At 37.4% G+C, this 144,179-nt stretch overlaps 4 protein-coding genes across 5 annotated transcripts; 1 reads left to right on the top strand and 3 right to left on the bottom strand.

The window, feature by feature from the left end:
* Window positions 1–54,306: 54,306 nt before the first annotated feature.
* LOC134844775 (uncharacterized) lies at window positions 54,307–69,765 on the bottom strand. Its single transcript, XM_063861591.1, has 10 exons — window positions 69,399–69,765; window positions 67,009–67,172; window positions 66,541–66,637; window positions 66,356–66,463; window positions 63,683–63,769; window positions 62,790–63,483; window positions 61,770–61,911; window positions 60,753–61,026; window positions 55,460–55,741; window positions 54,307–54,845 (listed from the first exon to the last, which is right to left on the bottom strand). The coding sequence occupies exons 1-10, from the start codon at window positions 69,763–69,765 to the stop codon at window positions 54,403–54,405; spliced, it is 2,658 nt and encodes an 885-aa protein (XP_063717661.1). The 3' UTR covers window positions 54,307–54,402.
* Window positions 69,766–70,352: 587 nt separating this feature from the next.
* On the bottom strand, window positions 70,353–77,460 carry LOC134844322 (uncharacterized). The gene is made up of 4 exons (XM_063860957.1): window positions 77,200–77,460; window positions 75,285–76,202; window positions 74,511–74,689; window positions 70,353–70,992 (listed from the first exon to the last, which is right to left on the bottom strand). The coding sequence occupies exons 1-4, from the start codon at window positions 77,453–77,455 to the stop codon at window positions 70,759–70,761; spliced, it is 1,587 nt and encodes a 528-aa protein (XP_063717027.1). The 5' UTR covers window positions 77,456–77,460; the 3' UTR covers window positions 70,353–70,758.
* A 2,072-nt stretch (window positions 77,461–79,532) lies between these two features.
* On the bottom strand, window positions 79,533–119,354 carry LOC134843627 (serine/threonine-protein phosphatase 6 regulatory ankyrin repeat subunit A-like). Of its 2 annotated transcripts, XM_063859809.1 has the most exons (23): window positions 117,947–119,354; window positions 117,791–117,877; window positions 117,461–117,710; window positions 116,655–116,755; window positions 107,977–108,064; window positions 107,839–107,903; window positions 107,540–107,617; window positions 106,868–107,159; window positions 105,924–106,038; window positions 100,274–100,356; window positions 99,450–99,470; window positions 98,798–98,861; window positions 92,327–92,536; window positions 91,602–91,713; window positions 91,430–91,504; window positions 90,771–90,978; window positions 90,242–90,447; window positions 89,810–89,963; window positions 87,043–87,346; window positions 84,851–85,008; window positions 84,197–84,363; window positions 81,467–81,596; window positions 79,533–80,519 (listed from the first exon to the last, which is right to left on the bottom strand). In XM_063859809.1, the coding sequence occupies exons 1-23, from the start codon at window positions 118,001–118,003 to the stop codon at window positions 80,290–80,292; spliced, it is 3,255 nt and encodes a 1,084-aa protein (XP_063715879.1). In that variant the 5' UTR covers window positions 118,004–119,354; the 3' UTR covers window positions 79,533–80,289. The 2 variants fall into 2 exon arrangements, with proteins under 2 accessions (XP_063715879.1, XP_063715880.1); XM_063859810.1 differs by lacking the exon at window positions 99,450–99,470.
* A 5,040-nt stretch (window positions 119,355–124,394) lies between these two features.
* Window positions 124,395–125,771, top strand: LOC134844774 (uncharacterized). Its single transcript, XM_063861589.1, has one exon. The coding sequence runs from the start codon at window positions 124,395–124,397 to the stop codon at window positions 125,769–125,771; it is 1,377 nt and encodes a 458-aa protein (XP_063717659.1).
* The last annotated feature ends 18,408 nt before the right edge of the window (window positions 125,772–144,179 follow it).

Here is a 144,179-nt window from a genome sequence, read left to right as displayed (position 1 = left end):
TTGACTACCAGACATTCCTTGTTTTCAAAAATTTGAGAGATAGAGCTGCCTTTCTGAGGTTGATAATGCATTTTTTACTTGTTGATGTTACCTAGGAGTGCTTAATAATTGTTTTCAGTTTTTTTTCTGTGGAATCATGTCTTTTTATGTGTCTATCAGTGATGTGGTTTTTCTCGTTACAAGTTTTTCCATTTTTGATCACAGCGTCTGGCTAATATTATCATTTCGATGTGCTCATCTTTATTCATTTATTCAGTTCTACTGGGGTAGTGGTCATTGCACTAGCGAGTTTGAACTGGAGTGTTTTTGTCTCAATAAAGTTATCACAAATTGGTAGTTTTCACTGGCTTCTGGTCTTGGCTACTGAATGTTTCTTCAGTTTTGACATCTTTGAAATACACAGCGACATTTTTTGGGTTGTTAATGCCTTGTTGTTATGCTAACGGTTCATGGGAGTACTAAGTTTTTTTTTCGGTCCTTATGTTTCTGAAATATGTCATTTTTTGTGTTTATCCTTGATACGATCTTTTGTGGTACAATTTTTTTTTCGTATTTCCGGACATTATGTGGCTAGTTAAATCATCTTGATGTGTTCAATGTTGTTCGATTCATCAGGTCTCCTGGGTTAGCGATCGTTGCAGAAGCAAATTTGCGCTGTGGTGATTTTTTGTCCGAAAAAGTTGTCGTCACAGTACTGGCAGTTTTTTCTTTTTGGTCTTGACTAACAGACTTTCCTTGTTTTCATAAATTTAAAAGACAGAGCTGCCTTTTTGAGTTGATAATGCATTTTTTTAGGTTGATGTTACATGGGAGTGCTTAATATTTGATTTCAGTTTTTTTTTCTGTGGAATCATGTCTTTTTATGTGTCTATCAGTGATGCAGTTTTCCTCGTTACAAGTTTTTCCATTTTTGATCACAGCGTCTGGCTAATATTATCATTTCGATGTGCTCATCTTTATTCATTTATTCAGTTCTACTGGGGTAGTGGTCATTGCACTAGGGAGTTTGAACTGGAGGGTTTTTGTCTCAATAAAGTTATCACAAATTGGTAGTTTTCACTGGCTTCTGGTCTTGGCTACTGAATGTTTCTTCAGTTTTGACATCTTTGAAATACACAGCGACATTTTTTGGGTTGTTAATGCCTTGTTGGTATGCTAACGGTTCATGGGAGTACTAAGTTTTTAATTTCGGTCCTTATGTTTCTGAAATATGTCATTTTTTGTGTTTATCCTTGATACGATCTTTTGTGGTACAATTTTTTTTCGTATTTCAGGACATTATGTGGCTAGTTAAGTCATCTTGATGTGTTCATTGTTGTTCGATTCATCAGGTCTCCTGGATTAGCGATCGCTGTGGAAGCGAATTTGCGCTGTGGTGATTTTTTGTCCGAAAAAGATGTCGTCACAATAATGGCAGTTTTTTCTTTTTGGTCTTGACTAACAGACTTTTCTTGTTTTCATAAATTTGAAAGACAGAGCTGCCTTTTTGAGTTGATAATGCATTTTTCACATGTTGATGTTACATGGGAGTGCTTAATATTTGATTTCAGTTTTTTTTCTGTGGAATCATGTCTTTTTATGTGTCTATCAGTGATGCAGTTTTTCTCGTTACAAGTTTTTCCATTTTTGATCACAGCGTCTGGCTAATATTATCATTTCGATGTGCTCATCTTTATTCATTTATTCAGTTCTACTGGGGTAGTGGTCATTGCACTAGCGAGTTTGAACTGGAGTGTTTTTGTCTCAATAAAGTTATCACAAATTGGTAGTTTTCACTGGCTTCTGGTCTTGGCTACTGAATGTTTCTTCAGTTTTGACATCTTTGAAATACACAGCGACATTTTTTGGGTTGTTAATGCCTTGTTGGTATGCTAACGGTTCATGGGAGTACTAAGTTTTTAATTTCGGTCCTTATGTTTCTGAAATATGTCATTTTTTGTGTTTATCCTTGATGAGATCTTTTGTGGTACAATTTTTTTTCGTATTTCAGGACATTATGTGGCTAGTTAAGTCATGTTGATGTGTTCATTGTTGTTTGATTCATCAAGGCTCCTGGGTTAGCGATCGTTGCAGAAGCAAATTTGCGCTGTGGTGATTTTTTGTCCGAAAAAGTTGTCGTCACAGTACTGGCAGTTTTTTCTTTTTGGTCTTGACTAACAGACTTTCCTTGTTTTAATAAATTTGAAAGACAGAGCTGACTTTTTGAGTTGATAATGCATTTTTTACATGTTCATGTTACCTGGGAGTGCTTAATTTTTGATTTCAGTTTTTTTTCTGTGGAATCATGTCTTCTTATGTGTCTATCAGTGATGCAGTTTTTCTCGTTACAAGTTTTTCCGTTTTTGATCACTGTGTCTGGCTGATATTATCATTTCGATGTGCTCATTTTTATTCATTTATTCAAATCGACTGGGGTAGCGGTCGTTGCACTAGAGAATTTGCGCTGGTATGTTTTTGTTTCAACAAAGTTATCACAAATTGGTAGTTTCGACGAGCTTCTGGTCTTAGCTACTGAATATTTCTTCAGTTTTGACATCTTTGAAATATGCAGCGACGCTTTCTTGGGTTTTTAATGCGTTGTGGGTATGCTGACGACCCATGGGAGTTCTGGGTTTTGAGTTTGGTTTTCGTGTTTCTGAAATATGTCTTTTTTTGTGTTCATCCTTGCTGCAATTTTTTGTGGTACAAGTTTTTTAATTTTTCAGGACAGTGTGTGGCTAGTGTAGAAATCTTGATGTGTTCATTGTTGCTCCCTTTATCGATTCTACTGACTTAGCGATCGTTGCAGAAGCGGATTTGCGCTGTGGTGATGATTGTCCGAAAAAAGTTGTCGTCACAAATTGGTAGTTTTCACTGGCTTCTGGTCTTGGCTACTGAATGTTTCTTCAGTTTTGACATCTTTGAAAAACACAGCGACATTTTTTGGGATGTTAATGCCTTGTTGGTATGCTAACGGTTCATGGGAGTACTAAGTTTTTGATTTTGGTCGCTATGTTTCTGAAATATGTCTTTTTTTGTGTTTATCCTTGATGCGATCTTTTGTGGTACTTTTCTTTCGTATTTCAGGACATTATGTGGCTAGTTAAGTCATCTTGATGTGTTGATTGTTGTTTCATTCATCAGGTCTCCTGGGTTAGCGATCTTTGCAGAAGCGAATTTGCGCTGTGGTGATTTTTTGTCCGAAAAAGTTGTCGTCACAGTACTGGCAGTTTTTTCTTTTTGGTCTTGACTAACAGACTTTCCTTGTTTTCATAAATTTGAAAGACAGAGCTGCGTTTTTGGGTTTGATAATGCATTTTTACTTGTTGATGTTACCTGGGAGTGCTTAATAATTGATTTCAATTTTTTTCTGTCGAATCATGTCTTTTTATGTGTCTATCAGTGATGCGGTTTTTCTCGTTACAAGTTATTCCATTTTTGATCACTGTGTCTGGCTGATATTATCATTTCGATGTGCTCATTTTTATTCATTTATTCAAATCGACTGGGGTAGCGGTCGTTGCACTAGCGAATTTGCGCTGGTGTGTTTTTGTTTCAACAAAGTTATCACAAATTGATAGTTTCGACTAGCTTCTGGTCTTGGCTACTGAATGTTTCTTCAGTTTTGACATCTTTGAAATACACAGCGACGCTTTTTTGGATTTTTTGAATGCGTTGTGGGTATGCTGAAGACTCATGGGAATTCTGGGTTTAAATTTTGGTTTTCGTATTTCTGAAATATGTCTTTTTTTGTGTTCAACCTTGATGAGATTTTTTGTGGTACAAGTTTTTTCCTTTATCAGGACAGTGTGTGGCTAGTGAAGAAATCTTGATGTGTTCATTGTTGCTCCCTTTATCGATTCTACTGACTTAGCGATTGTTGCAGAAGCGGATTTGCGCTGTGGTGATTTTTGTCCGAAAAAAGTTGTCGTCACAAATTGGGTGTTTTCACTGGCTTCTGGTCTTGGCTACTGAATGTTTCTTCAGTTTTGACATCTTTGAAATACACAGCGACGCTTTTTTGAAAGCGTTGTGGGCATGCTGAAGACTCGTGGGATTTTTGGGTTTTAATTTTGGTTTTCGTATTTCTGAAATATGTCTTACTTTGTGTTCATCCTTGATGAGATTTTTTGTGGTACAAGTTTTTTTCATTTTTCAGGACAGTGTGTGGCTAGTGAAGAAATCTTGATGTGTTCATTGTTGCTCCCTTTATCGATTCTACTGACTTAGCGATTGTTGCAGAAGCGGATTTGCGCTGTGGTGATTTTGTCCGAAAAAATTGTCGTCACAAACTGGTAGTTTTCACTGGCTTCTGGTCTTGGCTACTGAATGTTTCTTCAGTTTTGACATCTTTGAAATATACAGCGACGCTTTTTTGGGGTTTTAATGCGTTGTGGGTATGCTGAAGAGTCGTGTGATTTCTGGGTTTTAATTTTGGTTTTCGTATTTCTGAAATATGTCTTTTTTTGTGTTCATCCTTGATGAGATTTTTTGTGGTACAAGTTTTTTTCATTTTTCCAGGACAGTGTGTGGCTAGTGAAGAAATCTTGATGTGTTCATTGTCGCTCCCTTTATCGATTCTACTGACTTAGCGATTGTTGCAGAAGCGGATTTGCGCTGTGGTGATTTTTGTCCGAAAAAAATTGTCGTCACAAACTGGTAGTTTTCACTGGCTTCTGGTCTTGGCTACTGAATGTTTCTTCAGTTTTGACATCTTTGAAATATACAGCGACGCTTTTTTGGGGTTTTAATGCGTTGTGGGTATGCTGAAGAGTCGTGTGATTTCTGGGTTTTAATTTTGGTTTTCGTATTTCTGAAATATGTCTTTTTTTGTGTTCATCCTTGATGAGATTTTTTGTGGTACAAGTTTTTTTCATTTTTCCAGGACAGTGTGTGGCTAGTGAAGAAATCTTGATGTGTTCATTGTCGCTCCCTTTATCGATTCTACTGACTTAGCGATTGTTGCAGAAGCGGATTTGCGCTGTGGTGATTTTTGTCCGAAAAAAGTTGTCGTCACAAATTGGTAGTTTTCACTGACTTCTGGTCTTGGCTACTGAATGTTTCTTCAGTTTTGACATCTTTGAAATACACAGGGACATTTTTTGGATTGTTAATGCCTTGTTCGTATGCTAACGGTTCATGGGAGTACTAAGTTTTTGATTTTGGTCGTTATGTTTCTGAAATATGTCATTTTTTTGTGTTTATCCTTGATGCGATCTTTTGTGGTACAATTTTTTTTTCGTATTTCAGGACATTATGTGGCTAGTTAAGTCATGTTGATGTGTTCATTGTTGTTTGATTCATCAGGTCTCCTGGGTTAGCGATGGTTGCAGAAGCGAATTTGCGCTGTGGTGATTTTTTTGGTCCCCGAAAAAGTTGTCGTCACAATACTGGCAGTTTTTTCTTTTTGGTCTTGACTACCAGAAATTCCTTGAGTTTTCATTAATTCGAAAGACAGCGCTGCCTTTTTGGGGTTGATAATGCATTGTTTTCTTGTGATTGGTAGTTGGGAGTGCTTAGTTTTTGATTTCAATTTTTTTTTCTGTGGAATCATGTCATTTTATGTGTCTATCAGTGATGCGGTTTTTCTCGTTACAAGTGGTTCCATTTTTGATCATAGTTGCAGAAGCGATTGTTGCAGAAGCGGATTTGCGCTGTGGTGATTTTTGTCCGAAAAAAGTTGTCGTCACAAATTGGGTGTTTTCACTGGCTTCTGGTCTTGGCTACTGAATGTTTCTTCAGTTTTGACATCTTTGAAATACACAGCGACGCTTTTTTGAATGCGTTGTGGGCATGCTGAAGACTCGTGGGATTTTTGGGTTTTAATTTTGGTTTTCGTATTTCTGAAATATGTCTTTTTTTGTGTTCATCCTTGATGAGATTTTTTGTGGTACAAGTTTTTTTCATTTTTCAGGACAGTGTGTGGCTAGTGAAGAAATCTTGATGTGTTCATTGTTGCTCCCTTTATCGATTCTACTGACTTAGCGATTGTTGCAGAAGCGGATTTGCGCTGTGGTGATTTTTGTCCGAAAAAATTGTCGTCACAAATTGGTAGTTTTCACTGGCTTCTGGTCTTGGCTACTGAATGTTTCTTCAGTTTTGACATCTTTGAAATACACAGGGACATTTTTTGGGTTGTTAATGCCTTGTGGGTAAGCTAACGTTTCAGGGGAATACTAAGTTTTTGATTTTGGTCGTTATGTTTCTGAAATATGTCAATTTTTTGTGTTTATCCTTGATGCGATCTTTTGTGGTACAATTTTTTTTCGTATTTCAGGACATTATGTGGCTAGTTAAGTCATGTTGATGTGTTCATTGTTGTTTGATTCATCAGGTCTCCTGGGTTAGCGATGGTTGCAGAAGCGAATTTGCGCTGTGGTGATTTTTTGTCCCCGAAAAAGTTGTCGTCACAATACTGGCAGTTTTTTCTTTTTGGTCTTGACTACCAGAAATTCCTTGAGTTTTCATTAATTCGAAAGACAGCGCTGCCTTTTTGGGGTTGATAATGCATTGTTTTCTTGTGATTGGTAGTTGGGAGTGCTTAGTTTTTGATTTCAATTTTTTTTTCTGTGGAATCATGTCATTTTATGTGTCTATCAGTGATGCGGTTTTTCTCGTTACAAGTGGTTCCATTTTTGATCATAGTTGCAGAAGCGATTGTTGCAGAAGCGGATTTGCGCTGTGGTGATTTTTGTCCGAAAAAAGTTGTCGTCACAAATTGGGTGTTTTCACTGGCTTCTGGTCTTGGCTACTGAATGTTTCTTCAGTTTTGACATCTTTGAAATACACAGCGACGCTTTTTTGAATGCGTTGTGGGCATGCTGAAGACTCGTGGGATTTTTGGGTTTTAATTTTGGTTTTCGTATTTCTGAAATATGTCTTTTTTTATGTTCATCCTTGATGAGATTTTTTGTGGTACAAGTTTTTTTCATTTTTCAGGACAGCTGTGGCTAGTGAAGAAATCTTGATGTGTTCATTGTTGCTCCCTTTATCGATTCTACTGACTTAGCGATTGTTGCAGAAGCGGATTTGCGCTGTGGTGATTTTTGTCCGAAAAAATTGTCGTCACAAATTGGTAGTTTTCACTGGCTTCTGGTCTTGGCTACTGAATGTTTCTTCAGTTTTGACATCTTTGAAATTTACAGCGACGCTTTTTTGGGTTTTTAATGCGTTGTGGGTATGCTGAAGACTCGTGTGATTTCTGCGTTTTAATTTTGGTTTTCGTATTTCTGAAATATGTCTTTTTTTGTGTTCATCCTTGATGAGATTTTTTGTGGTACAAGTTTTTTTCATTTTTCCAGGACAGTGTGTGGCTAGTGAAGAAATCTTGATGTGTTCATTGTCGCTCCCTTTATCGATTCTACTGACTTAGCGATTGTTGCAGAAGCGGATTTGCGCTGTGGTGATTTTTGTCCGAAAAAATTGTCGTCACAAATTGGTAGTTTTCACTGACTTCTGGTCTTGGCTACTGAATGTTTCTTCAGTTTTGACATCTTTGAAGTACACAGGGACCTTTTTTGGGTTGTTAATGCCTTGTGGGTAAGCTAACGTTTCAGGGGAATACTAAGTTTTTGATTTTGGTCGTTATGTTTCTGAAATATGTCATTTTTTGTGTTTATCCTTGATGAGATCTTTTGTGGTACAATTTTTTTTCGTATTTCAGGACAATATGTGGCTAGTTAAGTCATCTTGATGTGTTCATTGTTGTTCGATTCATCAGCTCTCCTGAATTAGCGATCGCTGCAGAAGCGAATTTGCGCTGTGGTGATTTTTTGTCCGAAAAAGTTGTCGTCACAATACTGGCAGTTTTTTCTTTTTGGTCTTGACTACCAGAAATTCCTTGAGTTTTCATTAATTCGAAAGACAGCGCTGCCTTTTTGGGGTTGATAATGCATTGTTTTCTTGTGATTGGTAGTTGGGAGTGCTTAGTTTTTGATTTCAATTTTTTTTTCTGTGGAATCATGTCATTTTATGTGTCTATCAGTGATGCGGTTTTTCTCGTTACAAGTGGTTCCATTTTTGATCATAGTGTCTGGCTGATATTATCTTTTTGATGTGCTCAGTTTTATTCGTTTATTCAATTCTACTGGGGTAGTGATCGTTGCACTAGCGAATTTGCGCTGGACTGTTTTTGTCTCAATAAAGTTATCACAAATTGGTAGTTTTCACTAGCTTCTGGTCTTGCCTGCTGAATGTTTCTTCAGTTTTGACATCTTTGAAATACACAGCGACGCCTTTTTGGGTTGTTAATGCGTTGTGGGTATGCTGAAGATTCATGAGAGCTCTGAATTTTGATTTTAGTTTTCGTGTTTCTGAAATATGTCTTTTTTTGTGTTCATCCTTGATGCGATTTTTTGTGGTACAAATTTTTTCATTTTTCAGGACAGTGTGTGGCTACTGAAGAAATCTTGATGTGTTCCTTGTTGCTCCATTCATCGATTCTACTGACTTAGCGATCGTTGCTGAAGCGGATTTATGCTGTGGTGATTTTTTGTCCGCAAAAAGTTGTCGTCACAAATTGGTAGTTTTCACTGGCTTCTGGTCTTAGCTACTGAATGTTTCTTCAGTTTTGACATCTTTAACATACACAGCGACATTTTTTGGGTTGTTAATGCCTTGTGGGTAAGCTAACGTTTCAGGGGAATACTAAGTTTTTGATTTTGGTCGTTATGTTTCTGAAATATGTCATTTTTTGTGTTTATCCTTGATGAGATCTTTTGTGGTACAATTTTTTTTCGTATTTCAGGACAATATGTGGCTAGTTAAGTCATCTTGATGTGTTCATTGTTGTTCGATTCATCAGCTCTCCTGAATTAGCGATCGCTGCGGAAGCGAATTTGCGCTGTGGTGATTTTTTGTCCGAAAAAGTTGTCGTCATAATACTGGCAGTTTTTTCTTTTTGGTCTTGACTACCAGAAATTCCTTGAGTTTTCATTAATTTGAAAGACAGCGCTGCCTCTTTGGGGTTGATAATGCATTGTTTACTTGTTATTGGTACCTGGAAGTGCTTAGTTTTTGATTTCAGTTCTTTTTCTGTGGAATCATGTCCTTTTATGTGTCTATCAGTGATGCGGTTTTTCTCGTTACAAGTGGTTCCATTTTTGATCACAGTGTCTGGCGGATACTATATTTTGATGTGCTCATTTTTATTCATTTATTCAATTCTACTGGGGTAGTGGTCGTTGCACTAGCGAATTTGCGCTGGACTGTTTTTGTCTCAATAAAGTTATCACAAATTGGTAGTTTCCACTAGCTTCTGGTCTTGGCTGCTGAATGTTTCTTCAGTTTTGACATCTTTGAAATAGACAGCGACGCTTTTTTGGGTTGTTAATGCCTTTTGGGTATGCTAACGGTTCATGGGAGTATAATGTTTTTGATTTTGGTCTTTATGTTTCTGAAATATGTCATTTTTTGTGTTTATCCTTGATGCAATCTTTTGTGGCACAATTTTTATTCATATTTCAGGACAATATGTGGCTAGTTAAGTCATCTTGATGTGTTCATTGTTGTTCGATTCATCAGCTCTCCTGAATTAGCGATCGCTGCGGAAGCGAATTTGCGCTGTGGTGATTTTTTGTCCGAAAAAGTTGTCGTCACAGTGCTGGCAGTTTTTCTTTCTGTTTGGTCTTGACTACCAGACACTCCTTGAATTTTCACAAATTTGAAAGCCAGAGCTGCCTTTTAGGTTGATAATGCATTTGTTACCTGTTGATGTTAACTGGGAGTTCTTAATAAATGATTTCAGTTTTTTTCTGTGGAATCATGTCTTTTTATGTGTCTATCAGTGATGCGGTTTTTCTCGTTACAAGCTTTTCCATTTTTGATCACAGTGTCTGGCTGATATAATCATTTCGATGTGCTCATTTTTTTTTCATTTGTTCAGTTCTACTCGGATAGATGTCATTGCACAAGTGAGTTTGCGCTGGAGTGTTTTTGTCTCAATAAAGTTATCACAAATTGGTAGTTTCCACTAGCTTCTGGTCTTGGCTGCTGAATGTTTCAACAGTTTTGACATCTTTGAAATACACAGCGACGCCTTTTTGGGTTGTTAATGCGTTGTGGGTATGCTGAAGATTCATGAGAGCTCTGAATTTTGATTTTGGTTCTCGTGTTTCTGAAATATGTCTTTTTTTGTGTTCATCCTCGTTGCGATTTTTTGTGGTACAAATTTTTTGATTTTTCAGGACAGTGTGTGGCTAGTGAAGAAATCTTGATGTGTTCTTTGTTGCTCCATTCATCGACTCTACTGACTTAGCGATCGTTGCTGAAGCGGATTTATGCTGTGGTGATTTTTTGTCCGCAAAAAGTTGTCGTCACAAATTGGTAGTTTTCACTGGCTTCTGGTCTTGGCTACTGAATGTTTCTTCAGTTTTGACATCTTTAACATACACAGCGACATTTTTTGGGTTGTTAATGCCTTGTGGGTAAGCTAACGTTTCAGGGGAATACTAAGTTTTTGATTTTGGTCGTTATGTTTCTGAAATATGTCATTTTTTGTGTTTATCCTTGATGAGATCTTTTGTGGTACAATTTTTTTTCGTATTTCAGGACATTATGTGGCTAGTTAAGTCATCTTGATGTGTTCATTGTTGTTCGATTCATCAGGTCTCGTGGATTAGCGATCGCTGTGGAGGCGAATTTGCGCTGTGGTGATTTTTTGTCCGAAAAAGTTGTCGTCACAATACTGGCAGTTTTTTCTTTTTGGTCTTGACTACCAGAAATTCCTTGAGTTTTCATTAATTTGAAAGACAGCGCTGACTCTTTGGGGTTCATAATGCATTGTTTACTTGTTATTGGTACCTGGAAGTGCTTAGTTTTTGTTTTCAGTTTTTTTTCTGTGGAATCATGTCATTTTATGTGTCTATCAGTGATGCGGTTTTTTTCGTTACAAATGGTTCCATTTTTGATCACAGTGTCTGGCGGCTATTATCTTTTTGATGTGCTGATTTTTATTCATTTATTCAATTCTACTGGGGTAGTGGTCGTTGCACTAGCGAATTTGCGCTGGACTATTTTTTGTCTCAATAAAGTTATCACAAATTGGTAGTTTCCACTAGCTTCTGGTCTTGGCTGCTGAATGTTTCTTCAGTTTTGACATCTTTGAAATACACAGCGACGCTTTTTTGGGTTGTTAATGCTTTGTAGGCATGCGGAAAGTTCATGGGAGTTCTGGGTTTGATTTTGGTTTTCGTGTTTCTGGAATAGGTCTTTTTTGTGTTCAACTTGATGAGATTTTTTGTGGTACAAGTTTTTTTCATTTTTCAGGACAGTGTGTGGCTAGTGAAGAAATCTTGATGTGTTCATTGTTGCTCCATTCATCGATTCTACTGACTTAGCGATCGTGCTCAAGCGGATTTGCGCTGTGGTGGTTTTTTGTCCGAAAAAAGTTGTCGTCACAAATTGGTAGTTTCCACTGGCTTCTGGCCTTGGCTACTGAATGTTTCTTCAGTTTTGACATCTTTGAAATACACAGCGACCATTTTATGGGTTGTTAATGTCTTTTGGGTATGCTAACGGTTAATGGGAGTACAATGTTTTTGATTTTGGTCTTTATGTTTCCGAAATATGTCAATTTTTGTGTTTATCCTTGATGCGATCTTTTGTGGCACAATTTTTATTCATATTTCAGGACATTGTGTGGCTAGTTAAGTCATCTTGATGTGTTCATTGTTGTTCCATTGATCAGGTCTACTGGGTTAGCGATCGTTGCAGAAGCGAACTTGCGCTGTGGTGTTTTTTGTCCGAAAAAGTTGACGTCACAGTGCTGGCAGTTTTTCTTTCTTTTTGGTCTTGACTACCAGACATTCCTTGAGTTTTCACAAATTTGAAAGACAGAGCTGCTTTTTAGGTTGATAATGCATTTTTTACTTGTTGATGTTACCTGGGAGTGCTTAATAATTGATTTCAGTTTTTTTCTGCGGAATCATGTCTTTTTATGTGTCTATCAGTGTTGCGGTTTTTCTCGTTACAAGTTTTTCCATTTTTGATCACAGTGTCTGGCTGATAATATCATTTCGATGTGCTCATTTTTATTCATTTGTTCAGCTCTACTGGGGTAGTGGTCGTTGCACAAGTAAGTTTGCGCTGGAGTGTTTTTGTCTCAATAAAGTTGTCACAAATTGGTAGTTTCCACGAGCTTCTGGTCTTGGCTACTGAATGTTTCTTAAGTTTTGACATCTTTGAAATACAAAGCGACGTATTTTTTGGGTTGTTAATGCGTTGTGGTTTTGCTGAAGGTTCATGGGAGTACTAAATTTTTGATTTTGGAATTTTTGTTTCTGAAACATGTCTTTTTTTTGTTCAGCCTTGATGCGATTTTTTGTGGTACAATTTTTTTCATTTTTCAGGAAATTGTGTGGCTAGTTAGGTCATCTTGATGTTCATTGTTGCTGCATTCATCAGCTCTACCGGGTTAGTTGTCGTTGCAGAAGCGGATTTGCGTTGTGGTGGTTTTTTTTGTCCGGAAAAAAGTTGTCGTCACAGTGCTGGCAGTTTTTCTTTCTTTTTGGTCTTTACTACCAGACATTCCTTGAGTTTTCACAAATTTGAAAGACAGAGCTGCTTTTTTGGGTTGATAATGCATTGTTCACTTGTTTATGGTAACTGGGAGTGCTTAATAATTGATTTCAGTTTTTTTCTGCGGAATCATGTCTTTTTATGTGTCTATCAGTGATGCGGTTTTTCTCGTTACAAGTTTTTCCATTTTTGACCACAGTGTCTGGCTGATATTATCATTTCGATGTGCTCATTTTTATTCATTTTTTCAGTTCTACTGGGGTAGTGGTCGTTGCACAAGTGAGTTTGCGCTGGAGTGTTTTTGTCTCAATAAAGTTGTCACAAATTGGTAGTTTCCAAGAGCTTCTGGTCTTGGCTACTGAATGTTTCTTAAGTTTTGACATCTTTGAAATACAAAGCGACGTATTTTTTGGGTTGTTAATGCGTTGTGGTTTTGCTGAAGGTTCATGAGAGTACTAAATTTTTGATTTTGGAATTTTTGTTTCTGAAACATGTCTTTTTTTTGTTCAGCCTTGATGCGATTTTTTGTGGTACAATTTTTTTCATTTTTCAGGAAATTGTGTGGCTAGTTAGGTCATCTTGATGTTCATTGTTGCTGCATTCATCAGCTCTACCGGGTTAGTTGTCGTTGCAGAAGCGGATTTGCGTTGTGGTGGTTTTTTTTGTCCGGAAAAAAGTTGTCGTCACAGTGCTGGCAGTTTTTCTTTCTTTTTGGTCTTTACTACCAGACATTCCTTGAGTTTTCACAAATTTGAAAGACAGAGCTGCTTTTTTGGGTTGATAATGCATTGTTCACTTGTTTATGGTAACTGGGAGTGCTTAATAATTGATTTCAGTTTTTTTCTGCGGAATCATGTCTTTTTATGTGTCTATCAGTGATGCGGTTTTTCTCGTTACAAGTTTTTCCATTTTTGATCACAGTGTCTGGCTGATATTATCATTTCGATGTGCTCATTTTTATTCATTTGTTCAGTTCTACTGGGTAGTGGTCGTTGCACAAGTGAGTTTGCGCTGGAGTGTTTTTGTCTCAATAAAGTTGTCACAAATTGGTAGTTTCCACGAGCTTCTGGTCTTGGCTACTGAATGTTTCTTAAGTTTTGACATCTTTGAAATACAAAGCGACGTATTTTTTGGGTTGTTATTGCGTTGTGGTTTTGCTGAACGTTCATGGGAGTACTAAATTTTTGATTTTGGAATTTTTGTTTCTGAAACATGTCTTTTTTTTGTTCAGCCTTGATGCGATTTTTTGTGGTACAATTTTTTTCATTTTTCAGGAAATTGTGTGGCTAGTTAGGCCATCTTGATGATCATTGTTGCTGGATTCATCAGCTCTACCGGGTTAGTTGTCGTTGCAGAAGCGGATTTGCGTTGTGGTGGTTTTTTTTGTCCGGACAAAAGTTGTCGTCACAGTGCTGGCAGTTTTTTTTTCTTTTTGGTCTTTACTACCAGACATTCCTTGAGTTTTCACAAATTTGAAAGACAGAGGTGCTTTTTTGGGTTGATAATGCATTGTTCACTTGTTTATGGTAACTGGGAGTGCTTAATAATTGATTTCAGTTTTTTCTGCGGAATCATGTCTTTTTATGTGTCTATCAGTGATGCGGTTTTTCTCGTTACAAGTTTTTCCATTTTTGATCACAGTGTCTGGCTGATATTATCATTTCGATGTGCTCATTTTTATTCATTTGTTCAGTTCTACTGGGGTAGTGGTCGTTGCACAAGTGAGTTTGCGCTGGAGTGTTTTTGTCTCAATAAAGTTGTCACAAATTGGTAGTTTCCACGAGCTTCTGGTCTTGGCTACTGAATGTTTCTTAAGTTTTGACATCTTTGAAATACAAAGCGACGTATTTTTTGGGTTGTTAATGCGTTATGGTTTTGCTGAAGGTTCATGGGAGTACTAAATTTTTGATTTTGGACTTTTTGTTTCTGAAACATGTCTTTTTTTTGTTCAGCCTTGATGCGATTTTTTGTGGTACAATTTTTTTCATTTTTCAGGAAATTGTGTGGCTAGTTAGGTCATCTTGATGTTCATTGTTGCTGCATTCATCAGCTCTACCGGGTTAGTTGTCGTTGCAGAAGCGGATTTGCGTTGTGGTGGTTTTTTTTGTCCGGAAAAAAGTTGTCGTCACAGTGCTGGCAGTTTTTCTTTCTTTTTGGTCTTTACTACCAGACATTCCTTGAGTTTTCACAAATTTGAAAGACAGAGCTGCTTTTTTGGGTTGATAATGCATTGTTCACTTGTTTATGGTAACTGGGAGTGCTTAATAATTGATTTCAGTTTTTTTCTGCGGAATCATGTCTTTTTATGTGTCTATCAGTGATGCGGTTTTTCTCGTTACAAGTTTTTCCATTTTTGATCACAGTGTCTGGCTGATATTATCATTTCGATGTGCTCATTTTTATTCATTTGTTCAGTTCTACTGGGGTAGTGGTCGTTGCACAAGTGAGTTTGCGCTGGAGTGTTTTTGTCTCAATAAAGTTGTCACAAATTGGTAGTTTCCACGAGCTTCTGGTCTTGGCTACTGAATGTTTCTTAAGTTTTGACATCTTTGAAATACAAAGCGACGTATTTTTTGGGTTTTTAATGCGTTATGGTTTTGCTGAAGGTTCATGGGAGTACTAAATTTTTGATTTTGGACTTTTTGTTTCTGAAACATGTCTTTTTTTTGTTCAGCCTTGATGCGATTTTTTGTGGTACAATTTTTTTTCATTTTTCAGGAAATTGTGTGGCTAGTTAGGTCATCTTGATGTGTTCATTATTGTTCCATTCTTCAGTTCTACTGGTTAGCGATCGTTGCAGAAGCGGATTTGCTCTGTGGTAATTTTTTTATCCGAAAAAAGTTGTCGTCACAAATTGGTAGTTTCCACGAGCTTCTGGTCTTGGCTACTGAATGTTTCTTAAGTTTTGACATCTTTGAAATACAAAGCGACGTATTTTTTGGGTTGTTAATGCGTTGTGGTTTTGCTGAAGGTTCATGGGAGTACTAAATTTTTGATTTTGGAATTTTTGTTTCTGAAACATGTCTTTTTTTGTTCAGCCTTGATGCGATTTTTTGTGGTACAATTTTTTTCATTTTTCAGGAAATTGTGTGGCTAGTTAGGTCATCTTGATGTTCATTGTTGCTGCATTCATCAGCTCTACCGGGTTAGTTGTCGTTGCAGAAGCGGATTTGCGTTGTGGTGGTTATTTTTGTCCGGAAAAAAGTTGTCGTCACAGTGCTGGCAGTTTTTCTTTCTTTTTGGTCTTTACTACCAGACATTCCTTGAGTTTTCACAAGTTTGAAAGACAGAGCTGCTTTTTTGGGTTGATAATGCATTGTTCACTTGTTTATGGTAACTGGGAGTACTTAATAATTGATTTCAGTTTTTTTCTGCGGAATCATGTCTTTTTATGTGTCTATCAGTGATGCGGTTTTTCTCGTTACAAGTTTTTCCATTTTTGATCACAGTGTCTGGCTGATATTATCATTTTGATGTGCTCATTTTTATTCATTTGTTCAGTTCTACTGGGGTAGTGGTCGTTGCACAAGTGAGTTTGCGCTGGAGTGTTTTTGTCTCAATAAAGTTGTAACAAATTGGTAGTTTCCACGAGCTTCTGGTCTTGGCTACTGAATGTTTCTTAAGTTTTGACATCTTTGAAACACAAAGCGACGTATTTTTTGGGTTGTTAATGCGTTGTGGTTTTGCTGAAGGTTCATGGGAGCACTAAATTTTTGATTTTGGAATTTTGGTTTCTGAAACATGTCTTTTTTTTGTTCAGCCTTGATGCGATTTTTTGTGGTACAATTTTTTTCATTTTTCAGGAAATTGTGTGGCTAGTTAGGTCATCTTGATGTTCATTGTTGCTGCATTCATCAGCTCTACCGGGTTAGTTGTCGTTGCAGAAGCGGATTTGCGTTGTGGTGGTTTTTTTGTCCGGAAAAAAGTTGTCGTCACAGTGCTGGCAGTTTTTCTTTCTTTTTGGTCTTTACTACCAGACTTTCCTTGAGTTTTCACAAATTTGAAAGACAGCTGCTTTTTTGGGATGATAATGCATTATTCACTTGTTTATGGTAACTGGGAGTGCTTAATAATTGATTTCAGTTTTTTTCTGCGGAATCATGTCTTTTTATGTGTCTATCAGTGATGCGGTTTTTCTCGTTACAAGTTTTTCCATTTTTGATCACAGTGTCTGGCTGATATTATCTTTTCGATGTGCTCATTTTTATTCATTTGTTCAGTTCTACTGGGGTAGTGGTCGTTGCACAAGTGAGTTTGCGCTGGAGTGTTTTTGTCTCAATAAAGTTGTCACAAATTGGTAGTTTCCACGAGCTTCTGGTCTTGGCTACTGAATGTTTCTTAAGTTTTGACATCTTTGAAATACAAAGCGACGTATTTTTTGGGTTGTTAATGCGTTGTGGTTTTGCTGAAGGTTCATGGGAGTACTAAATTTTTGATTTTGGAATTTTTGTTTCTGAAACATGTCTTTTTTTTGTTGAGCCTTGATGCGATTTTTTGTGGTACAATTTTTTTCATTTTTCAGGAAATTGTGTGGCTAGTTAGGCCATCTTGATGATCATTGTTGCTGGATTCATCAGTTCTACCGGGTTAGTTGTCGTTGCAGAAGCGGATTTGCGTTGTGGTGGTTTTTTTTGTCCGGACAAAAGTTGTCGTCACAGTGCTGGCAGTTTTTTTTTCTTTTTGGTCTTTACTACCAGACATTCCTTTAGTTTTCACAAATTTGAAAGACAGAGCTGCTTTTTTGGGTTGATAATGCATTGTTCACTTGTTTATGGTAACTGGGAGTGCTTAATAATTGATTTCAGTTTTTTTCTGCGGAATCATGTCTTTTTATGTGTCTATCAGTGATGCGGTTTTTCTCGTTACAAGTTTTTCCATTTTTGATCACAGTGTCTGGCTGATATTATCATTTCGATGTGCTCATTTTTATTCATTTGTTCAGTTCTACTGGGGTAGTGGTCGTTGCACAAGTGAGTTTGCGCTGGAGTGTTTTTGTCTCAATAAAGTTGTCACAAATTGGTAGTTTCCACGAGCTTCTGGTCTTGGCTACTGAATGTTTCTTAAGTTATGACATCTTTGAAATACAAAGCGACGTATTTTTTGGGTTGTTAATGCGTTATGGTTTTGCTGAAGGTTCATGGGAGTACTAAATTTTTGATTTTGGACTTTTTGTTTCTGAAACATGTCTTTTTTTTGTTCAGCCTTGATGCGATTTTTTGTGGTACAATTTTTTTCATTTTTCAGGAAATTGTGTGGCTAGTTAGGTCATCTTGATGTTCATTGTTGCTGCATTCATCAGCTCTACCGGGTTAGTTGTCGTTGCAGAAGCGGATTTGCGTTGTGGTGGTTTTTTTTGTCCGGAAAAAAGTTGTCGTCACAGTGCTGGCAGTTTTTCTTTCTTTTTGGTCTTTACTACCAGACATTCCTTGAGTTTTCACAAATTTGAAAGACAGAGCTGCTTTTTTGGGTTGATAATGCATGGTTCACTTGTTTATGGTAACTGGGAGTGCTTAATAATTGATTTCAGTTTTCTTCTGCGGAATCATGTCTTTTTATGTGTCTATCAGTGATGCGGTTTTTCTCGTTACAAGTTTTTCCATTTTTGATCACAGTGTCTGGCTGATATTATCATTTCGATGTGCTCATTTTTATTCATTTGTTCAGTTCTACTGGGGTAGTGGTCGTTGCACAAGTGAATTTGCGCTGGAGTGTTTTTGTTTCAATAAAGTTGTCGCAAATTGGTAGTTTCCACGAGCTTCTGGTCTTGGCTACTGAATGTTTCTTCAGTTCTGACATCTTTGAAATACAAAGCGACGTTTTTTTTGGGTTTTTAATGTTTTTTGGTTTTGTTGAAGGTTCATGGGAGTACTAAGTTTTTGATTTTGGAATTTTTGTTTCTGAAATATGTCTTTTTTTTGTTCATCCTTGAAGCGATTTTTTGTGGTACAGTTTTTTTCATTTTTCAGGAAATTGTGTGGTTAGTTAGGTCATCTTGATGTTCATTGTTGCTGCATTCATCAGCTCTACCGGGTTAGTTGTCGTTGCAGAAGCGGATTTGCGTTGTGGTGGTTTTTTTGTCCGGAAAAAAGTTGTCGTCACAGTGCTGGCAGTTTTTCTTTCTTTTTGGTCTTTACTACCAGACATTCCTTGAGTTTTCACAAATTTGAAAGACAGAGCTGCTTTTGGGTTGATAATGCATGGTTCACTTGTTTATGGTAACTGGGAGTGCTTAATAATTGATTTCAGTTTTTTTCTGCGGAATCATGTCTTTTTATGTGTCTATCAGTGATGCGGTTTTTCTCGTTACAAGTTTTTCCATTTTTGATCACAGTGTCTGGCTGATATTATCATTTCGATGTGCTCATTTTTATTCATTTGTTCAGTTCTACTGGGGAAGTGGTCGTTGCACAAGTGAATTTGCGCTGGAGTGTTTTTGTTTCAATAAAGTTGTCGCAAATTGGTAGTTTCCACGAGCTTCTGGTCTTGGCTACTGAATGTTTCTTCAGTTCTGACATCTTTGAAATACAAAGCGACGTTTTTTTGGGGTTTTTTTTATGTTTTTTGGTTTTGTTGAAGGTTCATGGGAGTACTAAGTTTTTGAGATTGGAATTTTTGTTTCTGAAATATGTCTTTTTTTTGTTCATCCTTGATGCGATTTTTGTGGTACAGTTTTTTTCATTTTTCAGGAAATTGTGTGGCTAGTAAGGTCATCTTGATGATCATTGTTGCTCCATTCATCAGCTCTACCGGGTTAGTTGTCGTTGCAGAAGCGAATTTGCGCTGTGGTGGTTTTTGGTCCGAAAAAAGCTGTCGTCACAGTGCTGGCAGTTTTTTTTCTTTTTGGTCTTGACTACCAGACATTCCTTGAGTTTTCACAAATTTGAAAGACAGAGCTGCCTTTTTGGGTTGATAATGCATTGTTCACTTGTTTTTAGTACCTGGGAGTGCTTAGTTTTGATTTCAGTTTTTTCTGTGGAATCGTGTCTTTTTATGTGCCTATCAGTGATGCGGTTTTTCTCGTTACAAGTTTTTCCATTTTTGATCAGTGTCTGGCTGATGTTATCATTTTGCTGTGTTCATTTTTATTCATTTATTCAGTTCTACTGGGGTAGTGGTCGTTGCTCAAGTGAGTTTGCGCTGGAGTGTTTTTGTCTCAATAAAGTTGTCACAAATTGGTAGTTTCCAGGAGCTTCTGGTCTTGGCTACTGAATGTTTCTTCAGTTTTGACATATTTGAAATACACAGCGACGCTTTTTTGGGTTGTTAATGCGTTGTGGGTATGCTAAAAGTTCAATGGAGTACCAGGTTGTTTTTGATTTTGGTCTTCTGAAAAATGTCATTCTTTGTATTTATCCTTGATGCGATCTTTTTGTGGTACAATTTGTTTCATTTTTCAGGAAATTGTGTGGCTAGTTAGGTCATCTTGATGTTCATTGTTGTTCCATTCATCAGCTCTACCGGGTTAGTTGTCGTTGCAGAAGCGAATTTGCGCTGTGGTGATTTTTCTGTTCGAGTTTTCATACGTTTGAAAGACAGCGCTGCCTATTTGGGGTTGATAATGCATTGTTATACTTGTTATTAGTACCTGGAAGTGCTTAGTTTTGGATTTCAGTATTTTCAAATAACAACAGCTTAGTTGTACAATCTGACCTATGCAGAAATGTTAACTTTAAAGGCCACCATCGGAATCTTATATGAGATGACTGGGTCGGAAGTCAGCCAATCGATGGCGCCGAGAAGCACATTACTGCCCTATTTTACATTGTAAATCAGTGCAGTATTCTGCTTCTGAGCGCCGTCGCTTGGCTGACTTCTGACCCAGTAATCTCATATATGATTCCGATGGTGGCCTTAAAATAGATATTTTTGCATTCGAGTAGTTCTGAATTTGGATCAGAAATCATATCAATGAACATTAATTACGTACGTGTTGAATATTTTCTGTTTTCTCGCACGTGTTAAATTTTGTTTTTTATAGGAAATGAATTTATGCTGATGACAGAACTTGCGGATCACAACTGGAGTATGTATGCTTGGAGAATGTTTCCATCAGGAAAACAGGTTTTTTGGCGTTTGAGACAACTCCTCCTTTATGGTTTTGGTTCATCTAGGAGTAGGCTTAGGAAGTTTTTGCTCTCTCAAGAGTTGAGGAGATTTGCCTACAGATAATGAAGAGTTTGAGGTTCCAACCTCTAAAACCCTCTGGTTTTTCTGTTGGTTCTCTTCTCTGTTCAGAGATTGCACGTCTTATGGGTAAGTTTAAACGCTAATTGAGCCTCATTTGAGTTTCCAAAAAAGCTTATCTTACAGTTTCCATATATGAAAAAATGCTTCTCGTACAATTTCCATATTTGAAAAAATGCTTGTCTTACAGTTTCCATTTATGATAAAATGCTTATATTACAAATTCTATCTATGAGAAAATGTTTATCCTACAATTTCCATATATGAAAAAGTGTTTATCCTACAATTTCCATATATGAAAAAATGTTTTTTCTACAATTTCTATATATGAAAAAACGCTTATCCTAGAGTTTTTTTTTTACAATTTTCTGAGTCTATTAAACCGTAAAAAATTGTAGGACAAGCATTTTTTCATATATGGAAATTGTAGGATAAGCATTTTTGGTCAACCCACGCTAAGGTGCAGTTGAAATACTATCTACAACTTAAAAAAGTGCTTAACCGTTCTCAAATCAAGCAATATTTTTTTCAATGTCTTGACCAAAAACAATGTGAGCGACTTTTTTCAAAAGCTCGAGCAAAATAACCACTGGAAAATATGTAAGATTTGAGCGGTTTGAGCGGTTTTTTTAGACAATTACACTCAAAATCTTGCTTCAGAATGAGCGGTTTGAGCGGTTTTTGAACGGTTTATCTAAAAAAACCGCTCGAAAACCGCGCAAGATTTGAGCAATTTTTTTAGACAATTACGCTCAAAATCTTGCTTCAAAATGAGCGGTTTGAACGGTTTTTGAATGGTTTATCTAAAAAAACCGCTCAAAAACCGCTCAAACCGCTCATTTTGAAGCAAGATTTTGAGCGTAATTGTCTAAAAAAACCGCTCAAACCGCTCAAATCTTGCTTCAAATTAGGTGAAAAATCTCGACGCGGGTTTTAATTGGTTTTCTTTATAAGACCGCTCAAAAACCGCTCAAATCTTGCTTGAAAAACCGTTCAAAAATCACCGCAAACAATGTTTGGGAGAACTACCACATAGACGAATTTTCCGTAATGGCAATATCGGAATCATTCGAAATCAAAAACACAAAAACAATATCCAAAGACAATTTAAATGGCCACATTGTTAAATTGAAGACGAATACAACAGAATTATTCGCGATTGCTGATTCGGGCAGCCCGATGTCTTTTCTAAACGAAAAAACTGCTCAACGAATACAACAAAATGATCAAACGGCAGTGTTCAAAAACATCCCCCCGGAGGTAACAGCCAGAAATTTAGCGGGTTACAACGGTGAATCAAATCATCCTAAAGGAAGGCTAATAGTTACGATTGAGTCGGAAGGACGGAAAGTAAAAACAGCTCCGTTCATTTTAGTGGACAACCACAAAGCAAATATAATAGGACGGAATCTATAACCACGCATCGGCATTAATCTAATTCAGGACAAGCAAACCCAAAAGGTACTCACGGTACAACGAATCGACAAATCAAACCATGAAATTAAACAATGGGTCAAGGATAATTTTCAACAATTATGCGTAAGAATAGAAAAGTCAAAACACCACGTAATGAAAACACAATTCAATAGAGACTTTGAATCGGTACAACAAAAGTGCAGACGTATACCAATACATCTACCAATTTATGATAAAATGCTTATATTACAATTTCTATCTATGAAAAAATGTTTATCCTACAATTTCCATATATGAAAAAGTGTTTATCCTACAATTTCCATATATGAAAAAATGTTTTTTCTACAATTTCTATATATGAAAAAACGCTTATCCTAGAGTTTTTTTTTTACAATTTTCTGAGTCTATTAAACCGTAAAAAATTGTAGGACAAGCATTTTTTCATATATGGAAATTGTAGGATAAGCATTTTTGGTCAACCCACGCTAAGGTGCAGTTGAAATACTATCTACAACTTAAAAAAGTGCTTAACCGTTCTCAAATCAAGCAATATTTTTTTCAATGTCTTGACCAAAAACAATGTGAGCGACTTTTTTCAAATGCTCGAGCAAAATAACCACTGGAAAATATGTAAGATTTGATTGGTTTGAGTGGTTTTTTTAGACAATTACGCTCAAAATCTTGCTTCAAAATGAGCGGTTTTTGAACGATTTATCTAAAAAAAACCGCGCAAGATTTGAGCGGTTTGAGCGGTTTTTTTTAGACAATTACACTCAAAATCTTGCCTCAGAATGAGCGGTTTGAGCGGTTTTTGAACGGTTTATCTAAAAAAAACCGCTCAAAAACCGTGCAAGATTTGAACGATTTTGAGCGGTTTATCTAAAAAACCGTTCAAATCTTGCAAGGTTTTTGAGCGGTTTTTTTAGACAAACCGTTCAAAAATTGCTCGAACCGCGCTCATTTAGAAGCAAGATTTTGAGCGTAATTGTCTCAGAAAACCGCTCAAACCGCTCAAATCTTGCTTCAAATTAGGTGAAAAATCTCGACGCGGGTTTTAATTGGTTTTCTTTATAAGACCGCTCAAAAACCGCTCAAATCTTGCTTGAAAAACCGTTCAAAAATCACCGCAAACAATGTTTGGGAGAACTACCACATAGACGAGTTTTCCGTAATGGCAATATCGGAATCATTCGAAATCAAAAACACAAAAACAATATCCAAAGACAATTTAAATGGCCACATTGTTAAATTGAAGACGAATACAACAGAATTATTCGCGATTGCTGATTCGGGCAGCCCGATGTCTTTTCTAAACAAAAAAACTGCTCAACGAATACAACAAAATGATCAAACGGCAGTGTTCAAAAACATCCCCCCGGAGGATACAGCCAGAAATTTAGCGGGTTACAACGGTGAATCAAATCATCCTAAAGGAAGGCTAATAGTTACGATTGAGTCGGAAGGATGGAAAGTAAAAACAGCTCCGTTCAATTTAGTGGACAACCACAAAGCAAATATAATAGGACGGAATCTATTATCACGCATCGGCATTAATCTAATTCAGGACAAGCAAACCCAAAAGGTACTCACGGTACAACGAAGCGACAAATCAAACCATGAAATTAAACAATGGGTCAAGGATAATTTTCAACAATTATGCGTAAGAATAGGAAAGTCAAAACACCACGTAATGAAAACACAATTCAATAGAGACTTTGAATCGGTACAACAAAAGTGCAGACGTATACCAATACATCTACAAGAAAGGATCGAAGTGGAACTAAACAAGTTGATTGATCAAAAACACATTATCAAGCTCGATAAGTGCTCAGACAAACAATTTATCAGCCCAATAGTTATCACAGTTAAAAAGTACCAAACGGTCAAACTGGCCCTAGATTCCAAAAAAAATTAACAAATACAAACTCAAAAACAAATATCAAATGCCAATCATAATTCTCCTTTTGGACAATATCGCACAATTGGTGAAATCAGACAAGTCAAACCAAACACTATTCACTACACTCGATTTACAATAAGCATATTCACAAATCCCGCTGGATAAAACAACAAGAGAACAATGCAACTTTAGTCTCATTGGCGGAAATGCTACAGGAACATACCAATTACAAACAAAATTTTACGGCCTTACGGATATGCCGGCAGCATTTCAATAAGCAGTGAATTTAACACTCACAAATTGCAATAATACTTACGCATATCTAGACGATATTCTAATTGTAACAAAAGGAACGATCGAGAAACATCGCCAAAAACTCCAAACGGTGCTAACAAAACTTGACGAGGAGAATCTTGCAATTTCGTTGGACAAGTGTAAGTTCGCATGCAAGCAAGTTGAGTGGTTAGGTTTCACTATCAACAGTGAGAGAACCAAACCACTTATAAAGAAAACTGAAGCAATTGAAAAATTGTCGCGTCTCAAAACATTCAAGCAACTTAAAAGGTAGTTTCCAGGAGCTTCTGGTCTTGGCTACTGAATGTTTCTTCCGTTTTGACATATTTGAAAAACACAGCGACGCTTTTTTGGGTTGTTAATGCGTTGTGGGTATGCTAAAGGTTCAATGGAGTACCAGGTTGTTTTTGATTTTGGTCTTCTGAAAAATGTCATTCTTTGTGTTTATCTTTGATGCGATCTTTTTGTGGTACAATTTGTTTCATTTTTCAGGAAATTGTGTGGCTAGTTAGGTCATCTTGATGTTCATTGTTGTTCCATTCATCAGCTCTACCGGGTTAGTTGTCGTTGCAGAAGCGAATTTGCACTGTGGTGATTTTTTTGTTCGAGTTTTCATACGTTTGAAAGACAGCGCTGCCTATTTGGGGTTGATAATGCATTGTTTTACTTGTTATTAGTACCTGGAAGTGCTTAGTTTTTGATTTCAGTATTTTCAAATAACAACAGCTTAGTTGTACAATCTGACCTATGCAGAAATGTTAACTTTAAAGGCCACCATCGGAATCTTATATGAGATAACTGGGTCGGAAGTCAGCCAATCGATGGCACCGAGAAGCACATTACTGCCCTATTTTACATTGTAAATCAGTGCAGTATTCTGCTTCTGAGCGCCGTCGCTTGGCTGACTTCTGACCCAGTAATCTCATATATGATTCCGATGGTGGCCTTAAAAATACATATTTTTGCATTCGAGTAGTTCTGAATTTGGATCAGAAATCATATCAATGAACATTAATTACGTACGTGTTGAATATTCTCTGTTTTCTCGCACGTGTTAAATTTTGTTTTTTTATAGGAAATGAATTTATGCTGATGACAGAACTTGCGGATCACAACTGGAATATGTATGCTTGGAGAATGTTTCCATCAGGAAAACAGGTTTTTTGGCGTTTGAGACAACTCCTCCTTTATGGTTTTGGTTCATCTAGGAGTAGGCTTAGGAAGTTTTTGCTCTCTCAAGAGTTGAGGAGATTTGCCTACAGATAATGAAGAGTTTGAGGTTCCAACCTCTAAAACCCTCTGGTTTTTCTGTTGGTTCTCTTCTCTGTTCAGAGATTGCACGTCTTATGGGTAAGTTTAAACGCTAATTGAGCCTCATTTGAGTTTCCAAAAAAGCTTATCTTACAGTTTCCATATATGAAAAAATGCTTCTCGTACAATTTCCATATTTGAAAAAATGCTTGTCTTACAGTTTCCATTTATGATAAAATGCTTATATTACAAATTCTATCTATGAGAAAATGTTTATCCTACAATTTCCATATATGAAAAAGTGTTTATCCTACAATTTCCATATATGAAAAAATGTTTTTTCTACAATTTCTATATATGAAAAAACGCTTATCCTAGAGTTTTTTTTTACAATTTTCTGAGTCTATTAAACCGTAAAAAATTGTAGGACAAGCATTTTTTCATATATGGAAATTGTAGGATAAGCATTTTTGGTCAACCCACGCTAAGGTGCAGTTGAAATACTATCTACAACTTAAAAAAGTGCTTAACCGTTCTCAAATCAAGCAATATTTTTTTCAATGTCTTGACCAAAAACAATGTGAGCGACTTTTTTCAAATGCTCGAGCAAAATAACCACTGGAAAATATGTAAGATTTGAGTGGTTTGAGTGGTTTTTTTAGACAATTACGCTCAAAATCTTGCTTCAGAATGAGCGGTTTGAGCGGTTTTTGAACGGTTTATCTAAAAAAACCGCTCGAAAACCGCGCAAGATTTGAGCGATTTTTTTAGACAATTACGCTCAAAATCTTGCTTCAAATTAGGTGAAAAATCTCGACTCGGGTTTTAATCGGTTTTCTTTATAAGACCGCTCAAAAACCGCTCAAATCTTGCTTGAAAAACCGTTCAAAAATCACCGCAAACAATGTTTGGGAGAACTACCACATAGACGAATTTTCCGTAATGGCAATATCGGAATCATTCGAAATCAAAAACACAAAAACAATATCCAAAGACAATTTAAATGGCCACATTGTTAAATTCAAGACGAATACAACAGAATTATTCGCGATTGCTGATTCGGGCAGCCCGATGTCTTTTCTAAACGAAAAAACTGCTCAACGAATACAACAAAATGATCAAACGGCAGTGTTCAAAAACATCCCCCCGGAGGATACAGCCAGAAATTTAGCGGGTTACAACGGTGAATCAAATCATCCTAAAGGAAGGCTAATAGTTACGATTGAGTCGGAAGGATGGAAAGTACAAACAGCTCCGTTCATTTTAGTGGACAACCACAAAGCAAATATAATAGGACGGAATCTATTACCACGCATCGGCGTTAATCTAATTCAGGACAAGCAAACCCAAAAGGTACTCACGGTACAACGAAGCGACAAATCAAACCATGAAATTAAACAATGGGTCAAGGATAATTTTCAACAATTATGCGTAAGAATAGGAAAGTCAAAACACCACGTAATGAAAACACAATTCAATAGAGACTTTGAATCGGTACAACAAAAGTGCAGACGTATACCAATACATCTACAAGAAAGGATCGAAGTGGAACTAAACAAGTTGATTGATCAAAAACACATTATCAAGTTCGATAAGTGCTCAGACAAAGAATTTATCAGCCAAATAGTTATCACAGTTAAAAAGGACCAAACGGTCAAACTGGCCCTAGATTCCAAAAAAATTAACAAATACAAACTCAAAAACAAATATCAAATGCCAATCATAATTCTCCTTCTGGACAATATCGCACAATTGGTGAAATCAGACAAGTCAAACCAAACACTATTCACTACACTCGATTTACAATAAGCATATTCACAAATCCCGCTGGATAAAACAACAAGAGAACAATGCAATTTTAGTCTCATTGGCGGAAATGCTACAGGAACATACCAATTTCAAACAAAATTTTACGGCCTTACGGATATTCCGGCAGCATTTCAATAAGCAGTGAATTTAACACTCACAAATAGCAATAATACTTACGCATATCTAGAAGATATTCTAATTGTAACAAAAGGAACGATCGAGACACATCGCCAAAAACTCCAAACGGTGCTAACAAAAATTGACGAGGAGAATCTTGCAATTTTGTTGGACAAGTGTAAGTTCGCATGCAAGCAAGTTGAGTGGTTAGGTTTCACTATCAACAGTGAGGGAACCAAACCACTTATAAAGAAAACTGAAGCAATTGAAAAATTGTCGCGTCTCAAAACATTCAAGCAACTTAAAAGGTAGTTTGCAGGAGCAAAACACATTTTGACATATTTGAAAAACGCAGCGACGCTTTTTTGGGTTGTTAATGCGTTGTGGGTATGCTAAAGGTTCAATGGAGTACCAGGTTGTTTTTGATTTTGGTCTTCTGAAAAATGTCATTCTTTGTGTTTATCTTTGATGCGATCTTTTTGTGGTACAATTTGTTTCATTTTTCAGGAAATTGTGTGGCTAGTTAGGTCATCTTGATGTTCATTGTTGTTCCATTCATTAGCTCTACCGGGTTAGTTGTCGTTGCAGAAGCGAATTTGCGCTGTGGTGATTTTTTTGTCCGAGTTTTCATACGTTTGAAAGACAGCGCTGCCTTTTTGGGGTTGATAATGCATTGTCTACTTGTTATTAGTACCTGGGAGTGCTTAATTTTTGATTTCAGTATTTTCAAATAATAACAGCTCAGTTGTACAATCTGACCTATGCAGAAATGTTAACTTTAAAGGCCACCATCGGAATCTTATATGAGATGACTGGGTCGGAAGTCAGCCAATCGATGGCGCCGAGAAGCACATTACTGCCCTATTTTTATTGTAAATCATTGCAGTATTCTGCTTCTGAGCGCCGTCGCTTGGCTGACTTCTGACCCGGTAATCTCATATATGATTCCGATGGTGGCCTCAAAAATTGATATTTTTGCATTCGAGTAGTTCTGAATTTGGATCAAAAAATCATATCAATGAACATTAGTTACGTACGTGTTAAATTTTGTTTTTTATAGGAAATGAATTTATGCTATGACAGAACTTGCGGATCACAACTGGAGTATTTATGCTTGGAGAATGTTTCCATCAGGAAAACAGGTTTTTTGGCGTTTGAGACAACTCCTCCTTTATGGTTTTGGTTCATCTAGGAGTAGGCATAGGAAGTTTTTGCTCTCTCAAGAGTTGAGGAGATTTGCCTACAGATAATGAAAAATTTGAGGTTCCAACCTCTAAAACCCTCTGATTTTTCTGTTGGTTCTCTTCTCTGTTCAGAGATTGCACGTCTTATGGGTAAGTTTAAACGCTAATTGAGCCTCATTTGAGTTTCCAAAAAAGCTTATCTTACAATTTCTATCTATGAAAAAATGTTTATCCTACAATTTCCATATATGAAAAAGTGTTTATCCTACAATTTCCATATATGAAAAAATGTTTTTTCTACAATTTCTATATATGAAAAAACGCTTATCCTAGTTTTTTTTTTTTTTACAATTTTCTGAGTCTATGCAACTGTAAAAAATTGTAGCACAAGCATTTTTTCATATATGGAAATTGTAGGACAAGCATTTTTGGTCAACCCACGCTAAGATGCAGTTGAAATACTATCTACAACTTAAAAAAGTGCTTAACCGTTCTCAAATCAAGCAATATTTTTTTCGATGTCTTGACCAAAAACAATGTGAGCGACTTTTTTCAAATGCTCGAGCAAAATAACCACTGGAAAATATGTAAGATTTGTGTGGTTTGAGCGGTTGTTTTAGACAATTACGCTCAAAATCTTGCTTCAAAATGAGCCGTTTTTGAACGAATTATCTAAAAAAAAACGCGCAAGATTTGAGCGGTTTGAGCGGTTTTTTTTTAGACAATTACGCTCAAAATCTTGCTTCAGAATGAGCGGTTTGAGCGGTTTTTGAACGGTTTATCTAAAAAAACCGCTCGAAAACCGCGCAAGATTTGAGCGGTTTTTTTTAGACAATTACGCTCAAAATCTTGCTTCAAAATGAGCGGTTTGATTGGTTTTTGAATGGTTTATCTAAAAAGACCGCTCAAAACTGTTCAAATTTTGCGCGGTTTTTGAGCGGTTTTTTTAGATAAACCGCTCAAAACCGTTCAAATCTTGCGCGGTTTTTGAGCGGTTTTTTTAGATAAAACCGTTCAAAAACCGCTCAAACCGCTCATTTTGAAGCAAGATTTTGAGCGTAATTGTCTAAAAAAACCGCTCAAACCGCTCAAATCTTGCTTCAAATTAGGTGAAAAATCTCGACTCGGGTTTTAATCGGTTTTCTTTATAAGACCGCTCAAAAACCGCTCAAATCTTGCTTGAAAAACCGTTCAAAAATCACCGCAAGTAATGAGTGGTTTTTGAGCGGTTTTTTAAGCAAGATTTGAGTGGTTTGAGCGGTTTTTCCAAAAAAAGCGCCTAATCCGCCGCCAAACCGCTCAAACCGCTCAAATCTTGCTGAAAAACCGCTCAAACCGCTCATATCTTGAGCGGTTTTTGAGCGGGATCTCGACCCGGGTTGATAACGGCGTCTAAAAATAACTATGATTCAGAACGCGATTAAACGTTAGCATTAACCAGTTGTTTTAACTTCTTCTCTCTCAGGCTTGACATTATCTATCCATACGGATTCAAGGATTAGCCGTTCATACCTTGAGGACATTGCGGTATGACATGGCGCAGTCATCAGGATTTTCCAAGAATCCACTCAACATAAACCCATTTTGGGAACGAGCATCGGCCGAACCTCCATTAGAGTGGACAAAATGGTCGACAATACTGGAAATGGCAGTATTCGCGAAAGACGGCATCGAAATTCGAAATCTCTTACGAACAAGACCACAATCAGTAGAGACATCTGAACCAGTATACGAGGTCGAGATAACCGGTGAAACGGAAGCCCAAAGAAAAAATCGCGAGGTGCGCAATCAAGAAAAAAGAGTGGGCTGGGAAAACCATGTGATAAAAGCGCGGGAAAAAGGAGTTCTGTGTAATTCATTCAGATAGGATGAAGCGGACGCAAAAGTGCGCAGCCATCTTTTCTTGCGTCTCGGCGCTGAAGGACAACGCCAAATACAACAAAAACGACCTAATATGCAGCTACACACGGTATCTATACAACAATTCATGACATTTTTTGTAGGATATATTCGTCACAACACGCATAATAGCTTTTGAGAGGTATAACTTTATTTGTCGAAAACAAAAGAAAGCAGAAAGTGTAGAACAATTTCATGCTGACCTAGTGGAACTAGCTTCACGGGCCGATTGCGGCGACCGAGAAAGTGAGTGGGTAAGGGACATGTTTACCGCTCACATCAACAACGAAAACAATGCAGAGGAATTGTTAGCACAAACACGTACCCCACAGAAGGCATACGAATACGCAATCCGACGTGAAAAAGGAATAGAACAGAGTCATACAATGAAAATAAATCCGATCGGAGGTCAAACAGTGACCCCAAAACAAGAATCAATACATTATGTTGATACACGTGGCAGACAAAACCAACAGTACAACCAGAACAATCAGCGAGGTCGGGGCAGTTATCGCGGCCGACCGTATCCACGTGGATCACAAAACACAAGGGGTCAGCAATATCAACAACAACGAAACACAAATTCCAAACAGTGTTTCAAGTGTGGAAATCAATATGGTCCGAATCATCTACAATCTTGTCCGGCAAAAGACAAAATTTGCTCAAAAAGCGCAAAACGCGGACACTTTGCAAAATTTTGCCGTTCTACAAACGTAAATTATCTGAGAAATACAAATGAGGAACAGCAAGAGGAAACAGAAATAGAGATCACGGAGACGGATACCGATTCGGTCGCATATGCTGAGTTCACCACAAGCAATGGTTGGGAGAACTACCACATAGACGAATTTTCCGTAACGGCAATATCGGAATCATTCGAAATCAAAAACACAAAAACAATTTCCAAAGTCAATTTAAATGGCCACATTGTTAAATTGAAGACGAATACAACAGAATTATTCGCGATTGCTGATTCGGGCAGCCCGATGTCTTTTCTAAACGAAAAAACTGCTCAACGAATACAACAAAATGATCAAACGGCGGTGTTCAAAAACACCCCCCAGGAGGATACAGCCAGAAATTTAGCAGGTTACAACGGTGAATCAAATCATCCTAAAGGAAGGCTAATAGTTACGATTGAGTCGGAATGATGGAAAATACAAACAGCTCCGTTCATTTTAGTGGACAACCACAAAGCAAATATAATAGGACGGAATCTATTACCACGCATCGGCATTAATCTAATTCAGGACAAACAAACCCAAAAGGTACTCACGGTACAACGAAGCGACAAATCAAACCATGAAAATAAACAATGGGTCAAGGATAATTTTCAACAATTATGCGTAAGAATAGGAAAGTCAAAACACCACGTAATGAAAACACAATTCAATAGAGACTTTGAATCGGTACAACAAAAGTGCAGACGTATACCAATACATCTACAAGAAAGGATCGAAGTGGAACTAAACAAGTTGATTGATCAAAAACACATTATCAAGCTCGATAAGTGCTCAGACAAACAATTTATCAGCCCAATAGTTATCACAGTTAAAAAGGACCAAACGGTCAAACTGGCCCTAGATTCCAAAAAAATTAACAAATACAAACTCAAAAACAAATATCAAATGCCAATCATAATTCTCCTTCTGGACAATATCGCACAATTGGTGAAATCAGACAAGTCAAACCAAACACTATTCACTACACTCGATTTACAATAAGCATATTCACAAATCCCGCTGGATAAAACAACAAGAGAACAATGCAACTTTAGTCTCATTGGCGGAAATGCTACAGGAACATACCAATTTCAAACAAAATTTTACGGCCTTACGGATATGCCGGCAGCATTTCAATAAGCAGTGAATTTAACACTCACAAATTGCAATAATACTTACGCATATCTAGACGATATTCTAATTGTAACAAAAGGAACGATCGAGACACATCGCCAAAAACTCCAAACGGTGCTAACAAAACTTGACGAGGAGAATCTTGCAATTTCGTTGGACAAGTGTAAGTTCGCATGCAAGCAAGTTGAGTGGTTAGGTTTCACTATCAACAGTGAGGGAACCAAACCACTTATACAGAAAACTGAAGCAATTGAAAAATTGTCGCGTCTCAAAACATTCAAACAACTTAAAAGTTTCATGGGTTCAATACACTATCTTACAAAATACATACCAAATTTAGCACAAACAGGGGCAGCTCTGCGGCCGCTCTTAAAAAACACTGAAAAGAACAGACCCATCAATTGGTTACCTGAACATAACGTAGCTTTCAAAAACATCATACAGCTGATAGCAAAAATAACACAAAATAAAGACTTCGGCCAACAGTTAGACACTCGCATCGTCTGTGATGCATCTAACATAGGTTTAGGAGCGACATTGGAGCAACACTCAGCAGAAGGTTGGGTGGCTATAGCATACGCGTCACGATTTTTAAACTCCCTTGAGGAAAAACACTCAGTCAACGAACAAGAATTATAAGGGGTCGTTTGGGCAATTGAACACTTCAAATACTATCTGAACGGCAAACATTTTACCATCATCACCGGCCATCAAGCTTTAATCAGCGCTTTAAACGCCAGCGAATGATCAACGACCAGTCAAAGCCGACTAACCCGCTGGATTGATAGATTAATACCATTTCATTTTGATATTAAACATCTCGCAGGGAGTAAAATGGGCTTAATAGACTATATGTCACGAAATCCGGTTGGATTAGCAATACCCCCCCCCCCAACAAGTACGATGAGGAATTTCTAGTTGCGGCGATTAATACATTCATAAACAACCTAGAATTGATTGACAATGTCATTCTAAATCAGTCGGCCAATCGAAACAAAGCACCATATGATCTGATCAAAAGCGCGCGGAAAATAAAGGGTTTTTAAATGCTAGAACAAACGCTCAATTAACAACTAAACATTCCAAACTTTCCGTCAGCGGTCAATTGCTACCCAAAAACAGAATTCAGTCTAATTCAAATTCTGTTCAAAATCAGTCAACTCTCTCGCATTCAAAAAATCTCAACTGCAGCAAGACATTGATCAACGCGATCAACTCTAAAACAATGAGCAGAAAAGATACGAAAAATTTCTCAGGCGGATTCATTCCGGCAGAGTTGGAAACCATGAAACCATGCGGTCGTACAGTTTCGGTTGACTGGAGAAACACATCCGATCGGGAAGAAAGCCTTTCCGACCCGAGGTGGCGCAAGCGACCACCAACCAAGGACAAACAGATGAAGAAAATTAAATCATCGCCTCAATCTATCTCAACCGCGCAATTAACCGACGCAAGAGAATTGATCCCAAGACCGAAACATTCAACTTTTCCAAAAATCCTTTTTGGAGACAGCTCGACACCAAAACCAACCGTGGTGGAAAGAGACAGTTCAGAAACGGCTAAACCACAAACTGACACAGCTCGATCAAACACAGCCACACAAACAGCGACAAAAAGGGGAAGGCCGAACAACTAGGTCGACTACAGCTACACAGACAAACAACAATACAAGAGACGAGTCGAAAAGGAGATATGGGTCAGCCGCGTGGACCCCGGCGTTGGTTTGCAAGAGGAAACAACATCCAATGTGGAGCCCACGATGATGACAACTTCGTCACAGCTAGAGGCCAGCCACAGCGAAATAATGGATACCGTAGTGGCTACAGTGGAGAAAGCCACCGAAACCGAAGAGGACACGCCGCTCTTTCGTCGGAAACTCCAGAAAGTAAGGGGATTTCCATTCATCGCCGCAGCGACCAAAAAGGACAAAAACCTGCGTCCACTGATAAAATTTGTGAGAAAGCGGGACTGGGACGCCATCAAAGCCTCGTACGGACAAAATTGGTTCAACATTCGGAACCGACTACATGTCCGAGAGGATTGCCTACTCATCGACGAAAGAATCGTCATTCCCTCACAACTACGACAGACAGTACTTGACAGTCTTCATCTAACGCACCCGGGATCGGCAGCCATGTTGGATTTGAGTCACCATGTCTGGTTCCCGCACATCCACCGTTCAATTGTGCAAATGGCATAAAACTGCAAACCTTGCACAGAGCAAGGTAAAAATTTAAAACCCATCTTAGGAAAGAAACTTTCATTCCAAGTGGAACCGGTAGTCAAACCTAATGAGGAAGTTCAATTAGACTTTGCGGGGCCCCTACCGGACGAATTAAATAAGGATGCATACATTTTAGTTGCGATAGATAAGCGGTCAAAGCTCCCGACAGCGAAAGTTGTATCAAATACAACAGCAGATATTGCAATCAAGTTCATGCAAAGATATATCTCTAACAACGGGGTACCGACAAGATTAAGGTGTGATCAAACTCAAACATTCAGGACGAAAAAATTCCAAATTTTCTGCAGGTCAAACAATATTAAAACTACTCTTCGCACCCGTTGATGATCACAGAGCCACAGGGGTTGTTGAAAGAATGATCCAAACGATTAACCGTAGATTAGCGGTAATGAAAATAAACCAATCAAATACACCTTATAAGCTAGCTTCGGATGTCGCCGAAATAATAAAAATACTAATAATCACACCACACAGTGTCACAAATTTTTCCCCTTTTGAGGCGGATATGGGTAGAAAACCAAAAACCCCATTATCGAACATAGCCACGAATAGCTCACCCAACAATCTAAACTGCGAGAGCGCAAAACAAGCATATTTAGATCAAACGAACCTTACGAAGCCACCTCTGCCAGCAGAAGTTATGCATGACCTCGAGCGATGGTCAGAAGATGAGGTTAAAATCCGAAAGAAGGGATCACCACCTAAAGTCTCACATAAACCAGTACCAAGGACGCTCACAAACATTCACCAACACAGCCAGAAACAAGTGCATGCTCAAAACCTATAGAACTAGCTAAGAACAAACTTAACATAAGATATAAGAGAGTGCAACAAACAGTCGACAAAAATATCGAAAAACGCATAGAACAAGTGGCACGAAAAACCATTCGGTTAGCAACAAAAGTAAAAAGCCCAAAAACCTTTGAACAAAAATATAAAACCATAGATGGAAAAATTGTAACCCACACACCACACACTGCTTGGGTACAAACTTTTGGCAACCAACCGAGGTTACTAAGAAATAGCGGAACCGAATTTGTTCCTAACCCGTTGACATACAGACCTTGCAGACCTTCTCGTTTGAGCGACTATGTTGCTTACAAATCCGCACGGAGAACATGACCATGCTTACGTTTTTTAGACATAAAGGAGCCGAAAGCCCCAAAACATCCCATATTCAAGGAAGAAACCACAACGGGGCTACCAACCAAACTAACAAAGCAAGAGAAGTCTGCACAGAGCCAGGGCACAAGCAAAGTTAGTCCCACGAAAAGAAAAGCGTTAGGAAAACGAACTGGAGGAAAACCAGTAAGAAAACTGCAAACGCCACGAGGGATGAGCCTCCAAACGGAGATTGAACAGATAAACGCAGAAAAGGAAGATGATTCGTCGTCAACCTCGGAGGAGACCACCTCACCTTCACCAAAGCGACAAAATCAGAAAAATACACCACCTGCTATCGCAACAAGAAAGAAAGTCGACTAGAAACCGACAGGCGACATTAGCGACAGCACATGGTAACCCCATTCTAATCAGCACAATACAGATCACGAGTTCAACCGGGACGAAACAATTTGAAATTGATTCGCCACCTGAAAAATCAAAACAAGATTCGCCAAGCTTAAAATCTTTGCTTCAGGAAATGGGATTTTCGAAAAAAACTCCTGAATATAAAGCTTGTCTGCAATTTATACAGGCTATTAGTCCGAAACACAGAACAAGCACCACCAACAATGTGATAGACCTAACTTCACCAGCGGAAGCAGAAGATGAAACGATGGAAAATGACGACATATTTTGAGTAAAGACGTAAGACATAGAAACAAAGCAAGGACAAGTAGACGAACAACCGAATAATGAAGAACAACACGGAACAATAGATGACAACATTGAGAACAACGCCGAAAAAACAAGAGGGGAGAAATGAATAACCAAGCCAAACAGTCCTACGGGGACTTAAAAACTCAATTAAACTTTATCATTTTTCCCGAGGAGGGGGAATGTCATCCGGCATGGATAGATAAAACTCCATATAAAATTTCTTATGTATTTATATATCAATTATGTTTTGATATTATATAACAATAATGTGTACTGGTCGATTGACCTTGATAACAAGGACGAGAACTCCATCAAAACCTATAGAACTAGCTAAGAACAAACTTAACATAAGATATAAGAGAGTGCAACAAACAGTCGACAAAAATATCGAAAAACGCATAGAACAAGTGGCACGAAAAACCATTCGGTTAGCAACAAAAGTAAAAAGCCCAAAAACCTTTGAACAAAAATATAAAACCATAGATGGAAAAATTCTAACCCACACACCACACACTGCTTGGGTACAAACTTTTGGCAAACAACCGAGGTTACTAAGAAATAGCGGAACCGAATTTGTTCCTAACCCGTTGACATACAGACCTTGCAGACCTTCTCGTTTGAGCGACTATGTTGCTTACAAATCCGCACGGAGAACATGACCATGCTTACGTTTTTTAGACATAAAGGAGCCGAAAGCCCCAAAACATCCCATGTTCAAGGAAGAAACCACAACGGGGCTACCAACCAAACTAACAAAGCAAGAGAAGTCTGCACAGAGCCAGGGCACAAGCAAAGTCAGTCCCACGAAAAGAAAAGCGTTAGGAAAACGAACTGGAGGAAAACCAGTAAGAAAACTGCAAACGCCACGAGGGATGAGCCTCCAAACGGAGATTGAACAGATAAACGCAGAAAAGGAAGATGATTCGTCGTCAACCTCGGAGGAGACCACCTCACCTTCACCAAAGCGACAAAATCAGAAAAATACACCACCTGCTATCGCAACAAGAAAGAAAGTCGACTAGAAACCGACAGGCGACATTAGCGACAGCACATGGTAACCCCATTCTAATCAGCACAATACAGATCACGAGTTCAACCGGGACGAAACAATTTGAAATTGATTCGCCACCTGAAAAATCAAAACAAGATTCGCCAAGCTTAAAATCTTTGCTTCAGGAAATGGGATTTTCGAAAAAAACTCCTGAATATAAAGCTTGTCTGCAATTTATACAGGCTATTAGTCCGAAACACAGAACAAGCACCACCAACAATGTGATAGACCTAACTTCACCAGCGGAAGCAGAAGATGAAACGATGGAAAATGACGACATATTTTGAGTAAAGACGTAAGACATAGAAACAAAGCAAGGACAAGTAGACGAACAACCGAATAATGAAGAACAACACGGAACAATAGATGACAACATTGAGAACAACGCCGAAAAAACGAGGGGAGAAATGAATAACCAAGCCAAACAGTCCTACGGGGACTTAAAAACTCAATTAAACTTTATCATTTTTCCCGAGGAGGGGGAATGTCATCCGGCATGGATAGATAAAACTCCATGTAAAATTTCTTATGTATTTATATATCAATTATGTTTTGATATTATATAACAATAATGTGTACTGGTCGATTGACCTTGATAACAAGGACGAGAACGGCGTCTAAAGATAACTATGATGATTCAGAACGTGAATAAACGTTAGCATTAACCAGTTGTTTTAACTTCTTCTCTCTCAAGCTCGACATTATCTATCCATACGGATTCAAGGATTAACCGTTCATACCTTGAGGACATTGCGGTATGACAGGGGGTTTCAGACGCCCTTTTCCCCTCCTGGAAGATTCGACCCCCCCCCCCGCCGACCCCAAAGGGTCTCCCTTTGTACTATTTTGAGATAACCATTTTTGGCTCACTGACCTTAAAATTTCACTAAATGCGCCTTCAGCGCCAATCTATACTAAATTTGAGGGGGAGAGCACGCCGAAAAAACGCAATTTTTTGGTCCAAATTTTCCAAAAAGTGCCTAAAAACGCCTTTTTTTGGCCTTTTTTCGAAAATTTTTCCTGCGGCGCAGAAAGTTTCCTCAAATTAGGGTCTTTATAGTGGTTTGGAAGAGCTCAAAAAAATCTATTTGATCATCGGCCTTAAAAAAAGGCCGGCAAAATTTTCAAAAACTTTTTGAAAGATTTAAAAAAAACTAGACCAATTTTTGCCCTTGAAGGCTAATTCGTCACGACATCGCAAATTTAGCATTCCTCCGACCGATCAAAATCCAACAATAATTATAAACAGTTGAAAAGAGAAATTTATCTCAGACCAAACATTAATGAAATAGACGGCTTATTCTGAAAATTGCTAATCAATGCTTAAAAACGCATCTCTATAAACAACCGCAGGAACAATTTATTTCATGGTCCGAGAGAAAATTCAGACAAAATAAAAGCAGTTGCCTTTTTTACTCAACTAAAGCAGCTGCATAGCACTTTTTTCTCATCCAAAACTGAAGTTTTAAACGATTCAGCCAAATTGGGCAAACAGATTTCTGCAAAAGACAGAGTTAGCGAGATGAAAATATTTGAAACTGATAATTCTAATCAGGAGAACAGTTACCACACGCGTAATTCTCGTGAAATTGAACAGCATAATCAAATGAATCAAATGAATCAAATAAAGTCAAAACTAAACTAAGAGGTCATCTAAAACTCTCATAAACATAATTTTCAAAAAATAGTTGCCAAGGCAAGGATGGCAGGTTAGATTCAACTAACCAAATTGAACGAAACTTTCACTTGATCAGTCAAAAACTTGTGCTTTTGGAACGAACGATGTAAATACTACCAAGCCGAAACTGTATTAGTATTCGAAATAAAAACGGATATCACATCCGACCATCTAATTTTAGGGGATAAAAGTTCGGGCGACTTCTTAGTCTTATTTTAGCAACACCTTACCTCTCTTAATTCTCTAATTCTAAATATAAACACTTGTTTATTTTCAAAACAAATTTTTCAAATCACAAAGCAATTTTGTCAACTGAAAAGTTTACAAATAGGAATTGGGGTTCTGAGTTATGTACGAGGTACTGTACTCATAGAGTAATTTCAGATAAGGTACACCGTCTGTTCGTCACGCTATCTTATTTTCGGCCGGATAGATTCGTGCAACTTCTTTGTCTATTACCAATCTTAATCTTACTCTTATATCTCCCAGTCTCAATATATCTAGTGTATACTGGTATTTACGAGTTAGTTCTTGGAGTTTATCCAGAAGGAGAACAACTGTAGTCTAAGATTTATTCAAATTGTTCTGGTGCTGAAACTACAAGTAGTTTCAGCACTTAAAAATAAATGTCAATGTTAGTGATGGAATATGATTGGTTAGTTAGTAAAACTTTATAGAGATTGTTTTATCACTAGTGAAGGACGTGTGAGGTAGTTTCCTTTTCGAAATTTGAGCAGTGATTTCTTAAAGAGAGAGGAGATGTAGTACTTTGGGTAGAGAGAAGAAGATTGTTTGTTTGTGTTCAAATTTGGGTCTCGTTTGATGGTGGATCGTCTTGGGTGATTGTATCAAGACTTCAGATCGATGCACCGATGTGTTGATTTCGTTAAGCCTAGAGCGAGGCTACGTGCAAGATGAACTTTGACTTTACCGTGTGAAGTGCCAAGTGTTTAGGATTGGTATAAGAGATCAACATCGAGATGGCCATTGGTCTGTTTTAATCGTTTTCCTTTGCTGAGATGTTGAGTCCATAGTTTAAATCCTTTGAGAGTAGTGACTACGGCAACAAACCTAATAGGTTTGCCATTCCAGAATTGGAAGGTAATGGAGTTTTCATCTCCTCTTGCTGCTCGTTCCATTGGCTCTAAGAAATCTTTTACATCATTTTGCATTTACAGATCTACATCTTGTTAGTGAAGTCAGTTTTTAGTTTTTTGGTTATTTTGATTGTTTATTAGTTATGAATGTTTATTAGTTATTTTTGCAAAAATGTTTTTATTTTTCTTCGGTTTTTTAAAGAGTCGCCCACTTAAGATTCTGAAGTTCTTGTATTGTTGTTGTTTCTGATTCTGAAACTGCGTTACTTGTTTTTGAAAATCTTCTTTTAACAATTTGTTTTTGTTTTGCTATTATTGTCTTTTTCCGTGTTTGTCTTTTTGATCTGATGTATCCTATTGTTTGTCTGTGCGGTGTGATAACAAGATCGTATCTTTCGCTTCTAATTAAACAATTGTGTAATATGATTGTTTGTTTACTGCCTAAACTATCTCTTGACATAAGGTTTAGGATGATGGATGCAAAACTTGGAGGTTAATTTTTATTCCTTAGACTGTTAGTTCTTACAGTTTTTGTGTTGTAATCTTAAGTTGGGGCATAGACTATCATTGTTGACGGGTTGGAGAGAGAGTATATCAATTCGTTTAGGTTGATTTTTCTACTTTCTCGTGACTAGGTTTCAATATATGATGAACTTACTTAATCTTACCTAGGGATTTGATTTTTGATCAAGGGTTGGAGAATAGTAAATCAATTCACAAGGTTCAGGTATAACTAGAGTACAAGTAGATCGATAGGTACTATTTTAGAACTTTCTAATATTTTCAAGGTTTTAGCCTGGGTCATCAAAGAGGAAGGGCTCAAGTGAGGGATGAGTAACCGGAGTTCTTCACTGTTTATCCTAATTAAAATGGTTAATTTTTCAGAAATTTCTATTAGTCCTGGCTCTTTTATGAGAGCTGGGGAGTAAATCGACCTTTGAAGTCGTTAGACTCTTGAAATTATGAGGTGGGAAGAACAAAGTTGTTCGGAGTGATCCGAGGGAGTGATCCAAGGGAATTTAAGTGAAGTAGAACTTAATTTAAGTTAATCTAAAAATCCAATGAAAACCTTGATGATTTGTTTTTGAAATGAAACGTGATTTATTGAAAAGCAAGGATAGGCCTTGATAAATTTTAGTTTAAAAACTTAAGTTAAACTGAAGTTTTCAAAGTTAGAGTTTAAATGATATTACTTTTTTGAATGAATTTGATTATGTTTTATGCGATGAAGCTGGGAAGAAAAAAAAGTATTTCTTGAGAAGCAAGAAGTATTTTAATAATTTGTAAAACTTACGTTAAAATTTTCTCCTAACAAATTTTTGTAATTTTTTATTCAATAAAATGTTTACTTTACAGCAGATTATTTTAGTTTTCAAATTATTTTACTGCAGATTTGGGAAGGAATGACTTGTGCATCTTTTGATCAGTCGTCATTATCTAAAAAGATGAGCCAGAAAGCACCAAGTAGGTTTTTGAAGAAGTATTCTTCAAATAATTTTCATGTTAATAAATGAAAATGTAAATTTACTGCATGAAGTATTCTGAAAACAAATACTTATTGCGGTTTTTGTCGTACTATCATGTAGTAGATCGGTCCGTCGTTCAGTCGTTGTTCGCGCCGTGATCTCGGTCTTTGTGCAATACTGGTATTTCTTGTATTGTTTGAAAATTTTGCGTAGATTCATTGAGACGTAGAGACATTTCTATTAAATTGTGTATGCCATCTAACATTTTGCAATTGTCTAATTCTAATCCTAATTATCTAATTCTGGGTTAGTTAAGATCTTGTTCGAGACTTTTGGTCGCACCAAATGAGTTATGTGCGAGGTACTGTACTCATAGAGTAATTTCAGATAAAGTAAATAGTCTGTTCGTCACGCTATCTTATTTTCGGCAGGATAGATTCGTGCAACTTCTTTGTCTAATACCAGTCTTAATCCTACTCTTATATCTCTTAGTCTCAATAGATGTAGTGTATACTGGTATTTACAAATTGGTTCTTGGAGTTTATCCATAAGGAGAACAACTGTAGTCTAAGATTTATTCAAACTGTTCTGGTTTTTAAACTACAAGTAGTTTCAGGACTTACAAAAAAGTGTCAATGTTAGCGATGGAATATGATTGGTTAGTTAGTTATATTTTATAGAGTTTATTTTATCAATATTATAATTGGTTTATAAATACTAGTTTAGAACTGGTTCCAGTTCAGTTTTTGATACTGATTGATTAGATATAACTTTGGGTTTGCTCGAATAGGAAAAAGTTACTATTTTTGTTTTAATAAATGCTGACTGAACTAAGAGATATTATTTTATTTAGTTTTTGACTAATGCTTTGAAGAGGGATATTTGAGAGACAGTAAGAGAAGGGTGAGGATTTAAATTTACTGCAGACTTTCAACTTGATCAGTACATGGTGAAATAGAGCATGGGTAAGTCCCGTTTAAGTCCCGTGCTGCTAAATCAGTCGGAGACACAAAGAAGTGCAAAAAACTGAGTGCATTTTTGTAACAATTTGTTTTGGAATCCCAATCAACAATAGAAAGAATGATAATAAGATACCGCAATCGACTACTTAAAATTCTTTCGCTACATGCCCAAAATCGTGCGAAACAAAATAGTTATTTGATTTATAATTGTTTCCTTTTCGCGAAGTGTTCAGAAAAAAATCTGAGCTTGATAACCTATTATTCATGATTTTTATATTAAGTGGGTTAACTCGACCCGATAATTCTACTACCACTATATTGCGAGGCAGTAAAGAAATATAATTCCATATCTATGCTATGGCGTTAGCGAAACATAACTAATTGTTTTTTTTCGAATGCAAATGACAATATTGATTCGATCTTGGCGATCCAAGGTTAGTTTTAGTAGTTCAAATGGTCCTATTTATATTCAGTCTAAATTTTGATAGATTAAATCAATCGTATTGTCATAAGCTGAACTCTCTGGCCTGTTTGGGTTAGAAAAATAAACTTCGACTGGTAACTAATGTTGAAACCAATTTCAGTTAGATTAATCATGCAAGTGCAACTATGAAATATAGGCTCATTACAAATGAATAATTTCTGTTTTCTTCTTTTAATTATTTTTTTACGAGTTGTTTGTCCTAATGATGTTGTGATCAATTCAACAGACACAAGTATTCCTTTATGGTCTTCAGTTACTTTCACTATGCCCGTTGAACTCCCGTTTATTAACCCCTTCTCGAACTTTTGTAAGCTACATGACTTTTATTACTGCTTAAATTCATTCGAGGTCCATTTTGCAAATCAACACCTACCTGCTTTTGAAGTTGTTCACTACTACAATAATTACTACATAAGGGGAGTCGCGGGACCGATTCAGCAACTGAAGAGATCTGCCGTAAAGCAATGCCAAGATGAGTTTGAAGCAGAATACAAACAGCACAATTATTTCGTGTTTGGAGAAAGTTGCTGCCATGGCCAATACATCTCCTATTTCAGATCAGTGGCGGATTTTTTAAGAGGGGAAGCGTGTTTTTTTTCGGTCAAAACTGAACTGTTATTTTGCTGAAAAAGCATTTTGATCCATTCATTTTTTAAAACTCACCTCTCCCCTACTGAAGTCTTAAATCCGCCCCTCTTCCAGATATGGATTCAAGGAAGCGCTATTGACTCCTTCCGAATATTTCAGAAGACTAACAGATTATTCAGAAGAGAACAAGCAGTTAAACTTTATTTTATCATACTACGATATCGAATGTGAGGCTTACGTAATCACCAGAATTGGGTTTGGAATAGGTCCATTGTTGCGGATGAGATTAAAGTATGCTAAATGGATAACAAGACAACCCTGAATGTTCCGACTGCCTTTTAAGGTCTATGGAGCAGAAATAACATGAAAAAAAAACTAAATGTATAAAAAAATAAACTGAACTTTTTTTCAAATTTGAAATTTACTTTGTGAAAATCATCCCCCACACGCCAAATAAATTACAAAGTGATAAATTTCGCTCGTAGTAACATATCAATTATGGTAAGCAATCTTCCTTTAACCGCGTTAACTATATATCGCGCGCTAACTATCCCAAATTGGCCAAAATGGCAATCTTTAAACCGCCATAACTTTACGAAAACTGATCACAGGTGAAATATCTTTTCAAATTTAAGCTCAAGACAACAAAACCTTTTAAATGATATTTAAAAACTCCGTCAAAAATGGCTAGTTAAAAAATCGAAATTTGTCTGAAGAAAAAAAAACCTACCCCGAGCATAAATATTCTGTTACTTTCGTTACGAAAGTCGGAACAACAAGAAAGTAAAGCAAGAAAATTGAGTCTATGCAATTGATGTAGACGCATTGGCAAAAATTAGATTGCAAATTTTCTTATTCATTGCATGTAACCCAATTAGACACTAAAATGGATAATCTAGGGATTTTATACAGTTCAGAAAAATCGATTATATAGTCGAGAAAATGATTTTTTTGCGGCATTAAATCTGTTTAGAATCTGTATAAAATCGATTATAATGCAATCAATGCATCGTAACAGAAAAGGTTGTAAACAACTTGAATGATCAAATATGGGATCCATTTATCATACCTGTATCTAGCGAAAGAGGTCATTTGCAAGAAGAGTTAGAAGAAAAACCATACTTACTACCAATTGGAAACAGTTGGAGTCCAAAGATACCACACGAGAATCCAGAAAGTTTCCTGACATTTTATTGGTTCAAATTAAATGTTATGTGCCCCGATCAGCCCTGGATTTGTCGAAGATAGCTACATATGTTATAGGTCACATCAGGGCATGGGATTAGTTGATTGACAGGGGAACAATAAATATTTTGCAAACAACAACAACTTAATTGACAGAGCTTTCTAGTTATTGAGAACCTGGCTCAGTTAATTAGTGAAAAAAAAAACGGTTGTAATTACATGAATTCAAAAGTATAAATCAAGATTAGGAAACTGGAGAAGCAGAATACATGATAGCGTCCTCGGCGTCGTTGACAGTTTCTAATCCCGAAACCATTTAGAAAGGATCAACCGTACATTTCTGCCGTACATTTTTTGTGTTCCATTCAAATTTAGGTACCACAAATAATCATCGGTTTGGATTGAGTAATATATCATATCAGTGCTTTTTCAATCGTAATTTGAATAGCATGAAAAAAATTTCAAAAAGTTGTCTCAACGCTGAGGAAAACTTTTTTCTTCTTTTTTCAAAGGTCATATGATGTTTAAAGTTAAATATAGTCAATTATGCTTATTTCGCTAATTTTCTTTGAAGTTTGCCTAAATAAGCGTTCGTACAGTTCAAGCATCCCTCGACGCCTAAGAAAAGGCACTAAATTTGCCATGATTGTTCTTTTCAATTACCTATTTTAATTAACCGGTCTTATATGACCTTGACTTAACGCAAGTGACCTTCTTCGGAGTGAGCGAGCGTCAGTGTTATTTGTGTCTTAGTTAGAAATAACACATTTCAATTAAACTCTAATTTTACCTTTTATTTGTTTTAAGTTAGAACAGATAGCGTTTTAGCATTTTTTATTAGGGCGCAGTCATCTATAAACGAATCTGGCATGAGGGGGAATACCCCCATTCTGGCAATCGCATACTATCGATCCCCCAACCCAATGGGAAGATTTGAGGGATATGTTCCAATTGGCATTAATAGCCCAAGAGAACATCGATATTGACAACCTATTAAACCTACTCGAATACCTAAAACCGGAAACTTTAAAACTGGAGGAAGAGCCCCAGAACGAATCAACGACGCCAAAAACGTAACGTTTGGCACGGAACGCAGAAGAAAGGAACAAATTCAACGATTCCGAGACCGCCCGAATCAAGTTTGAAACAAAGACAATTAATGGAATGCGAATGAAAGAAGCGGACAAGATGATTTGCTCTATGCTACTCCTATCACTTGGTAGTGAGTGTAGTAGAATTTTCTCACAAAAGTTCTCGAAAGTCAAAATCCTACGGATAAATTTCGCCGAAGTTTGGGATTTCCTAAACCAAGCTTTTATTAGAAAACCCAATGTAACATTTGAACGCTATAAGCTACTTAATTGACCCCAGAGAGTTCAAGAAAGCTTGGAACAGTTCTGGGGTGCTCTAGCAGAAATGACGAAGAAATGCGACATATCCAGCGGAGAAGAGGAATGGATTCATGACATTTTTTATCAACAACATGAAAAACTACGAAATCAGGAGGAAATTTTTGATTGAACCCCCCACAAGAAGCCTTAAATGTCGCCTTGGTTGATGAAAAAGGAATCTCAAACCATTTGAAAATGAAAAGTAATTTTTAATCATCTTCTTACCCTGTAAACAAACGAAAACCAACTTTGGGACATCATGTATGAAATGCGGAGGAAATTTTATAAAGTGACATCTTGCTAGCTGTCCGGCGAAGAGCGCGATTTGTACATCTTGTATTTTTGAAGGACATATGACGAAAAATTGTAAATCTAGAAAAAAAACAGACATTGTACAAAAATCATGAAATTGTAGATACCGAGTTTGTTAATCTGTCGGATCAAAAGCTGTAAATAACCATGTACATAGAGAATAAGGCGGTGTAATTATTACATGGTCGGAAATAGGACGAAGCGATAACGACGACTATTCGGTATAAAACGTGACTAAGATATTTGACAACGATGGAAAAGAATTGAAGAAACTACTCAACATTGGATTTGGAGAGGAAAATTCGTACATTTTAACATACAACTGAACTCAGCAAGCCCAGTAAGTTTTTTCAAAAGAAACAATACAAGAACCAAAACTACGCGATCCATATTTGAAAATTCACGCAGTCGACCAAGCAACGATAGATATTTATTGCGGTTTCACGGACGACCCGATAAAGATTGTGGGACAAGTCATCATACCAATAAAATCCAACGGATGGACGTACCACAATACAGCTTTCTTCATAACCGATGAGCATGAAGGAAACATCCTAGGAAATGACAAGCTACCATACGTCGGGAAAGAAGTCCTTTTCTCCTTACAAGAATAACACATTTCAATTAAACTCTAATTTTACCTTTTATTTGTTTCAAGTTAGAACAGATAGCGTTTTAGCATTTTTTATTAGGGCGCAGTCATCTATAAACGAATCTGGCATGAGGGGGAATACCCCCATTCTGGCAATCGCATACTATCGATCCCCCAACCCAATGGGAAGATTTGAGGGATATGTTCCAATTGGCATTAATAGCCCAAGAGAACATCGATATTGACAACCTATTAAACCTACTCGAATACCTAAAACCGGAAACTTTAAAACTGAAGGAAGAGCCCCAGAACGAATCAACGACGCCAAAAACGTAACGTTTGGCACGGAACGCAGAAGAAAGGAACAAATTCAACGATTCCGAGACCGCCCGAATCAAGTTTGAAACAAAGACAATTAATGGAATGCGAATGAAAGAAGCGGACAAGATGATTTGCTCTATGCTACTCCTATCACTTGGTAGTGAGTGTAGTAGAATTTTCTCACAAAAGTTCTCGAAAGTCAAAATCCTACGGATAAATTTCGCCGAAGTTTGGGATTTCCTAAACCAAGCTTTTATTAGAAAACCCAATGTAACATTTGAACGCTATAAGCTACTTAATTGACCCCAGAGAGTTCAAGAAAGCTTGGAACAGTTCTGGGGTGCTCTAGCAGAAATGACGAAGAAATGCGACATATCCAGCGGAGAAGAGGAATGGATTCATGACATTTTTTATCAACAACATGAAAAACTACGAAATCAGGAGGAAATTTTTGATTGAACCCCCCACAAGAAGCCTTAAATGTCGCCTTGGTTGATGAAAAAGGAATCTCAAACCATTTGAAAATGAAAAGTAATTTTTAATCATCTTCTTACCCTGTAAACAAACGAAAACCAACTTTGGGACATCATGTATGAAATGCGGAGGAAATTTTATAAAGTGACATCTTGCTAGCTGTCCGGCGAAGAGCGCGATTTGTACATCTTGTATTTTTGAAGGACATATGACGAAAAATTGTAAATCTAGAAAAAAAAACAAACATTGTACAAAAATCACGAAATTGTAGATACCGAGTTTGTTAATCTGTCGGATCAAAAGCTGTAAATAACCATGTACATAGAGAATAAGGCGGTGTAATTATTACATAGTCGGAAATAGGACGAAGCGATAACGACGACTATTCGGTATAAAACGTGACTAAGATATTTGACAACGATGGAAAAGAATTGAAGAAACTACTCAACATTGGATTTGGAGAGGAAAATTCGTACATTTTAACATACAACTGAACTCAGCAAGCCCAGTAAGTTTTTTAAAAAGAAACAATACAAGAACCAAAACTACGCGATCCATATTTGAAAATTCACGCAGTCGACCAAGCAACGATAGATATTTATTGCGGTTTCACGGACGACCCGATAAAGATTCTGGGACAAGTCATCATACCAATAAAATCCAACGGATGGACGTACCACAATACAGCTTTCTTCATAACCGATGAGCATGAAGGAAACATGCTAGGAAATGACAAGCTACCATACGTCGGGAAAGAAGTCCTTTTCTCCTTACAAGAACAACCTTACAAGAAACAGACACCATTCTCAAGAAATTCGACAAAAAATTTATCAGAGTCTGTCAAAAGAATAACCAACTCAAGATTACCCACTTTCACGACCCACTGAAACCAATACAATTAAAGGAGCGTAGGGTTCCGTTACAATTACTTCCGACAGTAAGCAAAGAACTTGACACACTAATTTCCGAGTAGCACATTAAAAAAAAAGAGTCACGCAATAAATATTGATTTATCATCCCAATAGTAATTACCTGCAGGAAAGATAAATCAATTAAGCTCGCGTTAGACTCAAAACGTTTGATCAAACAATATTAAAAAAAAATACCAGATACCAAACATACACGAACTAGTTGATAACGTTGCATCTCAACTCTCATAAAAAACCGACGGATAAGTTTGCTTTACAAATTTACACCTTTAGAATGCTTAGAGTCAACTTAATTTAGACAACTTCACGGGCAAACAGGGTAATTTCAGCCTCGTTGGAGGAAATGCCACTTGTCCATATCAGTTTTTAACGGGATTTTACGGAATTGGCGATATGCCAAATGAATTTCAAAGAGTAATGGACTCAACCATGGGACGTATCCCTTTTACTAACTTCTACCTTGACGACATATTAGTCTCTTCCAAAGGAAGCTTTAACGAACATAAAGAAATCGCTGACAAGATTTAAACTACCCTCAACAATAATAAATTTGCAGTAAAATGGCCGAAATGCAAATTTTTTAAAAAGGAAATCTAATGGCTAGTTTTCAAAATATCAAAAACAGGAGCAATCCCTATGAAAGAAAAAACCTTAACAATAAAATCTATCCCAAGCTCTCGGGTTACGCTCATTTTTCGGATTAGCCAATCAATTTATGAAATTCGTACCAAACCTGGCATCCTTGGGAAGCCCTTTGAGACCACTTATAAAGAAGAAATTGATCTTTACTTGGTCAGAGGAACATACCATAGCTTTCGAGAAAGTCAAATCAAAAATTGTTAATTTACTTCAGTGCAAGAGATTGAATGCTGCAGCCGGTAACGGACAATTCCAATGTATAGAGCAGCTTTACAACCAATAACAATGCACGCTTAACAACGTGCTGTTTGTTTGCACGATTATGCAACCCGAAGCCTGTCTTTTGAATCTGAATGCTAAGGCGAACTGCTAAACCAAATTTCCTTTCTAAGCTAAAAAAAATTACTGTAATAAATTCTCACTTTGATGCGTCACATCACACTTATCAGGTTGAGTTTTAGTTGCAAATGTTTAGCTCCAGCGTTTTGGAAAACTGGCTGAATTGTCTGCGTGACTGAATTGTCTGGTTTTTTTTGGCTGAATTGTTTTTACCCAAATTGCCTGAGAGCCGAGCCATGTACCCCTTGCGATACAAAATTATAAACCAAAAAACTGAAAAAAGTATATATTTGATCTCAGGCGAATGAGGAGTTTGCCCGACCCCTTTTAAAAACTTTACAAAAAAATTAAGTCAACCTATCTTTTTTTTAGTTCTATTATAATAGAAGTATCCATTCTATGTAGATTTCTTTCATAAACGAGGAAAAATAAAACATCAAATAATGCATTAATACTGCACAAAACGAAATTTAAGAAATTATTCGAATCATTTTTATTACAAGACACCCAGGAAAAAAGCCGACAAAAATTGTTATGAAATCCAGGGGCGTATCTAGATCTAGGATTTTCTCCAGGGGCGAGGGGGAGGGGAGGGAGGATGTAAAATTTTGGAAAATTTTGTCGAACTTTTTCCGCGCTCTCCCAAAGCACTAAAAAAGACCTGTTTTGGTCAAATTTCCTGGGCCGCGTTTTTTATTTGACCAAAATTTATTGCGTTTTTTCAGCGCGCGCTCCACTCTTAAAATGAGTATATATTGTCGCCGAAGGACGAAAATGGATATCTCAAAATAGAACACCTTTAGGGTCCGTTGTAAACTAGCGAGAACACGACAAAAGCAGCTCTATAAGTTGCAATGAGAAAAATTATAAATTTGTCTCGAATTAACCAAAATTCGGCTCCGTCTCGGGTTCGAACATGCGAGCTAAAGATTATGCGTCCACACACTAACCACGCACGCTTAGAGGTAAATCGTCGTTTTGCAAAAACCAGCGAGAACACAACAAAAAGCAGCTCTAAAAACACTGGCGACAACACGACAAAAAATATCTTCTTTTGCAAACACTGGCTAGAACACGGCAACAAGCAGCTCTGAAAAGTGCAATAAAAAAGTATAAATAGGCCTCGAAGTAGCAAAATATTTGGCTGTGTCTAAAATTTGAACCTGCTACCTAGAAATTTAGAGTCTCACGCAATAACCACTCAGCCACTGAGCTTATTAGGTTCCAAGCAATAGCCACTAAAAAGCACAGAACAGATGCTTCGCAATTTCCAATGCTTAAGAAAAACTTTACTTGAAAGTTAGCTTAGAAAAAAATAAGGTTCGTAATAATAAACCTCGCTGATGGCTAGTGAAATCACCCTTTTCGGCACCATTTTTGTTATTGGAGAAGTTAATTTGCATCCATTTTGGAGCAAATGAACTTGAAAAAACCAACAATCAAGTCGCGAAAACTAAAAAATGAGCGCAATAAAATTGACGCGAACTTCAAAAAATCAAAATTAGACTTTGTTCTCAAAAAAAATTCCATGAGTTTCAACTTTTAGTTGATTACAATTACTTTTAAATCTTCTTTCTCTTTTCTCAGTGAGCTTAGAAAAAAAAGAAGGTTCGTAATTATAAACCTCGCTGATGGCTAGTGAAATCACCCTTTTCGGCACCATTTTTGTTATTGGAGAAGTTAATTTCCATCCATTGTGGAGCAAATGAACTTAAAAAAACCAACAATCAAGTCGCGAAAACTAAAAAATGAGCAAAATAAAATTGACGTGAACTTCAAAAAATCAAAATTAGACTTTGTTCTCAAAAAACATTCCATAAGTTTCAACTTTTAGTTGTTTACAATTTCTTATAAATCTTCTTTCTCTCTTCTCAGTGAATTAGATAATCTCTCGGATTATTTAACACAATCAATTTTCTGATGGCCAAACTCTTAAAATCTAGCTATCAGTTTTCTTTTAAAAGAAAGAATTTACATCTATCCATCGGGCGTCAGCAATTGTATTGGCGAAACAAATTAACCAAGTCTTATATTGAAATCCATCAAACTCCACTGGATAAAACAATCAACTTTACTCTCAACTTTTTGATCAATCTCATCACCCATAATGTGCAATTTCACTAATTCGTTATGTTTAATGCCTGAATTTTGTATCCGTAGTTTATAAACTATCTTGTGCCAAACCTTATAAAAATAAGCAGGCGAAAGAATGAAAAACGTTAAAAAATCTAGGCCTACCAAAAATTAAATTTTCATGTCTCAATAGATGCTTATTCTAGACTTGCATGCTGGAAAAATGAGTATTATAATAGCAACGGAAAAAAATTTAAGAAGAGTAAACAAAGCCGACAATCTTTGAGCAGACACAAGATGAGTAGAACAAAAAGGTTTCATGAAAAATCTTGACAGTTTTAAGTCCCACCTGAGACTACAATGAACAACACTTGCACTTTCAAATACAAGGTGAAGTTGCCTGCTACACAAGAAAAGAAAAATTAAGGATGTGGCCACTAACCCGACACCCTTTGAGCAGACACCTGTTGAGCCAAAAAAAAATTGACATAAGAAAATTAAAAAGCTTAACGTCCACCTCCCTGAACCTACAGAGAACACTTGCAATGAAAGTTGCTTACAGGACAAACAAGATGTGAGCTGTGTCAACTAAAAAGACAAAATTTAACAGAATAATGGAAGTCAAACAATTCAATTTTTTACAGAACTTTTTTTTGCAATTGCATATATACCGGAAAAAAAACAAGGCCCGGCACTTGCCCTCGCTAACGTAATAATATCTAATTTTGTCGAACACAACATGTGCTAACAAAACACCGCAATATAACTTCATTATGCCATAAAAAGTAAGCCGAAACCATTTAATAAAAAATCTATACACAAAAAAAAATTATTAAAAACCAGACTTGGTAAAATGATAAATTACAAACTTTGAACAAAAGCAAATAAATTCAAAATGAAAGAAAAAATCCATGCTAAACAAAAAAACTGGAATAAAAACAGTACCCAATAAAAACAATTTTCATTAAAAAAACAGGAAATGAACCGAGGGAACCTCAGCCGAAAGCCACGAATCCGAAAAAAAATCACATTGTTTTTCAAATTTTTCAAGAAAAAAATATTTGAAAAAAACTGACACCGGAAACGGACTACACCTGATTACTACCTAAAATAAGATAGTTTTATTTCAACTTTCAAGGAAAAAAGCTTTTCTGAAATTTACCATTCCTCCTACACATTTGATCATTCTGTGCCTAAAGTTAATCACGGGAAAAAAGTTTAGTACCCGATTGGAATATCACTGCTTGTCGCAAGGGTAATAACCCAACGTTTTCAGTAGAACTTTTGATGTGATGAATTGATGTATGAAAATTAAAATTGCCTCAAAGCTATGAGTTTTGAAAATCTTCTATCATTGACCCTTGCATGATAAAAAAAAAATATCCCCATTTCACACGAAAAATTGACCGCGATATTTATTTATTTATTTATTTATTTAAATATTCATCATGAGTAATCAAATTATCATAACACAATAAGCAAAAATTCAAAAATAACTCATGATAGGACAACCAGAAAGCCAACGAGAGGCTTGTTGAAGGTTGCCCCGTAAAGGAATCACATCATATGACATCAGATCAAAAGGTTCAATAATTAATTTAGGTCAAAGAGGCAAATTTAAAGCGAAAAAAAAAAACGAGACTTAAATAGTGCAATCACTCTTTTTTTTTAAATCAAGAGCTTTATTCTTTAACATGAGAACCAGAGATATGATGCAAGCTTATACTTACAAGGGTATACAACTGACAGCGGGCGGATGCGAAATAATGACTGTTAATTTAATTAGCGAGCAAGTGGGCCCAGTTCTTAAGAGCTGGTAATCCAGTTGTTCGCTTTTTTCTAACTCCCCTTCCTAGACTCCCCTTCCTAGATAAAAAGCAAAAATGAAAAATTGAAATGAAAATGTATGGACGTTTTTACCACTTTGATAATTGGAAAATGTACTTTGAACTTTCTTTAACCAAATGAAATTAATGCAAAAAATCTAAAACCGAAATGCGATCAACAACTTTTTTTCTCTAATTTGCATTAAAATTTTTTGACTTTCAATACATGTACGATTACAATGAAATTCGGCATACTGGCTTAGTAGCTCATCCAAACATATTTGATCCTCATGTCTGACCTTGAAATTGATGCTTAGCTACGGTGGGGGAGGGGGGTTGACTGATCTGTAAAAAAGTCTCTAATACAAGAATTTATCAGTTACTATCATTTACTTACACTTTTAATCTAGCAAATGAGTCAAAAGAGACAATAAAAATGATTTTTTCACAACAATTTGAAATAACAAATAACTCAAAAAACGCAATCAACACTAAAATCAACTCCATTTTCAACAAGTCAATTTTCAATTCATCTCACAAATGAGTTTGTTCAAATTGTAGAACCCATCTCTGATCTCATTATCATCATACTGTTTGTAAAGGTAATCCATAAACATATCGCGCATAGTCGGCAACATTGCCGTCTTGTACGCAGAGTTAATCATAGTCTGATAAAAACTGTTCCATAACTCTCGGTTGAAACTTCTTTTGGGCGTCTCGTACAACTTGTACAGTCCAGTAAATCTATCTTTTGTCAAGTTAGTCATGTATTTTCCAAACATAAGTACATGTACTGTTGCGGCTATGCAAAAAATGTCTAGTTCGTACGACCATGGTTTCTTCTCTATCATCTGCACGCATTTAAAGTTGGAAGCGGCTTCTTCAGAAGTGAATTTGTGGTTTTTGGGAAACATGCTCATGTCAATTCCCTTGCCAAAGTCAATTAATATCATGAAGCATAACTCTTCTAAACAAAGTATGTAATTTGACACCACATACATGCTTGCCGTCATTTTATACTCGGAGGCGAAACTGTGCTGTGCATACATTAGAAAAAAAATACAGCGAAAAATGGGAAAAGTTTCTTTAAAAAAAAACCTATTTAAAAAAAGGTCAGACAAACCCCAACCTCCTGATCAGTGTCTTCCCCTTTTGAGAATGAGATTCAAATAATCAAATAGTTTATTTTGATCTTAATCATGAGCTCAAAACAGTACGCTTACACCTACCTACACATACGCGGAATCAAAACTCCTACTGCATATATTATTGAGCTTGAGCTCCGCTTTGCGACATTTAGATTTCATAAAAAGCGTTTTAATAATTTAACGTTGCTTGCCGCTCGAGTAATGAGCGATTGAACGCCAATTACTGCCTCACATTAGCATCAGATTACTTACGAACTATTTCAAATCAAACCCACTTTTGATTATAACAGAGTTTGATTTGAGACAGTGTGAAAATCTGTCGACAAAACGGACCTCCAGTATTGTAATTATTTCAAATAAAATTTTTGATAAACTATGAAAACTAAGGATCGTAATCGATTTTTATATCTGCAGCAGTGCATTTGTAACTCACTGGTAAAGAACTCTTTTCTATTTTGCGGCAGACTGTTTGGCACCCTCATCATGATGTTATCTGGCTTCAAGTCTCCGTGGATGATATCGACCTTGTGCATGTTCTCCATTATCAATATCAGTTCAACTAGTAGAATGATCAATTCGACCTCTGTAAGGACCAATTTTTTCTTGCTTAGATTGTTCTGGAAAGACAGCATTGTGGGTTCATTGTATAGCTTGGACACGAGGATCCCTCCATCTTTGAAACTATAGAACGACCTAGGCTCTTGTATGTTAATTTCTAAAATGAACATAGCAAACAGACAGTTAGAGAAGTGTCAATGAACGCAAAGAACAAAAAAAAATTCTTCTTTTTTGGAACACTTGAATTTCAAAGAAAAAGTGTGCCCTTTTAGCTCTTCGAATCTCAAGAACGGTTTATGATCAGAGATTCTACCCACTCAACAACCAAAGGGTCTTCCCTTTGGTTTTTTTTGCGACGTTTGTTTTCGGCCGCCCGACTTAAAAATGTTTCTAAAGGCGCTTCCGGCCCCAATATATACTCACTTTGAAGAGGAGCGCTAGCCAAAAAATGTTTGGTCAACATTTTCTAAAAAGTGATTATAATTCCTTTATTGTCCAGTTTTATCAAAAATTCGCCCGCGGCACAGAAAATTTGATAAGAAAGGGTCTTAATAGGTTTCTGCGAGTGCTCGGAAAACCAAATTGTTCGACCTAAAAAAATGTCGACAAAATTTCAAAACTTTTTTGAAAATCCCCTTCGAGAAAAAACGAGATCTGCCCTGTTATGATTGATGTTTTTTGAGATAAAAACAACTCAATTGAAAAAACTGGATTACTAGGTAAAACGTTTTTCCGCTGGGAAAACTGGACACTAAAATCACTTTTAAAACAACAAGTCAAACCACGAAAAATCAAACTTGAGCGTGATCAAATTTTCCGAAAATTTCCTGAAAAAACCAAGAAAAATCACCACGATCTACATAAGTGTCTTCACAAAGTTCTTTGACACTTAGAAACCCAGTTCCTACGTTTGTTTGGTTTTTCCTAAGATATTATTGCCACATACCTATCCAAAATATTCAAATTTACCACGCAGAGCCGAAACGGAACTTTGCACCGCTTTCGATATATCTTAATCACAGCGTAGCAAGATATGCGATCGAAAAACTAGAAAAAAAAACAACTACCAAGTAGAAAGTACCGTTTGAAAAACAAAAAGTTGAGAAAATAGATCTACCAAAAATTTCATTCTTATAACAATTTATTAGACAAGCGCTCGAAAATTGCCAATGCAGAACTCGCAAAAAATCAAGAAATAGCCACAAACCAAAAACTGCTATTGCCATTCAAATGAGGCGATAAAACCAATATACGATTAGGCGAAACCTTTCAGAATTACTTTATCAGAGTTAGTTTACAACATTCATAAACACTAATTTTTACGGGATAGGCAATCTAGAATGAAGACATGCTCATTAAAAAACGGTCGGCCATATCTGCCAACAGATAAATCAACTGTTGGCCGAAGTGATTCAGTGATTTTGTTCAACATGTAAATCGCCCACAAAAAAGCTATATTTTGATCTGATAACTCTCGCTAATCTCAAGTGTAACAGTATAATTACACTGTTATTCGATTAGAATTACACAGATATTCGATAAAACTTATTTGAAGTTGATTAAACACTTAAGCCGATTAGGGAAAACAAAATCGCATCATTGCTTGAAAGTATCTCATGCAACCTAATAAGTATTTAAAAAAATCAGCTACAAAATAATTCTGAAATCGAACTTCAAACGAGACAATATGATGGAACTAAGCAGAAGTAAGATTAGCTGAAACCGTTTAAGCAAATAGATAATGAGCGTAATTTAAAAAAAATAAGTTGATTAAGCATTATGAAATCAAATTTCGACACAGAGTCGAAAGTGGACTTTACAACACCAGCAAGAAAACTGTATAAAATTAGCGTGAAAAAGGGTCTAAAAAACAAATAAGGCAAGAAAAAGTAAAAACAAGACCTGAAAAATAACATTTTGCTACGTTCTGGAACCAAACACGCAACCTTGAGACTACGAGTTTCACGTTTCTCGCAGACATTATGCAAACACTACCAACCAATAAAGCAGATAGAACAGATGCTATTTAACTTTCAAAGCTATACAGCAAAAGTGACATCAACGGCACACTTTTATCTGCGGGTTTGGTTAGCATGCTCCTTAGTTTGCTTGTGTTAGGGAATCTAAAATATTGACAAGCTCAAAGTATTTCTTGCTGCTAGAATTACACAATTAATCACTAGAGGTAATTTGGAGTTTCTATAAAGCAAAATATGTTTGTATCGATGCTTCTGCAATCATAACGCTACACTCAAGATATAATTAAAGCATTGTATCACAAAATATTGAAAAAAAGTCTTTTTTGTCGAATAAAAAAGTCTTGTCGAATAAAGCTGAAAAATAACTTTAAAAAAATCCAAAAAAAAACACTATCTGTTAAAAGTTCATACCTTTGTCTCGACCGATGATCATAAATCGCCTTCGCAAGAATTGAAAATCAAGGATCAAGCGGCAACTAAGGCAAGAAAGGGGTCGATCCTCGTTCAGTCGAAAACGAAACTACACGTAATAAATATTCTAGCTATACAACTTTCATGATCCATCCCACCTGAACCAGGCAAAAGCATTCAAAACAATTCGCCCTTGGAGCTGTGTAGCACAAGTTACCTCAGCAGATATATTATACGCCCGACCAGTCTAACTGAAAAAACAAAATTAAAAATCAGTTGGTAAATTTACTAAGTACAGTGTTATGGTTGATGTTTTTTGAGATAAAAACAACTCAATTGAAAAAACTGGATTACTAGGTAAAACGTTTTTCCGCTGGGAAAACTGGACACTAAAATCACTTTTAAAACAACAAGTCAAACCACGAAAAATCAAACTTGAGCGTGATCAAATTTTCCGAAAATTTCCTGAAAAAACCAAGAAAAATGACCACGATCTACATAAGTGTCTTCACAAAGTTCTTTGACACTTAGAAACCCAGTTCCTACGTTTGTTTGGTTTTTCCTAAGATATTATTGCCACATACCTATCCAAAATATTCAAATTTACCACGCAGAGCCGAAACGGAACTTTGCACCGCTTTCGATATATCTTAATCACAGCGTAGCAAGATATGCGATCGAAAAACTAGAAAAAAAAAACAACTACCAAGTAGAAAGTACCGTTTGAAAAACAAAAAGTTGAGAAAATAGATCTACCAAAAATTTCATTCTTATAACAATTTATTAGACAAGCGCTCGAAAATTGCCAATGCAGAACTCGCAAAAAATCAAGAAATAGCCACAAACCAAAAACTGCTATTGCCCTTCAAATGAGGCGATAAAACCAATATACGATTAGGCGAAACCTTTCAGAATTACTTTATCAGAGTTAGTTTACAACATTCATAAACACTAATTTTTACGGGATAGGCAATCTAGAATGAAGACATGCTCATTAAAAAACGGTCGGCCATATCTGCCAACAGATAAATCAACTGTTGGCCGAAGTGATTCAGTGATTTTGTTCAACATGTAAATCGCCCACAAAAAAGCTATATTTTGATCTGATAACTCTCGCTAATCTCAAGTGTAACAGTATAATTACACTGTTATTCGATTAGAATTACACAGATATTCGATAAAACTTATTTGAAGTTGATTAAACACTTAAGCCGATTAGGGAAAACAAAATCGCATCATTGCTTGAAAGTATCTCATGCAACCTAATAAGTATTTAAAAAAATCAGCTACAAAATAATTCTGAAATCGAACTTCAAACGAGACAATATGATGGAACTAAGCAGAAGTAAGATTAGCTGAAACCGTTTAAGCAAATAGATAATGAGCGTAATTTAAAAAAAATAAGTTGATTAAGCATTATGAAATCAAATTTCGACACAGAGTCGAAAGTGGACTTTACAACACCAGCAAGAAAACTGTATAAAATTAGCGTGAAAAAGGGTCTAAAAAACAAATAAGGCAAGAAAAAGTAAAAACAAGACCTGAAAAATAACATTTTGCTACGTTCTGGAACCAAACACGCAACCTTGAGACTACGAGTTTCACGTTTCTCGCAGACATTATGCAAACACTACCAACCAATAAAGCAGATAGAACAGATGCTATTTAACTTTCAAAGCTATACAGCAAAAGTGACATCAACGGCACACTTTTATCTGCGGGTTTGGTTAGCATGCTCCTTAGTTTGCTTGTGTTAGGGAATCTAAAATATTGACAAGCTCAAAGTATTTCTTGCTGCTAGAATTACACAATTAATCACTAGAGGTAATTTGGAGTTTCTATAAAGCAAAATATGTTTGTATCGATGCTTCTGCAATCATAACGCTACACTCAAGATATAATTAAAGCATTGTATCACAAAATATTGAAAAAAAGTCTTTTTTGTCGAATAAAAAAGTCTTGTCGAATAAAGCTGAAAAATAACTTTAAAAAAATCCAAAAAAAACACTATCTGTTAAAAGTTCATACCTTTGTCTCGACCGATGATCATAAATCGCCTTCGCAAGAATTGAAAATCAAGGATCAAGCGGCAACTAAGGCAAGAAAGGGGTCGATCCTCGTTCAGTCGAAAACGAAACTACACGTAATAAATATTCTAGCTATACAACTTTCATGATCCATCCCACCTGAACCAGGCAAAAGCATTCAAAACAATTCGCCCTTGGAGCTGTGTAGCACAAGTTACCTCAGCAGATATATTATACGCCCGACCAGTTTAACTGAAAAAACAAAATTAAAAATCAGTTGGTAAATTTACTAAGTACAGAACACCTCAACTTTGAAAAAGAACCACTTGAAAAGCTACAAAAACCTCAACTTTGAAAACAAAAAACTCAACTTTGAAAAAGAACCACTTGAAAAGCTTGCCAGATAAACAAATTGCATTTGAAGAAAAAACGGAAAATCAGCCGACAAAAATTAAGACGAAAACCAGAAATCCGAAAAAATTGACATTTTTTCAATAACTTTATTTGAAAAAACTAATTACTACCCCATATGAACTAAAAAGTGTACGAAAAACTGCTAACGGGAAAAAAAGCCTAATTCCCGATAAGAGGTCGCTTGCTCTCCTAAGTGAAAAAAATAATAATTTCAAAGCTTGTGCAGCGGTAAAAAAATGTGAGAAATTTCAGTGCAAAGAAAGAACTCCAAGTACATTTATCAATTGAAACTTTCACATGAAATGATCGCTTTTCCGCTAGGAAAAATGCAACTCACTCAAATCGAAAACCAGGTTCAAATCATTCAGTCTATCCCTCAGCAGTTGCATAATGCAGATCTCCCAGGGAAAAGGGGGAGACTGCATCTTGGCCGCATAGGCGCCCTTAGCGTCCTCCAGTTTGAACACCTTCCCAAACTTGCCACTGTCTATGAAATGTCCAGCCATGAAGGAGCAGTTGAGGCCGCAGTTGGTCTCCTTGCCTGGAACCCATTGTGGCATGTATTTGTTGAACACTCGCACCTTTCGGATTCCCTCGCCCGAAGCAGGAAACTGTAAGAAAGAAAAATCAACATTAACAAGCATACATACCGGAAAAGAAGTTGACTTGCTTTCTGTGGACGTAAATTAACTGCACAAAACAACGACACTTATAACTAAAAATAGATAACAGGCAATGGGGAAAAATGACTCAATGAAATTTAGGAAACCGAAAAAGTATTGGATAATTTATAACTTTCCAATTTCGAAGAAAAAGTGCATCATGTTATAACTCGTGGAATAAAAAATATTAATCTAATTAAAGAAAACTGGGCCAACGGGAATTCCCATTCTTTTAGCAGAAGAATTTAAACTGAACTTATTCAAAATTCAAAAAGTAAAACAGCGAAACATCTTATTTGATCGCGATCAATTTTAAAAAAATTACCTGTAAAAGCAAAAACATAAAAAATATGACAACTATTTTTGCTCACAAAGCTTATCACACTATTTGTTTTTATTTTTCACCGAACTTCCATAAAACTCAAAAAATTGGAGAAAATGTCAAAAACAGTTCAATCTATGCACTTTTTTCAATATCCATTTTCATTCTCACATTCCTCATTCATATTCAACCGAGACGACAATGTTGTCAATCTTATGAGATATGACACATGATAGGAATTGAGAACCATACCAGTCCAAAAGTGCATTATCATACAAAATAAACCAGCCATTTATAACAGAAAAATTCGCCTCTAAATTTAACCCTTCATAAACGCATAAGGGTCGTAAAATGTTCAAAGATGACTTACATTGAGCTTACGGAAGTAGAATTCGAGGGCTTCAGTCGAGAAGGGATCTTGTAGACTTCCCAGCAAACACTCAATAGTAGGCGAAGACGAAGTAGAAGAACGGCAGTTCTGCTGCTGCTGCTGCATATTACCATTCGTGCTCCTAAAAATGGGGCAACTGATACAAATAGCATAGTCAAAAATCATTGCCGAATTCACCCGAAACGTTAAGTATAACAAAAAAATATAACCCAACATAAATTTATGAGTGGGAATGAAATTTGGACTCATTTTAGTGCGCCAATTGCAAATCTTCGTGCAGTATTGTGTTGAGTCTGTAGATTATTGCAACTGGTATCACAAAGTGATGGAGACCAAATTTGTTGTGTAAAAGAGAAGAGATTATCAAAATATATTATCTTAGGATTGTGGGTAAAACGTTTTAATTCGTGATGATATTTGGTTTTGTTTTACTACATCGTCTTTGTGACGAGGATAGGTAGGATTTATCAGCTGAAAGTTTAATATTTCGGCTTTTCATTCGATGGTTAAAACCATTTAGGTTGCAGAGATGGTCGAACTGGATGACAAAAAGTAACTCATAACTACCTTAATTCACTGCAAATATAACGATCTATCATTTGAAAATTTCGAGGAAATTGTATTTTCACACAGAAGCTTCGCAACCACTAGCGAGAACACGACGAAAAGCAGCTCTATAAAGTGCAATAAGTTGAAATCAGCCTCGAAATAGTAAAAATTCGGCTATGTCCTGGATTCCATCTGCGACCAAGATATTATGAGCCTCATGCACTAGCCACGGACGCTTTATAAATCAAACACTAGCCACAAATAAAGCAGAGAACAGATACTATGAAAATTCGAATGCTACAAATCGTGATCATAGCAAAAGTGCCACCAAATAAGTCAACACTTTTACCTGCGAGGTTAGGTTAGAAAAAAAGAAGGTTCTTACTAACACATGTCGCTCGTTAGTGTAAATAGTGTGATGTGGGAAAACTTGAACAAAAGTTCTCTCACCTCATGACATGGCCATGTTCGTTCTCCTCTTCCGCAACAGTGGACAACGAGCATCTATTCTGGTCACTGCCTCCTGCGCTGAGAGAGTAGCCGCGAGGTATCACACTCACATTCAAGGTAGGCATATCATTGTTACATTGATCCAGCCCTTTCTCGAAGGGCGTGGAGGTAAACTTGGGGGGTTGCAACTTAGGAGCTAGCATCGGCGAGGTATCTGGCGTTGAGGTGTCATCGTTATTGCACTCCGTCTTAGTCATAATCTCAACCTTCTTCGGACCAAAAGCTCGTTGCTTTCTGGATGCATCATTGAAACTTGTGAGAGCTGTCTTGTTTTTCGGTGCCATTTTAGAGCCTGGATTCTCCGGATCTTCCCAGACACTTTCATGTTGATTGACTTGTTTAACAGTCTGATGAAAAGTGTTCTCAGTTTGATCCATCGGTATTTGCATAAACTCAGCTCCGCTTACCGCCGCAGACCCTCCCGCGATTTGGTTCAGCTTAGTTCGCTCCAAAACGGCGGATCTACATTTGTCACCTGTTCCGGTGTTTAGCAGTTCCAGTGTTGTAACTCCCGTCGTTTTCAAACAAGCAGTCGTCTCAATTTGTCGTTGGAAATCCTCTCCACGTCGTTTTTTAACAGGTAGACAGTCACATTCATGGCTTTCGGAGAGTTTTGACTGGATCGTATCTAACTCTAAGAAAAAATAGTAGCTGAAAAAAATATTAAAATTTACCAACATAAATAATGGGAATCACGACATTGAACATAGAAAGATCTATATTCAAACCTGAATTTAAAAGATATTTTAAATTCGCCTGTAATTGCGTTTATGGGTGCATCAAGTTGACGAATTATGTTCTCATTCGGTAGCATAACGTTAATAATGCCTTACTGGTTAGTAATTGCCCATATTTCGTATCCAATAAATCAAGCTGCTCTTTCTGAAATTCTCTCAAGCTTCTCATCTGCGTCTCCTTCTCTGAAACAAAAAATGACTTTCTGAAGCGCCAAAACAACTAAAGAAATTGTCTATACAACAAGACAAACACTTGTCTCCTGTCTACGAAATATAAAGTTTGCACGGAGAAAAATAAAAAATTTGGGTCCCTCATTTTCTAAGCTGATTCATTATTGAGAGTGAATTTGCCAATTTTATGTCAGCACGCTAAAAAATTCAAAATTGAGGAACCGCTCTAACAAATGACTCGCTAATGTCATAAATCTATAATGAATAGGATTCAAGCTTCTTCAATCTATGTCAAAATTAAACAGCGCTATTCAAGGTTTGTCATTACACTTGGCAAAAATCTGTAGGTATTTTAAGTTCATCAGCAGCGGTATCTTTTATGAAAACAAAACGCAAAAAAATGAAACAACCACTTCAAATTCAAACAGCCAGACCAACATTTCTCCCAATTTTGAACAAAAAAAAATCATTTTCCCTTTCATGGAAAAATTGTATCTTCTTTAGAGGTAAAAGATATTTTTGCATTAATTTCCACATGAAGAGATAAAATTTGAGCTACGTTTGTGAATATGAATTTTCGAAGAGATTTCGAACAGCGATTCCTAGAGAGTGCAGAATGATCAAAACCAAAAAATCGTCTATCAAAAAAACTAGCAAAATTTCAAACTTTACTGGGTAAACGAACACTTGGTAACCAGCAAGGACAGATGTTTGCTGTGCAAGTAGCACAGAAAGTTCTTAACACAATAAAATTTCAGATTGCCTCGATTTGTGCTCGCTGTGTGACGAGAGGATATGATTGAAAGCCTAAAACTTCGCCAAATAGAAGTAAATTAGGTACGTTTGATAACAGATTTCATCGCATAATAGTTTGAAAAATATTTACGAAAACTATGTCAAATTTGTTGCAGAAAACTTTTTTCTCGAAGTTTTATTCCCAAGAAGGCTCTATTTTCTAAAACTAATTTTTACTGGATTGAAGCTCTGTTTTCACTGATCAAATTGAACTATAAGCCTACTAAAACAACCCTGCTCGCTCACTTAATTCGCTCGAAAAAGAACTAAAATTCCCAATAGTTTTTCTCGACACCCAGACAACTTTAAAAAAATTTTATGTTGTTCCAATCACGACTTACAGGGCTTCAATATGGTATATCCGTCAACCCCTTCCAATAACTATTGTTGAATGTGGAAAAATTTTTAAATAATATTAAAAAATTCTGAAACTCCTCCCGTTTCAGAGGTCGGAACAACAAAAATATGAAACAGAAGATAATTCAAAAAAGTTAGCGAACAATGTTGAACGTATAATTTGAAGAAAGAGAAACAATTGCTTTATTCTTACTTAAGCGATCAGATGATTCATAGTTCCAGAATATTTAAGACATGAGGCGCCACTTCTTGTAACAAAAAATCAAATGATAATTAAAACAAGGATAGCCGGTTGCTTTGCAAGTAAAGTAGCACAGAATGTTCCGACCTGGAAAAAAAACTTTTTTAATCTTCAAATTAGCGTCGTTTCTTCTGCGCGATGTGATTATAGAACTATACGGAGGCTTAGAATGAGGCAATACTTCAATTGTCTTCTTTTGAGAATATAAATGAAAAAATGAAGAAAAAAAATTACCCATTTTTTTGCAGTAAAAATTTGTAAATTTGTATGAAAATTTTTATGACCCAAAAAAGCGCTCAATGACGAATGAAAGGGCTTTAATATGATATAACACTCGACCCATTCCAATGATTATGTGTGTACCTGATTTTGCGTGGAAAACGAAAAGAAAGAAACTTCCTGGAAGACAGACCCGAATACAACGTTCCTCCGCATTTTTCATACGGTCTGAACAATAAGATTTGAGTAGTGAACATTGCCACTGCGGAAAGACTATGCGTAAAATTGTGTAAAGAAAATCGTCTTGTCTTTCCGCAGTGGCAATGTTCACTACTCAAATCTTATTGTTCAAAACACTTAAAACTTAGGCTTTATTTTCTCAGAAAAGAGCAATGAAATGGGCAATGAACTCAAAGAAGCAAAAAACGTACCATTTAAATTTAAACGACGAAAACTGGTAAAAGGTAAGTCAATAAGTAAATTTTTAATTCCGCTGGGAAATCTTAACATTAAAATCCACGTTCGAAAACAGAAGTCAATCGTGTTTTTCGTGACCTTTGCTTTTCGATAATGGAGTTTGACTTCCTTTTAACAATGGAAATGCACTGAGCTTAAAAAGACAAATTTTAGACTTTTCCTAAAAAAACAAACAAAAAAACAACAAGACCGATAAAACAGTCTTTACTGCGCTCACTGCATTTAAAAACCACAATACCTACAAAAATACAAAAAGGAAAACTCATTCACTTCAGAAGAGCAATGGTTTACACAATTTTGTGACTGCATTTGTTTTCATTGTCGGTGGAAAATCACGATATTTAGACAGAAGATAACCTTTAATCGAGGATCAGAGGAACCTGAAAACCGGCTGCTGATTTAGACGGCATTCACGCAAAAATATTATTTTCTTTTGAACTGGATTTGCAATTACGATAGTATGACTCAGACTACATGCATTTCAGATTTAAAGAACGAAGTCTCTTTACCGAGCAGTAATTCACTTTGATTCTTTTCGATCTTTGTGTATCTTTCGTCTTGAGTTTGCTGCATTTCGTCTTGAGTTTGCTGCATTTCTTTCAGGCGTTTCTCATTTTCTAAAATATTCAAAAAGAACTTGAGTTTTCAAGATGGGTCGGGAAATTAGGTATATAAGACTGTGTTGTTAACATACCTGTTACTTTTACTAGCATAGCTTCGATGAGAGCCATCATTTTGTGACTGCTATCATCGCGTTTAACTTCTGATCGTTTCTCATTGGGTGCTATGTTCTGAAAAACAAGCCATGAGCAAATGAATGAACACATGAAATGCCTATTTAACAAGCGAATAAATTACCCCTTTCCCTTGCATTGACGTTTTTTAGTATGAACATTTTTTTAGTCTGAGCATCATATAATTTCCGTTTCAAACTCTGAAAAGTACATTTAAAATTCGAGAAGAATAAGACGAATCTGGGTGAATAAATCAGCTGGCTAATTTAGTCTATACATTCCATTTGAAAACTATGCTAAATGACTCCAACTTCTACGAAAACCACGCCATTTGTGACTATCAGCTACGAAAAATCATTATGACAAAAACAAAACTTGGGTAGAGATTGAACCTCGTTAAGATGGAGTTGTTTCAACTGCTGGCGTACCTCTGACTGATCCATGGCATCATCACCATTCTGCTCTGAAGATAGAGTCTGCTTCTGCAGCTCGGGTGGCAGAGGAATCTCTGGGAATGGAGTCTCGTCTTTGATACTTCTTTCTACTTCCAGGAACAGGGTTTTGAAACTTTGAAAGTTATTGTTTGTAGCAGCTGAAACAGTTATCCTCGTTCAAAAAAAAATTGGCTTATGTTCATATTCACACTAACTATGCTACAACTTTAAATTCATTTCGCTAAAATAACCTAATTTTCAAAGTTTAACCACTACTTTAGAAGTAATAGAAAAACTATATATTTTTATTCACATATTTTATAATCACTTCTGTGGAACATTCGGTAACCGACTATCCTTGTTTTATTTCTCAAGTTGAGCCTTCTTCATTTTAATTCAATGTGTAAGAAAATAAACACAGAGGCGATACAGTGCAAGCACCGCGTTGCAAGCTGGCGAATAGAAAATGAGACGAAAATAATTAAATCAATAATAAAATTTCGGAAAAAATGGAAAAATTCAGAAAACAGCCAAGAAACACAATAAACAGCACTAAATAAGTTTTTAATGTTTTAACGAGCAGCCACTGAGCATTCATTTTAACGAACAGTCACCAAGATTGCATTCATTGAGCCAAAAACAGCCGCTCATTGAGCCGAAAACAAAAAAAATGCCAGAAGAAATTATTGGCGAAGTTCTGAGCAATAAAGTTTTAAAAAGATTGAATTTTTGAGACAAAAGACAAACTTTTTTTTCATCAATCAATTTTAGCCTTTGAGTCGACAAACATCATAGTAACTAAACCAATAAAACAAAAAAATAAACACAGAGGTGATACATAACTTTCAGCTGCTAAAATATTTAGGACGAATGAGGCTTTTAAGAATGGACAGATGAGTACATCAAAAAATACTGCAGCTACGACGAAAACTGCTGACCGCATAAGAAAATTCCATAATGTGGCAACTAAGCCGACAAAACATAAGCAGACAAAAAAATTCCGACAATTTCAAGTTTTTTTAAAATAATTTCGAACATACTGAATAATAATAAAAAAAAAAACAGAATAGCCGGTTGCGTTGCAAGTAGCACAGAATGTTCCGACCAGTATTGAAAAATAGAACATTTTTTTTTCAAATTATTATCGATTTTTCTTTGTGATGTGAGAATCTGAACGAAAAACTAGACCTAAGGCATAATCGACAGTAATAGCAAATTGGAAAACAATTTTTGTAGAAAAATGACAAGAAAAACAAAAACAAACAAATGCTATTTTTGAAAAATCAAAAATTGCAAACCGGTTTTTCGAAAATTTTTCAATGTCTTTTAAATAACGACTTTAAAATAAGGGCTTTAAAATGATATATCACTCAACTCTCTCCGACTATTATTTGTAATAGCTGATTTTGCGTGGAAAACAAAGAAAAAAATTTAACACAGGCGAAGTTGCACTTCGCATACACGAGCAAAATATGACCGATAACGCTACTGTGAAAAACTCAATGAGTACAACTTTGATTCTACAAAATTTCTTAAGTGACGCACGCCAATTATGAGTCTAAACAATTGCTAAGAGACTCAAGCTAATTATGACGCATTAGCAGTACCAGTCAATTTGAAAAAAAAGAAGCTTACCAACTAACAAGCCTCAACTTATAGAGCGGACGCATTTGAACTACTATACGTAAAAATTCATTAAAAACATCCGACCCTGCCCAGGTTCGAACCCTCTTATTTTGTTGCTGGTCTCATTCCCTACCTCTACGCTACAGATCCATGATACCTTGAAGCTAAAGTTCAATTTAAAATACAATATTCTGTGTTAATATCCTTAGCATTGGCTGTACTTAATAGCTGGTTATTGATAAAATGAACACTTTCAAAGTGAACACATTTTGTCGCAACAATATTTGCGACTTAGGGTTCATACTATCACACAAGCTTTGCTTGTGTAAACACACCCGAATACAAAGTTATTCCCAATTTTCGAATGGTCGGAATAACAAGGCCCGACAGGCACTCGAATCCCCGACCTTAGGATTCAGAGACAACCGCGTTACCTTTATGCCAAATGTTAAGTAGTCTCCAACTTGCTAAGGTTCACTAATAAAGTAATTTCAATTTCAGTGTAAGAAAAGTTGTTTACGGGAAAAAATCTAGTTCCTGATTACAAGAAACTTGCTTTCGCAAGCGTAAAAATAGTTCGATAAGAAACTTTGATGATTACGTAGCTCGTCTCAAGTTCGTTTAAAATTTTATTATAAATTTTAAATCAAGAAAAACAAAAAATTCTAGTGAGCTTTACTTAACTAGTTTTTTAAAAGTACGAGAAGAAGAAATCCTTAAAGAATACCGTTAAAATGTTGCACAAATTAATTACCGACCTTTGGCGCTGATTTTTGCAGCATCATTCTTCTTAGTGTTTGCAACTACTTTTGACCACCAGAGCCAAAAATACGGATTCCTATTCCGCATATCGGACGTCATTGCAGAGTATACATCTCGGAACATACTGTCAAGTTTGCTGCTACAATCTGGAGGGCAATTTACACTTGCTTTAACACAACAAAGCACTACTTCGTCTGCAGTCGATGGATGTTTTTTGACCGTGTTCACTAAATGATCCTTGACAAGGTCAAGCAGTCGAGGACACAACAAGAGATTCCCATCTTCCGAGAGTTCCAGCCATTTTGCTGGCTTCTCACGCAATGGTAACTGCTTGAAAATTTCATTGTATTTCTCATAGTCCATCTGAAAATTATAAAAATAATATTAACCTCATTAAAAATTTCCAACTTGCTTCGTGAAAACTTTAAAGAAGCCTAAAACATACAGAGGGCAATAAACCTTAAGCTTAGATGTATTTTGTGAAATAGTCATACTGATGCTTGCCAGGCAGTCATAGAATTAAAAGTCGAAATTTAGGGGAGCGGTGGTAAAGAGGTTACGTCTCGGCCTCTCAATCGAAAGGTCGAATGTTCGAGGCCCACCATGATCCGTGCTCGTGCTTGAGGGCGAAGAATTATTACTCAGCCCCGAAAAACAGCGGTTATCCGCCAAGAGCTGGACAGCACGTATGTTGGTCTTTTCCCTTGTGGATAATCGTCTTAAAAAAGAAATCAAACACACGCGACAATTTGCATGCCAAAGCTTACTTGAGCTTGGATAATAAACGTACGGGTTATATCATACCACAGAAACTTATTCAGCATCTTGCTTCAGGAAAAAGCTCGCCCGGTCTCTCTCAGAACGGACTTTTCACTTTTACTCATCCACCAGAAATTTACAGCCTATTTCAATAAGTCTCAACTCTTGAGTAACTTAAAACTTTTGCGATATCAAAACTTTTAATTAAACGCTCAAACAAATCAATATTCAATAATCAATATTGCCAGGTTTCTATGTTGCAAGGTATCATCATTAAAAAACCACACTACATCACACAAACATCATTTTAGCATTAAATACACTACAATTCAGTTTTGTTTGTTCAAAAAATAAACAGATCAAAAAGCAAAAATAAAAAACTCCATTGTATTGCCACACAATAATAATAACAACTTATGCTCAGCTAAAAATGTCTCCAGATTACTTTATATGAGAGTAATGCTTTATCTCGTCTAGCTTTACAAAGGTACTCATGAAGAATGACTTGTTCATTGTTTCAACACAATTGCATAGTCAGTTTCTTTAGTCGTAAAACAAAAAATCGGTACTTTTAATCGCAAGTGATTTAGCATTTTCCTATCGGTGCTGCATCATCAGCAGCGATGACGTCAGAGCAGAGGACTCCGGTTGTCTAGCCATATTGTTGCCCAGCACTTTTCGTGCATTCGATTTCTTCTCTGTGGAGTTGTCTCTGGCGAACACCTCCCACAGTCGGATGGTCTCGTCCTCCGCGGCACTGGCCGCAATCTCCCCATCAGGCGACATGCACATCTGCAGGATACGACCAGTGTGTCCATGTAGTTCCTTCACCTATCGAAGTTTAGTCGAAAAATTATTCAAGACAACTCACTTACGAGGAAAAGCATAAGCACTCAAGCGATGCACTTAATTGCAGTGAAATGCCGTTGTTCCCCTTTAAAACAACTATATATAAGTTTTTTGGTTACTCTCCTGGGCGCAGAATGTTGCCTCGCCCTCGCAAGAAAGGAGCACAGATCAGGGTGGGCCTCGAATAACCGACCGTCCGACTGCGAGGTGGGACACTTATCATTTCTCTATCGCTTTCCTGATGAGACATGTTGAAAGTTAAAGTTTATTATGAACACACCACTCCCCCCATGTAGCAACTTTGTTTTGACAACAAAAAGTGGCAAGGAACTTGTCTTTGGGTGTTAGTCAACCAGAAGTGCCTGGTGAGTAACTTTATCCGCCACAAATAATCATCAAAATGGTTCTAGCAACTATCATTTTTAAGCCTTTTCAGTCGTGATTCGAATGACCTTCAAAAATTCTCATTCTAAGTCGAGAAAATCGGTTTGCAATTTTAGTTTTAAATAATTTTGGTCGCAAAAAAAAAATGAGCGAGAACGCTTATAATTCAATTTAATCCGCGAAATTTAGTTTTCCTCGAGAAAACTTAGTGTTTAAACTTTCTTTAAGCGTCTTCATTGCTATGAAATTTTTCAAGAAAAACAAAATTTCGGCAGAATATTTGAAAATTTAGATAGTTTTTTGACTTCTCGATTCATTTTTTGAGGGACACTAGTGTCGAATATACTATATTTACTATTACTAACGATTATTTCTGATGATGTTCAGGCTTTCGTTAAGATCCTCTCATCGCACAACGACCAAAACATAGCCAACAGACAGTTGAAAAAGTAAATAGAAAAAAACACAGACTTGCTATTTTTTTGAAAAACCTTTCGAAGAAAAAAAAGATGATCTTACAGCTCTTTGAGTTTCTAAAACAGTTTATGATTGACACATGAAATTATGCCAATTTGAGAAAACCGGATCAATATTTAAGTTTTTAATTTCACTGGGAAATCTGAAAATTAATTTCTAATTCCGAAACTAGAAGTTGATCAGGATTTAGTGGCCTTTATACTTTTCTTACTCAATAGTGGTTTTTCCATCCTTTTAACAAAGGAAATGAGCCGAATTTTAAAAGAAATCAGAATTCAAGCCTCGAAAGTTGGAGCTTGATTTCATCATGTTCAGAAATAAAAGAAATCAGAAGTCAAGCCGCGAAAGTTGGAGCTTGATTTCATCATGTTCAGAAATAAAGAAGGCGCAAACGCTTGTGATATCATTCCAAGCTAAAAGACAGAGGCCAAGCTGCGCTTCGCAAACACTTGCGAGAGCACGACCAAAAAAACAGCTCTATCAAATGAAATAAGAAAAAGTAGAAATAAGCTTCGAATTATATAAACTCGGCTACGTGTATGATTCGCATCTGCGACATTCTGCAATCAAGAAATTTTGAGTCTCACGCACTATTCACTCAGCCACGCAAGCTAAACAACTGACAAACACTAGTCACGAATAAAGCAGCTACATATGCTAACAAATTGCCAATGCCAATCAGCAAAAGTGGCACCAAATACAAATAGAAACAATTTAGAATGTAATAAGTTGGAAATCACAAAGTCACATTATCTATAAATTATGCATTTCAAAAAATTGTGAGATAAATTGAGTTAAAAAATTTCTAAAATCGACTTTTCATTATTGTTATATTGTTTGAAACATCACTTTTTTCCTTTCATTTGATGAATTAAATATGCATCAACTGAGTCAACTTATTAGTATTCGAATGTCAAAGCACATGCTATGAAAAAGCTGTAAAGGTGCCCTTAAAGTCGCACCAACATTTGCGACTTAGGTTGGAAAAGAAAGAAGGTTTGCACTAATACTCGCTTCGCAAGTGCAAAAAAAAAGTTTTTCCAAGCTTCTTGTGGTCCAACTTTTGGTCATACTTGCACAGCAACTGGCTATCTTTATTCTATTTTAAATTCGTCCATATGAAACAAGTTAATCATTCCTATTGGAAGTCAAGTTTAGTTCTTACAATCATAGTTAAGATAATGTCAGTTAATCTGACTCAGTAGATTGAAAATGACCGAACTATAATCAATACAGAACTATACTTACAATCATTTTTCGTAAAATATGCAGACTTCAGGCATTTCTCTTTTTGGTGACGTTTTCTGAATGGCTCAAACGCATCACAGGTTTCCTCCCGTTTACAACGCGCTATGCGGGGCAATTATCACGCAGTTTTATCTAAAATCTTTAATTGTTCCCACTGGAAGTGGAATGGAACTAGGCCTTCGGGTATGTTTCAGTTTGCTTTCCACGGAAATGAAGGTCCAACAAACAACCCTCAGAATGTGTCGAATGATATATCACATTAAAGGCCGGTCGTAATTTTCGGAGCTTCATACATCGCTTGCTCGTCAGTAATAATTTAAAAAAATTTTTTTCTTATTCAATTATTGACGAAAACCGTAGTCGATTAATTATTGAAATAATAAGACTTCGTATTTTATTCTGCTTTTCACGCCACACACAGCAAATAAAAAAAAAAACGTTTTAAGTTTTTTAACGTCGCCAAAACGTTTTTTTTGCTACTTGGAAAGCATCTGACTCTTGTTATTGCACTTTGCTGATGCCCGCTTGTGGTGCGCTGCAGGCTGTCTTTTGCGACAATCACAATTTCGGCCGGAGCAGATAGTTCATTAATCATCAATATCAACCGAAGAGCCTCCCATCTGAGCCAAAAACACAAGTAGGATTATCAATTTAATCAATGGTCCAAGACTTGCTCTACTAACTTTTGTTTGCTCAGAAAAAACTGCTCTTGCTATAGGACTCAAGAAGCAATAAACCACTCAAGTTCCACGAACTTTTTTCTGTGCAGAAACAACTATTCTCCCTTAAGCAAGTTTCTTTCTCCCAGAGAACCAACTATTCTTTTTTAGCAGCAACAACTTGTTCATTCTAAGGTTTACTCAGCTCTATCCTCTAGCCTACTCTAATTCCTGTTTCATCACTATTTAGTTATAATTAATTGGTGATGGTGATAATTAGTTATAATTGCAACTTTACACACCCTACAACTCCTGACCATTCTTGGCTTTTTCTTCTGCACCTTCTTGATATTGAGCTTATCATTCTTATCATTACAGTTGAGTTCAAATTAAACGCCACGAGTTTACTTCAACAACAATGGACCTACGATCTTACTAAATAGGTCAACACATGATTACATATTTTGGCTACGAAAATTTCCAGCCATAAGCCTGGGGTGTTATGAGTTTCAACGATAATTTTTTATGCCTTTGAGATTGATAAACCATAGCTCCCATTTGCTTTCTCATGTCCGGGTGTTGCTGAAGAAAGCTGTGAAATACTGGCAGTTAGGAAAATCCAATTAGATCTTCACCCCTAGCGCGTCAGTTTTTTCTATATTTTCTTCTTAAGTAAGTTCGGCAGAGGTTGAGGGTTAAGCACACTGTAAAAATCATAAATAACAGGCAGACCTTGCTAAGGAATGGGTACTTCCAGATGCAAAGAGCATTAGAGGGCAGTCCATGTGCAGATATGACTTCGTCATAGTGGGTACTGAAGGCCAGCTGGGTCACCTGGGCTCCGGTGTCTACTGTCTTTACACATCTCCCAGATGTCACATTCCACGATTTGATGCATCTGTCAGCCGATCCTAAAAATCAAGCTTTTTATCTGGCAGAGAAACACTATCACAAGGTGATTGCAGCTTTTGATACGAACCTTGCTATAAATAATGAAATTAAATTTTTATTAAGGCACGCAAAAATGGGTTACAGCTTCACATCATCCCATAAAGGCCAGCAGGTCCCCCTTTTTGTACTTTTTAAGAAATCCATTTTTGGCCGACCGATCCCAAAATTTTTCTAGAGGCGTCTTTGGCGCCAATATATACTACGGGGGAGCGCGCGCCAAAAAAAAAACAATTTTTTTAACCGGTTTTTTAATTTTTGTCAAAATTTTCCAATTTTTTTTTACCTGTTTTTTTAAAAAATTTGCCTGCTGAGCAGAAAACTTGGCCAAAACAGCGTCTTTTTAGCGCTTTAGGAGAGCTTGAAAAATCCATTTGTTCGACCAAGAAAACATTTTTTTGAAAATCCGCTTCATTAAGCATGCGTTTTTTATTCTGCATGATCCTAAATTTCCATTAAAAAAAAACAGCTCAGAAGTACAACTGTTTTCACTATCTAAGAGCAAGCTCAGCAAGTATTACTAAAATAACCACGAATAATCTGCGTTCTCTTGCTTACCTCCGCCGGTAACTATGAAATTAGAAGAATTGTGCATCCAGGCCATCGCTTTCACAGCTGCAATATGTCCATTCAAAGTATTGATCAAGAACCTCTCGTCACCACTTGAACTTCCAGCAGCAGCTCCCTCCTCTAGGGACCAAATCTTCACAGAAGCGTCTGCGCTACCACTTGCTAGAAGCTTCTTCTCTGTATTCCACTTCAGCGCACATACCTCTTGTGTGTGACCAGCTAGCATATGAACGGGGGACCTACTCGGCGATACTGTATCGTGGGTTAAAATATTGCCACTTCTTGATCCTGAGCAAAGCATGGGTCCATTCCAGTCTAGACATGCCACACGTTGCGAATGTCCACGGAGGGAGCGTATTTTTTGCTTCGTTTCCGAGTCGAAAATCAAGACAGACCCGTCTGAAACTCCGACTGCAATGTACTTGCTTTGATCGTGAATACGTACAGCCGTAACCGTTAGATTATCGTCAAGTTCAACTAAATCAACAATGTCTCCACTTGAAGCGTTCCACATATATACACCGTTGCCGAGAGCAACCGTTAAATAGTTAGTTCCTGACCAATCCATTAAATTGAGGTAAAAATCGTTGCTCAAATCAGGAGCGTCCAAAGTTTTCACCGGAGCCGCTGGAATATGTCTCTTCGACTTAGTTAGCGTTAATTTCTGCGACGAGCAGACGAACCCAGTTTTAGGCGCTGTTCCTTTAACTCCATTTTGATTGGCTAAATTTAATATTTTCACCTTTTCGTCTAGGCCGTCGGTAAGAATGTTGAATCTTTCTTGGTTGTCTAGACCATCTGTTTCACCAATATTACTTTGTTCAGATTCAGATGTGGTGTTATCAAGCCCAACTTCTTCTCTCGCTTTTTGTTCCTGCACGAGTTTGAAATGGACAGCCTCATTGCCTACAGAAACGAAAAAAAAGCTTGAAACCAAAGACATAATAATACAAGGATAGCCGCGTAGTGTGTAAACAGCACACAATGTTCCGACCATAGTCTTAAATAACACAAAAGTTGTTGTTAAATTTAGTGTAGTTTTTCTGCGTAGTGTGATAAAATGATACGAACGAAAAACTAGAACTCAGTAAATACTCGTTATTCATAATAAAACAGGGAATTTGGACAACAGTTTTTTGTAGAAAAATGACTAGAAAAACAAAAAAAAAAATCATAAAAATTTGTTTTTGCTGAATTTTTTTAATTTTCGCAATTTTTGATTCCCAAAACGGCGCTAAAAATCTCCAAAAAAAACTTTGCTCGAGTAAACCTAAAATTTCTCGAATACAATTAAACCCAAAATTTAAAAATTTCAAACCCGTTTTTCTCAACACTGGGAAAATTGTGGAACCTGGAAACAAAGTTTATTAATTGTGAAACTTGATTTTGCGTGTGAAAATTGAGTTCCTTCCCATTTTCAATGGTCGGTTTAACAAAACCAATCTATAATGGTATCTTCGTCCAAACATATTAGACACAAACATAGCAAAGATAGGCGGTTGCTGAAAGGTTTTGAAATTTTGAAGTTTTTTGTACTGTTTTACCTGATTAATCCAAAGTAACATGGCTAGAACATGTCTACAAGGAACTATAGCAAAAATAGTATAATCATTAAAACCCTTTGGTCTTAATTCCTTTTCAAAAGAAATCCAACGAATTCTTAGTAGAGAAAACTTAGTCGTAAACATTGTTTTCAGATTTAAATTTAACTTGAGTATCGATTTAGAGGACAGCCTATTTCTAATCCTGAAAAATTTTTTATTGTGCCACTTGCTTAGCGAACCGACCGACTACATTTATTTTCCATTGAAATTCAGGCATTCTTTTTTTCGCCTTATTATCATTTAGCTTTCTCAAATTCTTCAATGTAGATAGAAAAAATAATCAAAATCTTAATTCTTACCCAAAATGGCCAAATCGGGAATGAATCGATCCCCAGTTCCTTTACTAGGTGTCTTTGAACCACCCATGTCTTTTCCACTCCTCTCCCTCAGTTTGCACTTGGAGGGCGTTTTGGCCTTGGACAGTTTCCTCGACCTGTAAGTGGGCCTCGATTCTCCACAATTGATGCTCTGTTGTGTTATATCATTCAAGGTCACAGACTTGTCATCTAGAAACGAACAGCTGACAGAACTGCTATCAGAACACGAGTTATTCATACTTGTCTGAAATGTAATCGGATTTGATTTAAGTTATGACTATTCATTCCGAAAAAGAAGCACTAAAAACGAGCTATCTTCTTTATTTTTCCAATTAATCGTGCCAAATATAGAGATCTCAAAAACTTTTCATCTGAAACAAGTTTCCAATGATTGAAAAAATAGTTTATGGCAATTTGTATTCCGTCAAACAGTTTCAATTGCGGTTAAAACTTGTTGTTTTTGCACGCTGAATGTAAGTTTTGAAAAAATACGGACACTTCATGGACTGTCAGTAAGGCATTGTAGAAAACGAACCAAAAGTTTTTGGTAGAAAAACTGGACAAATTTTCTCGAGAATATTTTACAAAGATGTGTAGGGAAAAAAGATGTTTGTTAAAGAAGTTGTTTACAGGGAAAAAACTCATCGGCCGAATTGAACAATTGCTTTTACTGAAAGGAAATGTAAAAAAGGTGACTCGTATTATAAACACAGCCAACTGACAGTTGGAAAAAAGTATTCAACGCAAGGAAACCGAAAAAAAACCGACTTGTAACTGATAAGGAAACTTTCGAATTTTAAAGAAAAATTGTGAGCCCTGAAGCTCTTTTTTTTCAAGAACAATTTATGATTGCCGCTCTATTGATAAAATGAACCCGGTTTGAATAAACTGGATTGATAAGTAAATTTTGAATTCCGCAGGGAAATCTGAACATAAAAACATACTTTCGAAACTAGAAGTCGATCAAGTTTTTCTTGAGCTTTACACGTTTGCTCATATTATTTCAACTGTGCCGGGGACGTAAAGAAATTTAAATTCATTTAAAAACTGAACCTAAATTTACCATTTCTAATTTTGACCATTCTGTGAACAAAGTTACCAACAGGGGAAAATCTAGTACGCAATTGCAATACCCTTGCTTATCGCAAGGGTACAAATGGTACGCAACGTTAAGATAGCTGAGTCACACCAAAAAAAAACATATAATAAAAAAGACGCCCGTATAGGAAATAAAGAAACACGAAAATTCATTTCCAAGTGAGAGAACCACACTCCTGAATAATTTGCGGCACTCGCCACATTCCTTCGCAAAACAGTCAAAAGACAAAACAGTCAAAAGACAAAACAGTCAAAAGACAAAACAGTCAAAAGAAAAAACAGTCAAAAGAAAATTGCAAAAAAAATTTCGATTTTTTTTTCACCTTTCTAAACAAACGATATCCGATCAGTTTGCATCGATTTATTCAAATAAAATTTCTCAAGCCTGAAACAACAACAAAAAAACCCACTGATTCCACGCGCTTTTAGATTGAAAAGTAACCAGAAGCCATGCATTCGAAAAAAACGAAAATTTAATGCAATTTTTTAAAATTTCTTTAATAGAAAAATTGTCGGTAAAAAACCAGAAAACAAAGATTTATAATTACCCTCTTGAAAATGAAGAACGAGAAAGGAATCTACCAAGAAAGGAATCTACCAGAAATTAAACACCCGGCAAGTAAGCCGACAAAAAGTGGGACGAAATCAAAAAAGCAGACAAAAAATTTATTTAATTTTGAAAATTGTTTCATCAGTAGACGCAGTATCGCTCCAGTAGCTCTAGACCAGCTGTAAACATGCAACTTGTGCTGACGTTCAACTATGCGACATCTTAAAATTGGAATCCTGTGAACAAAGTTATTTACGGAAAAAATTCCAAAACCCGATCGCAATACCCTTGCTTATTGCAAGGATAAAAAGAAAACAAAAACCAAACAACAAAAAATCAAAATTGAGCGTAAACGGATTCTAATATTTTATCCTGCAAAAAAAAACAAAAAAATCACGAAAACCTATAGAAGAGTCTACACTACATTCATTACTCTTAATAAAAACGCTGCTTCTGTAATACACTCTCAGTATACAGTTGTTTCGCTGGAATACGGATCTATTTTGGTCGCGCAATACAAAACTTCACGCAATACAGTACGCGGCCAGGCTGCGGTAAAGCAAAGAACTGCGGAATCGGCCGCTAATGGATTCCGCAACAAAACTTGTCGTAGAATCCGCGACAAGGATGTTAATTTTTAGTTTTTTCTCTGGCGCAGAGAAAAAAGTTGGATAGTGAAAACTTGAATTGATCGACGTAACATAGCTAGCTTGGAAAAGATGATTTACAAATACTATTAGCAGACAGAACTATGGTACACATTTAGCGCCAGATCGATATGATTCATTAATTTGGTTAAGGTGGGAAAAGATATAAGTTGGAGCAACACCCTATTTCTAGGTCTAACACACACCATCATACTGATTTTAGTTTCAAACTCAGTGACAAAATTTTAGTTTCAATTTCAAACTCAAAGTTTAAATCCAAATTAGAAATAATACTCAATTTTTGGAAATTAGTTAGCATGTGGTCGTTTATGTGCTAGTTTTAATCATGTATGAATACATCCTATTAACCTTAAGCTCCACACATGTTCCGGCATTGCTTTGTTGCTTCTTAGAAAGCACTCGTTGCTTCTTGGAAAGCACTGCTTCTTAGAAAGCACAGCAAATCAGACTGCGCTTTAGAATTGACAATTTCTGATCACTGTTTTGCAATATAATCGAGCACATTAGTTGCTGAAGCAATCTGACATGCTTGAGCCAGAATCAACACCTCAACATTGCATCATTTGTACATTTTACATCCAATTTCAATTATAGTGTATTTTTAAACTATGAGAACTCAAGAATCAAACTATATAATATCTCATCTATAAACTACCTTCGATTTCATCATAGTTCTAAGGCATAAGGAACTCTTTATTTCAAATACTCCAATTGTAAGCTTATAATTGGCAAACATATCCCTGTAGAAGTAAAGCTTTAGAATGTTTCGGAGTCAATACTGTTTTCGGTGTCCGAATATTCGACCCTGACCACGCCTCTGGATATCGACTCTTCCTCTTCTATATCTGATCCAGGGTCCTCCGAGGGATGACCTAGTTCGCTTTCCGTTCCTGCTGCACTCACTCCTGGAAGGAGTGCTTCTAAAATTAGCTGGAGACAACTGGCTGCCTCCTGAGTCTGGCAACAAGCTAAGGCTGGCGTGTAACCTGAAACGTTGAATATCATCGCAAATAGACATTAGTACTTAGTAATAACTCTGTTTACTTTGACTAATTTATGGCAAAAATAATCAATATCTTATTTTCGGATTCACAGAAGCCTTCAATGTAGATAACAGAAAATACTCTTAAGTCTATTATAACAAAATAGGTCAATTGAAACTCATGTTGTTTCAGCAGCATGCAGATCTGCACCTCCGAAACTGTGATACAATTCAGAAAAATAAAGCCTTAATTTGAAAATAGAAGTCATTCACGTCTTCCGTGACCTTAAATTTTTACTGTTCCATAGTGAAATTTACATTCCTTTTAACAAAGGAAATAAACACAACTTAAAAGAAATCAAAGGGTCAAACCAGGACAAAATCAGCGGGAACAAATTTCAGACTTACTTGAAAAAAAATCCAATATAAATGAAAATCACTTCATTCTTTTACACAAAAACTTACATCATTTTAGAAATTTATTTTAGTCACGTTTTTCTGCACCATTTCCACTTTCTTATTTGAAAGGCAAAATTGGTCTTTTATCATCGAATTAATTTGAATTCAACTCAGCCAAAAGTCAGCAATTTTAGCGTGATCCAAGTTTACTCTTTCCTGAAAAAAACTACAAGACCTAAATATTCTTCGCTTTGTTCATTGACACTTGATCTTAACCATCAGCATTTTCGCTTATTTGTTTTCAAACAAAAAATGTCAATAGAAGGTTGAAGCGAAGACGGAGTTGCACTTTGCAGCAAACAAACGCAAAAAAAAACGAAAGAAAAAATACCCAAAAAATACTCAAATCAACTGATAATACCGGAATCAAGTTCGGACTTCTCAAGCCATAGTTTTCTATTGTAAACAAAGTAATTTTGCAAAAGTAAACACGACATAAAATATAATGCTGCAAAGTGCCACCAAATAAATGAGCACTTAGAAAGTGATTACCGCTCTTGTCGTGGACTAGGAGGGAAGCACCCATTTTTACGAGTCTCTGCACTATAGTCACAAGGGATCTCCTGGCAGCCAAATGCAACGCAGTCTCACCCGCACTATTTTGACTGAACAGGCGAGCTACCTGGAAAAACACAAAACCACAGTTGAAATACTACTTAATACATTTTGAACATAACTACAAAACAGATGTAAATCATATGTGATAGGTTATCTACTGACCCCTCTACTTCTGCAAACAAAAAAATGTTTTATTAATTGAGTGTTCTGAAGATCAGACATCTGATAACCCTTCGCTTTCCTCACGTTCACGAAAAATGACGGCTTCAAAGAAAAAAATTCGTTATGTGTTTTTTTTTTCATTTGCACCAGCTCAACCCACTGTAGGGCCTATCTGGAGGAGGCTGATGACATTAAGAACCCTGCAACCGGAAACGAAGTGGGAATCACACCCATGACCCTCATGTTAAGAGCCGCGCGCTGCACCTCTGGGCTACAGCCTCTCTAATCCACTGCCGCTCAATAGTATCTGATTATCGTAATGAGCAAAAAAAACAAGCAAACATGATGTTTTAAATAGCTTCAAATAAGGTATCAACTATCAAGCAATGTCAGCCTTCTTATTCGGGAACAAACTGCACCATGAAAACGTCAAATTTCGGCTACAATCGTTAATTTTCGAGGCTAAGAATCAGCTCAAACTATTTGCTTCGGGCAAAAAAAATCGTGGTTTTCCAAAAAAAAAATCTCAACTCAGAACATACCCAACAGTTAAATTGGAAAAGAGTCAATGAACGCAAACAGAAAAAAAAATCATGATTTCCAAGAAAAAAAAGATGACCTTATAAGTCTTTGAGCTTTTAAAACAATATCTGTTTGATTTTTTTTTGATAAAATTAACCCAATTTGAAAAAAACTGGATCGTTCGGTAGTTTTTTTCACTGGGAAATCTAAAAATTAAATTCCACCCTGAAATTAGAAGTCGGTCACGTTTTTCGTGACCTTTACACTTTTGCTGTTCGATAGTGGAGTTTGCCTTCCTTTTAACAATGGAAATGTACTGAACTTAAAAAGAAATCAAAACTGAAACCGCAAAAAAAATAAATTTGAGCCTGAACAAATTTTAAGACTTTACCTGAAAAAGGAACGAAAAAGAAAATCATCGCGATTTATATAAGAATCTGAATTACTTTCACCCACTTTGAATAACACGTGCAAAAACAGGATTTTTAGGTAGTTTTGCCGGAGTTCCGAAATCGCAATCGTTATTTAAACAGTAGTTTAAAAATCGCGTTCATTATTGGGTAACTATATGAAATAAAAGTTAAATAAGAACCATTTCGATTAAATAAGTGAAATTTCGATGAGAATAAGTGAAATTTCGATGAAATCGCTGTCGTTAGAAATATGGGTACTTTCGAAATTCTAGCTGTGCCAAAATTTGATCTTCGTACGCTTAAGATAACGTTAAGCCACCGTTTATTAAACATCTGATCCAAATATTACCCAAGAATGCTTTAGTTTTATAGGGGGACCGATAGTTTAGCAGACCTATCTTTTAGCATAAAAACTGGAAAATGAGTCTTTTAGCAGATCAACGTAATAAAATGATGGATGATTGATTGACTGACTCAAAAAGACGCTGAGTCTGGGGCCCAAGCTTCCCCAATTAAGACAATCATCTCACGATTTGTCAACAAAACTATCAACTTCAAAAACACAAAGTCCAAACAAGACTGCTCGTATATCAGGGCAAAGCCCTGAATGTTCCGACTGTCCCTTAATTCATGTAGAATAGTTTTTGGGAACATCAAATATTGGAAACCTAATACATTTTGGACAATATCAAAGTGTAAAATTTTGAGTGGTACGAAATTAATACGACCACCAATTAGCTAGCCTCAATTCAATTTGGAATGATTTTGTTGTGCGGGATAATTCGTCACGCATAAATAATTCGCGTTACGCTCTCAGCATTATGAATAAACTCTTCAAAGCGCGCATAATTTAGTGCAGAACATGGCAACTTTGGCAATTTTTAAACCCCAAGAACTTTACAAAATATATTCCGAAGTGAAATATCTTTTTACATTTTAACTCAATAAGTCAATATCTTCAATGGCGTACAAAAAATTATTGTTGAAAATTATTATTTCGATCGGTGAAAATTGACAGAATAAAAAAACCACACCGAGCATAAGTTTTCCGTTTTCTTCGAAAGTCGGAACAATTAGCGGCAAAACAAAGATTTACTCGCACAGTAACAATGGTGTTGAATTGAAGCGTGCATCAAGCGGTCGCTAATCGCCATTGCCGCGTTTGAAGTTAGCTATCTGACTTTATAATTGCTCTGAGTCTGCTAAAAGATTGGTCAGCTAAAAAATCGGTCTGCTAAAATCTCTAGCACCCGTTTATGCACAGGGACGAATTGGAGCTTTGCACCAAAAGCGGCACCACACAAACATAACATGCCATCAAACAAAAGTAGCACTTATGTTTGCGACTTAGCTTGGAAAAAAATAGCATTGTAGTATCGCACTACGCTCCGCTTGTTAACAATTGAGTACTTACGTAAACGTCAGTCGAAGTCTTAGTTTCGATCATTTTTCTTTACTCAACTTTTGAACAAGTGTTAATGATTGTAATGAAACTACTGCGTAATATGACTGTTCTACACATCAAGCGGTTTTTATACCCCTGATAAAATTACTGAAAATTACTGACCTTGTATTCGTGTACATCAACCGTAGAGTAGTCAATGTTGACCTCGTCCGATGGAAGAAGGAGGTCGGCACAGTTGGCAAATGCACTGGCACATGCCAAATGGAGAGCAGTGTCCCCCTCTTCATTACACAAGTCCATATCAACACTCTCGCTCTCAATTAGCAATTCTGAAAACGGGGAGAAAAAATGGCAAATCTTAATTTATCCTGAAATTTTTACTCTTTTTTCTTTCTCCGCTTTCTAAATTAAGGACCGAAAATGCGAGGGTCTCTTTAACTATACCGCCCTTTTGCAAAAGGGTGGATATTCGTTACTAGGTTTAAAACTATCTAATGCTTAACCGCTGATTTGTTTCTTTATAGGGGGTATTCATAACAAGGTACCCGAAGGGGGGATATAGTTAAAGAGATCATGTTGCTGACAGTAAGAGTGGTCAATTATGTTAGTAATCTATCCACACTTGACTTGGTGATAAGTTATAGATGGATTTGTTAGAACTCAAAGCCAAAAAATCTATTTTCACAGCTCACAATGATGAAGACAACTTGGAAACTGTTTTATGAGCAATTCTACATATTTGGATCTCAAATACACACTAAAATAAATGAATATCGAGCTCTAGCAAAAACATTATACAAGTTATAAAGTTCTTACGGATAGAGTTGACTTTTCCGGAGAGAGCTGCCAACATGAGGGGAGTATTGCCCCCAGCGTCTCTCGCATTAAGCATCCGGTCGTGCAATTGTTCGAAACAAAGGAAGTTCATTAGCACCTCATAGCTGTCTGAGTACACCGCTGCATGGATCGGCAACCTAAGCAAAAAAAAAACTAAATTACTTTGGAACGCTTCATCTAAAATCTAAATGTAATTTTAACCTTTTCCAATGAATTTTCATTGAAAAAAAAGAAAAGGAAAAACTAGCTGATGATCTTTTAAATTCATTATCCAAGGGAATTTTCATTCAACTGTATTTCTTTAATATACTACCCAATCGCAGCTTTCAAAAACATCTTAAATCGAAATTCATCTGAATATAATATGATAAACATAGCCGACAGAGAATTGGAAAAGAATCATAGCCAACAGACAGTTCAAAAAGCTTCATGGACGCAAGGAAACAAAAAATCTCAACTTTCGAGTTTCAAGGAAAGAAAAAACTTCAACTGTTGAACTTTGAAAAAAAAAATTGGCCTTAAAGATCTTTGAATTTGTAGAACAATTTATAATTGACACTTTTTTGATAAAAATTAGCCCAATTTCAGAGAACTGGATCAATAAGTTAATTTTTTATTCCGCTGAGAAACCTTAAAATTCAAATCGCGAAAAACTAAACCGAAAAAACCAAATTCCGCTGGGAATTCTGAAACATAGCCAATCGGAGATTGGAAAAGAGTAATGCACGCACAAGTAAATATAAAAAAAACACTGACTTTGTTGAAAAAATCTCAACCTTCGAATTTCAAAGAATAAATAGAAGCCCATTCAGCTCTATGAATTTCTAGAACAATTTATGATTAGCACTATTTTGATAACATGAACCCAACTTGAGAAAACTGGACCAAAAATTAAAGTTTTATTCCGCTGAAAATCTAAAAACAAAATTCCACTTTCGAAACTAGATATCGTTGACGTTTTTTCGCGCTATTTCCGCGTTCGTATTTGGAGAGTGCTATTTACGTCACTTTCAGCAGATAAATTTCAATAAAACTCAAAAAATGCATTAAACCTAAGTGCATCAACATTTTAAAACTTTTTCCTGAAAAAAAAACGAAACAAAAAACTCAGCAAGATCTATAGAAGAGTCTTCACTACGTTCATTACCTTTAAAAAATCAAATCTACTTTCGAAACTAGAAGTCAGTTAGGTTTTTCATGACCTTAACACTTTTGCTCTTCGATAGTCGAGTTTGCCTTTCCTTTACACAGAGAAGCTGCGCTTCGCAAACACTTGCTAGAACACGGCCGATAAGTAGCTCCATCAATTGAAATAAGAAAAAGTAGAAATAAGCCTCGCGTTAGTAAAAACTCGGCTACGTCGTCTTGTATTCGAACCTGCGACCTAATTAGAGATTACGAGTCTCAAGCACTAAGCACTCAGCCACGGACTCTCAGTAAATCACAAACACTAGCCACAATTAAAGCAGAGAACAGATGCTATGAAAACTCCAATGCTACAGATCGTGATGATAGCAAAAGTGTCACATATTAGTCGACACTTTTAGTTGCGAGTTAGGTTAGAAAAAGAAGAAGATAATTACTAATGCACTACGCTGCTCGCTAATGTAAACACATAGTCAACTGACAGTTGAAAAAAAGTAATGAACTCAAGGAAGCAGAAAAAAACTGACATGTTTTTGAAAAAACTTCATGCTTCGAATTTAAAGAAAAAACATATGCCATTAGAATTTCGAGAACAATTTTTGATTGGTGTTTTTTTGAAAAAAAAATATTCCTATTTGAGACAACTGAAACAAGATAGTTTTTTCCGCAAGATTAAATTAAAATTAAATTCCACTTTTCAAAGTAGAAGTCGTTCACCTTTAAAAAAAAAATTAAATTCCACTTTCAAAAGTAGAAGTCGTTCACGTTTTTTCGCGCCATTTCCGCGTTCGTTATTGAATAGTGCTATTTACCTATCTTTCAGCAGATTGATTTCAATTGAACTCAAAAAGTGCATATATACCCAAGTGCATTCATAAATGCATTAATCTGCAGTTAGAGCAATTTAAGACTTTTCTATGAACAAAACAAAAAAAAAATTCAAGACTTATATAAGATTCTTCTTTACATACAGTGTCCTTAAACACTATTTACAATCTACTTGATGCAATTTAACCAGTTATCACCTTCCTTTAGCGTCCTTCAGCAACAAAATGTCTGTTCCGAACTTCTCGATCAGCATCTGTGAGCAAGACACATTTTCCTGACATGCCGCACAGTGCAAGGGAGTGGTTGTCCCCTGTGTGAAATACTGCGTGATCAAGTTAGCTCTTTTCAGTCCCATCTCGACTGAATAGGGCGACTCCTTGGAAGTGAGAGAGGTCCCCGGTGAAGCTTCTGTATGCATTAAGACGTCGAGGCAGCTTTCGAACCCGTTAAAAGCGGCCCAGTGCATGGGTGAGAACCCATCATTGTCCAGCATCAAATCTTCTATAAAATATTAACTCAATATAATTCATAACAAAATAAAAACAAGGATTAGCTGGTTACTGTGCAAGTAGCACATAATGTTCCGGCCATAGTTTAAACACACAAAAAAAATTTCAAATAAGGTTCGTTTTTTCTGGGTGGTGTGATAAAAAGATCTGAACAAAAAACAAGAACGTAGGCATATTCGACAGTGATAGTAAAATAGACAAATAGGACAACAGTTTTGAAAGAAAAAAAAAGACTACAAAAAACAACAAAATACTATAAAAAACAATAGTACTTTTTGGAAATGTTTTTATGTCGTCCAAACCATGACTGAAAGGGCTTCAATTGCATATATCACTAGACCCAGTACGATGATTTTTTGTGGTACCTGATTTTGCGTACAAAAAAATGAAAGTTAAAAAAAACACTTTAATGCAATTTCCTCCCCATTTTCAATAGTCGGAACAAAAAAAAATAAATAAAACACACCCATATACAAAATTCCTCTCAATTTTCAATGGTGGGAACAAAAAAGATAGCTAGTTACAATGCAAGAATAAGAGAATGTTCCGACCATCATGATTTACCACCGAAAACGAAATAAAAAAAATTATTTCAATTTTATCTATGTATTTCTTTTAGCAAGGAGCGATCAAACTAGGTAATGAATTGCACAAAAAGAGGTAATTACAGTCAAGATAAAACATAGTCAACTAACAGTTGGAAAAGCGTAATGAACGAAAGGAAACTGAAAAAACTGACTTGTTTTTTCAAGAACCTTGAACATTTACATTTCGGAGAAAACAATTAGATGGCCTTAACGCTCTTTAAATTTGTAGAAAAATTTATGATGGACACCTTTTTGTTGAAACTAACCTAATTTGAGAAAACTTATTTCAAAAATTTATTTCAATTTTATCTATGTATTTCTTTTTTTTTTAGCAAGGAGCGATCAAACTAGGTAATGAATTGCACAAAAAGAGGTAATTACAGTCAAGCTAAAACATAGCCAACTAACAGTTGGAAAAGCGTAATGAACGAAAGGAAACTGAAAAAACTGACTTGTTTTTTCAAGAGCCTTGAACATTTACATTTCGAAGAAAACAATTGGATGGCCTTAACGCTCTTTAAATTTGTAGAAAAATTTATGATGGACACCTTTTTGTTGAAACTAACCTAATTTGAGAAATTTTATTTCAAAAATTTATTTCAATTTTATCTATGTATTTCTTTTTCTTTTAGCAAGGAGCGATCAAACTAGCTAATGAATTGCACAAAAAGGGGTAATTACAGTCAAGATAAAAATAGCCAACTAACAGTTGGAAAAGCGTAATGAACGAAAGGAAACTGAAAAAACTGACTTGTTTTTTCAAGAGCCTTGAACATTTACATTTCGAAGAAAACAATTGGATGACCTTAACGCTCTTTAAATTTGTAAAAAAATTTATGATGGACACCTTTTTGTTGAAACTAACCTAATTTGAGAAAACTGGATCAAACTTTTATTTCGTGACCTTTACACTTTTGCTGTTCGATAGTGTTGTTTGCCTTCCTTTTAACAGAGGCGAAGTTGCACTTTGCACAAACAAGCAAAAATATCACCGATAACGCTATTGGGAAAAACTGAATGAGTAAAAATTTGAAGCAAAAATATCACCGATAACGCTATTTGGAAAAACTGAACGAGTAAAAATTTGAGTCTACAAAATTTCATTAGTGACGCACGCTAATTATGACGCATTAGCCGTACCAGTCAATTTGAAAAAAAATGAAACTTACCAACTAACATGCCTCAACTTATAGAGCGGACGCATTTTAACTACTATACGAAAAAGTTCATTAAAAACATCCGAGCCTGCCCAGGTTCGAACCCTCTTTTTTGTTGCTGGTCTCATTCCTTACCTCTACGCTACAGATCCATGATACCTTGAAGCTAAAGTTCAATTTGTGATACAATAGTCTGTGTTAATATCCTTAGCATTGGCTGTACTTAATAGTTGGTTATTGATAAAATGAACACTTTCAAAGTGAACACATTTTGTCGCAACAAAATTTGCGTCGCAACAAGAAAAAAAAGTTCTTACTATAACACAAGCGTTGCTTGTGTAAACAATGGAAATGCACTGAACTTGAAAAGAAATCACAAGTCAAACGGCAAAAAAATCAAAACAGCGTGAACAAATTTTAAGACTTTTCCCTGAAAAAAAACCGGCAAGACCTATAGAAGAGTACTCACTACGTTCATTACTCTTAAAAAGTTACAGAAGAAGTAAATTGAGTGACCCATAAAGAGTTAGTGACATCAAACTGCAAGGAATTTTGTCTCAAAATCGGAAAAACTCAGACCAACTAAGACAAATTTTTTCAAATTTCACCTTAGAATACATCAACCGTGTTCTAATCATTTCTTTCATCTTCTTTTAAATTCAATAATATTTTCTAATAGCGAAATCTTATTATACATCATCCTAACCTTACCTTGAGGCGAATGCGACAAGAGAGTCTGTACTAGAGTGGCGTGTCCTGAAGCGGCAGCCATGTGTATTGGGAGTCTGCCCCTGTATCCTCGTAATTTAGCATTAGCTCCTGCCTTCAAGAGAGGCTCCACCATTTCTTCATAGCCAAGAGCAGCCTTAAACGCATAGCCCCCTTAATGACCTATTTCACGAGTTGCTACCAGCAACCAATAGCAGTGTTTAAATCTATCGTTCATAATTTGGCAAAACTTTATTGTTTATCAATTTGATTGTTTCGACACGTGTGAACACAAGTGAGTCTTTGTTTCTCATATCATTTCATATCAAAATCGAAACGAACTTTAAGTCTGCTTATTTTTATTCGAAGCAACAGCCATTAGCACAAACGAGAAATTATATCTCTTAACCGCTCGCACCCTCTGTATTCACTTACAGCTCTATGCAGAGCACTGTTTCCCCTGTGGTCGACTACGTTGACATTGGCCGCACTGTTCAGGAGGATGTTGAGGCACTCCAGGTGTCCCTGGGCAGTGACGTACATGAGTGGAGTCCTGCCCAGTTTGTCCACACAGTCCACGTCTGCGGGACTCTCTGCATTCTTGATCAGCAGACGCAGGCAACTCGCATGGCCATTGGAGGCTGTAACACACGCACGCAATTTTGACGTAAGGCTCAATAACAAAAACTTAATGACAATTCATGGCACAATAAAAAAGCCTCGCATTATAGCACACTGCTTCACTAGTGTAGTAAGTTCCATCACTACCAGTAATACATATTCCTGCAATTTTTAAAACCCTTTGATTCGGTCATTTGTACGTTCAATTTTCTGAGGCAACATTTGTCTTTTACTGCATCAAATTTTTATCTTTAAACTTGATGTTTGCGAATAAATATTTGTGTTCAGTTGTGTTTGGAGGCTTCAAATGATTAACTTCGATGACCTTTCAACTCTTACAAACCTGCTGCATGATATGGAGTTTTGCAAGACACTGAGTCGTAAGTTAGCACTGTGGCATTTCCCTGGATGAGAAGCGTCTCCACGCAGTTGAGGTTGCCCCTCAGAGCAGCCAGAGTGAGGGGAGTCCTTCCCATTGGGTCCCTCACGTTCACATTCTTGTCATAGTACTCCAACAGCATCGAGAGCACTTCATCGTGGCCGTGATATGCCTACGAAGTCCAAGAAAGAAAATTAAATTACCGAAATACCGACAATATACTTTTAAATTAAACAAAAAGGAGACTCGGACAAAACTATCAATACGATGAAGGCTCCGCCAAATGCTTGTTCCTTAAAATAAAACAACAAATCCCATTTTGAGAAAACAACAAGGACACTAACTGACGTGTAAATAACTATTGAGCAACTTTCAATATCAATTTCTGTATGTCGATTGAATTTTCAATGTGCGATGTTTTCAAGGATGCTTATTTCTTTACATTTCTTTGCATGCACATGTGTCTAGCATTTTTTTATTTGATGATTTCTCGCACAATTTTGCCGCTAATCTCCTTATCCAGTACTTAGTTTAGTCAGTCGAACATGACTTTCCATGTTCAAGTGTTACTACTTGCAAGTTGCAAAAAAGGGCCGATATCATTTTCTTAGCAGTCTGCTTACAGCTAAGTGCAGTGGTGATATGTAGTTGTCCTGATCCAGTTTGTACATAAGGCGCTCAGGAGTTTTCTGAAGAAGCTGCAAAACAAAGCATTAAGTTAGGCTCTTCGTACAAAAAGTTTCAAGCTCAAAGGTCGTTCTTTAAGTACTCTTCACAAAAAAAATCTAGACTAACTAGTTTGAGTGTAGGAATCTGTCCTCTCATGGTTGCATAATGAATTGGCGTGAATCCTTGATCATCGAAAGCAGATACAGTAGCTCCATTCTGCAGAAGACATTCGACTGTACTGGAACAAAATTTCACATCAAAACTTTCACATAGATCATGAAAATACAAGAAAAATTTAGCTTTTAAAGCATAAGACGGCTTTATTCTATGAAGATAAAAATCTGTGCTATCATAATTCTTGAGTTCGAAACAAGTAAGACTGAAATGTTTTCAAAGCATTAATGGAAAGGTTTCAGCCACCAGAGGGCCATGTCTCACTTAGCGGTGGTGGGAGGACAGGCCGGGGGGGGGGGGGGGTATTATTAGTTATTAGATTTCAGTTTCAATATAGAAACAATACTAACCAAAAAATTTATTCCTCCATCATTCATTACAAACAACATCATCAGGTTACGCCAACTTCCACAGCACAAAACTTTGGAGTGGATAAATAAGGCGAGTGAGTTCCTGCTTATGTCCTAATACTCAGAACATCCATTCATATCATGCAAAATGAAAACTCCCTGCTGCCTGCTTGTATAATAATGCCCGGCGAGGGGCTGCTATCCTCGGATTATACCTTTTAAAAACAAATTCACGATTTGATGAATTTATTTTTAAAGCTTGCTTTGGTGCTTAAGCATCAAGTTTATTTTGATCTCCAGTTTATTTTTTTTACTATGAAGTCTTACCTCCCATTATCATCTGCCAGACTAGCATAATGCAGTGCCGTTCCTTGCTTCTTATCTACTGTGTTCACTGATGCCCCTGCTTGCAACAGAGTGATAACAGCTCGCAATGAAGGCAAATGGGAGGCATAGTGAAGAGCTGTGCGTCCAGCGGTGTCAAATGCATTCAGCTCGCTGCCAGCTTTGATCAACAATTCCACACACACTTCATTGCTAAAAGATGAAATATTTTTGTGAATCTTTATTGAGACTCAGAACCTTTTTCTGCTACAAAGAATCTTTTATCTTGAAAAGGAATATGTTTAGGTGAATAAACCTCAAACACTCCTGAAAGCTTGAATTCGTTAAATTGCTTTTTTATTTTCATTTGAATTGATTAAGTAACTGACATTTTTAAGTAACTGCTAACTGCCATAAGAAACTGAATAAATGGTAGAGTTCGTTTTTCTTGTGTTTTTGAACATTTAAATGGATTAACGGGGGCAGTACAACAGTGCCGAAGTACAACAGTGCCGAAAATGAAAACTTTGTTCAGCAGTGCTGAAAATTTGAAATTTTTTTGACATATTAAGTGCGGGGGGCTAGGTCTTTTACCAGACCGACCTTTTACCAGAAGGACCTTTTACCAGACCAAAAGTTCAACCAATCAGAACGTTTTATTTTATTCAAATAAATAAGAACACAAAACACAATAAATACATTATAATGGATATATTACAACATAGGCGCTACGCGCAATACACCGAAGGCATAGAAACTGAAGCAAAAACCAAACAACTTGACAACAAAAGCTGAAGAACAGAATTGAGATAGCAACTGTTGTCATCATTTGCAATGCCCGTGGGTCGAAATGGCTCCATTACATGACTGAAAATAGAAGTAACATAAAATTTAACATTTTGCTTTACGTTATTGAGTCCACGCTCCAACAAATTCTTTTTTGAGAAATACAAAAGCAAATTTGAAAATAAATTACCGGACAGATATAACTATAGATAAATCTTTAAAATAAATAATTTAAAATCATTTTTGATGTAGCTGCAACCCAAAAGCAAGTGGACAAATCTCGTTGGCAGCGTTCCCTGCAAATCGTTGTACGCTAATTGGTGATATACAGATCTTTCTGAAAATATCCTAAACAGAACAATAAATTGAAAATCATTTTTTGCTTTTAACTACATAGCTAAGAAGTAAAACATCAAATTTCACAATCAAACAACAAAGACGCTAACTAAATAAATAAATAAATGAACGAACAAACCAACAAATGAACGAACAAACCAAAAATAAATAAACATAAATAAATAAATGAATAATAAATACATACATGAATAATAAATAAAAGCAAAACTAAATGAAAGAAAATAATTAAATAAATATAGCAATAAATATCAACGAATAAACAAAACACACCTGATAAATAAATAAACAATAAAAAAATAAATCAATACATAAATAAATAAATACATACATAAATAAATAAATAAATAAACGCAAAACTGAAATGTACAAATAATTAAATTAACATGAAAAAATATATATCTCATGAACAAATAACCAAACAAACAGACCCATAATATAAATAAATGAAAGTAAATGAATTAAATAAATATAGAAATAAATATCAACAAATAAACAAAACACACCTGATAAATAAATAAGCAACAAAAAAAAAAAATCAATACATAAATAAATAAATAAATACATAAATGAATACATATATAAATAAATATATAAATAAATAAAAGCAAAAGTGAAATGTACAAATAATTAAATAGACATGAAAAAATATATATGAACAAATAACCAAACAAACAGACCCATAATATGAATAAATGAAAATAAATAAATGAAATAAATACACATACATAAATAATAAAGTCTTCGGTGTAAACAAAACAAAGGGTTTAAAGTCCTGAATAAACGAAAGTTTCAAAGAGTTCGACGACAAATAAGCGTTATTCCATCCCAATATTCGTACTCGGATATATTTTCCCCGAGATACAAAAATTTCCATCTCAAAATTTTCCGATCCAGTTCTCGGAATTTTCTTTTTTTCAAGTGGGGGGCAATCTCCTCGGTTGGCACGTCTTAATTGAAAATGCGAACTCATCTCTTCGCAATATAATTTTCTTAAAACTTTCCAAAAATTGAGTCGACAAGTCCCTACAGATTTGTGCAAGCCTGCGTTCCAGCTCTCGCACACATTTGTTGTTCTAATCTCAAGGCTTCGGTCGAAAAAGTTCCAAATCTCCATCGAAATTGGGCTAAAAACCCAAAAATTCCAAATGTAATCAAAAATGTTGCCCAAATTTTCAATTACATTTTGGGCAAAATTTTTGCCCAAATTTTTCTAAGAACGCACTGAGAAAAATGAAACCAGCAACCGCAAAGTTTCGAAACATAAGAAAACTTTTTGAATCACCGGTATAACTCCCGTCTCATAATCAATAACTATATTGTCTGGCATAAATCGAATTCCAAAATATTATTGGATTTTTTATCGCAATAATCCAAAAAATTTCTGATAAAATTTCTTCAGTTTTTTCACCCAAGAAAGCCCACACAACAGAAATTTTCCACTCTTGAGATGAACCAAATATAACAAACTTGATAAAAGGGCTCTCTGAAAAGTTCCATCTGACAAAATGTTCTTCGATGAAGCCAAAAATTTAAGCCCAATGTCGGTAGAAAAAATCAAAATTTTGTTTTTTTTTTGGTGCAGGAGAAACCGTTTCTATCTCATTGTCAGGGTCCAGGGGGGCTCTATTTTTACATCGGTAAAATTTTTTTGGCACAATCGGCATAATTTTGGACTTTTTTTACTCATAAATCGGCGGAACTGTTCAAATCGGGGGTGGGGGGCAAAAAGTTTTCCTTATTCTCGTCATTCGAAATTTCTTGCAACTCGTCTTGATAGAGATTTTTTAAGCTGGCTTGGATCATTTTCAAGTTTTTCTTTAATTTTTTTCCCGAAAATTTCGGTCCGCTATCTCTTCAAAATGTTGTAAGTGGTTGTGACTGGACGGCGGGTTTATAATAACATTTCGTTCTAATTCTAAGGAAAGTCTCGACCCACAACTTTCATTAAAACATCGATAAAATTGAGTCGACTTTTTTTCCTATTTTTTATAAATAAGAAGTCTTGGCAGATTAAATTTTCGCCTCCATTTTGACCCCCTTACTTTGGTAAAATTCATTTCAAAATTATTTCAGATCGAAAAGAACAAAGTAGTTAAAACAAACAGTTTTGAAAAGAAAGTGTGAGATCAGTGGGGGATAATTGTAATAAAACGCAGACTTAGCGGCGCCATTACACCTGTCAATCAAATTTGTTTACTGGTCTGGTCTATGTTTTAACTTTTCTGGTAAGCGGTCGGTCTGGTAAAAGGTCGGTCCCCTAAGTGCGGCAATCAAAAACTAAACGGCGAACGTTTAAAATCTCAAGTGCCAGTTTAAGATTTTGAGCGCGAAAATTTGCAATTAGACGTTTTGGCGTCAAAATAATTGTTTAATGTGCAGTTGCAGACATTTTGGCACCAAAATTGGAGCAATTTTCTTTGTTAATTAGCGTCAGTAATTTCCTGCTCATTAGAAAATGTAAGAAAATGCGTTTAAATTGTTCTGAAATTGTCCCGCCTTTTTCGGCACTGTTGTACTTCGACACTGTTGAACGCCCCCATTAACTGTTAAGTGTGCAAGTGTGATAGATGGAACCCTCCAGAAACCAATGAGAGAGGTGTCTCAAATCACTCTAATTTTAAGCAAATACAGTAAATAACTTAATCAATATGCGCCGGTCAGTCGTTTCAAAACTGTTCTCAAGCGTAATTAACCTGCCTCATTTGCGCTAACTTACTTCAAAACTAAGTTGAAAGTACCAAAGCAAGAAACTGAAGTTTTGAGACACTTTATTTACATAAGGTATACGGTTAGTGGAGTGCAGTCTGTATTTAGACAACCGCGTATTCATACTCAGGGAGCGGATAATAGTTTTAGCAACTAAAAACAACTATTTCCAACTTTTCTGTTGTTTTTCCCTATAACTATCTATTTTCCAATAAACTTCACAATAGCAACTTTTTCGGAAGTTTTCTTTGTTTGAAGCTCATATTAACGGATTCAACGAACACAGATGCGCTGCAGCTGGCGAATATTAATTATCCAATGGCAGCTCAGCCATCCGTGCTTCGTTTTGTTTGTTGAAGTACTTTGTTCACACAACTTTTACTGTGCACTGTAACTTGTTTTCTCACGTTCACAATCACGTTGCTCTGTCTCGATTCTTGTTTCTTTTCAGACTTTTCTGGAATGCCGAAAGGAAAGCTTTCAGAGACAGTTCGGGCAAAGCACTTTGCCACTGAGTTTCCGGAGTTAAAAGCGGACGGAAAACTATTGTTCTGTCAATTGTGCGAAGTGAGGGTATCATTCGATTTACGTTCTCACGTATTACAACACTTGTCCAGCGGTAAACATCTACAGAAAAAAGCCCAGCCGAAGACTCAAAAACAGACACTGTTAACAGCTATTCCCGGAAAGGACGAGTACACGTCCGATCTGTGCTCAGCTTTCGTAAGTGCCAATATTCCTTTCAAAAAACTGAGTAACCCAGCTTGGAGAGACTTCTTGTTCAAGTATACGAAAAAGTCAACCCCCGATGAGTCGACTTTGCGGAAGAACTATCTTGGTGATATTTATAAGGCCAAGTTTGATTCTTTGAAAGAAAAACTTATGGACAAGAACCTGTGAGCAAGCATTGATGAAACAACTGACGCGCAGAATCGATGTGTAGCCAATGTTGTTGTGGGTACCTTAGACGGGAAAAACTCAGAACATTATCTTTTGAACGTTGTTTTTCTCGACTCGACCAACCATTCGACTAGATCGCAGGCTCTCATTGATTCTTTTTTGTTGGTGCTTCCCCAGTTACCTTACGACCGGTTTTTGTTATTTATTACTGACGGTGCGTCTTATATGAAAAAAGCATACAATGCAGTTTTGAAAGGAATGTTTCCCAGGCTTCTACATGCTACTTGTTTAGCACATGCTCTACATAACGTGGCCGACCAAGTACGCCGAAAATTCAAGCTTGCCGATCAATTTGTTGCTCTTTCGAAGAAAGTTTTCCGGAAGTCGCCAAAGCATATCCGAATTTTCCAAAGTTTTGCCCCAACTTTGTCTTTACCACCTAGGCCCACTATCACTAGATGGGGGACATGGCTGGAGGCAGTTGCTTACTATGCAAAAAATATGGAAGTTCTGGTAGAGATTTTTGAGCTGCTGCCAAATGACTCGGCAGCCGTGGTCTCAGTGAAAGATATTCTACAGAACCAGCGACCGGAACTTGAGGCACAACTTGCTTGTATATCAGTCAACTATGAATTCCTCGTTGGAGCTTTAGAGAAAATGTAGGGAAGACTTGCGCTTAGCGAAGGAGTTCAATTGTTCCGAAATATACAGAGTCAGTTGACACACGGTCTGGGAAAGGAGAAACTTCAATCAAGTATTGAAAAGAATACAGGATTCAACGAGTTGATACTTTTGAGCGACTCTTGAAAATGGAACTGTTATTCCTGATGGAAGTATAATCAAGTCATGGACTGTCGATCAGAGGGTGGGTAGCACTCATGCACCAATTGTGGCGGTTGAGGTCGAGCGCAACTTCAGCGCATACACACATGTTCACACAGATATCAGACAAGCAATGACGGAGAAAACTGTACGCCAACTTATGTTCTGCTACTGTAACAAAACGTTGTAAATTTAACGTTTTTCTGCAAGTTTTTACCAACTTTTTGAGCAACTTTTCCAGTCAATTTTGAGCAACTTCTTAGTAACTTTTTTGCCTTTTTGAAAGCAACTATTATCCGCTCCTTGTTCATACTCGTCAGTAAGCAATATTAACCAATCAGAATCGAGATAGGAAAGCAAATTTACGAAATAAATAATTATTAATTATTCATTTCTTCCTTGTCTCGATTCTGATTGGTTCATACAGTATTTGTCTACTTACTGACGAGTCTGAATACGCGGTTGTCTAAATACCAGTACGTAACCACTTTTAGTTTCTTAGGACCCCTCTATCACACTAGTACAAAAATGAAAATTACAAACCCGCTGCATTTTAATAGGAGACTAATCGTTTAGCAGCCCAATCTTGTAGCATTAAAAGTAAAAATTGAGTCTTTCAGCAGACCAGCGTAATAAAGTGATGCATGATTGATTGACAGACTCAAAAAGACGCTGTCTGGGGTCACGCTTCCCCAATTAAGACAATTATTTCACGATTTGTCAACAAAACTATCACCTTAAAAAACACAACAGTCTAAATTAGCGGCAATACAAAGAATGCCGCGTTTGAAGTTAGCCTTCTGACTTTATAATTGTTCTGAGTCTGCTAAAAACCGGTCTGCTAAAATCCCTAGCAACATTTTAATATTTCCAGAAAATGACATGAGATCTCATTCATCTTACCCACTTAAAGCTGCTAAATGAAGACAAGTTCTACCCTCGCCATCCTCTGTGTCAACTTCGAAGTCTAAACAAAGAAGATCAGCTAATATTTAAAAACCACAAAGTTGCACAAACTGAAAGCATAATATTTAACAGAATGCGAGAAAAATTCTTGATTTTATTCAAAGAAGATTCAAACACATCAATATTGTTTTCTACATCAAACCCAAATTATCTAACACAGCGCATTTATCATAAAGATATTTCTATCATGTTGCTTTAGTTGCTAAAATTGAAAATGATAGAGAACCTAGACACAGCAACTGAAAATCAAACAGCCAAGCCGAGTTGAAAACACGAGTGGATTCATGATTGACATACAATTCTTCTTACAAGAGCCAAAACAACACATTTTCATTCCGATTCCAGGCATTTTGGACAGCCTTCAATTGGTACAATTCAGCCAAAATTATTTCGAAAAAGTTATTTGAAATTTATTAGAAAATTTTCTAAATAAATTGATGCTTTGGCTGAAATGCTTCGATTACATATCGAATTCAATGTTGCGGCGACTTCACTGCAACCAGATCAGAAACCAGAAGAGAGAATAATGTGCATGAATTAATAGCCTATTAGTAGCATATTATGAAAGAACAGAAGGTTCGTTACTCACCCATTCTAGTGTCGATAAGGGCTAAAAGAGTAAAACAAACAAATGTAATAGCAGCTTATTGCTCCTCACGGAAGTTGTTAAAATAAATACAGAAAGAAACAGGAATTGCTAGTTGTGCAAGTAGAACAAAAAATGTCGACCTAGTTAGCTTCGAATTTAAAAAAAAATTGTATCGCTTTTTATGAATAAGGCCAGGGACTAACAATTAGCTAGGAACTTTAATAATAGCTTAAACTGAAAACACGGGGGTTATCTTTGCAAAATGAATTTTAAGAATTAAAGACTTTTAAAGAATTTTCGAACTTTTGGTGCCGCTAATTTCAGCAAAGCGCTAACTTTAACCTAACAAACTTCACTTTTTTTTTAAAAAAAAACTTCATCATCAGCATCGTGTTTATTTAGACACTCTTTTCGTAACAACCGTTATTCGCTCCTGGCCTTGTCTCAGCGTGCCGCAAAAAATAGTAAAATTTACTTGGTGTCGTTTTAACACTTCTGTTCATAAACATTTTGTTAACTTTTCACAAAATTTTAATCGTTAGATTGCAGGCGCAGATCTCGATTCAACTTCTCTCACCAAATACACAAATGCACTGAACTTTATTTTCTAAACTTCAGTCAAATCGCCACAAAACCCTTAGCGAATCTACACTTGACTATCGGAAATGCAATACTATTTTTGCTTTCTAATTATTGAAAAAATTTGTTTTCTGTAATTTCTGATATTTTGAGATAAAAATTCTTCATATTTTATCCGCTAAAACTAAATGACTTCTACAGTGGTCTGCTCTGCTATTTTAATCTATGGATCAGTGTTCGGTTACCTTTTGATAGAAGGAGCTTGCAGCAGTCTACTCTTCCTTTGCTAGCTGCCATGTGCATTGCAGACATTCCATTTTGACCCGCGCTGAAACAAGTCATCCAACCTTTATTGACAAAAAAGAAGAAACCGTTTGTGAGAAAATACGGCAATGTAATTCAAACTTTTTATGTAATCAGATAACTATAACAGAGAAAAATTAAGATACCTTGAGGATAGACGGCAAAAAAAAACAACTAAGGACAAAAATATTTCGACAAAAATAACCAACAGATAATTTAAAAAAATGTACATAGAGACGAAGCTTGGCTTCGCAAACACTAGCAAGAACACGACAAAAGGACACGATAACTTAAAAAATGTACAGAGAGACGAAGCTTGGCTTCGCAAACACTAGCAAGAACACGACAAAAGGCACCTCTATAAAGTGCAATAAGAAATATGCCTCGAATTAGTAAAAATTCGGCTACATCTCGGATTCGAACCTGCGCCCTAGAGATTCAGAGTCTTACACACTAAGCACTCAGCCACGAACATTTAATAATAAACAAACTCTAGCCAAACAAAAGCAGAACAGACGCTGGGCAATTTCCAATGCTACAATAGAATTTCCAAACAAGTGAACACTCTTAATGAACTCTTTTATATTTGTGAGTTAGGTTAGAAAAAAAGATGGTTCGTAATAATACTCTACGCTGATCGCTAGAGTAAATACTTTATAGCTCTTCGAGGTTGCACACGTTTTATGATTGACACTTTGTGATAAAACTAACCCAATTCGAATGAATACAATTTTTTATTTAGCTGGAAAATTTTCTAATTAAGATCAAATTTCAAAACGAAGAGTCAATCTTAACTTTTCGAGAATATTCGTTGACGGAGAGCGTAACTTGGTTCCTTTTAAAAAAAGAATCTGGATTGAGCAACAGGAACGAAGTGAGTGTTTTTACTTCGTTCGTTGATACCTATCAATCTCCAATTATAGTAAAAATTGCTTAAAGCATGTGTAAATTCGCGGCTTTAGAGCCTGAGCGACAAAAAAAAACAAGCGAAAAAACAGCTATAAAAGTGATAAAAGAAGAGATAAAAAACAGCCTCGAATTAGTATAACTTTTGCTATGCCTCGGATTCAATCCTGCGACGGAGATTTTGAGTCTCACGTTCTCGTATCTGCACAACTGAAAATTTGATAAAATTAGACATCAATAATGATAATAAAAAAAACTGCCAATACAAAAAAAAACTAGCGCAAGTGCCGCGTTGAACTTCCGACAATTAGCCTAGGAATCTCACGTCTTTCCCTCTCAGCCACAGACACTTGACATACGGCAAACAAAAGCCACAAGTAAGTCCACTGCCACAGATCGTGATTATAGCAGAAGAACCACTAAATGCGCAATTTTATGCGCGAGTTAGATTCTTAACACAGAGCGAAGCTGCGATTTGCAAACACTAGCGAGAACACAACAACAACGCAGATCTACAAAATGCAAAAAGAAAACGTAGAAATAAGCCTCGAATAAGTGAAAATTCGGATACGCCTCAGATTCGATCTATAACCTAAAGATTATGAGTCTCACGCATTGACCACTCAGCTACGGACGCTTAAAAGATCACAAACAATAGCCGCACAAAGCTTAGAATAGATGTTACGAAATTTTCATTCCTACAGTTCGTGATTACAGCAAAAAGTCACCAAATTGGTTAACACTTGAATGGACATTTTTATTTGCATGTTAAGTTAGAAAAAAAAGGTTCGTACAAATAAACTATGCTTCGCAAACTGTCAAGGGTAAGCAAGGGAAATGAAAAAATATTCAAAGTCAAATCGCGAAAAACCAAACAGTGAAGATAAACCGCTTGCATTACTCTTTAAAATCAACCAACATTTGCACTGAATTAAAAATGAACCTCAAAAAACTCAAACTTTAGCGTGATCAATTTTTTTTTTCGTGAGAAAACTACACGGCCTAAATATGTGTTTCCACTTTGTCCAACGACACTTATCTTAATGATCAGTATTGTCGCTTACTTTCTGATTTCGGAAAGAATTGTCAAAAGAGTGATGAAACACAAAGACGAAGTTGCACTTAAATCGACTTCGAAAAAAAAGCTGGTACTACCGAAATCAAACCCTGACTTCTGGAGCCATATTCGACCCGGACCTTAAGCACTTCGAATGTCAAGAATAAGTACTTGTTGACAGCTTTTGGGTTGAAATAAAATAGTTTGAGAAAACTCGAAAAATATACATTTCTTTTATTCCGCTGGTAAATTTAGAAACTAAAATCCACGTACAAAACTAAAAGTCCTTCTTGTTTTTCTTGACCTGTACACAATTGCTGCTCGATGGTTGAATTTTCCCTTGTTAAATGAAATCTAAAGTAAAACTTAAGCGAAAAGTCAAACTTAAGCGTTTCCTTAGCAAAATAAATAAAGTAACTCAACTAGACGATATAAAAATAAAAAGAATTAAACCTTTCATCACATTTGCTGAACGAAGTTCTATCAGCTTGGTTTTTCTCTGTTGTGTATCTAACCAATTTTATTGTAGTTTTCAACAAAAAAATGGATAAAACCTAAATAACTGTACTCGCTCCTAAAAGTATTCATCGTTCGAAAAAGACTAGCGCGTCAATCGTACCTCCGGTCCTACAAAACCAAGTCTTCAGAAAACAGACGAAACAAATGTCTAGAAAAATAAAAGGATTTCAGCAGTCATACTTGGAATCCAGATTTGCAACCCCCGACTTTACCCTGACAGCAACACACTATAAGGTTGAGAAATTGAAGCTCGGTTATATTTCTTTACACCTAAGTTTTTTTGAAAAAACAAATGAAAAAATCATAAAAAAACGCCATTTCTCGAAAACCAAATGAATTTGAGCAGTCAAACTTGGACGCCAGATTTTCAAACCCCGAATTTACCTTGATAGCACCCCACTATAAAGTGGGGAAATTCAGGTTCGGTTAGTTTTTTAATATCTTGGAAAAAAAACTAAAAAATCACAAAAAACGCAATTTCTCGAAAACAAAAAGAATTTGAGCAGTCACAATTGAACGCAAGATTTGCAGCGCCTGAATATAAACTGAAAGCATCCCACTATAGGGTTGAGAAAATGAAGTTCTAGTTTTTTGTATCTAAGTTTTTTTATATCTAAATTTTTTTAAAAAAAATTATAAAAAACGCCACATCTTGAAAACCAAAATGATTTGAGCAGTCATACTTGGACTCCAGATTTTCAACCTCTGATTGTACCCTGAAAGCACTCCACTATATTGTTGAGAAACTGAAGTTCGTTTAATTTTTTTTTTATCTAAGCTTTTTGAACAAGAAAATAAAAAAAATCAATGAAAACGCTATTTCTCGAAAATCAAAAGAATTTTAGCAGTCATACCGGGACTCCAAAATTGCAACCCCTGATTGTATCCTGACAGCACCCCACTATAAGGTTGAGAATTTGAAGTTCGGTTGATTTTTTTTTATATCTAAGATTTTAAAAAAAAATCACAAAAATACCATTTCTCGAGAACCAAAAGGATTTGAGCAGCTATCCTTGGACTCCAGATTTGCAACCCCTGAATGTAACTTGACAGCATCCCACGATAGAGTTGAGAAATTGAAGTTCGGTTATCTTTTTTTTATCATCTGTTTTTGATCAAAAAAATGAAAAAATCATAGAAAACGCTATTTCTCGAACACCAAAAGGATTTGAGCAGTCATACCGGGATTCCAGATTTGCCAGCTCTGATTTTACCCTGAAAGCACCCCATTATAGGGTTGAGAAATTAATGTTCGCATAATTTTTTTTATATCTAAATTTTTTTGAAAAAAAAACATGAAAAAATCATTAAAAATGCCATATCTCGAAAACCAAAAGGATTTGAGCAGTCATAGTTGGACTCCAGATTTGCAACTTCTGAATGTACCTTGACACCACCCCACTATAGGGTTGAGAAATTGAAGTTCGGTTAATTTTTTAATATCTAAGTTTTCTGAAAAAGAACTAAAAAAAACATAAAAACGCCATATCTCGAAAAATAAAAGGATTTGAGCAGTCATACTTGGACGCCAGATTTGCAACCCCTGAATATACCCTGATAGCACCCCACTATAGGGTTCAAAATTCAAGTTCGGTTGGGTTTTTTCTTTCTAGGTTTTTTGGAAAAAAAATTAAAAATCATAAAAGCGCCATATCTCGAACGATATAAGGATTTGAGCAGTCATACTTGAACGACAGATTTGCAACCCATAAATGTACTGAACAGCACCCCAAAATATAGGAATGTTTAGAACGTTTGTATACACAAAACTTTCAAATCTTGCAATTTTTCGGCCTTTTAACAGACTTAAACATGAGCCAAATGAAATTTCTAAAGCATTTTAACCTACGGTATAGCTTAAACGTGCAAAAATATTTTCGTTAAATATGCAAAAAATAATACGTTGAAAAAACTTAAACATGCAAAAGTAGGGACTTCTTAAACATGTCAACATATGGACTTCTTAAACATGTGTCACGTGAAACGCCAATTAAATAATAGATAGATAGATAGATTCCTTCAATTTTCCAATTAACCATGGATAAAAACAGTGATGTGAAAAAACTTTCATCTGAAAAAAGTTTCAAATGATTTAAAAAGTAAATAATGTCAATTTTTATTCCGTCCACAAATAAGTCGACCACACTGCTACAGATCGTGATTGTAGCAAAAACCACCAATCAGCACTTTTTTTGCGAGTTCAATTTTAAAGACAGAGGCGAAGCTGCGATTTATTTGCAAACACTAGGGAGAACACGACAAAAAAGCAGCTCTATAAAGTGCAAAAAGAAAAAGTAGAAACAAGCCTCGAATTAGTGAAAATTCGGCTGCGCCTCAGATTCGATCTGCGACAGCGATTATGAGTCTCACGCACAGACAACTCAGCTACGGACGCCTAATAAATCACAAATAATAGCCAAGATGAACGCAGAAAACAGATGCTATTAAATTTGCACTGCTACAGATCGTGATTATAGCTAAAGTGCCACGTCAATTTTTTTTCTGCTTCCTTGAGTTCATTACTTTTTTCAACTGTCAGTTGGCTATTTGATTACATTAGCGAGCAGCGTATTGCATTGGTAATTATCTTCTTTTTTCCAACCTAATTCGCAACTTAAAATGTTGACTTATTTGGTGGCAGTTTAGCTATAGTCATGATCTGTAGCAAGGCAAATTTTTGAGTATCTGTTCTCTGCGTTCATTTTGGCTATTATTTTTGATTTATTAGCCGTACGTAGCTGAGTGGTCTGTGCGTGAGACTCATTATCTCTTTTATTGAATCTCTTTTTAATAGCTTTTAATGAACACTTTATCTGCGATCTAGGTTGGAAAAGAGAAGGTTCGTAATGATACACTATGCTCGCAAGCTCGCAGTGTAAATAAACAAACAATAGACCAAAACTTTCAGTTTTGAAAAATACAGGTTCTTATCGGACTTCTAAGTCAGATGTACAAGATCAGACTAATCGAATTGATACTAGATCAAGCTAACAAATGATTCAGTGATCTTGTTGAACGAGTTGTTTAAATGAAAAAAGATTCAGTTTGATAAACTTGCTAATCGCAAGCGTAATTAAAAGTTGAACAAACTTCGTCAACAATTTTCTTACCTTCTATATTGAGCACCGTGGTCAATCAATAGACTGACTATTTCTGGGTGTCCAGCATAGGCAGCTAAGTGCACAGCCTTGTTGCCATCTTGGTCTTCATATTCCAAAATCGCACCTAAAAACGTTTAATAGATACTCCATTCAATATAAGGAGCAAGTTTTAGCAGGAACTCTGAAGCCAACTGAAACCTAAGCTTCAAACTTCAGATATTTTTTGTTCACTGGATCGAGTTTGTGACTAAGAGATCAAACAGAGGAGAATTGGGATGTAATTCTTTGGTAGTCAAATATATGCAAAATTTCAAATAGTAGCAAGCATAATCCGTTGTGGCAATTTGGCCGACAAAACTTGAGCGAACAAACGAAAAACCAACAATTCATTTTTCTCGGAATTTTTTTTGTCAATTTCCTTGATACTGAAAAAAAAGGTCCGGCTAGGACTCGAAACCCAGATCATAAGATACAAAGGCAGCTGTTTTACCTCCAGCCCGAGGGGGAAGCACAATGTACGATTTTAAGAGAAAATAAGTGAAAAGTCAGCAAGTGATTCAATGGATTTTGTGGAACTAGTTGCCTAGAAAAAATTCTACATTCTAGTTTGATAACGCTTGCTTATCGCAAGCGTAATCAGCCAGCTTTGAGTTTAGCCTTGATTCGTTCAAAATTAACCGTTTTGTAAATTAAAACATTGATTTGTGTAATTAACAACATACAAATGCAATCCCGCATAAAAAATATAAAACATATTTTATTTGCGCGTTTGTAAGAAATGCATATTTTATACATAATTATTTTTAGTGTAAGAAATGCATATTTTATACATAATTATTTTTAGATTTAAAACAAGCTTGGGGAGGTCATTCTACGGTAGGTCACTTAGGGGCTGGAGGTATTGTACGGTTGATATTGGCTTCAAGGACAACATCACTTCAAACCTCACTTACCATTTCTAATAAGAACCTCGCAATGGTCTAGTCTGCCCGCCAAAGATGCTATATGCAGAGCAGTCTGGCCATTTCTAGCTGGTTTGTTCACATCACAACCTTCTAATATAAGCCGTGTGATGATGTCTCCTGAGTCGTCGAAGGGTGCAAGATAATGAAGGCAGGTGTAGCCTCTGGTATTAGTGGCGTGACAATCTGCGTTGTTCATTAGTAGTTCGTTCACTGCTTGAGTGTGGTGGTTTACACATGCAAGATGCAGTGGGGTATCGCCCATTACGTTTGCAACGTTCAACTACAATAAAGAGGCTCAATTCATGTATATCCAAGTATAAGATCTCGCAAAAAAATAAGTTCCTGATCCGATAAAAGATCTGGCATTTGGTGTACGATGCTCAAACATAGCCAACATATAGTTAAAAAAAGTCATTTAACTCAAGGAGACCAAATATATACTTGACCATTATTTAAAACAAAGGGTTGGTTTCTTAAAACATAAATTCTAATTCATGGCATTATGTTATCGATTCCTACCATGCAAACAATGAAAACAAAGCTCCTACTTTTTAAAAAGAACTTTGCATGAGGCCATTACTGCTATTTTGTCAATAATTAGCAATCGAACATTCGATTTAACTGCTGCAATTATCTTCACGACAGATACAATTTACTTACGTCACATCCGGCATCGATCAGTTGCAGCAGAACTCCGACGTGACCGGAAGCTGCTGCGAAATGCGCTGCTTGGTTTCCCTGAAGCATATCAATAACAGCTTTGCTGGTCAAAGAAATTAAGTTTTGCGGCTTAATCAACCTGCTGAAGTTTTTTGTCAAGAACAACTACCGGATTTCGTTTATGACTAAACGGTTCCAAATGCGCTAATCTGTACCTGGTGAATTTTTCCTTTAGTTCAAAATGAAAACTAGATACAATTATAAGACGCCATTGACTATATTAAAGATCCATAACAAACCTTTTTATCTTTAAAAGTAGTTTCTGCTCCGTGTGTAAGTAATATTTTCACGACTTCGGAGTGCCCTGAAAAAGAACCATGAAATAGTTTCAAAGATTAGATTCAATTTCAGCTTTGTATATAAAAAAGGTTTCTTACCCATAAATGCAGCCCAGTGTAATGGTCTTCTATCAGTTCTGTCTGATGAGTTCACATTGGCATTTTTACCCAGAAGCAAGGTCACCATCTGAACCAACAAGCATCACTTAACCGTATGCAGAGATTTTTTGGCAATTTATTTGCCAAAAGGAAGCAAACCTAAGGTTTGGACGACTTGCGACGCACCAATAAAGCTTTCTTACATTGAGTTAAAATATGCTATCATTACGGAAGGAGGGTAATTAAGTAAAACAAATTTGGTACGAAAAGACTGTCAGCCCGAAATTTTTGAAATTGTTTTACACAGGCGAAGCAGAAATTTACAAAACTTGCAATACAACACACACACACACACACATGTCCTTGCAAGTAAGCGGATTGAAAACAAGGCGAAATTCACAAAAAATCACTTTGGAAAAATGCTACAAACACTAACTTTAAACGTTGTCTCAAATTATGTTCAATTTGAGGAACAAATATAGAAACGCAATGCGTAGCGTTACATTACCACTGACACAAAAACTATCAAGCAGTAGCTAGGCAGAAAATACTTAGGTAGACGTCCCGAGCGCCAAAAATTGTACAAATTTTGTGCTATATAATGTTTTAAGATTCAATATTGTTACATCCCACGAAGGACAGAACCAAAAAAAACACCAAAAAAAACATTCATTTTCGCTGTATCAGCCGCCCATTATCAGCAAAAAAAAATCAGCCAAAAAATTAATAATATTATTACAAAGATGCGAAGCAGAGCAGACTTAAATTTATGGCAATTGTTATAGAAATCAAATACCTGAAACCTAAGAAGTATTTTAGCTGCACAAATTGTATTCATTTTTTTCTCATAACCAATAGATAAACAGTAGATCAAAAAAATTTGTTCCAAAAATCGAGATCCAGAAGTTCCTAAATGTACCCAACTTTGCTTAAACGTTGCAACCAAACATAATGAACAACCTAGCGAAACGGTTGGCAATAACATCAAAGGAACACTTGCTATGCACATAATCAAAATGAAAGAAAAAAATTGAAAAAAAGAACGCTCAAGTTTCAAACAATTTCCACATAAAATATATTGCAGAAAGTCTATAAAAACTCTCAGACCTTACAAAGAATTACCCATTTAACAAATTAATATAAACTTAAAACACAGCCACTCGAAGATTGGAAAAGAGTAATGAACGCAAGTAAACATTAAAAAAACACAGACTTCGTTGAGAAAACTTAATTTTCGAATTTCAAAGAAAAAAATAGATGCCCTTGAAGCTCTTTGAATTTCTAGAACGATTTATGGCTGGCGCTTTTTTGATAACATGAACCCAGCTAGAGAAAACTAGATCAATAGGTAAAGTTTTTATTCCGCTGAAAATCTAAAAACTAAATTCCACTTTAGAAACTATTAATCGTTCACGAAATTTTGCGCCATTCGCACGTTCGTATTTGGACCGTGCTATTTACGTCACTTTCAGATGAATTTCAATTGCTCTCAAAAAGTATACCTATTTTAAGATTTTTCCAAAAAAAATCAGCAAGAACTATATAAGTGCCTTCACTACGTTCATTACTCTTAACAAGGATAGCCGGTTACTGTGCAAGTAGCAAAGAATGTTCCGACCATAGTCTATAGAAATCTACGGTTTAGGATTTTTTTATCCAAACTAGTTTAGTTTTTTCTGCTTGGTGTGATAAAACGATATGACGTAAAAAAGATAATTTAGGCATATTAGACAGTCATTGTAATATAGACAAATTGGACCACAATTTTTGTAGAAAGATGACATGAAAAAATTTTTAATTTTTTTTTTTCAAAAGTGTTCGATGAAAATTTTGTATTTTTCGATGTTTTCGATTCCCAAAATGAAACTAAAAAAACTCCAAAAACTAGTTTTACTAGCTAAAGAATACGTTTTAAGGTCTTCAATTAGCATAATTCAGCTTGTAAGCTTGCTCACTTGCTTTATTCGCTCGAATTAAGACAAAAAATCAAAAATTTCAAAACGGTTTTTCTTGACACTGGGAAATTTTTTTGTATTTTTCAAAATGTGGTTCGAATCATGACTGAAAGCCCAAAAACTGAAAGGGCTTATGTATGATATAAGCCTGAAAATCTAAAAACTAAATTCCACTTTAGAAACTATTAATCGTTCACGAAATTTTGCGCCATTCGCACCTTCGTATTTGGACCGTGCTATTTACGTCACTTTCAGATGAATTTCAATTGCTCTCAAAAAGTATATCTATTTTAAGATTTTTCCAAAAAAAATCAGCAAGACCTATAATTGCCTTCACTCCGTTCATTACTCTTAACAAGGATAGCCGGTTACTGTGCAAGTAGCAAAGAATGTTCCGACCATAGTCTATAGAAATCTAAGGTTTAGGATTTTTTTATCCAAACTAGTTTAGTTTTTTCTGCTTGGTGTGATAAAACGATATGACGTAAAAAAGATAATTTAGGCATATTAGACAGTCATTGTAATATAGACAAATTGGATCACAATTTTTGTAGAAAGATGACATGAAAAAATTTTTAATTTTTTTTTTTCAAAAGTGTTCGATGAAAATTTTGTATTTTTCGATGTTTTCGATTCCCAAAATGAAACTAAAAAAACTCCAAAAACTAGTTTTACTAGCTTAAGAATACGTTTTAAGGTCTTCAATTAGCATAATTCAGCTTGTAAGCTTGCTCACTTGCTTTATTCGCTCGAATTAAGACAAAAAATCAAAAATTTCAAAACGGTTTTTCTTGACACTGGGAATTTTTTTTGGATTTCAAAATGTGGTTCGAATCATGACTGAAAGCCCAAAAACTGAAAGGGCTTATGTATGATATAAGCCTGAAAATCTAAAAACTAAATTCCACTTTAGAAACTATTAATCGTTCACGAAATTTTGCGCCATTCGCACGTTCGTATTTGGACCGTGCTATTTACGTCACTTTCAGATGAATTTCAATTGCTCTCAAAAAGTATACCTATTTTAAGATTTTTCCAAAAAAAATCAGCAAGACCTATAAGTGCCTTCACTACGTTCATTACTCTTAACAAGGATAGCCGGTTACTGTGCAAGTAGCAAAGAATGTTCCGACCATAGTCTATAGAAATCTACGGTTTAGGATTTTTTTATCCAAACTAGTTTAGTTTTTTCTGCTTGGTGTGATAAAACGATCTGACGTAAAAAGATAATTTAGGCATATTAGACAGTCATTGTAATATAGACAAATTGGACCACAATTTTTGTAGAAAGATGACATGAAAAAATTTTTTAATTTTTTTTTTAAAGTGTTCGATGAAAATTTTGTATTTTTCGATGTTTTCGATTCCCAAAATGAAACTAAAAAAACTCCAAAAACTAGTTTTACTAGCTTAAGAATAAGTTTTAAGGTCTTCAATTAGCATAATTCAGCCTGTAAGCTTGCTCACTTGCTTTATTCGCTCGAATTAAGACAAAAAATCAAAAATTTCAAAACGGTTTTTCTTGACACTGGGAAACTTTTATGGATTTTTCAAAATGTGGTTCGAATCATGACTGAATGGGCTTATGTACGATATATCACTCAACCAGTATGATCATTATTTGTGGAACCTGATTTTGCGTGGAAAACAAAAAGGAAAAAAAAACTAAACCTAAAAAACCCGAAGACAAAAGTTCCTTCCCATTTTCAATGGTCGGAGCAATAACACAATATGAACTTCATACGCAACGTTCAGAGAGCTGGATCACAACAAAAAGATGAAAATAAGAAAGACGAAGGGCCCGTGAAGAAAATAAAAAAAAAACCAGAAAAAAAAACATTTTTTTTCCAAAATTTAACCAGTAAAAATAACCACACTGAATTTCGTGCGACACTCACCATATACCTACGTAGAGAAAAAGTCAAAACTGCAAAAAAAAACTGCTGAATAATTAAGGATTTTTTAAAAAAAAATTCATTCGACATATGAAAACAATAGACTAGGCCATCGACTTGAATGAAATAAAATTGCGCAATCCTTGAGCAAATCAATAAAGTAACACAAAAATTAATTCAAAGCACTTAACAAAAAACTCAGCTGGTAAGGAGTCATTGAACGCAAGCAAGCAAAAAAAATCTGAAAAAATGTGGAATAATTTAAGACCGGCATTTGTTTGATATAACTAATCCAGTTAGAGAAAACTGGATCAATCGCTGGAAAATCTGAAAATTAAAATCCTCTTTCGAAAATTGCAGTCGATCACGTTTTTCGTAACCTTTTACACTCTTGCTATACAATAGTGGATATTGCCTTTCTTTCAACAAAAAAATGAACTGAACTAAAAAAAAAATCAAAAGTCAAACCTCGAAAAAGTAATTTGAGTCTGAAAAAATTTTCCTAGAAAAAAAAAGCAAAAACAAAAAATCATCGCGACCTATATAAGAGTCTAAACTGCGTTCATCAAACGTTACTTAAAATACTCACTTGTTCTTTAAAGAAAACGTCAATTTTTGAAATTCATAGATAATATATGCCATTCAAAATCTTTGAATTTCAAGAAAAATCTATGATTGACAAACTTTTGGTAAAAGAAATTCAATTTAAGAAAACTAGATCAACAAGTAAAGATTTTTTACCTATTGATTTACCTGCTAATTCTTTACCTATACAGTTGGGAAATCTAAAAACTAAACTCCACTTCCAAAAAATGCAGTCGATCAAATTTGTCGTGACTTTCTCACATTCGCTGTTCGATAATGGAGTTTGCCTTCATTTCAACAATGGAAATGCACTGAACTTCAAAATCACAATCAAAACCGCAAAAAAAAAATAAAATTCAGCGAGAACAAATTTCAGGACTTTACCTGAAAAAAAAATCAGTAAGTCCTACCTGACAAAAAAAATCAGAAAGATCTATATAAGACTATTTACTACTCAATACTCTTAAAAATTAAGGAGTAGCCGCTTCTGCGGAAACCATTAACGCAACCGGTTCATGCAACTGGACTTTGATCTCAGATTTGATCGTGTACAAAAAAATCAAAAAATGTCTTAAAAAAATGGTCAAAAGACTTTCCAAAATCCATAATTTTTTCTGCAAAAAACAGAATGGCCGTTTCAGCAGAAAAGATTCGCAAAACGGGGTTATTTGATTTCAAGCCTGATAATTGGCCCAGTAATTTTCGCATAACTTTTTCTAAAACAAACTGGGCATAACCAATTATAAAGGTAGTCTTTCATCAACCTGTTGTTTCGATTAAACCTATGATATCAGATTTGGCAGAATTATTGCGATAAAAATCTCAAAAACGGTCAACAAATTTGATGTTTCCGAGAATCAAAGCTTTTCGTGTGAAAATATTTCGATTAAACCCAAAATTTCAGATTTGGGAGCGTAGTTCTCGAGAACAGTCAAAAACTTTCAAAAAAAACTGTCAAAAATTCAAAATCTTGACTTTTTCGAGGGCCATATTTTTAGTGTCATAAAAATTTGGTAGCAGTCACATCAGCAAATGAGCTTTCCACATCATGCTCTATGAAATGAACCCAAAATCTCAGATATGAACCCAAAATTGTCGAAAATCAAAAACTTGACTTTTCCGACGGCGATAACTGTTTTGTGTGAAACTTTTGTGAGTGGTCGCTAATGCAGGGGAGCATCCAACTACCCGCTAACTCCATTGACCCACAAAATCAGATTTAAGATGTTAGTTTTCGAGAAAAGTCAAAAAAGATACACAAAACGATCAGAAATCAAAAATTTGACTTTTCCGAGGACTGTAATTCCGTGTGAAAGAAAAAATTGGGCGTAGCCGCTTTGAGGTGCGTTTTAAATCCATTCTATTCCTGGAAAGCAAAAACGCGGTAACAAAAAAACGAGAAAAACGAAGAAAAAAATGAAAATATGGGTAAAATATTCCCCAACAGTTTGTTTCGAAGGCTGTAGACAGGGGTTCAGCAAAATGAGACTGTAGAGACGCATGCAGGAATACAGGGAGAAGGCGATCTTTCAATTGATACCCCTTTTTTGAAAAAATCAGAAAAAAAATTCTGAGAAAAACTGAATATTTTGCAAAAACAAAATATGAATAAGAAATTTCCAAAACGAAAAAAAATGAAATTTCAATAAACCGATTAGTAAACACACAACCAACTTACATAATGACGAATTGATTGTTAAATTTGTGTGTTCCCTTGAAACGACCCAAAGTCGAAATAATATTGTAGGAGCAAATCAAACACTAAAAGCAACAGTAAAAAAGATGCGCGAAGCAAAAAAAAACGATTCCAAGATGTGACAACTAAGCCGACAACAGATAAGCAGAGAAAAAATGGCCGAGAAATTTAAATGAAACAGATATTACTCGTTCGAAAAAAAGGTCCTGGTGGTCAGATTCGAACCCAGGACATTTGCCGCCCTAGGCACATACATTACCTCCCGGCCAAGTTGGCCGGGAACGCGAAGAAAATTGAATAGATCATAAAACAAGGTAGAGATGAGTCCAGGCAAGTCCTGTAAACAAAATTATTTACGGGAAAAAAGTCGATTGAATTACCCTTGCTTATCTCGAGGGTAGAAAAAAACCTGAGAAGTCTACCAAAATAACAGAAATAAAACACACGGCCAGTAAGCCGACAAGATTTGGGATGGAATCATTAAGCCGGCAAAAAAATCAATTTTTCTGAAAATTTTTTGCAATCCAGATGAGAGCATAAAAATTATGTTTTCCTTGAAATGACTCCAAATTAGGTCGCTAAGCAGATAAACTTTCAGCAAAAAAAAACAATAGAAAACATAACCACTTGAAGTAAGTAAAATTACAAACAGCCGAAGTAAGTGGAAAAACTAAAAGCCAACAAAAAAGCCGAAAAACGCAAACTTTTTGAAACGGAATATTTGCCGTTTGAAAAAAAAACATGTCCAGTCAGTTTCGATATCAGGATCTTTGCCGTCCCTTGGTATTGATTACCTCCAGACCAAGTGTGCCGGAGACGCAAAGAAACTTGAATTCATTATGAACTGAACCTGAACTTACAATTACTAATTTCAACATTCTGTGAACGAAGTTACTTGCGGGAAAAAAGTGTTATGTATGATGTCATCTAAAGATTAAGTACAAACCAAAAAAAAACTTTCAAGTTGAGTATACAAAAAAGCCAGGAAAAAGGAAGTTTTACCGAGCAGGAGTCAGTAAATGTAAAACTAACATGAAAAACAAACAATGAAAAGAACGGGTATTTGAAATTCAAACATGCGCAAAACATGTCTGTTGGTTGACGAAAGTGCAGATTTGAGAAAATTATTCCGTGATTTTGTTGGACAAGATGTTAACATGAATAAGTATATGTTTCATATTGACGACGCTTGCTAATCGCGAGCACAATCACCTCAAACGTATACATTCTATGCAAATTAATGGAGGGAGCGAAAAAGAGTCATAACTACGCAAACTAATCCGACAAAAACAAACAGATGGACGATAGTTCGAAACAGTTGACAATTAATATTAAAACACTTCAACTTTCGAAGTTCAAAGTAAAAAATATATGGCCCTAAGATTCTTTGAAGTTCAAAAACTGTTTATAATTGACAATTTTTTTAAACAAAATTGGCCCAATTTGAGAAAACTGGATCAAAAGGTAAAACTTTTATTCCGCTTTGAAATCTGAGAATTAAATTACACTTTCGAAACTAAATGTCGATCACGTTTTTCGAGACTTTCACCATTTTTGCTGTTCGACAGTGGAGTTGACCTTCCTCTCAAAGAAGGAAATGAAATGAACCTTCACAGACATGAAAAGTCAAACCGTGAATAATCAAATTTTAGCGTTAACACAGACTTTTCCTGAAAAAAGCAATCCAATAAATCACCAAGACCTATATGAGAATTCATGACTCTTAAATTCCCGGCCGAATTTGAATCACAAGCCTTAGTCGACTCAAGTAGGTGTTAGCTCTACGCGATGCTTGTGATAAACACAATTTGAGTTTATTATAAAGCAAGATGAAACATCTACAAAATCATGAAAACGATGTTGTTTAAGGGGAAAAAGTCTTAGCTATTTTAACTTTATGAACAATTATTGATTGCCTTTTTTTTTAAAAAATTACCTCAATGAGAGAAAACTGGAGTGCTAAGGAAAGTTTTCATTCCGCTGGGAAATCTGAAACTAATTTCAGTTTTTGAAACTGGATAGTTTTTTGCGCCATTTCCACGTTCGTATTTGGATAGCACAATTTGACTGACCGCCTTTTTGCAGTTGAATTTCAAACTCAAAAAGTGCATATATAGCTCAGTGCTCTCAGAAAAGCATCTAGGTGTTTGAATGCACTCCAGTAATCCTTAGAGCATTTTAAAATTTTTCCTGAAAAAAAAACGAAAAGAAACCATCGAGAAATATATAAGAGTCTCAACTACTTTCATCGACTTTTAAAAGAATTTTGAAACGTTCAGATTTTTTCTTGAATCCACTCACTGAAAAACAATCGCACGTGAATATATTTTCGATGCCTAGTTCAGGGCATCAAAATCTTTCAAATGGTATAAAAAAAGTCTAATAGCCATTACTATCAACCTCAGCATCAATTGTAGCTTGCCTCTGGACTTTGAGTAAATCTGTTAGAATAACTGAACTGCACTTAAATTACCAACGAAAACGTGGGAGTTAGGTCGCAAAAAGTAAGCTAGCTAAGTTATTTTGGCCTTCAAATGCACTAATTACCTCGTAGTGTCCATTAATCGCAGCATGGTGAAGAGGAGTTTTGCCAGGTCGATCAGCCACATTGATATTTGGCAAATGAGGAATCAGCAACTCGGCGCAACCTAAATGTTAAAAAAACACTAAGATCGGCTGAAATGCCTTAAATAGACAGGTGAAAACTCCGTGAAATTTTCGAAAACAACACCGCTGTCAACTATTCTTTGAAATTAAAACAAAGGCAAGAAACGGAATTGCATCAAATGGGGAGAATAATCAATACATATAGCAAAAATTTGTTGTTAAACCCTCGCCCATTACTTTTGGCGCAACTTTTGTCACACAGAACTATGCACATCGAAGAACACTCGGGAGGCATCGAGTATGAGATGATAACAAAGCCCTTTCAAGCGCAGTTGTGATTCCGAAACACATTTCAAAAATTCTGTGTCGATAAATAACGGATCTCGATACTTCCGTAATTAAGTCTAATTTAGCACCAAAGTGGATAGAAAAAGTAGCATGCAGTCTAATTTTTCAGCAGTTTTAACATAATCAAGCTTATTTTGCTTAAATTTGATCATTTTTGGAGCTTACTTTCAAAACACATTTCTGCATTCTAGAAAAATTCGAAAACAAAGAAAGTGGAAAAAAAACGATTTAAAAAACTTTAACATTGAAAAGTTGTTATTGGAACAATCTGCGCTACTGTCATAAAAATATGCTTATTTTGTTAGACGTGTCAAATTACCAATCGATCCTACAAATACACACATGAGATGTATATTCGCTAAGTTTTTAAACTCAATGCGCTATGAAAAACAGCTTACCAATTGAATTATTTGCCGCAGCTATGTGAAGAGGTGTTTGCCAGTTTTTGTCACGCGCCACAACATCTCCGGAATGTTCGAGAAGAGCTTTGACTGTATCTGTAGATTTCGAGCGACATGCACGGTGCAATGGCGTTAACCATCTGCTGTCTTTTAGATTAGGTTTAGCACCTGATAGGAGAAGCAAATTGACGATTTCTGGCTCCGCGTTGAAAGCTGCTGCATGCAGTGGAGATCGCTTTTTACTATCCTGAATTCAAATGAGCTTGCTATGCATAAACAAAAGTTTTAAAAAAAACAATGTTAGTTACAATCGATTAAAATACTTACTAAAACATTTATGTCATCTTTTTGCTTGAACAAAATGGATCGGATCTTATCAGTTTCTCCCAAAAAGCAAGCTTGGACAATTTCAGGCTGTAACGAAAAAACAATTAATATCAAATGAGTTTGACAATTAAAATTCTGATAAACTATTGTACGAACCTCGTCTGACAGTGTAAAGCTGTCATCTGTCTCTCTATTTAATCGGAGGCTGATCATGCTTTGAGTTTTTTTACATCCACGCTTACATAACCATTAACATTAAAAAGGAACTGATATATTAACCGTCAATTTAACTTTAACGTATTAAAAATGGCTGAATAGTGAAACGAGGCCAAAAGTTTAGGCTGTCAGTGCACAAGGTAGATAGGGCTGAACGGATGCTCACACATGTGACATTCGACCCGAATGCGCCAAAATGCAAATTCAGCAGATTCGGAATTTAAGCAGCGAACCTTCCGAATTGACGGTTTTAAGCGATTAACAACGTCATTGGGACGATTAGTCAAACGGTGAAGGTCAAGATATTCTGGTATTTTGAAATTTTAAAAATTCGAAGTATGACGTCACATTTCTGATAAACGTCAGAAATGGCCATTTTGTTAGAAAACCGAAGAAAAACACAACAACATTAGTTGCGATAACAACGGAAATTGTGATTGAGAAAAAACAACAGATTGCAGGAATAGCAGAGAAATAGTTTCAGATAAGTATTGATTTCGAGGTAGCCGTGGTTGCCTCTTGTCTCAAATATTATCATCACCTGATGTTGCTAATTGTTGGAGCCAGATCCTTAGCCCAAGCAATTGATTCTTTGGACGAAGACGAAAATAGAGAAGTGAGGAAAGAGGTCTACGCGTACTCTGGACTCAGTCTCAATTTCCGCAACATCTTCTACGACAAAAAGGCGATCAACTTCATCAATCTCCCACGAAACTGCAACAAGAACATTGTCCTGTGGCACGATCTAATTAACAACTCGATCACCGATCATAAGAACAACGACGGGGAACCACTCTAACCGGCAGAACTCATCTCTGTTCTGAGATCAATTCCCAATTTGTACGCTATCATCTACTGCCATAGGTGGGGAGCAACAAATATTTTGAGCATCTGCTAGAACTGAACATCACAGTCATTGACGTAACGAAACATATTCTCACAAAGACAGAGCAAATAAACAACACCATAAAAGCGAAGTACAAGAAGCTACATCAATCGCACGATCAAGAACTCCGGTCTTTAGCTGTAGTTCTTCACTATTACCCAAGACTCAATCTCATCCTACGGCAGAGATCGAAACAACCGAAACCTTCAAAGAGCAAAAGGCGAGCAAAACAAAACGAGCAATAGGTCAGTACCCCTGTTTTAAAAGTCAGTCTTTTCAAACCTTGTGTTCTCCTCGAGTCCCTGACTCAGAGTCCAAGGGAAATATTAAGTCCATAACTGTAAGTCCATCTTTCCAAATCTTGTGTACTCCTTGAGTCCTCTGACTCAGAGTCCAAGGGAAACCCTAGTCCATAAATCTTAAGTCCAAAATCATAACTTGTGTACTCCTCGAGTCCCTGACTCAGAGTCCAAGGCAACTCTTAATACTTCCAAATTTTGTGTACTCCTCGAGTCTCTGACTCAGAGTCCAGGTAAGGAATACCATGACTAAAAACTGTAAGTCATGTAAGCAGAAAATTGGTCCGAACGATCTTGTTTATCAATGCGTAGCTTGTAGCGCTAGCCTTCATCTGACCACTAGCTGCACAGGCTTAACACCAGTTACAGTGAATGGTATTAAAGATTTAGGAACGCTGGCAATGCTGCTATGTTCGTCATGCCATGAAAACAATGTACGTGATCGGTTCATTCGGAACTTCACACAAAGCAAACTGACCGAAAAGCTGGAAGAATTAGACATAAATGAAAAACTTCTAAACATGGAAAACAGATTAACTCAAATCGTTGAGAAGAAAGTTGACGAAGCACTGAGGAACACCTGTGAGAAAGTGGAAAAGACATATAGTACTGTTCTGTCAGGAAACAACAAGAATGCCGTACCAAAAGAACAGCAAAATCGAACAAATCACAACATCAATCAATGCATCCGAATACAGGGGATTGCCGAAGATCCCCAGAAATCGAAAGCTGAGAACCTTGTCCCAACAAACGAGGAAGTCAAGAAGATTCTAGAGATTGTTGATGTACAACCAAACATCGTTGAAATGAAACGCCTGGGAAAGTTCGATGAAAAGCGAACGAAACCCAGAACCCTTCTGTTGACCGTGGCCAACCATCATGAGGCAAGATTAGTTCTGGCGAAAAGTTTAGAAAAAAGGACCCAATTGTCTGAAAGGAAAGTCTTTCTCTCACCTGCCTTGACCAAGGAGGACGCAGCTAAAGAAAATCAAATCCTCAAAAAGCGACGTGAACTTATAACTGAAGGCGTTCCAAAAGAGAAGTTACGGATAAGAAACTTGGAGTTGTTCAATGACAACGTAAAAGTAGAGCTCAATGAAAGCGGCCCGTGACTAGGGGCCTTTCTAAGCGTACTTCAAATAAATGCCAGAAGTCTCATAAACTTGAACGTCGAGCCAAACTCTCTACTGCTGTTACATCTGGTAATTACAGGATAATCTGCATTTGTGAAACCTGGCTAAGTAATCAAATAGAATCCTCTGAATTAATGCTACATGATTACAATATCTATAGATCAGACAGAGAAAGAGTGAATGATACAAACAAACACGGCGGCAGTCTCATTGCTGTAAAGAATATATTCGCATGTAAAAAACTTACTGTAGATCTGCCTGACAGCTGTGTTTCATGCAAAATTGATATATCCGGCCAGGAGTTGATATTCTGTGTCTTTTATAACCCCCCTAAATCAAGTCCCTACAGGTACTTGTCTGAAGATTTTAACAAAATATTGAATGCCTTTCCAACCTCGTCATCCCTTATCGTTTGTGGTGACATCAACTTCCCAGAAACAAATTGGCCGTCCCTAACAAGTGCCAGTGAAGAGGAACAGGAGGTAGTTGATGCCTTTGACGCAAAACTCTTCAGACAAACAGTTAACTTCTCTACATGCGGAAAAAACTTGTTGGATGTAGCCTTCCATAGAAATTGTCTCGTACATGCTCAAAGGGATGAATTCTTCGATAAACAATATGACTGTTCAGATCATCAATCAATAAACCTCAACGTCGAAATAGAACACCAAGAAGCCAAACCGGTCATTGACAAATATAGAAGCTTTGGTAAAGTTGACTTCGAAGGTATAAACAACGCTATGGCTGATAAAATTTTCAATCCAATATGCTACACAATTATAGATAAAACCTGCCAAGAGCTATATGATTACTTTGAAAATTTGTTAGAAATCTATGTGCCTCGAAGAACTGCGCATCGACAGCAGTTACCATCATGGATAATCCAAAGCACATCAAACCTCATGAAAAAGCTTAACACCCAAAAAAAACTACTCATTTCGAAACCAACAAGCTACCGCAAACGTCAAGTTGCACTAATGGAAAATGTAGTAATCCAGTCCAGTGAAAATGATCGATTAAACTATCAGAACAAACTTCTGAGTACAAGAAACACAGATATCATTTACAAGCACCTGAAAAGTCTCAACAAATCTGCATCACTGCCAAAAATAATGATAAGCAATAACACCACTGTTTCCAGCATGGAAGAAAAGGTGAATCTGCTCAACGACTTTTTTCACTCAGTATTCTCGCAAAAAATAAAGTTTAACATTAAAGACGTTGAATGTGACAATCCACAGATCACAAATTTCAGCATATCTCATACAACTATAACAGAAATCTTGATGACCATTGACGTTACCAAGTCTAGAGGACCCAACGGCCTGCCTCCAATTTTCTTCAACAAACAGCCACCAACATGGCAAATGCCTTGCAGGTAATTTTCAAGAACATCAAGAGATTGAGAAAAATACCTAGTTGCTGGAAGACGGCAGCGATCTCCCCAATATTCAAAAAAGGAGACAGACGTAATGTGGAAAATTGGCGTCCAATTTCACTACTCAACATAGACAGCAAAATCTTAGAGAAATGCATCTACGGCCCTCTCTAATTGCTTTTTGAACGAGTCCTTTCAAAACATCAACATGGTTTTGTCAAAGGGAAATCAGTGGCCACGAATATGCTATCATTCCTGAGTAAAATTTACAGAGCACTAGACAAAAACCCAACAGATGACGTTGTCGCTTATTATATGGACTTCTCAAAAGCTTTTGACAAGGTGCCGCATCTTGAATTGCTGAAAAAGACCGCAAATATTGGTGTAGGAGGATGCCTGCTGGAAATTCTTTGTGATTATCTAAAGGGACAAAAACAACATGTAAAAATTGAGAAAACTTCTTCAGTGACTCTAGATGTGACGAGTGGTGTCCCACAGGGATGCCTCCTGGGCCCACTTCTGTTCTGCATTTTCATCAATGACCTCCCGGACCGACTGAAATTCTCTGACCCGTACATATACGCTGACGATCTGAAACTTCTGACAGTCAACACAGACCTAATCAAAGTGCAACAGGACTTGAAGTCCATTGATGACTGGGTCAAGGAGAACAAGATGGCGCTGGCCCTCGATAAATGCTCACAACTGGTGTTCAGAGGCAGAGCACACGATCTCAGAGGCAGAGCACACGGTTGCCTCTTGTCTCAAATATTATCATCACCTGATGTTGCAAATTGTTGGAGCCAGCTCCCTAGCCCAAGCAATTGTTTCTTTGGACGAAGACGAAAATAGAGAAGTGAGGAAAGAGGTCTACGCGTACTCTGGACTCAGTCTCAATTTCCGCAACATCTTCTACGACAAAAAGGCGATCAACTTCATCAATCTCCCACGAAACTGCAACAAGAACATTGTCCTGTGGCACGATCTAATTAACAACTCGATCACCGATCATAAGAACAACGACGGGGAACCACTCTCACCGGCAGAACTCATCTCTGTTCTGAGATCAATTCCCAATTTGTACGCTATCATCTACTGCCATAGGTGGGGAGCAACAAATATATTCGAGCATCTGCTAGAACTGAACATCACAGTCATTGACGTAACGAAACATATTCTCACAAAGACAGAGCAAATAAACAACACCATAAAAGCGAAGTACAAGAAGCTACATCAATCGCACGATCAAGAACTCCGGTCTTTAGCTGTAGTTCTTCACTATTACCCAAGACTCAATCTCATCCTACGGCAGAGATCGAAACAACCGAAACCTTCAAAGAGCAAAAGGCGAGCAAAACAAAACGAGCAATAGGTCAGTACCCCTGTTTTAAAAGTCAGTCTTTTCAAACCTTGTGTTCTCCTCGAGTCCCTGACTCAGATACCAAGGGAAATATTAAGTCCATAACTGTAAGTCCATCTTTCCAAATCTTGTGTACTCCTTGAGTCCTCTGACTCAGAGTCCAAGGGAAACCCTAGTCCATAAATCTTAAGTCCAAAATCATAACTTGTGTACTCCTCGAGTCCCTGACTCAGAGTCCAAGGCAACTCTTAATACTTCCAAATTTTGTGTACTCCTCGAGTCTCTGACTCAGAGTCCAGGTAAGGAATACCATGACTAAAAACTGTAAGTCATGTAAGCAGAAAATTGGTCCGAACGATCTTGTTTATCAATGCGTAGCTTGTAGCGCTAGCCTTCATCTGACCACTAGCTGCACAGGCTTAACACCAGTTACAGTGAATGGTATTAAAGATTTAGGAACGCTGGCAATGCTGCTATGTTCGTCATGCCATGAAAACAATGTACGTGATCGGTTCATTCGGAACTTCACACAAAGCAAACTGACCGAAAAGCTGGAAGAATTAGACATAAATGAAAAACTTCTAAACATGGAAAACAGATTAACTCAAATCGTTGAGAAGAAAGTTGACGAAGCACTGAGGAACACCTGTGAGAAAGTGGAAAAGACATATAGTACTGTTCTGTCAGGAAACAACAAGAATGCCGTACCAAAAGAACAGCAAAATCGAACAAATCACAACATCAATCAATGCATCCGAATACAGGGGATTGCCGAAGATCCCCAGAAATCGAAAGCTGAGAACCTTGTCCCAACAAACGAGGAAGTCAAGAAGATTCTAGAGATTGTTGATGTACAACCAAACATCGTTGAAATGAAACGCCTGGGAAAGTTCGATGAAAAGCGAACGAAACCCAGAACCCTTCTGTTGACCGTGGCCAACCATCATGAGGCAAGATTAGTTCTGGCGAAAAGTTTAGAAAAAAGGACCCAATTGTCTGAAAGGAAAGTCTTTCTCTCACCTGCCTTGACCAAGGAGGACGCAGCTAAAGAAAATCAAATCCTCAAAAAGCGACGTGAACATATAACTGAAGGCGTTCCAAAAGAGAAGTTACGGATAAGAAACTTGGAGTTGTTCAATGACAACGTAAAAGTAGAGCTCAATGAAAGCGGCCCGTGACTAGGGGCCTTTCTAAGCGTACTTCAAATAAATGCCAGAAGTCTCATAAACTTGAACGTCGAGCCAAACTCTCTACTGCTGTTACATCTGGTAATTACAGTATAATCTGCATTTGTGAAACCGGCTAAATAATCAAATAGAATCCTCTGAATTAATGCTACATGATTACAATATCTATAGATCAGACAGAGAAAGAGTGAATGATACAAACAAACACGGCGGCAGTCTCATTGCTGTAAAGAATACATTCGCATGTGAAAAACTTACTGTAGATCTGCCTGACAGCTGTGTTTCATGCAAAATTGATATATCCGGCCAGGAGTTGATATTCTGTGTCTTTTATAACCCCCCTAAATCAAGTCCCTACAGGTACTTGTATGAAGATTTTAACAAAATATTGAATGCCTTTCCAACCTCGTCATCCCTTATCGTTTGTGGTGACATCAACTTCCCAGAAACAAATTGGCCGTCCCTAACAAGTGCCAGTGAAGAGGAACAGGAGGTAGTTGATGCCTTTGACGCAAAACTCTTCAGACAAACAGTTAACTTCTCTACATGCGGAAAAAACTTGTTGGATGTAGCCTTCCATAGAAATTGTCTCGTACATGCTCAAAGGGATGAATTCTTCGATAAACAATATGACTGTTCAGATCATCAATCAATAAACCTCAACGTCGAAATAGAACACCAAGAAGCCAAACCGGTCATTGACAAATATAGAAGCTTTGGTAAAGTTGACTTCGAAGGTATAAACAACGCTATGGCTGATAAAATTTTCAATCCAATATGCTACACAAATATAGATAAAACCTGCCAAGAGCTATATGATTACTTTGAAAATTTGTTAGAAATCTATGTGCCTCGAAGAACTGCGCATCGACAGCAGTTACCATCATGGATAATCCAAAGCACATCAAACCTCATGAAAAAGCTTAACACCCAAAAAAAACTACTCATTTCGAAACCAACAAGCCACCGCAAACGTCAAGTTGCACTAATGGAAAATGTAGTAATCCAGTCCAGTGAAAATGATCGATTAAACTATCAGAACAAACTTCTGAGTACAAGAAACACAGATATCATTTACAAGCACCTGAAAAGTCTCAACAAATCTGCATCACTGCCAAAAATAATGATAAGCAATAACACCACTGTTTCCAGCCTGGAAGAAAAGGTGAATCTGCTCAACGACTTTTTTCACTCAGTATTCTCGCAAAAAATAAAGTTTAACATTAAAGACGTTGAATGTGACAATCCACAGATCACAAATTTCAGCATATCTCATTCAACTATAACAGAAACCTTGATGAACATTGACGTTACCAAGTCTAGAGGACCCAACGGCCTGCCTCCAATTTTCTTCCAACAAACAGCCACCAACATGGCAAATGCCTTGCCGGTAATTTTCAAGAACATCAAGAGATTGAGAAAAATACCTAGTTGCTGGAAGACGGCAGCGATCTCCCCAATATTCAAAAAAGGAGACAGACGTAATGTGGAAAATTGGCGTCCAATTCATTACTCAACATAGACAGCAAAATCTTAGAGAAATGCATCTACGGACCTCTCTACTCGCTTTTTGAACGTGTCCTTTCAAAACATCAACATGGTTTTGTCAAAGGGAAATCAGTGGCCACGAAAATGCTATCATTCCTGAGTAAAATTTACAGAGCACTAGACGAAAACCCAACAGATGACGTTGTCGCTTATTATATGGACTTCTCAAAAGCTTTTGACAAGGTGCCGCATCTTGACTTGCTGAAAAAGACCGCAAATATTGGTGTAGAAGGATGCCTGCTGGAAATTCTTTGTGAGTATCTAAATGGACGAAAACAATATGTAAAAGTTGAGAAAACTTCTTCAGTGACTCTTGATGTGACGAGTGGTGTCCCACAGGGATCCCTCCTGGGCCCACTTCTGTTCTGCATTTTCATCAATGACCTCCCGGACCGACTGAAATTCTCTGACCCGTACATATACGCTGACGATCTGAAACTTCTGACAGTCAACACAGACCTAATCAAAGTGCAACAGGACTTGAAGTCCATTGATGACTGGGTCAAGGAGAACAAGATGGCGCTGGCTCTCGATAAATGCTCACAACTGGTGTTCAGAGGCAGAGCACACGATCTGCAGCTTTCCGGATCAAAACTTGAATCCTCTACAGAAGCGAAAGATCTTGGACTTATAGTGGACTGTAAATTATCCTGCAATAAACATATTGATATGAGACTGACCAAAGCTAATAAATCATGTTACTTGATTAGACGTAATATTGCTTATAAAACCTTACCTTTAGTCAAATTAGGCCTATATAAGTCTCTTCTTATTCCAATTCTGATATATGGACTTTCATGTACAAATCTTAGCCGAGGAGATCTTGTACGCCTGGAGCGCTTCCAAAAGAAAGTCACAAAATGGACAGTAACAAGCCCGGATACATACTATGTTAACCAGGTGCGAGCACTAAATGTGCTCCCACTACCAATGTACTTACAACTCACGGACCTACTGCTACTCTCTAGCCTTGATGGACGAACTGATGTGTTTCCACATCTATCACAGTGCCCGCAGACAAATCTCAGAACTAAGGACGTCTTCAAGAGTGCCAAAATTAGAACAGAGAATGCGCGAGGGGAATTCACAAAACGTACCAGTCGAATTGCAAACAGAATTGACAAACACGATGATTTCACAAACAAAACTGGACTCAAGAACCGAATCCTACAACTGATGTGGAATTTCATGGATGAAAAGTACAACGAAAACAATATTTGCACTTGGCAACTTGCGTGCGATTGCAACCAATGCAGAAATAAGTGGACAATCTTCTAACAAAAACGGAAAGGGAGCAACACCCATCAGCCTTGTGCTGTAAATCCACTACAACAACAACAACAACAACAACAACAACAACAAAGACCACCGGAAGTACTGGCTTGGTAGAGACGGTGAAAAGCATGTAGAGCTCTGTTTAGACGTTAGCCAGTCGTCTTAGGACCTAGCTTTGTTTTCCGTCGATATGTATCTTCCGGGCGAATGTTACATAGATGTTTTTATGGCGCTCCTGGGTGTTATTCTTTTTTAACATCATGACCGGCAGAACCGTTAACGAGCACTCCGCGCCGAGCGGATGCTCACATTAACGCCCTTAATAGGCCGAAACCGCCGGGGCGGAAGGGTAGTTCGAAACGTGGAAGCCTTCCGGATTACCGTGAATAGCTTTTTAACCTAGTTAAGACCGAAAATTCACGAACCAGGAAGGGTGGGGGGATTCGCAATCCCGTCATCTCCTGAGTGGTCCGTGATCAAAAATACTTAAAGATATATATAAAACCAAACAAAAAGTAGTATAGTACCCAAGACAAACAAAAAACATAAAAAAAATAACCGAAAAAACCAAGAACAGTATTAAAAAAATATAAAATCAGTAGATAGAAATCATACCCCCAGACAAGATGTGATCCGACCCCCCGTTTGTTGTTGATAGATATATTGTTGTTACAGGCATTTATATCAGTCAGGGTCGTTACGATCAATTTCGTAGCCCATTTGTGAGGCTTGTACTGTAGGGTTATTTGAGCATTTAAGCACGTTAATGATAAATTGCGCTCAATCCGGAAGAGTCAGTTGATTCGCGCTCAATTCGGAAGGGTCTTGGGAGAAGACTGATCCGGCAAGCAGTACAAGGAGCAACAAGAAGGGGCTCAACGACAACATCAATCGACTGTTTAAGCACGTTAATGATAAATTGCGCTCAATCCGGAAGAGTCAGTTGATTTGCGCTCAATTCGGAAGGGTCTTGGGAGAAGACTGATCCGGCAAGCAGTACAAGGAGCAACAAGAAGGGGCTCAACGACAACATCAATCGACTGTTTAAGCACGTTAATGATAAATTGCGCTCAATCCGGAAGAGTCAGTTGATTTGCGCTCAATTCGGAAGGGTCTTGGGAGAAGACTGATCCGGCAAGCAGTACAAGGAGCAACAAGAAGGGGCTCAACGACAACATCAATCGACTGTTGGGTATCGTTAACAAGTTTTGTATCCCTTTTGGTACAAAAAGTAAGATAGGAATCTGTGGGGTGCTCGACAGTGCTGCACTGTAGTGACCCATCACCGAACTGCGAATATCCGAGTTAAGCACCTTAATTCGGATATCAAACAAACCCAGAGGGGTATAGTATTACCAATATTATTACTTATATAGCCTATAATAAAACTCCTATAACGTTTTTCAGTGAAAAACAAAGAAAACAGACCGGTTTTTAGGGTCAAAATAGCAATATTTTGATCCCCCCACAAATCGCGATTTTTGATATATCGATATTTTTTGAAACGGAAAAAGCACCAAATTAGTGTATTACATCGTAATTGCACTACTATAATAGGTAGAACCGGTTAAGTTTAGTTCGGAAGTGGTTGGAATTATTTTGGTACCGAAAACCGAATTTTCACGATTTTTGATAGTACAAAACACTATAAAATCAGAAATTTTTTTGAAATTGTTGAGTTAGAACAGTAAAAATAGTTGTTCGGACAACGTCTACTAGTGAATCTACAGGTTTTAAAATCCGCTTCTCGAAAACGTTCCGGGTTACAGAGAAATCAAGCTTAACGTGTTTGATTCAGTGGATTCATCAATCCGGAGGGGTCCAAATAGCATAGTTTTTTGCAAATTTTCTCAATTAAAGTGTTTTAGATCGGGTTTTTTGCATTGAACTAGAAAAATATAGGCCTTTTGAGCTCGGATCAATAATTTTTCGGTCGAAAAGAACGGAATTGCGAAAAAAGTTAGGCGGAACCTATAAGAGAGAAGATTTTTGAGTTTGGAAGAAAGACGTTTTAGCTAATAACTTTTGAACGACTTGACGGATCCAGTTGATCTTGATACCATTAGATCAGAAATTAGCTGAGCTTACTAGTGGGGACAAAAGTTTTTCGAAAAAGTAGGCGTGAAAACTTCTTGAGATTGTTTTTAGCATATTCACCAATTTGGGAGGGTAGACCTTTCACGTTTTATAAATTTTTTTTAGGAAAGCCCTAACACCCCTACCAAAAAATAATAGCTGTTGAATAAAGTAACTTTAGGCTGTTCTAGACGAAAAAGGAAGGCTAAAAGCACAAGAAAACCTGAAACGAGCCGGAGTTAGGCTAGCGACAGACCCTTCACCGTTAGCGTGAACTGTCAAATAAGAGGCTTAAGTTCAATCCGGAAGGGTCTAGGAAAGCATTACATACCTTTCCTAGTTAATTTAATAAGCATAATAGCATCGGAGAACGTATCCGGAGGGGCATAGGTTGAAAATAAAGGAAATCTCCGAAAAGCTACTTTTAAGAAAACCAGAGGGCTCCCAATCCGGAGGGGTCCAAATTTTTTTTCAAATCCGGAGGGGTCCCAATCCGGAGGGGTCTTGTTTTCACAATACCGGAGGGGTCCCAATCCGTAGGGGTCTTATATTTGCTAAGTCAGAGGGGTCCCAATCCGGAGGGGTCTCAAATATGCCAATCCGGAAGGGTCCTATTTTGCCAATCCGGAGGGGTATTATTTATTAAAAGACTTAGGTAAACAGAAGAAAGACTACAGTGAGAGGTATTAGGTTATTAGCAGGCAGGCTAGGAATCAGTGACTGCACCGGTAACTTGCCTTTCAATAAAAACCAGACCAAAACAAAACAGGTTCGAACTCGGATATTCGCGACACTAAGTCTAAACCAAAAAGAGCGTAATTCATTGGTGTGGATTGAAACCCAAAACGTTTTTGTGAGGAGTGACTACCCTGAGGATTTTAATAGGTCTAGCTCGGGCAGTCCGGAGGCAGATAGGTAACACAGTACTCGGTGGGTGCAATAGACCCCCACTTGAGAAAATTACTGCCTTCAAAGTTTTGTCTGTTTGGTGCAGCACCAAGCAGGGAAAGCTTTTTCTTTAAAAGACAAGTTCGACTATTGTACTGCGACCAACTAAAAGTACAATACACATAATTTTTTTTTTATAGAGGTATTCATATTCTGTCATTATATTTTTTGTTGTTTTTGATTTTAAAATCGAACGTAATTTGTGCTTGATTGGATAGTGAGTACACTATCTTTTAAATTGACTGATATCATCATATTGTGCTAGTACTCAAATCTTACGACCGATAATCGGTTAGTGTGAATAAATTATATACGAGCTGTACACTGGTAACATACAGGGATTCGTGGTCAATATTTAATAGAATCTTGTGAAATTTATTGTGTTGTGTCATTATTATTGATAGTCAAATTATAAGGTCACTAGCAATCGAATTGAGTGTATAGGCATTAAGAGGGGACAAATTGAGAATGAGTCTAGACAAGTCAAGAATACCTAAACGAGGTAATAGCTCTAAGAAATTCATACCTAGAAAGCAAAGAAAAACAATGACCGACCCTTTTGTGGATCGGATCAAACGAGCCCAGACCGACAAAGGGGAGACGGTTTCAGGCAGAATGGTTGAAACGAGGAGTCAGAAGTCCTCAAAAGAGCGAAAAGAAATGTTAGAAGTGGAGGTCAATACGGACCAGGCCATGAATGACAACCAGGAAGTACATGGACTGGAAGGGAGAGGCAGAAGGCTGGCGAGTGAATCTACTCCGGTAGAACAAGGCCATGATTTTGCCACTTCCACCGGGACATTGGACCGAGAGGAGATGTCGGAACTGTCCGACATCTCAACTGAAATAGTGGGAGCTAGAAAATCTCTAACAGACAACACTATGATGGCAGGCGGGACTGAGAAACAGACAACGTCCTCATCGTTCTCAGAAAGAATGAGGAACACCTTAGGAAACATCTTTCCATTCACCATGGGAGTGGGCACAGGAAATGAAGGTGAATCCCAGGAGGAAGAAGAGGACGAAGATGAGCAAGTGGATTTTGGATCTCAAGTCAGCCTCAATAGTTCGACCCAGGAGAATGAGGCATACGTCGAAAGAGAGACTGGAACCATGGACAAATTTGGTGTGGTGAGAACGATAAGCAAAGAGGTAAACACACCGGGCCAGTCGAGAGGCTTCGCGATTATGACAAATTCAGAGCCGCGAACTGGGGAGAGTAGAAATAAAGGGATAGGCAACGCATTGGCGGATCGTGAAGTGGATAATGAAAAGACGTCGAGGCAGAGAGTCGAGGCCCGAATCTCGACCAGCACGAAGCTACCTGGGACCGACAGGGTTACACCGCCACTAGTGACGCCACTCGTGGATAACGGGGCAGCATTAGAAGAAGCCTTGAACAAAATAGTGGGCAATATAGGAGAACAAAATGAACAGATGTCCATAAGAATGAGTGAACTAGAAAGAGCAGTTCACATTGAAAGGGAAAGTCTGCGGGAAGAAATAAACCGCAGTAGACATGAAGTTGGTAGGAGCGAAAAACGCTTGAAAGAAAGAACGGACAAGCACATAGCGAAGAACTTGTCGCGAATGACAAGAGAAGCGGAACAGAGAGAGTTACGCTTAAGAGACGACATTGAGAAGTTAAGAATTCAGCAAGAGCAGTCTCTTGGGACTCTTGACACAAAGATAGACGCGATGATGGAGAGGCGAACTCAGGCTATCATGGATAGGTTGGACGGGCTACTAGGCAGCAAGAGTGGACCAAAAGAAGGGGAACCGAACTTGGGAGGTCCCAGCAGGGAGCCGAAGGTGAACTTCAAGGACCATCAAAGGAGGAGGACAAATGGATCCACTAGAGGTAGGGGCAGTTCATCAGGCTATGCCACAAGGGATAATAGAACATGGGGCCCGAACAGTAGAGCAAGTTCGACGCGGAACAGACAGACCTCTAACGAACGACCAACACAAGGCAGACATGCGACGGGTAGAAGTGATTCCGGTAACAGGAGACATGTGAGCCCAGGGAGGAGTCATGTAGGCCAAGGGGGAAACACTCACGGCGATTCGAATTGCAGGGATGCACCGAATACAGAGCCTTTGACAAGGTGTGAGGACACTCAGGCGGGGCACTCGAGAGATGCTACGGCAATGGCCACAGCCTTTGAACCTCTAACTAAACAGGTCTTTAGAGACATTCCTAACAAGGTTATCTAAAACCAATGAACGCAGTGAGAAGTCCAGAAGAGTCTTTAAGAAACCAAGATGCCACAAAGACTAATCTGATGGCTGTATTGATACCTGGATAGAGGTAATGAAACTGCATTTCGAGGAAGAGGACTTGTCGGAAAGACAAGAATGCAGCGCGCTCACCAGCATCTTGGAAGGGACAGCCCTGAACTGTGCCATGGCCAAGAAGCAATATCAGCGTGACACAGCCGAGAAAATCTTCGAAATCTTGTTAAATCGTTTTGGATCAGGGGTGCAGTGGCACCAAGCAATGATGCGCTTCGAGAAACGGAGGCAACGGGAAGATGAAACGATAGACAAGTTTCTCGATGACTTGGAAATGCTGAGAAGACGCAGCCAACCGGATGAGTCGAACCGAAGGATGAACCTGGCAGATGAACCTGGCAATCGATGGTGTGAAGAATGATGAACTTCGAACAATGCTAGCAACGCATTACACACCACTATTGACCAACGCGCCAACACCAGAGGAGTTGAGGCTCAAGTCAAAAGAATATCTTTTGTTGAAACCTCCTTCGAGATCTGGATACTATAAGAACAAACATGACAATTTTAACAACGGACCAGCAAACCAAGGGAACAACTGGTACAAACTGAGGGATGATATGGACAAGAGACGCTCTTGTGCCAATTGCAGTTCAATGGACCATCATGTGTCAGCATGCCCAACTTACAAACAAGGCATGAAAGCAATAGGCTTTAGCCTCGAGGACGAAGATGCGTCAGAAGTTGACCATGAGGATTTCATGAGAAGAGTAATTGCGAAATTCGGCCCGAGGTGTTTCTTTTGCAACTTGGAAGGTCATTTTAAATCACATTGTCCGCAATTTTGGGATGCAGTGGCAGACATCAAGCATCCAAGGCATGAGGAAGCTTTATCAGGAGTGAAAGCCAGCAAGGCTCGCCTGATGAGTGAAGAGTAGGCGCGCAGAAAAGACAAACCGCAAGAGCTGGCGACGAAGAAAATGCAAGCGGTAACTGAAGAGACACGTGAACCGGAACCAATGACTGCGGCCGATGACTTCAAGATTGATTACAGGGCAGCCGCGAGGGATGCTCTAAATAGAGTGCAGCAGGAACTGGTGACGAAAGAAATCGAACAAAAAGTGAAACTCGAACTTGAGAATGAGAAACTACAGGAGCAACTAAATACCTTCGAAGCAACGGAGGTAGAGGAGACTAAAGCACTAAGCAGTTTGAGCATGAAACTTAATGTGATCTCCGGGCAGAGGTTCGGCATGGTGCCACAAGGAAGTAAGATACAGTCGATAATCTCAGTGGCTGGACACCAGGTAATTAGAAATCTGAGTGAACCGTCCGAGTTCACTTTGATGCATTTGGACACATATGCAGATTATCTGAGGCAGGTGGAGCCACGCACTGAGTCGAGAGCTGTGCGAGCACTACTATCAACGGGTGGCCCTCGCATAAAGAAACTTCATGGACGCTACGTGGAAGTCTATGGGCCGTATAAAGTGATGCTGAACGTGGTTGGAATCAGTATCTACACTAGGACTTATGTAACAACAGATAGTGACCAAATAGGGCAGATCTATTTGGGAGAGGAGGAACTCAAAGTCTGCAGGATAGGCCATGACGCAATGATGGAACAAGATGCAGTACACATTGGGTATGAAGCAGATGTGACCGCACATCTGCTCGACACCAACGGAAAGAAAATCGGAGTCACAGGGCTGCTGGACACAGGAGCGGTAGTGAGTGTGATGTCAATAAAAACTTGGGAAAGAATGGGCTTCACGAGGGAAGATCTGATTCCAACGAATCTCCGACTGGCTGCCGCCAATCGAGGAGCGATTTACTTAGCCGGAAAATCACCAATAACGGTTCTCCACATGGGAGGACGGGATCTTTGGATGAGCTTCCTGGTGGTAGAAAATTTAGACGACGCCGACCAATTCATCTTGGGCAGAGATTTCGTCAGGAATTTTTACGTGATGATTGACTTGAACAACGGTCTGATACGGATTAGAAACCCGGACCGGAAGTATGTAAAGAAACCGATTAATAGGATAATAACAGACAAAAACAAGGTACCAATTTTTTCAGATAGAAAAGTGAAACTACAGCCAGGACAAGCTGTGGTGGCGATTTTTAGAATGAGAAATTTAAATTCGTTAAGCGATAGTAAACAGGTTTGTTTAGTACCGAATCCAAATAGTCAGAGTTCGGTGATTTTAGGCCAGAGCTTCTCGGTAACGCGAAACGGACTGTGTGTCAGTGTGTTATTGAACACACTGGACACCACGGTTTCAATCCAGCGTGGAAAGAAGCTTGGTTACGCCTTGCCGATGAGGACCGACTATGAAGAGACACCAAACTTGAAAAACATAGTGTGAAAGACTGTCCTCATCATGCCAAGAAAGATAAAATTTTAAAAAGGATTAATGAAATAAAATCTATTCATAATTTGTTTTCAATGAAATCCGAAACGGACGACGGCTTATCGAGCTGCTCGAATTTTCCGGAACGCCCCTCGTCATATGAACTAGAATCTGACAAACCGGTTTTGCCAGAGATAGAACATTTAAAAGGGAAAATAGGTGAAGGAGATTTCGAAAAATTGCGGGACTTCTTAAATCGGAACGCAGATGTATTTTCAAAACATAAGGCGGATATCGGTTGCTGTAATTTCGTCGAACACGAAATCGAACTTGAAGAGGGCGCCGTTCCCCATAGGGAAGGCGCAAGACGAATGAAGCCACACAAGTCGGAAGCGTGCCGAGCGGAAATAGAAATGTTGCTTGAATACGACATGATAGAACCGTCGAAATTGCCATGGATTTGCGGGGTAGTAATGGCGAAAAAGAAAGGGGGCAGCTTAGGTTTTGTTGCGACTTTCGTTACTTGAACGCGGTAACGATAAAAGATGCGTACCCGATACCGCGAATAGACGAGAGCCTCACTAAGCTTGGTGATGCCAAGTTCTTTACCACATTGGACTTGGGTTCTGCCTTCTGGCAGGTCCCTCTGCGGAAGAAGGACAGATAAAACCGGATTCGCGTGCGAATTAGGGTTGTACCAGTGGAAGAATATGCCCTTCGGCTTGTGCAACGCAACGGCCACTTTTCAAAGACTGATGGCTCAGGCTTTGACCAGAGTGACAAAGAAGTACAGGAACCTTGTGATGTGTTACGTGGACGACGTGGTCATAGCGACACCGACCCTGGAAGACCACATTGATCGGCTCGATGAGGTCTTTGGATGCATGAAGAGAGCAGGCTTGAAGTGCAAACCATCCAAATGGGAAATCCTTAGGGATTCAATCAAGTACCTGGGAAGAATGGTGGACAGGCATGGTGTGAGGCCGGACCCAGAAGCAGTAGAAGCAGTGTTGACATGGAAGGCTCCCAGAACGGACACACAGCTCCTGAGCTTCCTAGGGTTTGCCAACTAATACCGGGAGTTCATAAAAGGATATGCAGACAAGGTGTATCCGATGCAGAAGCTGATGCGTAACAAAGGGAAAAAGTTCGAACGGAACGATGAAGCGCAAGTTGCCTTCGAGAACATAAAGCGGGAACTGTTAGAAGCGCCAGTGCTAGGCATGCCTACAGTAAAGGGCATGTATGTTCTTGACACAGACGCATCGGTAGTAGCCATCTCAAGAATATTGCATCAGGAGCAAGAATGGAATGGAAGAACGGTTCTGCGTCCCATTGCATACGGCAGCAAGGTCTTGAGTGACACTGAGATGAATATGGCGCACCAAAAGCAGAAAGGTTTGCAGTAGTCACATTTGTGGAAAAATACCGCGCATACTTGGGGAGCGCTCCCTTTAAGTTACGCGTAGACAACAGAGCGTTATCCTGGTTGAAGACCTACTCGATGGATCAGAGTTATATTGGTAGATGGATAGTAAGATTGGATGGCTACCATATGATAATCGAACACAGGATGCGTGATAAACACCAGAATGCTGATAGCCTCGGCAAGAAATTTGAGTTCTATGAAAGATTGGAGCAGAAGCAAGCCAATCAGGCAGAAATTAAGGAAGGATTTTTGTTTCTGGACAAAGAAACTTATGAAGCGCTTACCTTAACGAGATGATTGGATAAGTCTGGACATCCAATCCCAGGGCATCCTGAGTTACCTGTCGAGAAAGCAGCTGATATAAAGATCCTATCCAAGGAGGACCTGGTCCCCTTGGATCTGTTGCTGCGCTCAAACCTGGTCCATCAAGAACTCTCTCGCATGAACATAAACAGCTTCTCATTATTGGATAAAACGTTGCAGGTCACACCGCAAGTGATGCGGATGCTGGGTGGATTGTTAGAAAGAGAAGTGACCAGAGATGACCCCGAGTGGACAGCAGCAGTGGCTTCACTAACAATCAGGGAGAAGATGAAGATCATGCCGTCCAGACGACAACACGAAGAGAACCTTGAGGGATTGTAGGACAATAGTTCAGCAACTAGTATCCTCAATACCCCACGAGATTTTAACCAGTACTTCTTACGGACGGAAAGAACAGGGGAACAGTACGCAAAGGAAAACCGTTACCTTTTTGGACCAGGATAAAGAAGGTGAGAAGGTAGAACAAAACCTGCTGCAAGATTGTTTGTCCGGGGAGACGAACGATGAGAAGAGCCAGCGAGTACAAGATCAACACCCGGGACAAGAAAGTTTGTCCGGGGAGTCTGAGATAGATGAAAAAGTTCCTGATGAGAAACAAGACCCAGGGAACAAGGTTTTGTCCGGGGAGTTCAGATGGTTGCGAAGAAGGCACAGACATGATCGAGAGGAGCGTGCAGATTCCATCACAACCTCTTCAACAGATGACAATTCCCGAAACTCAGGAATTGACACCTATTCAGACAGGAACTCGAGCTCGGGATCAGAACTGTCCGAACCAGCGATCCACACGCTACTAGTAGAAACTCGGGCAAGGGATCTGGATAGAGAGGTGTACCAGGATCCTGACAGTGATCGCTACCTTATACTAAGCGAAAGAGTCTTTGACAACATGGCGGATGATTTGGAGACAGTATTGGTATCGAAACGTTCGATAAGTCTGTTGCCACAAAAAGAGATGAACCTGGCAATCGATGGTGTGAAGAATGATGAACTTCGAACAATGCTAGCAACGCATACACACCACTATCGACCAACGCGCCAACACCAGAGGAGTTGAGGCTCAAGTCAAAAGAATATCTTTTGTTGAAACCTCCTTCGAGATCTGGATACTATAAGAACAACCATGGCAATTTTAACAACGGACCAGCAAACCAAGGGAACAACTGGTACAAACCGAGGGATGATATGGACAAGAGACGCTCTTGTGCCAATTGCAGTTCAATGGACCATCATGTGTCAGCATGCCCAACTTACAAACAAGGCATGAAAGCAATAGGCTTTAGCCTCGAGGACGAAGATGCGTCAGAAGTTGACCATGAGGATTTCATGAGAAGAGTAATTGCGAAATTCGGCCCGAGGTGTTTCTTTTGCAACTTGGAAGGTCATTTTAAATCAGATTGTCCGCAATTTTGGGATGCAGTGGCAGACATCAAGCATCCAAGGCATGAGGAAGCTTTATCAGGAGTGAAAGCCAGCAAGGCTCGCCTGATGAGTGAAGAGTAGGCGCGCAGAAAAGACAAACCGCAAGAGCTGGCGACGAAGAAAATGCAAGCGGTAACTGAAGAGACACGTGAACCGGAACCAATGACTGCGGCCGATGACTTCAAGATTGATTACAGGGCAGCCGCGAGGGATGCTCTAAATAGAGTGCAGCAGGAACTGGTGACGAAAAAAATCGAACAAAAAGTGAAACTCGAACTTGAGAATGAGAAACTACAGGAGCAACTAAATACCTTCGAAGCAACGGAGGTAGAGGAGACTAAAGCACTAAGCAGTTTGAGCATGAAACTTAATGTGATCTCCGGGCAGAGGTTCGGCATGGTGCCACAAGGAAGTAAGATACAGTCGATAATCTCAGTGGCTGGACACCAGGTAATCAGAAATCTGAGTGAACCGTCCGAGTTCACTTTGATGCATTTGGACACATATGCAGATTATCTGAGGCAGGTGGAGCCACGCACTGAGTCGAGAGCTGTGCGAGCACTACTATCAACGGGTGGCCCTCGCATAAAGAAACTTCATGGACGCTACGTGGAAGTCTATGGGCCGTATCAAGTGATGCTGAACGTGGTTGGAATCAGTATCTACACTAGGACTTATGTAACAACAGATAGTGACCAAATAGGGCAGATCTATTTGGGAGAGGAGGAACTCAAAGTCTGCAGGATAGGCCATGACGCAATGATGGAACAAGATGCAGTACACATTGGGTATGAAGCAGATGTGACCGCACATCTGCTCGACACCAACGGAAAGAAAATCGGAGTCACAGGGCTGCTGGACACAGGAGCGGTAGTGAGTGTGATGTCAATAAAAACTTGGGAAAGAATGGGCTTCACGAGGGAAGATCTGATTCCAACGAATCTCCGACTGGCTGCCGCCAATCGAGGAGCGATTTACTTAGCCGGAAGATCACCAATAACGGTTCTCCACATGGGAGGACGGGATCTTTGGATGAGCTTCCTGGTGGTAGAAAATTTAGACGACGCCGACCAATTCATCTTGGGCAGAGATTTCGTCAGGAATTTTTACGTGATGATTGACTTGAACAACGGTCTGATACGGATTAGAAACCCGGACCGGAAGTATGTAAAGAAACCGATTAATAGGATAATAACAGACAAAAACAAGGTACCAATTTTTTCAGATAGAAAAGTGAAACTACAGCCAGGACAGGCTGTGGTGGCGATTTTTAGAATGAGAAATTTAAATTCGTTAAGCGATAGTAAACAGGTTTGTTTAGTACCGAATCCAAATAGTCAGAGTTCGGTGATTTTAGGCCAGAGCTTCTCGGTAACGCGAAACGGACTGTGTGTCAGTGTGTTATTGAACACACTGGACACCACGGTTTCAATCCAGCGTGGAAAGAAGCTTGGTTACGCCTTGCCGATGAGGACCGACTATGAAGAGACACCAAACTTGAAAAACATAGTGTGAAAGACTGTCCTCATCATGCCAAGAAAGATAAAATTTTAAAAAGGATTAATGAAATAAAATCTATTCATAATTTGTTTTCAATGAAATCCGAAACGGACGACGGCTTATCGAGCTGCTCGAATTTTCCGGAACGCCCCTCGTCATATGAACTAGAATCTGACAAACGGGTTTTGCCAGAGATAGAACATTTAAAAGGGAAAATAGGTGAAGGAGATTTCGAAAAATTGCGGGACTTCTTAAATCGGAACGCAGATGTATTTTCAAAACATAAGGCGGATATCGGTTGCTGTAATTTCGTCGAACACGAAATTGAACTTGAAGAGGGCGCCGTTCCCCATAGGGAAGGCGCAAGACGAATGAAGCCACACAAGTCGGAAGCGTGCCGAGCGGAAATAGAAATGTTGCTTGAATACGACATGATAGAACCGTCGAAATCGCCATGGATTTGCGGGGTAGTAATGGCGAAAAAGAAAGGGGGCAGCTTAGGTTTTGTTGCGACTTTCGTTACTTGAACGCGGTAACGATAAAAGATGCGTACCCGATACCGCGAATAGACGAGAGCCTCACTAAGCTTGGTGATGCCAAGTTCTTTACCACATTGGACTTGGGTTCTGCCTTCTGGCAGGTCCCTCTGCGGAAGAAGGACAGAGAAAACCGGATTCGCGTGCGAATTAGGGTTGTACCAGTGGAAGAATAAGCCCTTCGGCTTGTGCAACGCAACGGCCACTTTTCAAAGACTGATGGCTCAGGCTTTGACCAGAGTGACAAAGAAGTACAGGAACCTTGTGATGTGTTACGTGGACGACGTGGTCATAGCGATACCGACCCTGGAAGACCACATTGATCGGCTCGATGAGGTCTTTGGATGCATGAAGAGAGCAGGCTTGAAGTGCAAACCATCCAAATGGGAAATCCTTAGGGATTCAATCAAGTACCTGGGAAGAATGGTGGACAGGCATGGTGTGAGGCCGGACCCAGAAGCAGTAGAAGCAGTGTTGACATGGAAGGCTCCCAGAACGGACACACAGCTCCTGAGCTTCCTAGGGTTTGCCAACTAATACCGGGAGTTCATAAAAGGATATGCAGACAAGGTGTATCCGATGCAGAAGCTGATGCGTAACAAAGGGAAAAAGTTCGAACGGAACGATGAAGCGCAAGTTGCCTTCGAGAACATAAAGCGGGAACTGTTAGAAGCGCCAGTGCTAGGCATGCCTACAGAAAAGGGCATGTATGTTCTTGACACAGACGCATCGGTAGTAGCCATCTCAGGAATATTGCATCAGGAGCAAGAATGGAATGGAAGAACGGTTCTGCGTCCCATTGCATACGGCAGCAAGGTCTTGAGTGACACTGAGATGAATATGGCGCACCAAAAGCAGAAAGGTTTGCAGTAGTCACATTTGTGGAAAAATACCGCGCATACTTGGGGAGCGCTCCCTTTAAGTTACGCGTAGACAACAGAGCGTTATCCTGGTTGAAGACCTACTCGATGGATCAGAGTTATATTGGTAGATGGATAGTAAGATTGGATGGCTACCATATGATAATCGAACACAGGATGCGTGATAAACACCAGAATGCTGATAGCCTCGGCAAGAAATTTGAGTTCTATGAAAGATTGGAGCAGAAGCAAGCCAATCAGGCAGAAATAAAGGAAGGATTTTTGTTTCTGGACAAAGAAACTTATGAAGCGCTTACCTTAACGAGATGATTGGATAAGTCTGGACATCCAATCCCAGGGCATCCTGAGTTACCTGTCGAGAAAGCAGCTGAGATAAAGATCCTATCCAAGGAGGACCTGGTCCCCTTGGATCTGTTGCTGCGCTCAAACCTGGTCCATCAAGAACTCTCTCGCATGAACATAAACAGCGTCTCATTATTGGATAAAACGTTGCAGGTCACACCGCAAGTGATGCGGATGCTGGGTGGATTGTTAGAAAGAGAAGTGACCAGAGATGACCCCGAGTGGACAGCAGCAGTGGCTTCACTAACAATCAGGGAGAAGATGAAGATCATGCCGTCCAGACGACAACACGAAGAGAACCTTGAGGGATTGTAGGACAATAGTTCAGCAACTAGTATCCTCAATACCCCACGAGATTTTAACCAGTACTTCTTACGGACGGAAAGAACAGGGGAACAGTACGCAAAGGAAAACCGTTACCTTTTTGGACCAGGATAAAGAAGGTGAGAAGGTAGAACAAAACCTGCTGCAAGATTGTTTGTCCGGGGAGACGAACGATGAGAAGAGCCAGCGAGTACAAGATCAACACCCGGGACAAGAAAGTTTGTCCGGGGAGTCTGAGATAGATGAAAAAGTTCCTGATGAGAAACAAGACCCAGGGAACAAGGTTTTGTCCGGGGAGTTCAGATGGATGCGAAGAAGGAACAGACATGATCGAGAGGAGCGTGCAGATTCCATCACAACCTCTTCAACAGATGACAATTCCCGAAACTCAGGAATTGACACCTATTCAGACAGGAACTCGAGCTCGGGATCAGGACTGTCCGAACCAGCGATCCACACGCTACTAGTAGAAACTCGGGCAAGGGATCTGGATAGAGAGGTGTACCAGGATCCTGACAGTGATCGCTACCTTATACTAAGCGAAAGAGTCTTTGACAACATGGCGGATGATTTGGAGACAGTAACGGTATCGAAACGTTCGATAAGTCTGTTGCCACAAAAAGAGATGAACCTGGCAATCGATGGTGTGAAGAATGATGAACTTCGAACAATGCTAGCAACGCATTACACACCACTATCGACCAACGCGCCAACACCAGAGGAGTTGAGGCTCAAGTCAAAAGAATATCTTTTGTTGAAACCTCCTTCGAGATCTGGATACTATAAGAACAATCATGGCAATTTTAACAACGGACCAGCAAACCAAGGGAACAACTGGTACAAACCGAGGGATGATATGGACAAGAGACGCTCTTGTGCCAATTGCAGTTCAATGGACCATCATGTGTCAGCATGCCCAACTTACAAACAAGGCATGAAAGCAATAGGCTTTAGCCTCGAGGACGAAGATGCGTCAGAAGTTGACCATGAGGATTTCATGAGAAGAGTAATTGCGAAATTCGGCCCGAGGTGTTTCTTTTGCAACTTGGAAGGTCATTTTAAATCAGATTGTCCGCAATTTTGGGATGCAGTGGCAGACATCAAGCATCCAAGGCATGAGGAAGCTTTATCAGGAGTGAAAGCCAGCAAGGCTCGCCTGATGAGTGAAGAGTAGGCGCGCAGAAAAGACAAACCGCAAGAGCTGGCGACGAAGAAAATGCAAGCGGTAACTGAAGAGACACGTGAACCGGAACCAATGACTGCGGCCGATGACTTCAAGATTGATTACAGGGCAGCCGCGAGGGATGCTCTAAATAGAGTGCAGCAGGAACTGGTGACGAAAGAAATCGAACAAAAAGTGAAACTCGAACTTGAGAATGAGAAACTACAGGAGCAACTAAATACCTTCGAAGCAACGGAGGTAGAGGAGACTAAAGCACTAAGCAGTTTGAGCATGAAACTTAATGTGATCTCCGGGCAGAGGTTCGGCATGGTGCCACAAGGAAGTAAGATACAGTCGATAATCTCAGTGGCTGGACACCAGGTAATCAGAAATCTGAGTGAACCGTCCGAGTTCACTTTGATGCATTTGGACACATATGCAGATTATCTGAGGCAGGTGGAGCCACGCACTGAGTCGAGAGCTGTGCGAGCACTACTATCAACGGGTGGCCCTCGCATAAAGAAACTTCATGGACGCTACCTGGAAGTCTATGGGCCGTATCAAGTGATGCTGAACGTGGTTGGAATCAGTATCTACACTAGGACTTATGTAACAACAGATAGTGACCAAATAGGGCAGATCTATTTGGGAGAGGAGGAACTCAAAGTCTGCAGGATAGGCCATGACGCAATGATGGAACAAGATGCAGTACACATTGGGTATGAAGCAGATGTGACCGAACATCTGCTCGACACCAACGGAAAGAAAATCGGAGTCACAGGGCTGCTGGACACAGGAGCGGTAGTGAGTGTGATGTCAATAAAAACTTGGGAAAGAATGGGCTTCACGAGGGAAGATCTGATTCCAACGAATCTCCGACTGGCTACCGCCAATCGAGGAGCGATTTACTTAGCCGGAAGATCACCAATAACGGTTCTCCACATGGGAGGACGGGATCTTTGGATGAGCTTCCTGGTGGTAGAAAATTTAGACGACGCCGACCAATTCATCTTGGGCAGAGATTTCGTCAGGAATTTTTACGTGATGATTGACTTGAACAACGGTCTGATACGGATTAGAAACCCGGACCGGAAGTATGTAAAGAAACCGATTAATAGGATAATAACAGACAAAAACAAGGACCAATTTTTTCAGATAGAAAAATGAAACTACAGCCAGGACAGGCTGTGGTGGCGTTTTTAGAATGAGAAATTTAAATTCGTTAAGCGATAGTAAGCAGGTTTGTTTAGTACCGAAACCAAATAGTCAGAGTTCGGTGATTTTAGGCCAGAGTTTCTCGGTAACGCGAAACGGACTGTGTGTCAGTGTGTTATTGAACACACTGGACACCACGGTTTCAATCCAGCGTGGAAAGAAGCTTGGTTACGCCTTGCCGATGAGGACCGACTATGAAGAGACACCAAACTTGAAAAACATAGTGTGAAAGACTGTCCTCATCATGCCAAGAAAGATAAAATTTTAAAAAGGATTAATGAAATAAAATCTATTCATAATTTGTTTTCAATGAAATCCGAAACGGACGACGGCTTATCGAGCTGCTCGAATTTTCC

The sequence above is a fragment of the Symsagittifera roscoffensis genome, chromosome 4, assembly GCF_963678635.1.
Source record: "Symsagittifera roscoffensis chromosome 4, txSymRosc1.1, whole genome shotgun sequence".
In the NCBI taxonomy this organism is placed as follows: domain Eukaryota; kingdom Metazoa; phylum Xenacoelomorpha; order Acoela; family Convolutidae; genus Symsagittifera; species Symsagittifera roscoffensis.
Note: the sequence above shows the minus strand (reverse complement) of the source record. Positions and strands in the feature narration are given on the sequence as shown.

What these genes read in the sequence shown, in the direction of transcription:
- LOC134844775 (XM_063861591.1), bottom strand. Translation starts at nt 69,765, where the DNA reads ATGGACTATGAGAAATACAATGAAATTTTCAAGCAGTTACCATTGCGT. An exon ending in TGCAAAAATCAGCGCCAAAG is followed by an intron (nt 67,173 to 69,398) that starts GTCGGTAATTAA and finishes TAACTGTTTCAG; the next exon opens with CTGCTACAAACAATAACTTT. An exon ending in ATGCCATGGATCAGTCAGAG is followed by an intron (nt 66,638 to 67,008) that starts GTACGCCAGCAG and finishes CTTGTTTTTCAG; the next exon opens with AACATAGCACCCAATGAGAA.
- LOC134844322 (XM_063860957.1), bottom strand. Translation starts at nt 77,455, where the DNA reads ATGAATAACTCGTGTTCTGATAGCAGTTCTGTCAGCTGTTCGTTTCTA. An exon ending in TCCCGATTTGGCCATTTTGG is followed by an intron (nt 76,203 to 77,199) that starts GTAAGAATTAAG and finishes TCGTTTCTGTAG; the next exon opens with GCAATGAGGCTGTCCATTTC. An exon ending in TTTCATAGTTACCGGCGGAG is followed by an intron (nt 74,690 to 75,284) that starts GTAAGCAAGAGA and finishes CTTGATTTTTAG; the next exon opens with GATCGGCTGACAGATGCATC.
- LOC134843627 (XM_063859809.1), bottom strand. Translation starts at nt 118,003, where the DNA reads ATGATCAGCCTCCGATTAAATAGAGAGACAGATGACAGCTTTACACTG. An exon ending in GCTTTACACTGTCAGACGAG is followed by an intron (nt 117,878 to 117,946) that starts GTTCGTACAATA and finishes TTTTCGTTACAG; the next exon opens with CCTGAAATTGTCCAAGCTTG. An exon ending in CGATTAATGGACACTACGAG is followed by an intron (nt 108,065 to 116,654) that starts GTAATTAGTGCA and finishes TTGTTGGTTCAG; the next exon opens with ATGGTGACCTTGCTTCTGGG.
- LOC134844774 (XM_063861589.1), top strand. Translation starts at nt 124,395, where the DNA reads ATGCTACATGATTACAATATCTATAGATCAGACAGAGAAAGAGTGAAT.